The following is a 144179-nucleotide window of genomic DNA, read 5'->3' as shown; positions in this document are numbered from 1 at the left end:
CCTAACAGACCTTTCAGATTTTCTTGCTTGTACCTTTTAGGTTACTTGTATGTGCCTCCTTTGGATTCCTGGAGAGTATTCATAAGGACTTCTTATGTGCATTTGACTGCCTTTGGAAGTGGGTGAAAACCTTAGCCTTGTTTTTGTCAGTTTTCCACATGAACAAAAACATTAATTCTCTTTGAAGAAATTTACTATTTATTGTTTTCTCATAGTAGAATGAATGGAGGTGAGAAGGGCGAAGAGAGCATGTCAATCATAGAAATGTTTGGTTCGTCTCCTGTTGTTCTGATATCCATCTCTGAGACAGCCACTGCCTCCTCCCTTGCTGTTATCAAATGCTATAATGCTTGGACCATTCTGTCTGACAAACACAACGAAAAATAGAGTCAAGGATTAGTTCTGCTGTTTGGTTTCTTGCTAGCAGATTGATAACAATTCTGTGGTTCTGCCTTTTGTAGAAACTATTTATTATCTTTAATACCGTTGTCTTAAGGCCAGCACTGTTCTTGTTTCTATACCAGATCCTATTAAGTCTCATATTAAATTAGACTTCTTAAAATAATAATGTGAAATTTTACATGGAGTAGCATTAGCTGAATGTAGTGATTTTCATTTGTTGTTCATTTTGATATCACGAGAGAATTACAGTGTTTTTGGTCTGAACTTTTCTGGCTTACAGACGTCAGATATATAAAAGATCATGTTTCTTAGGATAGTCCTAAATGTTGTAACAATGGCAAAAATACTTCCACGTAATCTGAAAATAGTACATTTTTTATTAGTTTTTGTTTTGATTTGTTTGTTTTCTTGTTGGGCTTTTCTTTCTTTCTTTCTTTCTTTCTTTCTTTCTTTCTTTCTTTCTTTCTTTCTTTCTTTCTTTCTTTCTTTCTTTCTCTTATATTGCATGCTCTTTTTTTCTAGGACTGTTAAATCATTATTGTATTTTTCTGGTAGCTTGTAAATGGAGAAGGCCTTTATCATGGGGGAGAGGACAACTCTATTAGTGATGAAAAATTTAGAATGATTGCCTATAAAACTGTGTTATGGTTTCTTTCATTTTACTCAGATATTTTAAAAGAAACTATAATTTTTGCCTTACATGAAGAAAAACCTCATTGCAAATATTTAATTTTAAATCAGTCGTGGAAGCTTGAATGCCAGCTCAATGACTATGCAAATTTCCTAGAGTCAGAAGTTGCAAGCTCTAATTACTGTCCTTTGTGTTTACAACTGACTTCAGAATTGTTCAATTCATTGTGTTGCTTTCGCAAAAAATTCCCATTAGCAAAGAGACTACAAAAAGACTTGTCACTCAAAATGGCTTGGGGCATTTTGTCTTGATTAAGATGAGGAGTGAAGAAAGCTGACCTAGCAATGAATCTCTTACAACTTTTGTTTTTAAGGGTTCTGGCAGTCCTGCGCAGATTAAGTCCTGTTGTAATATAAGAACCTGATTCTATAAGATTTTAAATATCTTAATTCACGTTGATTTCTACAGAGTTCTAATTCTACAATAAATTCCCCTAAAGAGGAGGTGACCCATCAAATTGCTGTCCTGCTCATTCTTTGTTCAGTCTCACAGAATGCACATTGTGTTCTGTTGGCTTTGTCTGACTAAATATATTGCATCTTTTTCTCCGTATTTTACAGTGTCAGATTTTCATAACCGAAGGGTGTTCAGAGTATTGATCATTCTCCACATGATAAATAAGCTGCTAATCTGTGAAAAAGTAACAATACATATTATTTATTTCTTCCTAAAAAAAAAAAAAAAAAAAAAAAAAAAAAAAGAGCAAACAAACCAACACAAATGTGCATTCATCAAAATTATGAATGGTTGTTAAAAGATGATACATGATACATGACAACTTTAAAACTCTTTTTTTGGGTCCTGACTTATTCACTGAAAACACTGCAAACAACATTGATGATACCTTGGAGGAAACAATTCTGCTAAATGGAAAAATCTTTTTTATCAAATATCTGTATTAGTCATTCTTAATGACTACTTGCATTACAGTAAATTTGAAAAATACTTTATATAGCTACTGACTTGGAAGTAAGAGGGATATGATAAAAAATACAAAAGTAGAAAAACATTCACTCCTTCCCTCCTCCCAAAATATGTATATATGTATATGCATATATACAAAATGTTTTTAAAGGACTTCTTTTCCTCCAGTTCCTTATTTGAAGGCTTTATTGTAGATTCTAATCACGTTTTGAAGCTTTTCATCTACAAATATATTATATAGAAATTTATTTTGGGTTTAAATAAAACTCTTGCAAACTCTTTTTTTTTTTCCATTGAGATGAGTTTTTAGATAGAACACAAATATTTTGAGTATGGTTTTCAGATTTGTTGGTACTGTAGTCAGGTTCAAATGTGGCCCTAAGCTTCTGTCAAGTATGCAGCAAATATACAGCGTACTGGAAATCAAAGAAGAGTTTCTCAATGCTCTTTGGTACTGGAGAAGTGTTTTCTACAAGTAATAGCAACATTGTTTCAAAAGCCACTTGTGGCCCTGCAGAGGTGTTTCCTTCTTAGTTTCTGTTTTCTCTCCTCGCTTCAGACATGCAATAAATCTAAGGAAGCAACACACATCTTTTTTGCTTGTAATTTAGCAGACAGTATAAGAATTTAGACCCCCAAAAGAAGTATGGTTGTGTGAGACAGAAAAGAAGACAGAATAAGAAATTGTGTTGTGATGTTCAAAGTCAGCATCTTATGATAGTAAGATACCACTTTATTCTCTCTCTCTCTCTCTCTCTCTCTCTCTCTCTCTCTCTCTTTTTAATAATTAACTTGAGCACATTTCAAATGCCCTGAAACTTCTGTATGAGTTAACTTTTTGACTCTGTGCCAAACAATTGCCTTTTAACTCTAACATTATCAGTTTCCTAGTTAAAGATGATCATAAACAGAAATATCACCATCTGTGGCAATGTCATTTATGATGAAGATATTGTCAGAAGAGAAGTGGAAAAATGCACTCCAGTAGTATGGGGGCTAAATCATGTACTGGGGAGGAAGGAAGAAGTTCTGCTATATTCAAAGTTTTAATTTCTGTTTGCCAATTCCCTAATGTATTTTGGGACTTATCAAAAGTCCCAAATCAAAAGTTTTCTCTTTTTCACTCTTTGTTTCTTCCTCCTTTCTTCCCAATAAAAAAACAAAACAAACAAACAAACAAACAAACAAACAAACAAACAAGTGAATACTGAATGTATGTGTTTGGTGTGTAGGGATGTTTTTGGTTTTGTTTGTGTGTGTGGTTTTCTCCTTTGTGTTGCAAGGAGGAAAATGGGATTTCTGGTTGCAGATTATTCTTGAGAATGAATTTTTTGTTTTCAAGTTATTTGTGTTTCTTTGTCTTATAGAGCTTATAGGAATAAGCTATAGTAAAATATTTTTCATTTGACACAGAGATTGGGACATTTATATTAGTTTATTTTAAGGTTCCATTCTCCCATATCATTCAGGCATGCATGCATCCATATATATATATATAATTATTATTATTTTTTTTTAAATGTGGTTTGTGCATGAGTGACTCGCTCTGAGTTAGCAGTAAATGCCTTATATAATTTGTGGTCAGGTTTCCTGGTACTCTGTACATCTGCAGTCTCCTCTGAACTTGCTACTGGGGTTGAGCTGCCCATGGTTCTCAGTGATTACAGCATCTCAGCATGCAACACATCTGTTATTCTTATTTCTGTGCACTGGATTCACATTCAAACCTTGCATAAAGAGCTGAAGGATGACAGTTCATCGTCAGGGAGCAAGTGCAGAAGTATTCAGTTCAAAGGATGCTGTTAAACACAACTGTTTTCTTTTCAGTCTTATTAAAGCTGCTCTCTTTTTACTCCAGTTCAAGCTATGTCATATGAAGGATTAGCAGCTGTGTGGTATTGATTTGAAGTGTAATAATGTGCTTGAAGATTCACTTCTAAAGCTAAGATGAAAGCTGAATATTTTTCCCAGTGTCAGTAGTGGTAGTTATTTCATTGTCCATACGCTAAAGGTGAAAGGTTCATTTCTTTTTGTTGTTATTGCTGTTATTTTTCTTTTTTCTTTCAAATCTCTATCAAAACTTTTATGTCAACTATGCATACTCATGGTCCTTTCTCCTTTCACATGAGAAATACTGTTTAGTTTCTGCATTGCATGTGAGCATATTCTGTGACATATCTTGGGAGAACAACTAGTCTATGAAAAATAAAGATGAAATGCTGCATAATATTTACAGTAAAGTCATTAAGTGTAGATGAATTTGAGAGTGTTTTCTGTTTACATTGTGAAAAATTGCTTAGAAAGGTCATTGCAAAGTAGCATATGTTTCTCCCTGCTCTTCTCTGCCCTTATTCTGTTTCAAGTACTACCATCCCAGAAAGAGTGGCTAATTATATTTTAGTTGGCTGTTTTCAAAAATGAATTAAGCGAGTGTTTGCTTATAAAGTGATGTACCTGTATTGTTGGGATGGAAAGTTCCACTGTGCTCCCAAAACACAACTACAGCTATCAGTATTGCTCTTGTATGAAGATTGAAATCCCACTTGCTCTTGCAGCAAATGAAGTTGGGAGCATTACAGTAAGAATTTCAGATTTCTTCTGTTTGATAATGATCACTTGAATGTGTCAGAAAAGTTAGAAAGTGTACACTGGAAGTCTAGCTAGTTGACAGGTAACATAATGTGCTTTAAAGTGCAGCACATGTTTAGGGTGTTCTCTCTGTGTATTGATTCACATAGGTCTTACTCTTATGTTTCTGAGAATAGATAGCGCAGGGCTTAATATAAACTTTGACCTTGTCTTTCATGCAGTAGGCTTTCAACTCAGATTTTGAGATTAACAGTTCTAAGTAGTTAACAGTTTCTAAGTAGTTGGCTCTTCTGCAAATTCATCTGTCTATAAGAGAGAATGGTGATGTTTTATTTTAAACAATTGATTATATTGAGTTTCATTATGATCATGTTCCAATACTGCTGTATTTTGATAACAACAAATTAAATGCTTTGAAATTCATATTCCATGAGAAATTTTTCAGCAGCAGTGTTTAACTGTAATTAAATAAAAGTAAAAAAAAAAAAAAAAAAAAAAAAAAAAAAATCACTTTAATCCTAGTCTTTCCTAGAGATGAAAATTCATTTTTCTTAGAGCAGCTCAGATAAGCAGTGGCATTAGTGCCATTTGTGACAGGTAACATTCAACATTCCTGATTGAAGAACGTTGTCATTTTGTACTTTGAAGGAGATCTGTGCTGAATTTTGTTAGTGTAACCCCTTATTTCAAAAAGGAATTCTAATTCTCAATCCTCTCACTATTTGGTCCCAGTAAGATAATTTTTCTGCTTCATTAATGTAACTGATACAGGCAACTCTCTTTTTCCAGAGGAAGATCTATCTGGGGACTGAGACAGGGAGAGTCTAATTGGCCCTGATATTATTGGAAGACCAGTTGAGGAATCTGACAGCAAAGGTAGAACAGACCCCTTGCTTTGGAAGGAAGTACTGTGTTGGAATGAGGCCACATCTTCCTGGCTTGGAAGAGTCTATATCTCTGTTCTGCTTCATTGATCCCTTTTCTCACATTTTTGTTCTAACTGATTTCTTGATGCAAATTGTCTTTTTTTCTTCTTTTCCTTTCCCTTTTCCTTTTCTGTTCTCTCTTCCTTTCCCTTTTCTGTTCTTTCTCCTCTTGGTCAACTTGTAACATAGCGCAGAACAGAATTTGATTGAAATGTTTGGCTCCTTTCCATTCTGTGAAACAGCCTTATGTAGATTAAAATCATGCTGTCTCAGTTTCCCAATCTGTCAACTGGAGATGAGATTTACTGGAAGAAACTTCATAAAATCATTATAATGATATAACAATTAGAAGATGAACATTCAACATTATAGGCACATGATAGAAGGTTTAGGAAGAGAAAGGGCAAGTTGTAAAGTTAATTACCACATAGCCTTAAGTACTCCCTATCTCTCACAGAGTGATTTGGCTTATATTCCATTACCTTCTCACAGATTTTGTTCATTTTTTTTTTTTCTTACATTTATAGCTACCCTTAAAAAGCCCGTGTCCAAATTTCTGTATGACATAATGGACCTAATTATAAACTCGTAAGCATTTTACTTGTTTATTCTTTGCATATGCCAGTGTTATTATTCATGTACATTTTACTTTAGATGAGGAGCACTGTACAATGTGAAGTCCCGTGCATGTTGGTAATTTTTTGTTTTGTTCTCTAACAATGTTTAAGCTTGACTTCCTAAGGCACTAAGTGCAGTTTACCTGACAGTAACTTTTGAACTCTGAATTGTAAACAATTTTTTCATGTGATTAGAAGATAGACTTTCCCACTTTGTGAGGAAAAGGCAAGCAGATGCAGAAAGCAATATTATTTTTTGCAGTCAGCTGTTGGCAAATGCTCAGCATTCTTGGCAAGCTGAGAAACAACACTGTTCTTCCCACAAGACATGATATGTCTGTCTATGGCATGGCAGTGTTGTTCCTCACCCCTAGAGATAAAGAATTAAAGGTAAAGTGCTGGGAAATAAAAGTAAGGAAAAAGGAAAAAACTTCATCTGTTGAATGGCTTTATGGGTTTTTGTTTTTGTTTTTTTTATTGTCAAGTATTTCCACTCTCAACATCTTTCTTTGCTATAGATTCCAGAGAATTTCATTTGTTATTGATTCTAGAGACTTTCCTTCCTTTAGATCTTTATTTTTATATTATTTATTTCCAAAAGTCCTCTCTTCTCAACCCCAGTCTTTGCCAACTTTGCTTTATTAGAACTTTCACCCTCCCCCGGGGAATTTTGAATTCAAAGGTTTTGAACAAGTCTGAAATTTTCTAAACCAAGAACAGAGCCAGCTGAATCCTTATTAAAAAATTCTGCCAGGCTTGCAAAGTATTTTCATGGACTTAGAAAACAGATCACAAGAGTATTCAGAATGACTCTCAAAGTATGCAAATGTTGCTTTTAAGGACCAGACACATGAAAAAAATCATTTGTTTTGCCATAAGAGAGTATTTCTTGTGTTTCATTGTTTCATTGCTGGAATTCTTTTCATTTTCTCCCATTCTCCCACCGTAGGCTCAGAATTAATTTTCATTTTCTTTCTTCTATCTTTTTTATTCCTTTTCTTTACACAGAACTATTCTCTGCTCCCTTTTTATAAGCCACCTCTGCTGAGGCAGAGAGAGGTATAAACAGTTTCAAATATATTCAATTCTGATAGAAAAAGGCCACAAGGAAACATAGTCTGCTTATGGAAATGTCCCAGAGAAATTATAAAATTAAGTCACCAGAAAATCCTAATACATTAATAAACGTTTACTTAAATTAGTCACCCTTTTTTTCCATCACTAAATCTAAACGTTTACTTAAATTAGTCACCCTTTTTTTCCATCACTAAATCTAAACTGGGAGGAAAAAAAAAAAAAAAAAAAGTATTAATAATAAAGGAAATGGAGAAAATATAGAGTTCCAATATTCTAATATAAAGGAAGAAAAATCCTCTTATATCACTACTTTATTCTCTTTATTCTCCATAGATCATTGATGTGTATTGTACAGTCTTGCTTATGTAATTTCATAAGGTACACAAATCCTAATGTATGTGTGTGAGAGTCCTTCTTTGTTTTTTGGCTCAAAGCTTGCTTCCTGAGATATTTCTTGTGATAAGACTGACTTGTCTAGGAGATGAGTGATGCGTGTTGCCTTGTGGCAATCAACATCACTGTGTGGACAATTTTAGCTGTTTACCTTCGGAAGAGAGTGCTCAGGAATGTTTACTGGTGGAAGATCTGGCCTGTGACTAAATAACTCCATCTTGCTATGGGGAACTGGGGTATAATGCCATTGTATCTTGTGAAGGCAAGATACAAGTTGGCGCCTCCCTGCTCCCTCTTATCTGCTGGCAAGGAGTTTCTGCTGAGACTGCAAAGCCAGAAGCGGCCACTCCAAAGACAGCTGACTCAACCACTTTGGAACCATTGAAAAGGGGCCATCATTGCCATGGTCACTGTTGCCGTGGTCATCAACAGAACAACACTGCCAGATAACTCACCATTACTGAAGATCAAAGACTGAACTAAGAACCACGCTGGATCCATGGTGGTGACTATCTCCCTCTCGCTTCCTATAACGACTCCTTGCTTCTTTTTTCCTATCTTTTCTATCACCCTCCTTCCATTCCTCATTACCCTAATTCATAATGATGTCTGTCCTCCCCTTCCCCATCTCCCTAATTAAGATTTGTAATAAGCTGGTCGGACCAACATTTGAACTGTTGTTTCTTAATCTCACGCCGGGTATACAGATATTAAAAGAACCTCCTGTCCCTCCTATAAATTGGAGTGAGACAATATGGAGCAAGGTAATTCTTCCAGGGTTCAAAAAATTTACTTTTCCTTCAAGTAATTTATTATTATTATTGTTATTTGCTTTTATTAAAAAAGAAAAAAAAAAAAAGAAAAAAAGAAAGATATCTTTACAAATGTTATGGGCTGGTCAACATAATCCTAAGTATCAAAGGGAGAATTTACACAAAAAACAACAATGGCTGTAAATGGCTACTTTTTTTTTTTTTTTTTTTTAATTACTCCAACTAAAGTTATCTATCTCCCTCAGCACATGATCAACATAAACCAAAATGCTTATTAACAGTTGTTGCAATTAATGAACGTAATGGGCCAGTTAAGAAGTTGTACTGGCATTTGAATTAAGTCCTGAGGTTTTCTTAGGTCTCACTTATTTTAATGTAAGTCTCTAGAACTATTGAGAAGAAAACAGATACCCTGGAGAGTTTAGCAGCAAAAAACCAGCTCCTGTCTCTGTGTTTCTGTAGTGACAAATGCTAGTTGTCTTCTCAGCACAAAAGAGAAGAACTCATTTAATAGGCAGAGCTCATGCTTGCTATTCTGATGCTGCCAAACTTGATAAGGAAAAGGAAAATCCACTCTCTTTAACTTTCCTTACTGTTGGTGTTGGTATGACCTGTATGTAATGAAGTGATGGGTACATTATGAATCTCTGTGTACTTGTTTGGTCCATTATATTTTAAATCAGCATAAGTAACATGCTAACAGTGCTGGCAGAGTAGGGCAGCAGGACAAAGCAAAGGTGACTCTTCTGGTTTCTCAGTGCAAAGACTTTATTGCTGAGTAAACTGCACTCATGGGTGATCCCATGATATGCATGGGGTGAAGCTGCTGCTACATGGCCAGCAGGTGCCCTCTGATGAGCATGGAGAGAAGATGGGGTAAAGCCATATGCTCTCAAAGCAGCTGATCAGAAATTTTTTGCAAACTCCCATCATATTTGTGTCATAACTACTGACACAGTCTTCCAGACTACTTGTGGCTTTTGTTTAGGGTAGGTGAATTTAATAGAATCATAGAATGATTTGATGGGGGACCTTCAAGAACACACAGTTTCAATCCCCTTGCTATTGACAGGGTTGCTACCCATCGGATCAGGCTGCACAGGGCTTCATCCTACCTGGCCTTGAATGCCTTCGGGAATGGGGCATCCACAACCTCTCCTGGCAACCTTTTCCAGTGTCTCACCACCCTCTGAGAACAAAATTTCCTCTTCTAATCTAAATCTCTCCTCTTTTAGTTTAAAACCACTCCCTCCTGTCCTATCACTATCTGATTATGAAAAAGTCAGGCTCCCTTCTGATTGTAATCTCCCTTCAAGTACTGGAAGACCACAGTGTGGTCTCTCTGTAGATTTCTCTTTCCCAGGCTGAGCAACCCCAGGTCCCTCAGCCCTTCCTTATAAAAGAGTTGCTCTAGCTCTCTGGTCATCTTACTAATAAATTTAATAGCTAAAATGGCTGTTGTGTAGATCTCGTGTCACATGTTGTAAAATCGAATTTTAGCCTCTAGTTAATCTGGAGTTATTTTTAACATGTAGTGGAATATTAGGGAATATGATGACCTGTAGATTACTTAAAATGCAGTTTGGAGGCAGAATTCCATGATAATGGAGAAGCACTATGTCACCCCCGTCACTTCCTTTACCAATTATTCATGTTCACTGTTGAAGGCTTATGTTCCATTTACAAATATAAATGAATATCTTGTGCTGCTTTTTAATATTGAATTGCATTTATATATCATCAGAATTTCTTATTTGTTTAAAAATGTATGATGACTTTCTCCTTGAGTGTAAGTACTTCAGATTCTCTTCTAGCCTCTTTTCCTCTGTAGCATTTCAGTTTATTGCGTAGATAAGACACTGTTCAGGAACTTGTTATTTTCATGTTGAGTCTTTGCTTTCTGTATGTTTCTACTAAATTACTAAATGACACTAATAGAATATAGTGATAGAAGTAATTCTATATCCTATAATTCTATAGAATTATAGAAGTAAGAAATCAAACCTCCATACTCTTGTAAGAGCTAAGTATCTTCATTACAAAGTATTTTTTCTAACATTATAATTCGTTTTTAAATCTACTGTAGTAACATTCCCTTCTAACAAAATAATGAAATATAAAAGCATAGCACATGATTCCTGAAAGCTTCCACTGCTTCAGTTCATCTCAAATACACTATGAAAATATACTGAGATGCATTACATTTGGTTTGACTCTCTGATCTAAATCAAAATATAAGAATGATACTGAAGAACACAACATTACTGAAACAAAATTGCCTGTATTATGATCATCACAACTATTGCTTATGTCTCTACAGAGCAGAGGAGTAACATCATTATCCTGTTCCACGTGGCTTGTGAATTTTAGTCTGTGAACAATTGCTCATATCAAATGCATGACTGATATAGTTTTGAAGCATCATGACAAGTTTTTAATTAAGGAATCTGCAGGAATTTTGAAAAATACATAATTGCCAATTCCAATTCATTTGCCCCCTTTTTTTTTGGTTGTTGATGTTCTACCTTGCATATCACAGCAAAAAAAACACCATCCTTTTTTTTTTTTTTTTTTTTTTTTTTTTTTTTTTTTACCTTTTAAGATGGTTCTTTTTTGTGGGACATGAATCCCTGTGAATATATGAATATATAGTTCTGTGTAACTAAAAGCACTTAGATAAATAGTTCCAACTGAAAAAGGTAGATAAACTAAGTGCAGGGCTATCACAATTACAATTATTCTTCATAGCATTTTCTCTAAGCTTTTAGCACTTCTGGGAATTTTCTCAACTCCAGCGGCTTGTTAACACCTTAAAAATGATTTATTTTTTTTTTTTTTGGGGGGGGGCGGGGGGGGAAGGGAGGGAGGGAGGTAGAGGGGGTTGGTATTTTGTTCTTTTCTTTTGTTTGTTTCTTCGCTTTTGAGAGGAAAAAAAGGTCCTGTAGAACCATGTAACTGCTGTCATAAAAATAGAAACTACACACCCATTTCTTGATTATTCCTAAAATCAGAGTGGCAATCCGTAGCAGAAGCATAGCTCCTAGCAAGAAATATTCAAGGTGTTCCTTACTAACTGAATTTGTATGATTGCTCATGCAGGGAGCCATGAAATTCCAGGAAGGTAGCACAAAGAAAAAGGGCACTCAGCATGGTTTTTACAGCTTTCTTGAAGATAGACACAAGAGGATGGGCTGTGTGAATATTAAATTTTAAAAGTGCTTTATACTTTAGGAAGCCTTTAAAACTATAAAAAATTTAAAAGGGTTTATAAAAACTATATATATGCAGTCTTCAAAAGAGCTTGAAATATGTTTGGAAAGATCAAAGAAGAATATCTTACATTATCATATGATGGGGGAAGGAGAAGGGAGGGAGGAGAGAGAATAAGTGTGTGGTGTTTGGTGTTACAGGTGAGGAACTGAAGTGAGGATAAAGGTATGCTTTTCACAGTCTTAGCTGACACACACTATTTGCCATCTTCACTTTTTTATCCATCTGAGTCCTACTTAGAAAACCGTAGAAGGAGGTGAGGTGCGAAATATCTGAATAACCCATGATATTCTGTGGAAAAGAAATGTGCCAGTTTTAGTGCTTGAATGACTCTAATTATCATATTGTGGGCGAGAGTGCTGAAAGCTTAACATTTCAGTGAAGTATGGTGGGATTATACAATGCAAGATGTTGATATGTACCTATAATTTGCATGTGATGTAGTGCGACATTAAGAGCAAATCAGAATATCCTTTGCCTTTAAGCTAATACCATACATGAAATTTAGTCCTGTTCTAAAGTTCCCTTTATAAATCTTTCATCCAGCATGTTGCAAGAGGCTTGAAAAGTGGCACCTAACAGTTCAAAGAGTTCCTTTGGTTTTACTACGGCAAGCAAGCTTCCAAATCTGAGATTGCAATGCATGCACAAGCACACCCTTAAGAGGTGTTGTTGTGCTGTCAGGTTAAATTTTGTTTGCAATTTAAATTTACAAAGCTTTTTCTAAAAAAATATACATGTAATGATATATAGTATTATTTAAGATATTATCATCATATATGATAATGTAAATATATGTATACAAATGCATATACATAATTTTATATTTACAGATATATCATTGATGTGAAAGAAAGCAATGACCTTACAATTTTTCTGAAATTCTTGTGTTTTCAACTGAAACATTATATTGTCTTTTCAGTGCTGGAAAAACAAACCGATAAAAAACCAACCCAGTAGTCAAAATAAAAAAATCCTCACTGATTGACTAAGCAAATAGATGCAACTAACTGTCCCCAGAAGTTACAGGCAGTTTCTCACTGTAAGCTATTTCTGTGTACTGTTTCACTTCTGTTCTGCAATTTTGGTGTTTTCATGGTTTTTCCATAACCAGAGGTGGTTTGTTCTCAGATAGTCAAAAGGAGACTTAAGTTTATCTTCTGCAGAGACAAATTCAGTTCTTAACCCCCAAAAATTTGTTCTACATAAAACGAAATTGGTGTCATTTGATACTTTCTCTTCTGCTGAATTCATTGTCATGCTAAAGCACACTATAATTCTTTCTTCTTTAACACTTCCCATCTTGCCAAAATAGATGTTCACATACTTGCATACAGCATTTTGATCAGACCATTATCAATGATTCTGTGATTAAAAAGCAACAGTACTATTTCAGCTGTTCCAGCCAACCACACAGGACATTGGTGGGGTGCCTCTTCTCCCTCTGCTTTTTACAGATGCACTTGCCTAGTGTCTGTGTCATGGTTTTATTACTTTTGGTTATTGGTATTCCACATCATAACATCATGTAGTGCACTGGGAGTTAAAGTGTTAATACTCCAGTTCTGGGTGCCTGTCCCAGAAGAGAAGAAGAACTACATTCCCCAGAAGACTGCTCGCTGTGTTGTTATCATTTCTACTCAGGGGGATCAGATATAAGGCCTTGGTAGGTCATCTGACCTGCTCTTCTTTGTCAGGCTCTCCTCCTTGCTGCTCAACCAGACTGTGCATTGCACCTCAGTGTTATGGTGCGGCCTCTCCACCTTTCGGACACACTCTTTCATTATATTTGATTTATTAGCAATATAATCACAATATAATTCTAATTATAGTGTGAGCTAAAGGATTGTTTGCATAGTGTTTTCTTAATCAACATGAAATTGAAACTAAACACATAAGACACAGAAACCAGTTGTTTTCACTGTCTCGGTTTGCAATACATTTATGTAAAAATAGAATTATATTAAAGAATCATATTTTGAGGTTTTGATATTACCACAGCAGGCAAATGAGTAATTATGCTTATCAAAGGTTTTCAGGACCTTACATACATAACTGCTTTATCCTGTGATGTCCATGAGGCTTTCTATGATCTGCTGAACTCTCCTAAAGGGGTACATTATGTTATGATGTTAAGACAATTTATTTGTATGTAGTTCTACTCCTTTTCTTTATTTTCAACCTTATCTTACATCAAATTCATCATATTTGCCATGGTAGTTCCCAACATATTTTACAAATGATTTAGTAGTTATTGAATATTTTGAGTTTGTTTAAACTCACAATAATCCTATTAAGTAGGGAATATATGTACATGTATGTAGAGGTCTACATTTCTATATGTGCTTCGAAAAAAAAAGTTGATTTCACCAAAAAAAAAAAAAAAAAAAAAAAAAGTATGTTTTCTGTAAACAGATGAGCAAAACAAAGAAAGGGAAACATTATACACCCTGTCATGGTGTGGCTTCATCTGCTCAGCTTGACCACTATTAGTTACAAAGCTTGCAAGCTAGTTGTGCTCCCTTGAGTTTGGGTTTGAGCAAGTGCTCTTCCTTGCTGAATGTCCTAATTACCAGCAGAGACTCCTTCCAGACCCAGCTTTACCATTTGTCTGCTTACTGCATCCATGTAGGATTCTGGCCTACATATTCATTCAGTTAGCTCACCTTGCAAAGTCGAAGATCAGTGCTAAAACAAAAGCTATTGTAATGTTTCTAATTCTGAAAGCAATGTTGGCTTCACCAGATCAGAATGGTTAGTTGCCATAGCAACAACATCTTGGCGGTTGGGGAGAATTAAACATCATTACAATCATTTTTGGAAAAGTATTGAATAGCTAGCTGCTCAGAGCTTTTCCTCTCAGCATATGGCAAATTGAAAGGTTCGTAACATTGTTGCATAAAGAAGACAACCTGAATGCTTTTTTTTCTTCCCCTTCTCCCTCCAGGGGACAGCAGATTAGCAGCTTCCCTCCCCTCCCCCCCCACCCAGTGTGAACTAGGGTAACAAACTCCTGTTCAGTGAAAGGTAGTCTAGTGGATAGGAAGGATAAGGAGACTTTGGCTTCAATTCATGAAACATTTATCAAGCCAAATTTCTGTAAGTAGCATCCTTTATCTGCATATGGAGAGTGCAAGATAATGGAGAATGTTTGAAATCTATTCGCACAATAAATTGATGACAATTTGCAGAATTATACAATGCCAGCTAGGGTTAATATCATACCAATGGATGCTAATGGGTTATATATATATATAATCTCAGAAAACTTGTAAGGGGAAGTTTTGCCATCACAAATCTTTTTCTTTGCTTTTAAAGAAAGCATAAACAAATCCCAGATATCCATTATGTAAAGTGTATTATACTGAAGAAAAAAAAAAAAACAAAAACAAACAAAAAAAAAACAAACAATAAAATATTGTGAAGCTTGTAGTTCTACAGTCCTTCTTGTAATTAAGGCAGGAATTAGGGTAAATCCAACATCTTTATTCATACAAAATTTTCATTTGTGTGCTAATTTTTCCTTGCCAACAAGCATGCTAAGAAACCTCATGTATTTCTTTGATGTATGTATGTATGTCTTGCCATAAAAAATGCAAGAAAAACACTGTACTTTTGCAGACAGAATCCTGTGATTATAATTTCAAATATTCAAATTTAAAATTCTATTTTAATTACACAGTTTGACTGTTGGTCTCCACTTGTGTTTGCACACTTCAGTCCTCTTGACTCTGTATCCACCACTGAATATGGAAAAGGAATTAATATATATATATTGAAAAAATAAAAAATTTCGTGCCTTATCTGGAATTGCCATCCAATACTAGATTTTTTTCATTATTTTTCCTCAACATTTCTAAAAGAAAATAATCAGTTAGGGCCCACAGTTCGTGTCTACTCATGGGGAAAAAAAGTTGAAAAGCAATATCATGTGATTCGAATAATGATAATCTTTACTTAATAGCCTCTACAAAGAATAAGGAACTTTTTAACAGCTGGATTAGCTGTTCTTCTTCCCAGGTATTCAAAACCTCTGTATTAGACTTTGAGTAAGACTGTATCTGGTGAATGACTGAGACACATTCCAGTTAAATGTCATGGCTTTTAGGGATCTGATATTTTGGTTACTATCCTAGATCTTGACTGAGACATTGTCAACTTCTTTATTTTTCTTTGAGTATGTTCTATTTTCTGTTTGGAACACTTTTCCAGAGGTAGAAAAGAAAAATCCATGTTTCTTGAAAAATGGATTTTAAGCATCCTGATGAATGAATGTTAAATGCCATGTTGCTTATTACCTCTGTGCCCCAGATCTGTGCATGCAGAGAACTTGGTGTGTCTATACCCATTAGCCATGCAGTGTCCAATCAAAGGTTCTGACAGTCTTAGAATGGAGACCTTGCACAGCTCCATACCTGTTAAAATTCTCTTTTAGGGAATTGATCAGAATTCCCACTTCTGCCCTAAAAGACAGCTAATAGTGCTTTATATATATATACATATACACCATATATATATATATATATACATATACACCATATATATATATATATATATGTATATGCATATATATATTTATTTATATTTATATTTATATTTATATTTATATTTATATTTATATTTATATTTATATTTATATTTATATTTAAGGTAATGGAGAATTTTCCCAGGCTGCAAGTTCAGTTGAGATCTCTGCTTCTGATAGTTGCCAGTAATGAACCAAATTTGCATCTTCCTGCTCTAACCACAAGAATCTAGCCAGTGTGGGAAGGGGAGGTGAAAAAGAGATGGAGAGCATAGGTTGAATGAAAATGATGTAAGCTGAAAGTCAGTAAGCATTAAATAATAAGAAGAATAATGATAAGAATAAGAATAAGAATAAGAATAAGAATAAGAATAAGAATAAGAATAAGAATAAGAACATAAGCAAAAACAGGCAAAGAAACAAGCAAAAAAAACCACCCTAATTTTGCTGAGATGGAAAGAGAGCTCCAAAGTGAATATAATTCTGTAAGCTATTTTTTTAGAGCATCTGTTTGAAACAAAGGAATTACCGATTCATTTCTGTGCTCTCAAAACTATTTTTTTTTTCTTTTTTACCCCAAATCTTGTTTCAGATAATTAATGAAAAATAGGAAAGGGATTTTGTGATCATAGACTTTAACACCTTTGTAATCTGAAATCCTTCTAAAATAGGTGGTAATGCTTAATATCTAAATTATTTTTCTTTTTAAGGATCATGACTTTGTACCCTTAAATGGATAAAACAATATCTAGTAACTACCTTCACAGAAATGTCATGCTGTAATGCATCCTTTTTCCTGTATACTCCACTGCTTACGCAAAGCTTTTTGGCAAGATCATTTCTCCACCTGAAGTAGACTGCAATTAGTATGCTATAGATAGAAAAGTGTGTAATATGTACAATATATCTTTTGTCTAATGTACCCTACAGGATTGGTCCCTACTCTGGAAGAATTCTTGAATAAAAGTGTCTGATGGATGTGTCAGCTCTCTCTCATACAATTACTAGAGCTATAGAAAGAAAATTGATAACTCTATGCTCAGTGCTTTATCTGCAAAGCCTACAGTAAATAATTTATGTGACAAAAATTAAGTAATGACAGTAGAGCAAAATGTAAAGTAACTCTTCTTTTATGACTAGAGCCATGCTGTGCATGGAATGGGGAACTAGGGAAGGTCTTCTGGGGAAGGAGTAAGTAAACAGCAATTAAAGACTGTATTATAATACATATACATTAGGGGATAAAAAAAGAGTTTTGCAGGCATACTTATTTTGAACAACTCCTAGCTCTCTGGGAGCCTGACTTTCTTCCAGACTAATTAACAATTGTTGTAATCTGCTGACTTTCCAGTGTGATTTGTATTTCTGGTGTATATCAAGGGTATAAATAAAGAAAATCTTGTACCTATTTCTGTTAATATTACAATTTTACAAGTTTTAAGCAAAGGGAAATAAAATACCAACTACTTGTGCTTTTGTGTTTCCTGTGATACCACCATAAAATAAATGTAATAGTGCAGTGGGATGCAACCTACAAAAAACTGAGTCCAACTGCCTGACCACTTCAGACTTCATCAAAAGTTACAGCATATTACCAAGGGCAGTGTCTGAATGCCTCTTGAACACTGACAGGCATGGTTCATTGACCACCTCTCTAGGAAACTTGTTCTCGTATTTGACCACTTTAAATAAGGTTTTTTTCCTAATGTCCAGCCTAACCTTCCCTGATGTGCTTTTGTGCAGTTCCCATTCTACTATTAGTGATAGGAGCAGAACCTTGTAGGTTCCTCTTCTTCCCTTCCTCAGAGAGCTGCAGGAGGACAACGAGGTCACCTCTCAACCTTCTTCAGACTGGATAACCCCAAGACCTCAGCCAAAGGACAAACCATCAGCCTAATACCAGATTTGCTGCCTTCCTCCTTAACATCCTTTTTATATCAAGAAGCTTGGATCTGCCCAAGACTTGAACTGGGCTCTTGATGTCTCTCTCCTTCTTATAGCACACTGTGGTAGTAAGTTAGTGTCTTGACTTAGGTTATGATAAAGTATCTGGAAATCATGTTGTGAACCATGGAGTGGACAGGCATGTGGGTAGAAGGTTCTGTGGACCCTTTGAATCAGGCATACATTGGTTGCGATTACAGGTTGGATGTGGTTAATGACTCTTATGCCCCTACCAGTGAACTGTTCTCTTTTATTCATCAACAGATGGAAATTGAAATGCAAATTTGGGGAAAAAATACATGATATAATTGATAAACAAACCAAAGCTTGATAAGTGCTCAGTGAAGCTAGGTATTGCAAAGCATTTGATTAATTATATGATTATATGAGGTTTTGAGAGTTACTTATATATATTATCTTTGAGTTAAAAAAATTACATACAAAGTTGAAGCTTCCACACTAGTAGTCAATATTAAGAGCACAGAATACTTAAACTGTACAAAAACTGAGTTTGGAAAAAGGATGTATAGAAGGAAATGAAATTCAACTTTGAAAATCTTCACAAGTATAGAGCTTCTTTAGATACTCGTTTTCTTTTTCTATTCCTAAGTTTACTATATCTGGTAAATAGGGAAAATATTTTAATTCCTTAGATAAAATGTACCAGGGGGGGCTCAAATAACACAGAAATTGTTAAATAAATAAATAAAAAAAAAATCCCTCCATCCAAATAAAAGATCCAAACATTAAGACAGATGGAATGAATCAGAATGAATAAACTGTATGTGATGATACAAAAAGCAAAATTCATAAAAATACTGAAAAGATTATTGATTGTATGCTGATATTTTTTATGAAACAAAATTGCAGATATTACTGCCTGCATAGTATGTATTGGTTTACAGATTTCTTTGTTACTGTATGTTACAGAATAACATATATATTATAGAATAATCTGAAATAGTTTTATTTTTCACATAACAGATTTACTTTCATTTTATTAAAGTAATGGTGGAATAAAATGCTTCCAATTAAATGGTAGATGCAAGTAAAGGTTTTTTGTTGATTTTTTTTATTTGTTTGTTTTGTTTGTTTGTTTGTTTGTTTTCCATTTTCAGAGTGCAGTGTATAAAGTTGTTACAGATGCTTGTAAATACATCTTGTTTCAGAACAGCTTCAGTATTATTTTAGAATGTCTTCTGATAAAAGCCAAAGAAATATCTGTGTTTTCTAGTTTTATAGTATATATGTAATGGAAAAGAGAACTCAGCTCTCAAAAACATATTGATGACTGCTTTTTAACAAAATAATTAATTTGGTTAAATGTCAGCACAAATTTCTGTCAGATTAATGGTTTTAAACAAAGTCTGAGAGAATTTAATGTTCACAGGGGCAATCAAAACAATGTATTGATCATGACTAAGTTGCTTTCCAGGTAATGATAAGTTTCTAAAAATCTTCAGATTTAACACTGTTTGAAATCTGAACCTTTTGTCTGTTCAATTTATTGGTAAAATGTATCTTTTTCATAAATATTAAAATTCTATCAAAAGTATGTGGAAAATTTTTTTCTTCTATTATTAAAGCAGAGCAGTTTAATTCATGTAGAACACCTACAAATAAGATATAAATTTAATATCTTCATCAAATTTCACAGCTGTCTGCAATACTGATCATAGTTTAATAAAAAGTATCAGTAAAAAAACTGCCACTTAGCAGAGTTCACCAGAAACTTAGATCATGTTTAGCAGTGTATATTTATGTTAGCCCTTTTTAATGTGTTACTTAACAGAGGAAGCAACAAGAATGCAAGTCTTTTATCCATGGTTTCAGAAATGTAGTAGATTTTCTTTCATCTTTTTACTGTTCTTTTTCTTCTTCTAGCCAATAATATTAATGATAATGAAACAAAGCTTTGTACTGTGATTGATCTCAGCAAATACAAACTGTGCCTTTCAACTGCATAAAGTAATTTAAGTTTTCAGAGTATCTGAGAATATTCCCACAATGCTTTACCAATAATCCCATGTTACTTATGCTACTTCCTTAGTGAGTGCAAAAAAGAACTTACTTGATCATGAAACTGAAAGTATTTTTGACATATCAATTTTAAGTTTTCCTACCTTTTATAAAGTAAATATTAAACTGTACATGAAAATTGTGCAACTTCACTAATTATGTACTTATTTTGCTTTCTTTTTGTTCTGTGTTCTGCTTCAAAAATAGGTAATACTTATTTAATATATATGGCTTTTCTGACCTTTAGTTTTTGATACTGCCATGAAAAGACTACCTTCGGAGAGCAGTGTGGGATGTTTTACCAGAATCTCCCACAGGTATATCCTATGAACTACAAAATCTAGTTTACAAGTCTTTGAAAATGAAAAAGAAATGAAACATCTTGTCTTCCTGCAACTGATTTCTTCCCCTACCTTTCCTTCATAGATACTTCTTCCAAACATATAAGGAGCTTACATCTTTTTACTTCCCCACCTTGCTTCTCCTTCTTATCTCTTTTCCTCTTTCTTCCTATTTATTTATTTTTAGCTTAACAATGTCTTTGCTCCCCCACCGATACCTTTCCCAGAATGCATGCATTCTTGATTCTGGACAAGACAGAGGAGGTGAAGGAGAAAACAATGTAACATGGAAGTCAGATATCTTATCCTTGCTTCAAGGTGCTCTACCTGTCATCTTTGTGTGCTCTAGTGCCATGAATCTCTCTAATGCTAAGCTTTTTTTGTGTATGTATTTTGTTGTTTTGTTTTGTTTTGTTTTCCACAGGGGCGTGAAACCTATCATTGCTCATCACATCTCTTAGAAGTGTTTTCTTACCCTGTAGCAATTTACTTGTCCCAACTCAGTGTGGCTTCTGCTGTGGCTTCCAGAGAAACTGCTTTCCCTGAAGTAGTTAGTGTCCTCTTACACTCTGCTAATGAAAGGTCCTCAACCTTATTTTAGTACTTGACATTGTAGATAATCCCACTTCTGAACTATCTCCATAGCAATCCTAGTTATCACGCAGTTAGCTTTCTACAAATATAACTCTCAATTCCTGTCTTTCAAGTTTTGACTACTTCATGTTGATAAAGCTTCTACCTATAAAATAACTACGTTAGAATTGTGATTTTCCATTTTCGACATTTACGTGTACAGTCTCCCTGTTTCTTTGTCTACACTAAGTAGATTCCCAATATCATTTGAGTATAATACGTTGTAAATAGTTTCTGTTACATATTTTAAGGAGAGGAATAGCAAGGATTTAGCAAGGATTTAATTGATGGCATTTAAATTATTATTGAAGCATGACTTCACGAAGTTTGACAAAATAGTGAATCTACAGATAATAGTAAAGTAACTATAATAAGAGTGTTATTTAGGTTGTTTTGCTTTGTTTTTACAAGTTGAAAGTAAAATAATGCTTTTAGCATAACAAGCATGGTTGCAAACCAAAATGTGTTTTTTAATTAATTTATTTACTTTTTATCTAGATAAGCAGAATTGCTGCAAAAGTATATCATTATTGGTAGCATGCTCTTTAGATTAAGTATCTGGCAGTAACATTTATGATAGTTCTGAGTTAGTATTTTCAGTGTCTGAATGAAAAACTCTTGGCAGTGGTGCAAAATCACCAAGAAGGCTGGAGGAATTATTGCTGAACTGATAAAGACTAAAAAAAATTATTAGTGCATTCTTGCATCTTTGATCTTTTCCTGATGTACAGGGAGACACTGTCCTTTTCAGTAGAGAATAAAATTCAATTTACTATGATAGTAAAGCTAGTGTAAATCTATATTGAATAAATATTTGGAAGATTTTGTCCTCTGATGCATAAGCAGAAGAATGTTGCTCTTTTTTAGAGATGAGAACTGAATGACTTCACAGAAAAATAGAGCCTGGAGTCAGCCTTTACTTGAGAAATATAAACTTAGAACATTCTTTCTTCACCTCTTCTAACGTTACAGAAGAGATAACAAAGTATGCAGCACAATTAATTGTGGTTGAATTTTAATAAAATCTTAACTATAATTTAGAGAAGATTCAGAGCATGCCTATGTTTGACATATGTATATTTGCATTTCAATAACTGGTGACATTGCTTCTAAATTATTAGCTATTTTGTGAGCATAACTGATTAATTAGATGGAATTTTAATGACAAGGTTCAGCATATTTTAATACAGATAAATGAAATAGAAGGTATGATTAATAATGAAAATTTTGAAGTATAATCTCTCATTCAAAGCATGGACACACTTGATCTTTGAAATGAGAGAAAGAAAGATATTCATTTCAGATCTCTAAGCTGCCATAAACAAGCCATGTTTTGTGACATATCATTATTGAACTAAAGAAAAATCTTTTCAATGAAAGGTGCTGAAACGTGCAATTCAGATGAATGCAGGATAAACTGCAACATATTTTTACAAGCACTTCCTACAAAATAATTTATTATACATAGGATATTGCGAAAAGTTAAGTTCTCTGTATCTAAGCAGAGATATGAATATTTAGTTGTGATAACCTTGTCATAAAACTGTGCTGTCTGCATGACAGAAAGTTTGAATGTCTTGTACTCCATGAATATAGACAGTTTGAATATCATATTCATACCAAATTTCCGCAAATTACTAGCTTTAAAATCTTCTCTTGAACTGACCTGAGAATCCCAGGGCTAGGCAACAGGATTGAACTAACAATCTGAAAAATATAACCAAACCCTAAATTGACCAAGTATATTCTATTTGCCTATGTTGCATGGTGCTATCTAGTGGTTTCTTTGGCTTGTATCCTGGTGTTCACGCAAGCAGCTCCAGGCAGACAGAACAGCCTTACCACGTGCAACTACATCCTCCTCCATCAAGCTGGAGAGCTGGCAGCAGGAAAGATCTTGTCCTGCCAAGTGTCTCTGTGGAGCACAGCAGGCAAAGTAGCTTCTGCAGTGTGTTTTTGAGGTTGCCTTCTTATCTAAATGCTCTCTCAGATGTGAAGCAGTACTGGGGTACAATATCATGGATTCTAGTATGGAAGTCTGGTAGAAAAAGCGTGCTGAAAAACATTACATAAAATAATGGAGAAGGAAAGGAAAAGAGACAGGCTTGACTTGAGATCCATTTAAAACAGCAGCTCACTGAAATCGCATAAATGCATCAGTCCAGTTCAGAGCTGGAGTCTGAGCCCTCTTGTGTTTTTCCGTGTGGCAGTTTCTTTGATATACTTGAAAATGGAAAGTTTACAAGCATGTATTGCACAATTCAAGTCTTGTTTTTCTTTCAAGTTAACAGTATCTGTAGAAAGTGTACAGTTGTTCAGTGGTATCTTCTGTAAAATAACTGCTCTAGCATTTTCCTCTCAACCATCTAAATAATATTAAAAATCCTATACTGATAAGGCTTAAATTTAGAAATACATACTATTGTAAAAACTTTGCTGCTTTTTTGAACAGCTGTTTACCAAGACACGTTAACAAAGCTCAGTATTAAAAAAATTTTCATTAGCATCTTCCTTACGTATAAGGATTTTTTTTTTTTTAAAGAAGCACTTGATCAGGCTTTATTTATGTAATTTAGTTTAATTTTACATCCTATCATATTAATTTTGTTGAACTTCTCTGTAAGCAGAATAAAATTTGATTTATTGAACTAGTAAATTTATTAGCTGGAACTATAAATTACACAAAATGTTAACTGACTCCAAAGAAAAGTATTTTTTTTTTCTTGAAATATTCAGGTTTCCATGTAAGATAAGTCCAACTAATTGTGTGTGATATCTTCTTCAAAGCCTCTGGGGGCTGTATACTGCACTTTTTTTCCCCTAGCTTTCAAGGTTGAATAAACCATCCATAGTGAAGAACTATGAGCATGCTTTCAGATTCAGCTTTATGTTTTAGCAAACATAATGTGACTCAGGGCATTTAAAGAACCCTGACTCTCTTTCTCTGTGTACAGAACTTCACCTGTGTTGCATATTGTGAAAGATGGCAGCTCTGCCTACAGTGAAGGAGGTGAAACAGAAGCAACTGAAGACAGAACCCTATTGCCTGGTGACACTTTCCTACAGAAATCAATGAATTATTCATGTTTCCCTCTTTGTTGATGTTGTTCTTGTTCATTTGTTTTTTAATTATTTTTAAAATTCTTCTATATGTATCCCACTTAAGAATGGAAATATATAAAATAAATTTCAGAGACTTATTATTCAAAAACAAGAAAAAAAAAAAGGGCCATATGGGAATGCTAATATTTATATATGAACATAGCATACAAAACGTTCATATGCTACTGAGATTTAAAGTTACAAATCTGATAGATTGATGATTTGGTTTTCTTTTATTACATCCTGAGGAGCAGCACAAGAATGTGTGATGTTAACAACTGATACATTGGATGTAATGTTTGATAATTTTAAAATATATTCAAAATATTTAATATTTTTCTTCTAATTTCTTCTGTATAATACTGAAATAAAGGCCAGTGGAGAACTTTTTTTTTTTTTTTTTTTTTAATATATTCCTCAGAAATGCAGAACATATAAATGACACATACTGGGTTGACTCAAGAATTTTTCTGTATTAGCATAAACATTTCTTTTGAAAACAAACACCTAAATATCACAGCAGGATTGTGAATTTGGCATTACCATGCCCTGAAAGATTTACACTTATATAGTTGTGCTAGGAAATGAGACCCTTCTTCCAAAAAAATAGAACTTTGCCATATAAAGACAATTTTATTGGGGTATTTTGCAGCTATGCATAGGTTTGGTAGTGGAGAAACTCTGCAGGACTAGGTTCTGCATCTTAATACTGTGTCATAAAAAAAGGAATATATGTACAACTATTTAATATTGCAGATGTTCACATTGTAAAAGAGGAATATTGTTTTAGTAATTACCCCTTCATTGTCTTTCCATCCCTTATGCTTTAGCAGAATGCTTTTCTGCTATGTTAGTGTTTGTTCTTCCCTTAGTTAATTTAAATTGTATCAAGTAAACGAGCTTTCACATTTGTCCTGGGGAGATAATTCTCCTGTCTAACAGATATCAATGTTTGGATACTGAATTTTCTCTTAGTATCCCTATTTCAAATTTTAAATTGCAGACCTTCTCCTTTGAAGACAAACATGTTTTTTGCCATAGCTAGCATTTAGATCTTCTCAAATCTATATGGTATATCTCTACCATGGAAAACTTCTTGTTTTTAAGGGCATTTATTCATGTGTGCTTAGTTGCTTACTTTTTTGTTTGTTTGTTTAATTGGTTGTTGTTCTGTATTGTTTTCATTTTTCTTTTGTAAAATATCCTGTAGCTCAAAAACTGGCTGGTTACTTTTATACTCTAAGCAATATCACAACAAGATTTAACCTTCAAGTTTTCATAAACTGTTCTCCTTCTTTCTGTTTCCCTTTTCCCTCCAGAAGTTGTAATTGCAGAGCTGGCTGATGCATGAGCAGGAAAGAAACACAGCTTGACTTCCTGCTTCCATGCTGTTTTTGAGCACTACTACGAACTGAAAACAATATTTTTACCAAGAAACTGAGCAAATATGATCCTGATATCATTGACAGTTAATACATTTGAAATCCTCATTTCTGCTAGGCTATTCACTATGCTAGGACTTTATTGTCTGTTAGTGACCACAACGTGCATGTAAATTCATCTCTCAGAAACAGTACCTGAAAGTACATTGAGAATGCTAAATTAGACTGAAAAATAAATTCAAGCTTTGAAATTATGTATTTTTTGAATACAAGTGACATTTTAAATTAGAGTGTTTGTGGCTGAAAGAGGTTTGAAAGCCATCATTGCTGATACAGTGATTAAAAATAAACAGTAAAACTAAAAATCTACCAATGTAACATTTTCCAGCTCTCTGATTCTTTCCACTGCTGTAACTAACAGCATAATGCAGGCTCATAGACTTCTCTTTAACCAATTCTTGTTCTTGTTCGCTGACCACATATCTGTCTAGCCCCTTCTCAGTCTGTAATGTTCTGTCATTTAAAATAAGCTCCGAATTTTTTATTCTAATTTATACTCCAAAAAGTCCATTCTTATTTGTCTGTTTCAACATGTAACCTGTTTCATTTTATCATTCTGAATTCTGTTTATCTTTTTTCATGCTATTTTTTCCCCCAAATTCTAATCTGATCTATGGTTTATGTTAATCAGTGAAGAACCTGTGTGTAAACATTATCCTTTTGTCTCATTCTTTGTAGAATAGTCCATTCACTGTATAAAAGTAAAATAAATAAATAAATAAATCGATTTTCTATTAATGTTTCATTATTAAGCAATTAGTTTCCACAGGGATGTTTTCTAGCCTCTAATGAGCATACGTAGCTTTTCAGGAAATTGTAATATTACATTAATCTTTTACGAATGAAATGGTAGCCTTCTGAACTCCAGTAAGTTCTCAGTGCCATTTAACCTCCTTCTCTTTTTTTTTTTTTTCAAGTATTCATGAACAGATATTAAAAAAACTTCAAAAAATTAAGAAACTGTTCAACTCGATCTCATAGATTCTTTAGAAAATCAGTTTAGATCATAATTAAACAGAAGTTATTCAAGGTGCAAATGAAGTCAAAAGAGATTAAAAGCTGTGTGGAAAGTACATATTAATGGCTATTACGTGATGGTCCAGAACAGGACAGAATGGGTATTGAACTTTCCCAACATGAAAATCAACCTTAATGAGCTGAACTATTGAAGAAATTATTCTATGTCATGAGGAAGAGGAAAAAAAGTCAGTTTTCTTAGTCTGCTGTAATAGTAGAGAAAAAGAATGGCAAAAACATTTATTTCTTAAAGTTAGTAAGAGATGACAGTGTTGTTCACAACTGTTGATATGCAGAGTTTTTTAGTATGTAATGATATAAATGATATAAACAATAAATATTCCTTATCAAAGGAACTTTGTACAGATTTGGCGTAATACCATCCACCTTCAGTATATGTTGTAAGGATGGGTATGATGCTATGGAACAGATGGCTAAATATTCTGTCCAAGACCCAAATAATTTGCTCTGGAGAGACTGAGAATAAAATCTGAAGCAGCTAAGTATAATGTGATAATCACTTTACCATGCTCCTCTCAAAGCTGTCATTTCCACATGTGTATTCACCCATATCTGCAGTGTCCTCATTGTCTGAGTTGTTTAGAACAATATCATTACTAAATAGAACTGTAGGATCCATAAAATCATTTAATCATAATTCCATGATGGTACAGCAACCTGAGATTTTTGCATACAATAGTACTCCACATCTGATCTTTGCTGAAAAGGAAGTCTTGGATCAATACAACACTAACTGTGTAAAAATGTAACTGACTTTGGAGGAATGAAGGTTATATACATTCAGGGTTGCACCATCTTTGCGGGGACCTTTTTCATCTTTTTCTTCCCTTGCCTCCAGTATTTCCATCTTTGGCAAGGTAGTCACAACACGACAGGCTGCTTTCACAACATGGCAGACTTCATGAATGATGTGCAGTATGCTTTAAAGAACTGCATATTTTTCAAGATCCTCAGGATAAACTGATATTTAATTACATAGGAAAATATATTCTGAGTATGTATTTATTACACACATAAAGCATCTACTACTCATTTTTGTTTCAAACTAGTTCAAAATTCTATTCTTCTTTTCCTCCTTTGGGTATGCTGATGATTCTACTTTACAAAACTCAAGCAGTACCTTGCCCCATTGGCTGAAAAGTGGTATTGGAAGATTATTCTTTCATAAAGTGATTTATGTATATATATGTAAAAGATAAATTGAAAAGGGAAAAGTTCTAAATGGTGGGTAGTCCTAAATGTAAATATAAGGAATGCCATCATGTATACATTGTGAATGTTGCCTTAACAAAATACTCAGCATTTGAAATTTGTGAGAATTCTTCTGTTAATGAAGAATTTAAAAACCAATCTTGCATTTGGACCTAAAAATTTTATACTACACACTGGAGACTTTTTTCTCAATCCTGACAAAGGGAAACAGAAGTCCTAGTCCATGTCCATTTGTTTGTTTGTTTGTTTGTTTTTTAACTTGAGTTAGCATTGTTTGATAAAAGTTATCACCTTTCTTTTCAAATTTTTCCTCTATTACAAGTATGGAAGTTTTTTTTTTTTTGTAGGGAAATGTCTATTTGCTAGGTAGAAACATATATCCTTTATGTTTTTGTTTTACTACTTTATGAAACACAATGTAGAATCAAAGTTATTTGAATATTATTTTAAAATTTATTCAAATAATCTTTCTGAATATTATAAATAGAATTCTGCTGCATTTCTATCTGAAACTTCAAAATTTATTTAAACTGCTTTTTTTCCCGGCTTATGAATTACATGCAATTATCTAGTTTGAAACACTGAAAGAGATTATATCATTTGACGAGTAAACTTTGTCAGATTACAAAAAGATTACTTGTTTCTACATCTGTTAGTATTAACAATGTAAATGTATTTTTCTTTCTTCCCCTCCCCCCCCCCCCCCCCACCCCCCCCCCAAAGGAATTTTCATAAAATCAAGATAAAGGCCACAAGTACAAGATTTTTGTTTCCTCTAACAAATTATAATGTGTGATTTGTCATGGTACTTTGCAACTATTTTGGTGATGTGAAGAATAGTAGCAAATCAATGACCTGCAGTGGGTGAAATTTGGCCCATACTGGTAGTGCTGCACAAAAATTGGCTGTAAAACAGTACAGGGCTGGCCATGTATCAGTGACAATAAATATCCTGGCATCGTCAGACAGGATGGCTGAAGGCTCTTAGCCATGGCACAGCTGAAATCATACTGCCATTACTTTGTAAAAGATCTAGCTTCTCCCTTGGTCAGTAAGTTGCAGATGGCAGCATATGTGTTAGCAGGTGGGGAAGATGTTTCCTCCCTTTGGCTCTCAGTCCACATCCCTTAGATGGTGCCATGCTGCCTGGTGTTCATTCTGTATCCTAATTTGAGCATTAGCTGAAACAGAGCCCTTCGCTTCCACAAGGGATGTGGTTGTAGAGCCTCTTCATGCCTTGTTTTCACTCTGCATCACTGCTGAGTGCTGGTCAAGCTTGTTCCTAAAAATTTGTCATTAAATTACAAATCTGACACTGCTGTGGGAAAAGCAATTTTTATCAGCAATCAAAAGATAATGTCTCATCAAGAAATCAAATGGAAAAGCATGGAAGGAATCCTTTGTAATAAAAAATAATTAACTCTAAAGAAGTGCAGGCCAGCTGGTGTTCAGTACTACAACCTGGTATTCTTCCCCTATCTGCCCCTTCTGTCCCACTGTCATCTGTTTTAGATTAAAGATTAACTTGTGGGTTAAAGCTGCTTCTTTGCCAAATCTGACCAGGTCACTGCAGTTTTTAGAGAACAGCCTATTCTGCATTTCTTCCTCCCTTCCTCCCTTCCTCCCTTCCTCCCTTCCTCCCTCCCTTCCTTTCCTTTTTTCAAGAAGCAAGCCCTTGAAAGCACATCACTTTCTCTTGCAGCCATCTGAGATCTTCCTCAAAAACTCAAAAAAAAGAGCAACCTTATCTTGGGAAGGATATTTGACTTATTGGGTCAAATGGATGGCCACCTTCATTTAAGATGTCTTAAGACTGTATGGCTGTAAAAACTTTTTTAAGAGCAATATTTCTCAGCAGTTTAAGCAGTGAGGATACAAAAATTATAGCCTCCTGAATAGTAATCTGTCCTTCTTGAGGTAGTGTGGCATGTGAAGAGCTTGCTTCTGCTTCCACTACTGTCCTGCTGGGTGTCCTCAGGGAAACTGTTGCACAAATAAGTGCTTTTCTTACCTGTAAAATGGTGATAATGATACTGACCTTCTTTATAAAAAGGTTTAAAAACTAGGGATGAAAAGCTTTATGTAAGAAGTATTACTATCGTTGCTCCTAGCAACAAGCAGTCTGCTTCCTGACAGCCACAAGAGCAGTTCTCAAGTGCCAAAAATCCCAACCCTAATTTCCTTCTCCCCATTTCTACTTGTGAAACTTCAGCTTTCACCTCTTCTTCCAGTAGTAAGTGCCAGGTATGTACTTATGTGGTGCAGTATCTGAGATTGGAGTGTGGTGTCCTGCTGCTTTGAGGAGAGGAAGGCTCCAAGGCTCCTGATCTATAGTTTGAAAATAAGATATTTTTTTGGATCCTGTGCTGCTCCAAAGATATTCTTTCACTATACTAATAGATAATGAAACTGCTTCTAATGTGGTCTAAATGCCTGCCAGTAATTTGAAAGGTAAATTGAAGGACAAAACTATAAGTAGTGAGCAGTGTTATTATTATTTTACTCAAAAAAAAAAAAAAAAAAAAAAAAATCTGTTTGTGCAGGATTAGTTTGTACAGCTTGTCATTCCCCTGTGAAAAGTGATGGGAGAAAATCTTGGCATGCTCACTCTAAAAGCAAATGCTTTTTGAAATTATGTAGTTCATTCCAAGCTTGATGAAGGTATATTAATATGTGTTATGACAGAAACTGTGTCAAATTCCATGGTAAAATGAACAAAATCGGGAATGTGCTCATACTTCAAGTCATGGAATTGCTATGAAAATGTATTTCTTGCTGAAACAGTGCACATGAGCAAGAGGGAAAAAAAAACACTGAAGTTGTGACAAGACTATCACGTCTTGAGCTTTTACTGGTGATCAGAAATTTGTTAAAAAGTATTCTAATTAATTTTGCTACAGCGGGTAAAGGTATTGCAAAGTTTGCTTTGCTTCGGATGGGAATGATAGGGGGAAGGGAATAAAGACAGAAAAGTGAATATTTCTGAATCTCTTCTATTACAGAGTGCCCTGTGACAGCCAGTGGGTTGATTCCACATTTCCTTCCCCTGCAGAAATAACAGCAACATGATTTTTTCAGAAGGCAAGAGCAATGGTATTCACAGCCCACTTTTCTGCGTTTTTATTTATTTGAGATCTTAACAAAGATTCAAAATCCCAAATTTAAAATAAATCTTTCAGTAGAGTTCAGACCAAATCCCTTCTAGTTTGAATTAAGATTCATGAACTTAAATTCATGAACTGAAGAGTAAAATATACCCTCTACTGTTAGATCAGATTATTTTATGTATTTTGGTGTGAAAACAGTTGAATTTGTCATGTATTCTGACATGATTTTAATCTCTTCAATGAGTATCACTGAGTGAAAGTGACATTTATAATGTCTATTGGTTAACTGTACAGATAATTAGTTTATGTATAGATATGTACATATATATATATACACACACTAACACGCACACATACACACACCTGTGTCAATCTGAAAGTAATGCATCCTCTTTATTTCCATGGAAACTACAAAGATAGAAAGAGTACAATAACACAATTTGTTAGAATAAACGCTCATCAACAGAACATTATTTTTCACCATAGTCACCACCAGTAGCAATTTGACCAGCGATGGGGAAGAGCTTTTATGTCACACTTGTAAAAATCTGCATGGCCATCCAGACATGTCTTGTGTTTCATGTACCTTCTGCTGAAACACTCACCACCTCACTGTTTTCATATCCAATGTTTGTTCTCCATAGATGTTCAACAGGCGTCAATGAATGTCAATGGATACCATCTTTTCCTCATGGAGGAGTTCAGTGACACACTTTTGCTTTGCACGCACTCTCATGTCAGATGCCATTCTGTCAGACTGCCCCTCTGTTGCACATCAACAAAACGTTACAGAATACTCGTGGGACAGGCCAACATCTACTGCCATACCATCAACATCTACCTCAGATGTCATGGGCCAGCATAATAAAAGAGGATATTAAAATATTAGACATCATGTTCTGAGCAGGCCTTGTATGTACACAGGCACGTGCACACAAAGAAACACCCATGTTATATTTCCTGAAAACAGCTTCTACAATGCATTTCTTCCCCATACATCTCTTCCAGTGGGAGAGGCAAAAATGCTTCCCATTCCACTGTATTATTTTTTTTAATCTTTCTTTTTGGAACTCAAATTCATAAATAAATTATATTCTAAAGCATTAAGAATGTAATAATTCTCCAGTATGCAATGACCCAGTGACTCATCTTTTCTGTCTTTCTACTTAGCACAACTGAAGTGTAAATGTGAGTTTAAAATACAAGTTTCAGTGTGAAATAGACCATTAACTGTTGAAGTGTCTTCATTAGAAAAGAGCATCTTTATATCTTTCATTACCAATGCATAAGAAAAATACTGAAGGAGGGTTCTATGTATGTTCTCTATTTGTCATGGTTCTATTCTGAAAACAGCTATATCATGGCAACATAAAAATTTTAGGCATGTTTACATCTGGTGGGAGTATAATTTGGTTGTTTAACCCAATTTAAAAGGAGAAACTGTGTCAATATTTTGCTGAAAGTTATAACCTTCCATGGAAAATAATCTCCAGAAGTTATTTTTTTTACTGATGAAACAGCTTATTAAGTAGTTTATCAATTTATAAAATTAAAATAAAAGTACAAAGAAAATATATATGCATTACAAAACTAGACCTTCATCATACTTTTTTTTTTTTTTTTTTTTTTTTTTAACTTCACCTCATCTCCTTCCATCTGCTTTCATTCCTTTTCCTGAGTGGCAGAAAAATTGATCCTTGCTTACATTATCATCATAAAAATGATATTTCTCCTCCTTCTTGATAGTCTTCTAAAGTCTCTCCACCTTTAACTTCTTGGTGACACATGTATGAGATTTGAGGAAACACCAAGGATCTGTAGCCTCACTAGATATGGTAGGTTTCATATATGATAAAGGTGGCGAACTGACCAGAACTCCTGTCTCTCACTTCCTTTGCAAATGCAGAATTTTCTGTAGAAATATTGCAAGAAGGAGTTCATACTTTTTGTCCCTCTCTTCTGTTCCTGCTACCTAGTCAATATTGTATATCCCAAAGAATCAGTCAGAAATTCTGCCAAGGTTGGGACACGTATTATATGCCTATTCAGAAGATCAATCTTCTTTGGACCTTTTGTCCATTGCACCTATCAGTGTATCACCTTAGAATGCCAAAAGAAGCCAATAGTTTCACAGGTACCAACTAGAACAATTCAAAGAAAAAAAAAAAATCTATGCTTGTCAGCATCTTCTACCATGTTAAGGGCTGTGATAGCCATGAACTCCTCCATGGAAGTACACTGGGAAACAGTCTGGCTTATGACACCAGAAGATGTTCTTTGCATTGCATATGTATGTCATTTTAGTTCTACTGTATTACATATAATCAAAAAGGCAAGAAACAATCTCAGTAGATGGAAACAGTTAATAATATAGAGCAAAATGCAAATATTACAGTAATTTCTACTGTGAACTCAAATGTTTATTTGATAACATAATGAGTATTTACTGTGTTGCTTTATATAAAAGAGTAAGAGAAAGAATAAAAAAGGACATATATAATTAAAAAAAAAATCTTTTGCAGCCCATTTGAATGCATAAACACACATAGCTACAATTAAGCATATCGAGTAGTATACTGACCAATTATTCTCAGTCATTTTAAGAATGCTTGACATTTTTAGTAATTTCAAGATATGTCTTGTTTTGCTACATCAGCTTTGTGAAGTTCTGTGAGCTGTAGATCTATGTAGGTCATCCTCTCAACATATAATACTTTAAGTAGTACAGGACTCTTGTGTTCACTACTAAAGTAACAGGAAAGCATGGGAAAGTACAGTCTCACTCCCATGCTGAAAACAAACTCTAAAACTCCCCCTTTTTGCTTTAGTGACAATGACTCATGGAATCAGAAATCTAAGACTGGGAGAAGGAGAGGCTTGTGCCTTTTTTTTTTCTTTTATGATTTCCTGGAGTTTGTGCTCTTCCCAAAGTACTGCAGAGGTGACATGATATACTGACATCAAGTACATGCCTGCATCAGAGACTTTCGTGAGGAGACTTTTGCAATGCTTCTTCCTCTCCCTTCTTTTGGGCAGGGAAGGGGGGGGGAGACGAATAGTAACAACATACAAATTAGATAATTTCTATATGGAAAATATAACTTAAATTAAATGCATACATGTAATGAAGATTAATGCCCTGCACTCCGTTTCCTTCACTCTGCTTTCACTGGTAGCCTCTCTCAAATCACACTGACAACGTTTGATGCACTCTATTCCAGCTCTTAGAATCTAAAAGCTTTATTCAACTCCACTGACATTTACCTTGTCCGTATGTGGCCTTGCCTGAGGAAAGACATATTCTCGTTTTCATCTCTCCTAACACTACATCATTGTCTAATATTCAGATTTCTGATGACAACTTACAAAATTGCTAAAAGCTTGTCTCTTAGTCCAGTATATCGTGTTTGTCACTGACGTTTGTGTTAACAACTTCTTTGTGTCAAGGAAGTTTTTCCTACAGTCCTGGTATGGTTTGGTTTGGTTTGAATATTTTCTCCCAGCAGTTCCTCTGCTTACTGACAACACTGTTTAGAACATGCATTCTGAAAATCTGGTTTTCACCTCCAAAAGTCACAAAAAAGAAATATGCATTCTTATACCACCAAGCTTTAAGTAGATGTCTTGCTACTACAGCATCTGCAGGCTATTTTGACTTTTTGTCACTATTTTTTTTTTATTATTATTATTCAATATATTGTTGCAAACTTGGCATGCAGCTCAAAGTGAGCTGTTTAGGTGCTAGCCTGCAGCTCCCTGGCCCCTTGACCTCCCTCTGAGAACAAAGTTCAGAGATGTATTATTGGAACTAGCAGGGGAAAGTGTTACAGGGATAAACTGAATAACAGTAAAAAGATATTTTTTGAGAAACATAGTCGAAAGAAAATATTAGGCAGGACTGTGTTCCTATGCCTGTCTGAAGTGACCTTGTGTGTAAGCTCTCTACTAGCTCTTTAGTAAGAGAAGAGTGCCTCTGTAGAGCACGTTATATCATCTTTTGTATATGAGAGGTAAAATTAGTTAATGTGGACTCAATAAAGTATATACAAACAGAAACATTGAAATGTTTTTAGATCCACTGTCTTAGTTTTCAGTTAATTTTAAGTGGGATCCTTTCTTTTATCAAAATTTGAGCATCTGGGAAATGGTAAATATCCTTTTAAATACAGAAGGTACTTGTTTCTGAAAAAATACAACTATTTTTCATTATTAAAAATTATGATAATGAACAAGAATTATATTCTTAAAATGTTTTGGGGGGCTTTCTGTCAGAATTAATTTGAAGGTGCCTTTTTTTTTTTTTTTTGAATAAATAAATCAAATAAATAATTAAATAAAAAATCTAATTTAAGAAACAAAACCCCTCTGGGAGTAGGGAAGAGTCCACATTAACACAGAATTTTCCAAGCCTTAGCTCCAGTTCATTTTCCACAGGAATATACACCAGTCAGTTTTTTTTCTGAAAAATAAATAAATAAATAAATAAATAAAATCTAAAAATACCTAATTTATATAAATCTAGATTATGAAATATAATAATCTAGAGAAAACGTTAAAAACATGTTATTTTGGACAAACAGATGCACTTAGTTTTCACTAAAAATTGTAGTAATATATATGGTACGCATCCTGTATTGTTAATTTCTTTGTTTTTTTTAATGCTTCAATTTTCAAACAAAAACTTTTTAACTCTCAGTCAGATCACAGCTGATTCAGGTAAATTCCTCCTATCCTGTGTTGGAAAGAAAAATGTGCATTGCATGAAAGGTGAGGCAATCATATTAGAAATGTAAATGTCAACTAGATAATAGTTGTTAACACTTTAAAATACATGCAAATGTAGATAGTTCTTTGAAAGAAGAGTACACTAAAATATTTAATAAAATATTCAACATGAACAAAGTTGAATGTTGTTTCTACTGCATGTCTTGCTTTAATTTAGAAAGGCACTATTAGTAAAAGAAGTCTAATTGTCTTAAAACCACAAAATAATATTAGAATACAGTCTAATTCCCCTTTCTTATGTCTACCAAAATAAATCTTCAAGGTTCCTAAATCCCCAGGCATGTATCTATTAAATCCAGTCTCTTGTTACCTGGTCACAAACGAAGGTAAGTGTGGGTATAGAGGAGTTTCACACACACACACACACACCAAAAAAAAAAAAAAAAAAAAAAAAAAAAAAGTAATCTTATGCCATATAGTAATACACATTGCAAGGCAGATGGCATTTATTTATAATTAAAATTTCAAAATCATTTATCTTTTTTCTATGCTACATTCCCAGTACAAAGTACTCTCCATATTGTTCTTGCACAGCACATTTCAACTACTGATTCATTATAAGAAGATGCATCTGAAAATTAAGTGTTGCACGATACGCATTTTTATATTGTTCAGAAAGACTGAACAGGTTTTTTTGATTAACAAATTATGTGCATAAGTAGTGTTTTTATAAATACTAATTTATTTAATAAAAATACAAAAATATAAATATACATATATAAAAATATCATGATGAATCAGGACACAGACATTCTTTAACTCAATAAATATGGCAGTAATATTAATATAATTTAAATATACTTTAGATACTATCTTACAGTGTGGGTTCACAATGTCCCAGCTAATAGGAAAGGTAAAGCAAAGTAATTAAAACAAAAAAATTCCACCTCATTATTAAAGGCACAAAAAGCCTTTTGTTGTGTTTTCATTGTAAACGAAAACCTTTTTTTTCAGAAATTTCTAGGCAGAAAAGGTGAATTATAGATTTTTTTATCTAAATCATTCATAACAATTTACGTTGACTTAAGCAAACCCTTACTAAGACAGCAACTAATTTTAGTAAAAAAAAAAAAAAACAACAAAAAACAAAAACAAAAACAAAAAAAACAAGTAAGAGAGGGTAGGCCACTTTATCTAGGAACATAGACATGAATTCCACTAACACAGATTACTTCCTCAGTCTCTATCACTTTCCTCTCCACCATACATATCTGCTAATTTTTTAAACCGAGGTCCCCAGTCACTGAGGTAATCGTAGTCTTGGTTGCCATCTGTGGCGAGTGATTCCAGGCTGCTGAGTGAATTTGCTATGGAATCATTTCCTTCATAAGCATACGTTGCTAGTGAATCATAAGGAGGGGCAGCTGGGTCTGAATCGTTTTCCTTTAGCCTTCGATGAATAAAATCTTGAACATCAATGTTTTCCCAAAGCGGTGCAGTCCGTCTTATCTGAAATATAGTTTCTGGTAAGACATCTCTTCTCATCTTACTTTCCTCCCTTGCTTCTGGATTTCTCAATGTGCCAATGTCAAAAGCCTGGGTGTCTTCTTCTCCACCCCCTTCATCATTGTATGTCACAATGTTGTCTCGAACATCATCCTTTGAGATGATCAAGGGTTCTTTCTTCCTCTGTCTCTTGAGGGCTGCAAACAAGACAACTAACACTGAAAAGAAAAAAAAGACAAAGGAAGAAATGTAGAGTTAGAAATGAAATATATGAGAAAATATTTTCATTACCTGTTGTTCTCAAAATGTCAAAGGATTTTTAGTAGGGAGATAGGTTCAAAAGCTGAAGTTGAGATTAATAAGTAAAAATATTAGCACTTGTGCAACAGCCAAATATATATGTTCTTTTAAACCTATGGGAGCAATGGTTAAAATATTATGTATTCCATGTAGATATACAAGTTACTATTAAGCTGAAGTTTAAAACTGGAGAATGTCTTAAAATAGATCAACTCAAAAGCATTTGACTTCAGCTTTACTTTTGTGAAGTACTGCCTTCCTGGCAGTCACTAAGGGTAATTTTATCAAAAGTATTTGAGTCTCCTAAACAAAAACAATTGTCTCTTTTGAAAGCTAGTGATTTAGGTATTCCTAAGTGCATGATTCACTACTGAAAGCAGGATCTGCAAGTTCTCCTAAAAATAAGAACCTGAGAATCTTCAACTATCAATATTATTGACAAAACTGTGTGGTTTTTTTTTTGTTTGTTTGTTTTTTGTTTTGTTTTTTTTTGCTTCGTTGACTGAAGGAATTGAAAGCTGATCTCTGTTTCTATTTCATCTAAAGCATGATTCTGGTAGTTTAAGAAATACTAGTTGAAGTCTTCATAAGAGAGGTAAGAATTGGCACTAAGCTGAGCCTCTACAGAGGTAGATGAGAAACTAAAGTCAAGCTTTGTAAATACATTCTGCTGGTTAAATGCTATTGATTTCAGTAGGAATTCAATACTTAAATGCATTTAAAAATCTGACCCTTGCTCCAGTATCTGAAGTACATAGGAATAGGCCAAAAAAATCATCTGTCAGTGAGGTATAACAGCAGATGCCAAGCCACACTTAAAGGCATTAGAGCAGTGTATTAAGCCTTTGGAGCAAAGTTTTTTTTCTGTAAATGACTTGAGTGATGGTGAATAAGAAGAATGGACATACTGAGGGCAGAGGGGGGAACAAAGATCCTCTGCATGTCATAGTACAGTGCTGCAAAGGTAAAGGCTGTTCTGTTTGTGATTTTGTGAGTGTACAGGAAGAATCTTTTTCAAGTTTTTTTCTAGTACTAGACAAGGAGTAGTCTATTCATAAATTCAGTAACTTCATATAAAAGAGGGCAGCTGTGAGGGCAGAATGCTAAAAAATTATTATGAAAAAGTGTATCACAGCTGGGTACTTAAATCTTCTCCTATGATAGGCACAGTCATGACACTACTGTCTGAACACACTTCTTGGTGAACATATTTAAATAAAGTTACAAGAACTACATCAGCTGTAAGCTAAGAATTTTGTTTAGCTGCATTCCAGCCTTATTCTACATCAGCTTCAGCTAGGTCTGTAGTGTTAAGTAAAACAGGGTCTCTGACCCTGGATTCACAAGATTCAATCTGGTCACGCTTCTTTTGCAGGTCCCTGAGGCTGTTCTGTCTCATGTGGTGTTGCTGTGATCTAATGAGCAATGATGATCTTGATTTTTATTTTTAGTTCAGTGTTCCTGTACTAACACACTGCAGCCCACCAGAGCGGTGTATTCAGTGAGAGAGTATGTGTTTTGTGGTATATATTTCATGCTCTGTGTTATCACATGAGAGAGGGCTTTGAAGGTACAGAGCCCATAGACATGGTTTTAAGAACTGTGCAAGCTGGAGAGCCAGATCTGACAGAGCTCGAATCGAGATTACTTGCTGGGAGGTGTGCCCTGCAAGTTCTGCTGCTCAGGCTGCGCTTGGACAATGTCCTGAGGAAGTAAATTTGGATCAGACTGAAATCAGGAAAGCAGTGATGCTCAAACCTGAACATTAGGAATAACTGGCTTATCAGAACTCAAGCACTCTCCCTTCCCAGATACAGTTCCCAAATATATAGTTCTATGTCCTAACAGCCTCTGTGGTCATCCGAACATTTACTGGAGGAAGCCCAAATCCACTTGATATTGCTAGCAATCCAAATACTGACAAAATTATATAACTTTACACCTGTTAACTTCTCACCCCTCCCCCCCCCCCCTTGGTAATATGCGTTGGTTGAGATGGGTGGGAAGCAGATGAGATCTAACATAGAGATTGACTGGAAAGTAGAGACAATGGACCTCTTAAGGAGGCATTTTTTTGGCCAGCAAAACTAACAAGTTACAATTTCTGTGCTCTTAAAGACATGTTATGAGCTACCATTTATCCTAATTCCTTCAGATATTCCCTATTTTTTCAAATGCTGCTGCTGTCCAGCTACCCATCTAACTTCTGTGCTCAAACTTTATTTAATGAGATGTACTCACTATCATTTGCAAGCAATTGAACATTTCTCTTTTGAGCTTTTGAGCTAAATATTTCCTGATTATAAAAATTACAAATCATTCATGATTAAATAGCTGGTATAATTGATATTTTTCTAATCATGGAGAAGCATATCACTCATCTTCAGGAAGACAACTTTCAGAGTCCTGGATTCAAATGACAATCTGTTTATAATGTAAAATATTGCTCTGATGTGCATAGTATCTGAAACTGAGCCTAGATTTTTAAATTTCTTTTCCCCAAATAACACCAATAGTCTCATTGTTTCATTTTTATTCATTCTTACAAATTATAATGAAGAATAACAGCACACATTTGCTCCTTTTCCCCTCCCACCTCCTCTTCCATTTTAGAAAAGATTCCTTACAAATGAATAAAAGATTGCATTAGATATGAAATACTGCTCTGCAGTGTCATATGAATAAGGAGTTGAAGAATATCAGGGGTCTAGAAGCAACCAGTCCTTCTGTTGTCAATCATATGTCACCCCACAGGTACATACCCAGCAGGATGATGATGCAGAGGAGAATGGCAATCAGTGCCCCTGTGCTGAGGCCAGCAGGAAGGAGGAGGGCCTCTGTGTTGCAGGACTGCATGTTCCCTCGGCTGTCACAGGCACAGACTTGGATGGTAAGGGTGCCAGTGCTGCTCTGAACTGGGTAGTCATTGTCAAATATTATGATTGGAAGGTGATAGGTACTTGTCTTACTTCGGCTGTATCCATTTCTTCTAGTTATAATTCCTGCTGTGTTGTCTAGAATGGAAAAGCAGAATAAATATTTGTTACAGGATGAATACAGGATGTTATTGGGGCGGGGGTGATGGGGAAGCTGGTGCTGATTAGCAGTTACCTTTGTTGTCTATAATGGAGAAGTTTGGATGAACAGCAAATTCTGGCACCAACTCAAAGAAAAATTTGTGTCCTCGAGGAGGTTCATCTTTGTCAACTGCACTCACAGTCTGTATCAGCTATAAAGAAAACAGTATTTCATGCTTTTTTCTTTCTTAAGAGTTTGTGTTTGTTTTAAATAAACTCTCTGCTTCTCATGTCCAGTGAAAATCTGATGAATCTCTGTAAGTAGGCACAAACTGATGTCCTAAGCCAAATGTTTCCCACATAAGCACAAGAGAGGTTCCAATAAACAAATTGTTGCTTTGTTGTTTAAACATATAACAGAGAATGAAAAAAGGACAAGTCTTCACTGTGAGACTGCCATCTGCTTTGATTTGTACTCAGTATCTTGCAGTGGTACAGAAACAATTGCCCTTCTAAATAAGACATAAACCTCCTGTGGCCTCATATAGCAATGACACAGAGCAGTGCGTAAACCAATTGTTAAGTGGGTCTAATTCCCAGTCCACCTCATCTGCGCCTGGTGATAAATTGTAGTACTGCACTGGCAGGACGCTCAGCTCTCCTGAGGTAATAGGGGGAGATACTTTACTCTTTCCTAAATTGAAATCTCTGGCTGTGAAGCTTTACAGCTGTAAACAAGGGCACTCAAGCCTTCTGGGGGCAGTGGAAACAGCCCAAGCACAGCATCAGAGCAGAAAAGATTGAAAAAGAAGGGCCTCAACAGTGATTCCATGTTGCACAGGTTTTCCTGTTGCATAAAAATAAGTGCAATTATTTGAACCTGATTATATATAGACACGTGCACACTAGCAATTTGTCTTTTTTTTTTTCTTTTCTTTTTTTTTTTTTTTCCCTCTCTATCTAGCTGCTACTGGAGGCTAAGGAATACAGCTGCAGAACTACAGAAGTAGAAGCTACCTGAGAACATCCATGAGCTATGACTTGCAGCAGTTAGTATTGTGTGTGAGCTGTGTGAGCAGTAGTAATGCAACAAGCCGTTCAAGTGATTGCTATGCCCCTTGCACTTTTCAGTAGTGGATACCGTGCTGGAGAATGGCCCATACTCCACCTTGGATTTCAAGGGTGTGTTTGAGTTTAGAAGATGTTGTCTGAAGATGACAAAGCTTGTTGGTGTGAGAATGAGAGTAAGCTTCTTCCGAGGATGCTACAACTCAGTATAGCTGCTTTCCTGTAGCACCTAAACTTAGAGGCAGAAGGAGCTCAGCAGTCTGACTTGTTTCTTTTAAAGCTGTGAGGGAGCCAATGCCTGATTTGAGGTTTTCAAGAGTTTCCAGTGCATAGGGTGTCCTGAAATTCTGCAGACATCAAAGCCATTTGTTATCAAAGGCTTACTTCATGCCTTGTTTTTCTGATATTTCCAGGAAGAGTACAGCATGAGCCCTTCAAGAAATACAGTAATTGACAAGTAACACTGATATGATTTTTAAGCTTTGTGGCAATAAAGTAAGGAGCAGCTTTTTTTCTTGCAGGCTGCTACAAACATCACCTTGATTGAGAGTTGAGCGTAATGAAATTTGGGTGAGTATTAGCATTTCTCAGGATGAAACTCTACTGGATGAACACAATTACAGGGCTGTAATATTCAGAAACCAGAAACAATGAGTACTCTACACAATGAGTATTCACTTATTTTTCTGATAAACCTTGGGATACTTTAATTACACGTAATAATATTCAACTGTTATATAACAAAAAAACAAAACAAACAATAACAGCAAAAACAATAGAGAAGGTCTGAGTTTGGCTAATTCACTTTCTAGGATCTCCTAAAATAATTAGAAGAGATTTTTTATAATTACTATTTTATTTCTATGTTGCTGGTATCCTGTCATCAGAAATGGACTTGAAAGGAAATGTGCAAATATCAGCACTGTACAAGAGGAAAACAGTAGGCTGAAGGTAGGATTATGCAGTTTATTTAAGCATGATTAAAATAATGACTACATACTAAGGCCTCTTCACTTCTAGAGCATTTGATGATCATTGCACCTCACTTTAGGTGTTTTAGTTAGTTTGTTTGTTTTTTAATCAATTTCTCAAGATTAAACAAACTTCTGTTTATGACATAGTATCCTGCCTGTGTCTCTGATTGTGTCACTGTTTCCAGCGTACAGTCTGTTCCTCTTCTTCCTGTCACTATATGCTTCTGAGAGCGGCCACAGAGAGAGTAAGATGAAGACACTGCTTTGCTTTAAGTGAAAGTGGAGTATTATTATAACAAAACACACTTTTGACAGATGTAGAATATGAAAATGAAAATATTTTTTCCCTCAAATTTTTATAAGTTTGAAAACACACACATAAAAGTGCTAGAGATGAGTGAGAATTAAAATATGTGGTAATATTTGTGCAATTACTTGATAAAAAACTCAAGGATAAAAAAAAAATCCTGATATAATAGCTACCAGAAATTACTGTTGAGTATCTTGGAGGTTTTGAGATGTAATCAGTGGGATGTTTATAGGATCTGGATTTCATTCCCTTCATGTGCAAATGACATGGAGGAGGACAATTATGCCAGGCATAGAGAAACCTAATTACATTGAAAACTTATTGTTGAGGATAAAGCTGAAGGAGAAAACAATAACAACAACAACAGCAGAAAAAATCTTTTCATCTGCTCGAACTATTGGCTGCATAAATCGAGAACCAGCTGTTTTTCCATCAGGAAAGATTTGAGAATAGAACAATGAAAAAGAATGAATGCAGGTGATTTTTTTCAAATAAAGAAGGTGAAAGGAAATTAGAAATGTAATCTCATTAAGGTTTTTTTGTTTGTTTGTTTGTTTGCAATACAACTGTAAATAAAATAGATGGATGTTAGTGAAAATCACTGCAGAAATGAAAAATATGAGCCTATTTTTGTTGTGCATTAAATCAGTTATTTAAAAAAAGAAATAGTACTGATTTGTTTATATTTTGCAATTTTATGATGAAAATATATTCTTCTTCCATTTTAGGGCAATTATTGACATTGAGTTATGACTACTTTTCTCCAAGACCTCATAGAAAGATCTTCAACATTGTAAGATTTATGAGGGAAGCCTTACTTCAGGAAATTCCCTTTTACTCAAATGAGTCAAGCTTATCAGGGTTAGAGGAGAAAAGAAGCATTCTTTTCTTCCATTGTTTCCAGGAGAATGGGCCTAATTTGGAAATACAGCATTATTGCCACTATTTTAACGTCAGTGTTGTGTGCACTTCTCTGCACTTAAAGAAAAGAACATTTTTGTATTTCCTTTGAGCGAATACAGATACAAACTTCGACACTAATAAATAATTTCTCTTTTATATGTGGGACAAAATGGTTCTACTAACTCGACAAGGTAAGATGAGTTGTGAATGATGAAATATTCTTACTGGGAGAATATATTGGAGAATTCTTTTCACAGTGAGACCAGAGAATCTTTCTAAAATATTTGGGCCCATTTCCCACTGGAATCTATTTTTTAAATATGACAAGGGTTTGGTTAGAATAGCCAACACCTCAGGTTCCTTTCCTCTTCACAGTCATCCAGCCACTCAGCCCCAAGCCTATAGTATTGCATGGGGCTATTGTAGCCAAAGTGCAGGACCCAGCATTTGGTCTTGTTGAACCTCATACTGTTCACCTCAGCTCAGCGATCCACTTTATCTAGATCCCTCTGAAGGTGTCCCTACCCTTAGGCAGATCAACGCTATCTCCCAACTTGATGCCATCTGCAAACATACTGAGGGCACACTCAATCCCCTCATCTAGGTTATCAATAAAAATATTGAACAAGATGGACCCCAGTACCGACCTCTGGGGGACACCAGTTGTAATAGATTGCCAGCTGGATTTAACTCCATTAACTACTACCCGTTGGGCACGGCCTTCTAGCCAGTTTCTTACCCAAAGAAGGGTATACCTGCCCAGGCCACCGGTAGCCAGTTTCCCCAGCAGAATAATGTGAGAGACTGCATCGAAGACTTTGCTGAAATCTAGGTAGACTACATCAACAGCCTTTTGCCTTTCCCTCATCTACCATTCTGGTCACACAGTCATAGAAGGAGATGAGGTTGGTCAAGTATGACCTGCTTTTCATGAACCCATGCTGGCTGGGCCTGATCCTCTAGACACCACACACATGCCATGTGATCTCACCCAAGATGATTTGCTCCATTACTTTCCCCAGTACCGAGGTCAGGTTGACAGGCATGTAGTTCCCCAGATCCTCCTTATGGCCCTTCTTGTAGATGGGAGTCACATCGGCAAGCCTCCAATCCTTTGGAACCTCTCCAGATAACCAGGAGCACTGGTAGATGGCGGAGAGTGGAGCAATCACCTCCCCCACCTCCTTCAGCACCCTAGGGTGGAGCCCGTCCATTCCAATGGACTTGTGACAGTCCAGATGGAGGAGGAGCTCTCTAAGTGTCTCCATCTAAATCACTGGGGATGTATTCTGCGTAGCATCCCAGGCTTCCAGATCAGGGCATAAAGTGCCCTGAGGATAACTGATCTGCCTATTAAAGGCAGATGTAAAGAAGGTGTTGAGGACCTCAGCCTTCTCCTTATCCTCAGGGGTACGTTCCCCTCTGCATCAAGTAAAGGATGGAACTTCTCCTTGCTTCTCCTCCTATCATTGATATATTTGTAAAAGGATTTGTTATTCTCTTTTACTGCAGTGGGCAATCTGAGTTCAGGTTGGACTTTTGCCTTCCTAACTTCCTTCCTGCATACCTTAGCAACTTCCTTGCAATCTCCTCAGGTAGCCTGCCTCTTCTTCCAGAGGACATAGACTCTCTTTTTCTTTCAGAGTCTCAACAGTAGTTCCCAGCTCGTCCACACCAGTCTTCTTCCCCTATGGCTCGCCTTACGGCATTCAGGAACAGTCTATTTTTGTGCCTCTAAGATTTCCATCTTGAGGAGGATCCAGGCTTCCTGGGCCCCTTTACCCTTAAGGAGCGCCTCCCAAGGGACCCCTGCAACAAGCATTCTGAACAGTCAAAGTCCTCCCTCTTGAAGTTCAAGATAGTAATTTTGATAGTCACCCTTCTGACACCTCCAAGAATAGAGAATTCCACAGTTTCATGGTTGCTCTGCCCAAGACAGTCCCCAGCCTTCACATCTCCCACCAGTCCTTCTCTGTTAGTGAAGATCAGGTCTAGCAGGGCACCACCCCTGGTAGGCTCTCGTACCAGCTTCATAAGGAAGCTATCTTCCACACACTCTAGAAATCTCTTGGACTGCTTCCTCTGCGCTGTATTGTATTTCCAACATATATCAGGGAAGTTGAAGTCTTCCATGAGAACAAGTGTTGGTGATTGCACAACTTCCACAAGCTGCTCATAGAATGCTATGTCCTTCTCTTCATCCTGATTAGGCAGTCCCCCACCAAGATGTCACACCTACAGGCCTTCCCTCTGATCTTTATCCATACACATTCAATTTTGTCATTCCCAATCTCAAGCTCTTCAACATCAAAACACTCTTTAATATAAAGGGCCACACCACCACCCTTCTTTCCTCGTCTATCCCTTCTGAAGAGCTTGTAGCCATCCATCACAGCACTCCAGTCATGGGAGTGGTCCCACCATGTTTCAGTAACAGCAACAAGGTCACAGCCTGCTACAAAATCGCTTCCAGTTCCTCCTGCTTGTTTTCCATGCTGCGTGCATTGATGTAGATGCACTTCAGCTGAGTCATCAGACTCATTCCCAACTCAAGCGTTTTTCCCTTAGTCTCGTCTCTGGTGAGCCCTGTTCTGTCCCCTTCCCTCATCGTAGCTAGTTTAAAGCCCTGCTATCTCCTGTATTAGGATTTATTTCCCCCTTTGAGATAGGTGGGTTCCATGCACGGACAACAAGCCAGGGGCTGAGTAAACTGCAACATGATCAAAGAACCCAAAGTTTCTGCCTCGACACCAGCCTCTGAGCCAATTATTCTTTACTTGTGCTTCCCAAGCCCACCTTATGTCCTTCACTGCCCCTGAAGGTATAGAACAAAAGATCACTTGCACTCCCGTACCTTGAACTAAATGCCTAACCCCCTGAAATCTCTTTTCATAGTTTGTAGGCTTCTCTGAGTAATATCATCACTGCCCACCTGAAGTATGAATAATGGAAAGGTATACCGCCAAAAGAATTATCAAATACCCCCAAAATAATTATTTCAAAATCAGTGAAATCCTAAGTAGATGCCTAGTTTGTCAATGTAGTGCTTGTGCAATCTTGTGTGTTCAGGTAATGTTCTAGCACGTGCATCACTACAGACGTGTTCAGACGTGTGAGTAAGATTGAATAGACTTTTGATCCTAGTGCATTATGTCTTCAGAAATATTCTAAAAAACCCACCACTTAATGAAGTTTCATGTTTGCTAAAGCAAAACAATTTTTACTCCTTGGCTCAGGGCCAACCATATGCTGACAGTTTTAAAGAAGGGCTGAATTCTTTACAGAAGTTGGAAAGATTTTAATTAAACTCCTATTCTTATTTTAAAAGTAAGACAAATAGGGAATTTGGATCTCTCACAAAATCAATAGGTTTCTACTTGGAGAAGAGAGGGACAACATACAACTAGTTGTGACTGATAATTAGCAACAACCACATTAAAAATGTGTTATCTGTCTTCTCCATCTTATAAAGGAAGGAGTATATGGACAGTAATGAAATGAAAAATCTGCCAGCTTTCCAAGAGAGAAAACAAATTCTTTCCCTGTTCTGATGCTTGAGAGCCCCTGAATGGCAGAAAAGAATATAGCATCAATGCAAAAAAGCAACCCAGGTAGTTTTCTTAAATATTATTGGTAGATGTTGAAATTAACTGAATTGTTGTCACTAACTTGCTCAGTTTATTCAACCTCCTTTTCAAGTAAATCTTCCTTGTTTCCATGGAGAGGATTCATCCTCTAATCCAGCTACAAAGACACAATTAATTCCTGTGACAAGGGCATGAGAGAACTTGTACCAGAGCCTTCCCTACAGCAGCCCCTGGGGCTCCAGCACACCATCAGAGGATTAGAAATTTTTAAATTCTGCAAGGGGAAGACTGCATCATACTCCTCTATAGCTTGTGCATTAGGCAGTGGGACTTGCAAGATGACAGATCTATTCCAGCCATATGAATGCTATTGTTTATGCATCTCTAATGACAATATTTCTTCCTAATCATACCACTGTTATCTGGAGACAAAACAGTGGCAGAGGAGGAGGAGACACTCTGTAAGACAACAAACAGAGCCTCTATTATCTGCTGATGTAGAGAATGAGTAATGTCACTAGACAGTAGAGAACAATATTTGATCATTCTGACTGCTTCACTATGCAACTGAGATTTAGAGCGTATGGTGATTAATAGATGGGCACAATTAAAAAAAATAATAATCTCTTAGATATTAACTAAATATATTTATCTTCTCAGTCTCTCTCTTCTGTTATGGGCACCAGATGTCAAAGCACTGCTGTGATGTGTGAAGAAGCAATAATGATTCTAATAAGAAAATATTTTTAGGTGATATTTAAAATAAAGTGTAGTACTAATTGAATGCATATTCATTATACTTACTGGGGGCTGCTAAACACGAGCTATCTGGAATTTAGCATCTATAGCCTAAACATTCCAGTTTGCATCTCTATATTCACTGTTATTTTTAGGTCCCAAAGTAGAAGTATTCTCCTGTATTAAAGTTTATTTATTTTCTGAAACAGTTTCAAGTACAGGTAAACGTTCAGGTGTAAATTCAGATGCCTGAATGAGGACACTATTAAAAAATAGAAGGAAGGTCTAGGTCTCTCATTCTTCTGCATCTACATTTTATGCATACTCTCTTTCTAGAATTTGCAGATTTTTCCAATTAAGGAATATAATACCTGGAATTAAATTGATACAGTAGATGGATGGAAGATCTAAACAATAAAATACATAATTAACAGGCCTTCTCATTTTCTCATGGTTATTTTTAGAAAGGCACTAAATTCACCAGAAAAGTAAATGCAATTTTATATGTTATTGGGTAATTCATCAAGTACTCTAGACTATTTGGTGAAAGAAAACTGGCAAGAGTTTTGATTGGATTGAATTTGGTTCACATATATGACAAAACCAGAGTTTGCTAACTGATAATATTCCACATGATTAATTTCATTGAAATAGTAACTACTAAGCTCTAAAGATTTCTTTGTGTTATTTAATTAAAGTATATGACCTACTTTGCTATCAGCCATCATACTAAGATTTTAAGATTTCTTTGTCTTAATTTCATCTTGTGCAAAGAGATTTTGTTGCACAGACAGAATTTAGGTTATATGCCAGCCATTCAAATCAATGACTAGAATTATCTGAATGTATTCAATCTAGAAAAAAAAAAAAAAAAAAGAGAGATTGTAGATCAGATAACAAAAATATGAGGATATGAGGGTTCAATAATCAGAAGTTGAGAGAAAGGCTTTTCTCATTCTATAAGTTTTGAACTATACACTTATATGACAATTAATGTTGTCGGCTATGACAGTATGTTCTGATCATAAGCTTCAGTTGTTTTGAAAGATGTACCTTGTTCATTTTTCTGATATTTTAATTTCCTCCACTGTTTTAATTAAATTCACCACTGCCTTTGATATGCATATTTATCTATGTATATCATTGTATCAAAAACAAAATCATAGAATCATAGAATGGTTTGGGTTGGAAGGGACTTTTAAGATCAGCTATTTCCAACCTCTCTATTATAGGCAGGGACACCTCACGGTAGACCAGGTTGCTCAAAGCCCACTCAATTGTGCCTTGAATGCTTCCAGGGAGGGGGCAAATACAATGAACTTTCTTGAAAAAGAGTTAAAATTATGATCAAGTACCTCTCTGAAGCCAATCGATTTCACTCAGACTATCCTCTGTATTTAATAACCCATTTAACTAAGTTCCAGTAGGTGCAACATTAACAGGTTAGTAGACTGAATGCAGATTATTTCAATTTACACACCTTTTTCTCTCTCTTTTCTATTTTTGTCTTTTTCCATTATATATATATCCTTGTTTTCATCTCTTAAACCTGTTGTAAAACACCATTTGCTTTGCATCTGATAAACTGCATATTCTTGCCCTTTCTAGTGTTCTGTAAAACCCAACGTTCTAGGTCAATCCCAAGTACCATTTACACTATTTTCAGTGCATTCATCATGGTCTTAGTAAATATGAATAACTCTGGACAGAGAACAAAGTTAAAAATAATATATTTTCTGATGCATATCCATACTGCTCAGTCCTATAAAGTCTTTGAGTTTTTGTATGTAGTTAGTATGCTCAAAAGACAGAAAGAAAGATCTGCCCTAGACTCTCTACTGCAAGCAGAAAAAAACTCAAATTTCCTTTAGGGAAAATAATGATCTCAAGTCTTTTCTTCCTCTCAAAGATGAGAGAGGAATTAAGTCAGTATTCAAACGTGGACTTAAGCACACACTAGAGCGACAATTTCAGGGTATATAATCTGATGCTGTATCCAGTTATTTGGTATGAACTTGGTAAGTACTTTCAGAATTAAAAAATAGCAAAACGTTATCTTCCTTCACAAGATTTAAAACAGAAAAGCTGACAGATATTATCATAAATAGAAATTATTTCTAATTTTCTTTCATAAATTTTATCATCTTTTTAGATAATTGCAAAATTTATCAAATAATTTTAAAAGGGATGTACATGAGTTTTGCTCACATTCAGCTCAATTCAGAATTTAATAAAACTTGCAAAGAAAACAGTTACATTAGCTTTATTTATTCATGTACTTATGCATTTTTTATTTAAAATATTTTTTTTATTCTACATCTCCTTTACTGGAGCACAGTAAAACATTTTCCTGTGTTTATGTACTTGAAGGTGTGGCTATGTCAACTAAGGCTTTGAAAAACTTCCCAAAGGAAATGGAGTTATGAGAGAGTACAAAGATTTTTGTAGCATTATGCATAAGTAGATTCAAAAAATATTTTCTGATGTTAAGGATGGAAAAACACCCTAAATAAATATTTCTTTATATTATGTAATATTATATAAAAGTAAAATCCTCCATCTTTATCTCTTAAAATCTTTTTGTAAACAAGTGTAGCTACTGTAGTAGGCATGGAATAAAGAGGTTGGTGGTTTGATTTGCAGTTGTTGAACATAGACATTATGAATTCTCTATTATGATATTCCTTAATAGTTTCACTAAAATTCTAAAATAACATAAATATTCACTTACCTGTCCTGCTTTTGCATTTTCGCAGACAAATGTTTCATAGTATTTGGCAAATTCTGGTGCGTGATCGTTTATGTCTAAAATGCGGATGAAGACAGGTATCTGGCTACTTTGTTTAGGATTATCTGGAACAAGAACATAATTACAATGTAGTATGTACAATGCAAAGTTTTGTGCAACACAAAATTTGTGAAAATGCACTCATGCACTACATTTATTGAAAATGGAGGCAATATTTGGTCTTACAGTGAAGGAGTGCTGTATGTGGAAAAGGTAACAATCTTTCTAAAAATTAGAAAATTTCCCTCTGATGCCTGCTATTGGTTGGCTGACATACATTGCTTCTACAGTAAATGATTTTCAGGGAGTTCTCAGGAAACCAAGTTTTGTTCAGTCTGAGAATTCCAAATTATCTTTCCACAAATGGACAAAGATAATCCTTAAGTAGATGCACATATAAAGATACTCTGTGTATTGATAGTATTTGAGGAAGGGCAAGCCTACATCATAAATACTGTAGCATTCCAGTCTTTCTCAGATCCAATATGCTTCTTAGGCTGATTACTCCAACTTACTGATTTCAGTTGCTATGACAGTGATGTTGTGCCAGGGAGTCTCTTCCCGGTCAAGTGGCTTTGAGATGAATAAGGATCCATTTTCTGAATAGATGTTGAATATTCTATCCAGGTCAGTGTGTCGATCCACAGAATATCTGTTAAGATATGTTACAACTGAGCTTCATTTTTTCTTGATACAGTCTCCAGTTTAGTTTACAGCCACCTATAAACATTTTGTGAGTTTAACTGTAGTTAATCAAGAATGTTTTCTAAACAGGTAGTCCTAAGCTTTTCTGTAACTGCCACAGGAATGCAGTGTGTTACAAATACAGATAAATGTCTTTTTTAAGACTAAGTGCGTGGAATTAAGAGCAAATTAATTATGTGGACTGTTTATTAGATTGTTATTCAAAATTATGTTTGAACTTGCAAAGTGAATGATGAAGTACAACTAAAAATGAGTGTTCTTCTTAGATAATATTTTTGCAGTGTAATTCATGGAGAATTCAGCCATCAAAGGACATACATTTCAGATGTAGTTATCATTTTATAACTGCTTTCCATCACAAGTTCCCATAGATGTTTCTCTGTTGAATGTTTTTCAGTGTCTCCTATGAGCTTAATTACGTAACTGCATCACTGTTCTATTGCAGTCTCATCATGCTTTGCGTGAGATTTAACCAATATTTAAAGAATTTAACAATGTTTAATGACTTACTTTATTGTATTTTTTGTAATATCTGGATCTTGGGCTACAACCTGCCCAATAATGCTTCCTTCCTTGGCATCTTCATCTACTTCTATTAAATATGAGGATCTGCTGAACACTGGAGGTTCATCTATGTCTTCTACAGAAATTTTGACCAGAGCTGTGTCTTTGAATGGCCCCAGCTGAAGAAAACGAGGATCCAGATGAGTGTTCGTTGCTTCCACTCTTAAGGTGTACAATATCTTCTTTTCAAAATCCAGCTGCTAGGGAACAAATAATATTATTAAAGAAAATTGCGTCATTTTACAAGAAATGTGAGTCAGCTTTACAATGATGAATTGAATGTTTAAGCATTTTTCAGAGAAAAAAAAAATTCAAAATTGTAATGCATCTTGGGGAAGATAGCATTTTCTAAGAAAAAATGGGAATTATATAGGGCAGCAAGACAACTATGATCCCTTTACCTACTACTTGTTCAGTTTAGTAGAAGCCCCAGAGGATTTATCTGTATAAAAATAGAAAGAAAGAAATAGGCAAGATGTACTCCTTCCACAAGTAGGAGGTGCAAATGTCTTTATTTTTCTCGTCTTTATGGAACAAAAACACTTATCCCAACTCTTTAAGTCCTCTGCCCTATTTCCACTCTCCTGTCTCCTCCCATATTATCACCTACTCTTGCTTATTCTGCATCAGGAGCAACCCTGATACAACTTATTCCTACCCTCCAAATTCCACAGTGAAAAGGAAAAATGTGAGATCTGATTTCCTGCCTATCTGTATATTTGTATGTATACATATATATACATAGATATGTGCACACATGCACACACAAATGAACACACAGTTTCCATATAAGTATATTTGTATTACATATACATATAGCAATTTACTGTTACTGATCACTTAAGAACAGAACTAAAAACAGTGTTCATACTTCAACAGTCTGAACCATAAAAAGTACCAAACCTATCTGTCAGAGATGGCAATTTGAATTAAATTCCTATCAATCTCGCTGCTCTTAAGACCTCACTTGACATAATATCTAAGAACTTAAGTTTCACCAAGGCTGGACTTAAACCAAAACAGATTTAAGGTTCTGGGTGTACTGGATTTTCAAACAGATTACAGAGTAACAGGCTATAGATGTAAGATCATCAAACTGCAGGTGAGCCTCCAACCTTTGTGAGTACTACTGCACTATTCAGCTGACAAACCCCATGGCAAACTGAACCCCTCCAGGTTCACACAGCCCTAATTTGAAAGTACTGTGTGAGATTACATATATTGAGCAGACAGCTGCCACTGAAATATTGCTTTATGTGAAGTGACATGCCAGTAAATTTCCCTCGAGATTTGAAAATAACAGATATCTGCTGAAGAAAGAGAAGAACAAAACTAATAGAACAACTCCTTGGCAGCTTTGACCCCTTGTGAGATCTACCCTCCCTTACCCTGGAAAAATAACCACAACACCTGGAGAGCTAAGTACATATAAAAGAGAAGGAGAAAAAATAAACCTTTTTGACAGTTATAATCCCTTCCTGTGTATCCTTGTCAGTGACGATATCAAACACATCTGATCCATCCCCATTGGAAATACTATACTCAATCTCTGCATTTTCACCTAGATCAGGGTCATTGGCTTTAATTCTGCCAAGAGGAGTCCCAGGTGGTGCAGATTCAGGAGAGCTGAACTGGTAGGTGCCTGGAAGAGCAAAATCAACCTTTTTATTTTAAGAATCTTTATTCTTCTGAATAATAAACACCTTCAATTTCACCACAATTTTCTTAAAATTACACAAAAAAAACACCATTAGTCATTATATTAAACTTTTACTTATACAAAACAGGGCTTGGAGTTGATTGACAAACTGTCACAAAAATTTCAAATGATTCTTCAAAGCCATTTAGTATAGTGTTTTTAAAGTTTTTAATACTGGAACAGAGAAGCTCAATAATATGGCAGTGATTCTAATGCTGATTCATTAACTATTCTTCTTCCCCAGTTCTCCAGAAATGTTGCCAGATATATTTGTAAGTAGCAGATTTTGTTTTGTTTCCTTAAGGCAGAAGAGCTGTAGCAAAGCAGGAGACTAAGACAGAATAGGCTATATGTTTCCTCTTTTGATATTTTGAAACTTATACTAATTTCAGGTGTTCCATCTAAAACAATTCATTTATCCATTATTGGTAATACATAATAAAGAGTCACGGTAAAGAGAATTTGGATACATGTTCATGTTAATTGCTATAGTTAATTAAAATGCTGATACTTTTAGATTTTCTTTAATTTACTCTGCACATACATTTTGTTCTCTTTTGGTGGTTGGTGTCATTTAATGTTTTTATAATCAGGTTTTGCTAGAAAGAATTCTGATTACACAGACATTTTAATCTTTCCTATGTATATGAAATGTGAATCTGCATGTATTTTCTGACAACATTCACCATAAAAATCTTACTATTAAGACATGCTATAGCATAAAAAAAAATTAATCAGATGCTTTTCTTGACCAGTGAGAACTAGGTAATGAAGATTCTTCACCATTGGCAAGGCATAAGCATTTCTAAATCAATATTTTCTGTTATTTGCTAGAGAATATTTGACATATATACATATATATATATACACATAGCATTTTCCATGCAAATTTCCAGAATCTGAGTTTTTTTGAGCTATTTTCTAATGTAAATAAACATGAAATTACTGTGCAAAATAATGATACTGGAAAAAATAGCTTAAAATTCTTGATCTGACAAATTAATATTGGGCAAAATGCAAAAATATTGTTTGAAGGGTCTAAAAATTGTATTAACCTGAAGTACAGTACAGACAAGTATATTTCTTTTAACTAGCCTATTGGCTGTTTCCTGTATTTACACATGCTTTGCTTTCATTTAAGACCTTGCGGAGTCCTAATGTTTTATTTTATGCAAAAGGGCCATAGTAGACATCTGAGTGCTGAGGGAGTCTTTACCTTGAAATGTACAGAGGACAAAACATTGTCTCTGGAAATCCCTCATATTTATATAGATGTGTAACAACATGGAAACTAATGCTCCATGCTAAATCTTATTTATTGTTACAAAATTGCTATTTAAGTGAAAGCTCAGCAATAGACTCTTTGACTGCAATCCACACAGACTAGAATAAATGTTATTCCCTTAAAGAAAGCTGAAAATGTGAAGAAAGTTAAGACTCTTGGCAGCTAACCATAAGTTTGAAGGCTTACTCAAATTCAAGCAATTGTCAGGTGAGCTGAGAATACTGTAAGAACAGGTTTAATCATTCCACTTATGGCTTCTTCCAGAATAAATAACTCCTTTAATTGTTTTTGCACCTGAAAACATTCATTTTTGTGGTGCTGCCTAAGTGCTACATAATTTTGGGATGTGAGATGACTAGTTTGATTTAGAGTACTATTGAATTCAGGATATGTAAGATTTTCATTAGTGTGTCATATATATACATATATATATATAAATTCAGCATTTAAATTTGCCTATGTTTTTCAAGTGTGAAGGACACTGAACATTTCAGGAAATAGAACAAAACATAAAATGTTTCTTCCTATTGCAAACATCCAGTACTTCACAATGCTCTCTGCCAATTTTATTCTTTTATCTACTTTAATAAATCAGTCTTCAGTTTTTCAGCAACACCACATTAACTCCTGTTGTGTCTACTTGCTTTTGACCCTCTGCTTTGGGTCACATTTGTACTTATTCTTGCCTCACATAAAAGAAAATGCAAAATAATTGACTTTGGAAGGAGAAAACCTCCAGAATCATGTATTAATTTGAAGGTATGTTCTTATTTATCTTAGAATAAATTAAAATCTTCAGATGTTTCTATATATCTGGTTTCCCTAGAAATTTTGAAAATCACCCTGTTGAGTAGAAAGAAAATAGAAAGGAAAGGTCATCAAGAAAATGAAAGTTACTTCCCTGAAGACATCCCATAGCAATTCATGTATGGTCAATCTATGTTGTTCAGTGATATTCTATGTAGAAAGCTACATGGCATATTGTATGAAGCATCAAATTGTGTGAATTTCTTTACAGTTATGTACCAGAACCAAAGCTAATCATAATTACCAGAACTTCTGTGGACTTCTGGCTTCAGCTAATCTTTCGAGAGCATTGTTAAGGAATGAAGGCTGAGGAGACTGAGAAACTAACATCATTTTATGGTTCTGTTCATCCTTCATTTTATTGTTTTATATAATTTTGTTTAGTTTAATTTTATTTAATTTTATTCAGCAACAAAGCTTAGAATGGGCTGCACTGCACTCTAATTTAGGTTCAGGAATTCCTTTTTGCCAAAGTACTGTAGGCTGTATCATGCTATAAAAAAGTATTCTCTCCTAAAATCAAGCAGAAAAATTGTTTGAAAACTGTACTGATTGTGAATTCAAATTATCTTTCTTTATAAGACCCACAGTACGTTCTCTCCCCTCTTTTTTTTAAAACACAACCGAGTAGGAAGAATAGAAGTAAGCTTCAAGAATCCTTTCTCCCACTCTGAGTTTCCTAACATTTTAAAGAATCTTCTCTAGGCTGACACGCTTATACTGTTTTGAGTGTACTTATTGCCACAGCGCTGAAGTACCTTTCAAGTTACTGTAAGTATGGGAGAGAGTTCAGCCTTGTTTGTTCATTCTTTGGTGAATTTGTAAAGAGAGGCAGTCAGGTCTCTAATCAGTGCCAACAAGCAATTCAAATTTTACAACATGAACATTCTTCCAGCAGACACTGAACTGAGGCTGTAAATTTATTATATCTGTAGCCTGTCAAGCAGTTAGTAGACACTGATTGTAACAACAAGGAACTGGATTTAAACCAGTACCCTAGGATGAAAGGATCAGTAGTATTTCATGAAGCTTTCTATATTGTGCATTTTAATATTGTTTGTCAAATTTATTACAGAGATATTTTTGAAAACCTCAGTTGTGTGTCAAATACAGACTAGATTATACAAAGCAATCTTTATCAGGAATTAAGTACAGGTTACAAGTACCTGAAGCAAATGCTTAGACTTCCAGCAAAGCATATCTCATGACCAACTCTGCCTGTGCAAGGTGGTATATAAGAAAATTTGGTGAACTACTTGGCTAAACGTTAAGGGCATATAAACTCAATCCTATATTTTGTTATTAAATTTCAGAAAAGATTCTGAAAACCCTGCAGTTATCCAAGTCTGTTGTTACAGCTAACGTTCCCGTGACCAGAGTAAGAAGGTGAAGTAAGCTTATAGTTGCAGAAAGTATTTGGACATTAAAAAAAAAAAAAAAAAAAAAAAAAAAGATTCACTTTGCCTTTTTTGCAACAAAAAAACAGACACAACAGTGGGTCGGTAATTATATTAAAATAATAATAATAATAATAATAATAAAGGGAAAGAAAAAAGATCGTAGAACGTGACAGTGAAGCAACTGATTTAGAGAATTTCATTGGAAAGCAACAGAACTCTTAGTGCTCCGTACTCTGAGGAAATCGAGGTGGATTGTCATTGACATCAGTCAGTGTGATGTTAACCGTGGTGGTCCCTGATAGTCCTCCCATCTGGCCTCCCATGTCTTTGGCCTGGATGACCACTTGATACTGTTCCCTGTTTTCTCTGCTCATGTCCGGTAGAGCAGTTTTGATTATGCCTTAGAGAAAAGAGAAAAAAGAGAGACAGAGTAGAAGGCACACTTCAACCTCAGATTTTTCAAATGTATAGAAATAAAAGAAATATAACATATTATTCATTGTTTCTAATATTCTAAATTAGTATTTCTTTCAATGGCAAAATTATATTTGCTGAACTAATAAACTTTTTCCAGCCATCCACAACTATTATTTTAATGCAATATGAAATTGCCATCCCTGTAGAGGGTTTGATATTATAGCATAATGATGAACTCACGTCCTGGTTTCATTATATCAAACTTTTATAGATCCATAGATTTTAAAGACCAGTGGGGGTGATGATAGTCAACCAGGACTATAGCTAATGAAGAATTGGAAAAGACTATAAAGCTAATGCTGGAAAACATTTTTACATAGCACACAAAAAACTCAGGTGATAAAATAAAAATAAAAATCTCCTACCCTGAAGAAAGATCAAATAAATCCTCTTGAGATCCAGAGAGCAAAGAGTCTTTCCATTAAAGTAGATATGTGCATATTTTAGAATATAAGCAGAGTTGCTGGGTGGTGTTTTGTTTGTTTGTTTGTTTGTTTGCTTGTTTTGTTTTGTTTTGTTATTTAAAATATGGAGGTTTTGCAGGACTGAAGTGATGATTATTTTCTCTGGTGAAGTGGAAGAATTTAAGTACAGTTTATTTTTTCCCTTGGGGGATTCAAATACCTACCTTTTCTTTTTCAGAGGAAGGCACTCATTATCATTAAATGTATTTTGTTTGTTTGTTTTTTAAATCTACAGAGTTCTCCCTCCCAAAAAGATAGTGAAACAAGACAAAAAAAAAAACAAAAAAAAAAAAACAAAAAAAAAAAAAACAAAAAAAACAAATTCTCTAGTGTAGTAGTTATGGCATTTATATCTGATTCAGAGTTACTGGGTTCTGACTACCATATCTCAGCATGTTAATGAGTGTAACATTTAAAAGAAAAATGGATAAAAATAAAGGCAATCCCCAAATCAAAGATGAGCTCTCAGATATTCCCCAAACTTTCTACTTCTTCAACACCTTGGTTAATGAACTATCATTGTCCTTTTCCCTTGCTTCTGTGTGGTATATTTAAGAAGATGTGGAGAATAAGAAACAAACTTCATTCCACATTAAGAGTAATTCTCCCTTATTATCCTGTAGATATAATGGCCTTAGTGAATTGCAATAAGTAATTGTTTCAAAAGTAGATTAGCCATAATCTGAGTATGCCCATTAGACTAGGAACTTCATGGACTCTGGAAAAAATTTCACTTAAATTTTGGTAACTTATACCAGAATGAATTTGATAATATGCAGATACACGGCAGTGCAATGCATGCAAAGTTTTATGTGTGTTAATATGAACTGTTTCTTTTTTATTTCAGTTGTTTTTTGTTTGTTATTTTGATGTTTTATGGGGCCACAATTTTGTGGCCCATGGTAAAAGTACAGGGAAGAGTGAATGCCTTTGAAACCCAGTACTGTATTAGTATTCTTCTTGAAATTAAATAATAATAATAATAATAATAATAAAGATTGTTCTTTGTTAATAACCAAAGTTATTAACCAAAGTTCACATGAGTCTTTCTTCCTTGTGCTTGACCATTTCCTACATAACAGTGAAAAGGATTTCTCTTCATGCTTTAAGGCCCTAAGTAATGTACTAATGGTTCTTACTTCAATTCTGCTGGAGTCAGAGTATAGCTTCAAATAACTTTTTGTCATAAAATTGTAATTTAACAAGAATCTGTCACAAACTTTTACATATAGTTTATTTACCTCTGGAGATACATTTTTATCTCATGGTCTGAAATTTTCCATGTGTGCATATGCATATGTATATCTACATATGCACATATTTATATATATACATACACTTAAAGATGATCCAGATGAAATCCCAGAAACTGGTGTAAAATAAACTTTAAAAACATGAATTTTTGGGCCCCTTTCAATAATCTACACTCTAAACAATTGACCTTAGAGTTAACAATTGTCTTCCATAAGCCGTGTTCTTATCAAACAATGAAATTATTCTTCCAAAACAATGTTATTTTAACAGAAAATTATACTTTCATGGATTACAACTTGTAAAAAGATTATCTGCTTTATGTCAAGTTGTATCATGCAATATTCAAATAAAAGTGAAAAATATCTTCATCCCTGTATCTACTCTCTGTCATTTCAAAAACCAGAACCATGTGAGTTGCTAACCTGTTTCTGGATCCACTGAGAAATATGGCTGTCCCTGAAGAATACTGTACACCACTTTGGCACTATTTCCGTAGTTGGCATCATCAGCATCTGTGGCTGTCACTTGAATAACAGATGTACCTAAATGGGCACCAAACAAGGAATTAAAGAATTCTAAGAAGGCACACATTTCTTAGAAATCATATATAGTATTTTCAGTACTGGATTCAGTAAAAAGTCAACATCTGATAGATAAATCCAGTATTATCATCCTCAGGCAAAAAGTAAAATAAGTCATACCTTCCCTGTGACTAAAACTAAAATCAGTATCACTTAAACTCCATGATTCAAATAAACATAAGAAATTTACAGGGAATGGCACATGCCAAAAACATGAAAGCACTATTTTTTTTCTTGAAATGAAATAGTTTTTAAGGTAGTCTTTTGGTGTACACGGCCTCAGTAGAGACTGTACACTTAAAAACTAGGTATCTACTATGTGAAAAATACTATTATGACTTTCAAGTTTGGCTTAAAAAATACACTAACTTGATTTTCTGTTTAGAAGACAACCTCAAAATATCTGAAGTCAAACTTAAAAAAATATTCTGTCTCAATCTAATTTTTAAAATGATTTTGTAAAAATTAGTTACGTTTTGCAAAAACATATGATGATGCATTTTTTTCATCCTTATTAAAATTATCCAGCTATCTTGCAAATAATTTCTGTTAAACCATAACTACATTTTTTTAAATAAATATTTATTTTGAATGAAAATTTTTTCCTGAGGTCCTCTGATCATAATGAGAGCATAGGCTATTGAGATTTAAAAAACAAAAAACAAAAAAACAAAAACAAAAACAAAAAAACAAAAAAAACTGAGGCAATTCATTGTGTGTAATTCATGGTTTACAAGCAAATGAAAGCTTTTGTAAATCCCTATACAATAACAGTTAAAATATATTTTTAAATATTATATATATATAAAAAAATCTTCTTCTCAAGCTTTTATTTCTAAGCACTTTGAAAATTGCTTGAAAAATATCAGGATGTATTTTGCTAACCTAATCTGGAGCTGACAAATTTCTGCATAAACGCAGGCAGTCTAACAGCTAAAACTGTAAAGATCTTTAACTTCTTAACAAGGGCTGACTGAGAAAAAGCTCTTTACTGTACTTCTGGGTAAGTATTGTTGGTGTAGCTCACTTTTGTTATTAAAAAAAAAAAAAAAAAAAAAAAAAGCCAAGGGAGCTCAGTCCACTTAAGTGAAATCTCTTCCTATCCTTTTTTTTTTTTTTTTTTTTTTTTTTTAATTTACCCTTAGACACTTTAGATTGGAGTTCATTCCAATAACTTGTGGTCATGTAGCCTTCCTGAGCCATAAAACTGGAAGGTGTTCAGTCACATGAGATGTTGAAATGCATGATTTCTACTTTGGCCATACCAGATATATGAGGGACTAGGGTAAGCAGAAATATGAGAGCATGTTAAGTCCTGTTATGTGTATCTCTTTCCCCATAGTACATAACAAGAGTTTGCACATAATTTTACCTACATCAGAGTAACTGTCCTTTCTATTTCAGGTTATCTGAACTGCATAACTAGAGGATAGGAATACTTCTTTCCCTGCAACAAATCAGTAGAATAAGATTGTAAAAGGGCTTTGTCACAATGCATCAAACACTGAAGAAGCTTTTTGCAATTAATGATCTAGATTATTTTTGGATAGTTATACAGAGGTCGCCTGTGTGCCAAGGGGAACTATAAAAATAATCCTAAGACAGTGAATATTTTGGGACAATTTTATCACTAATACTGTTCAGCTGAACTGTTTATCTGGGTGTAAAATAAGAAGTATTCTTTGCAAAATTCCATAAGATCTATCTGCTTTAAAAAAAAAAAAAAAAAAGCGACAGATAAATTAAAGTTCATGCCTAGTCCCAGTCTTGGGACTGAGACAGAGTATGGTCATAAAAACTGAATGCACATTAACTTTTTTTTCCCCTACTTTCCTGTTCATCTGGAAAAAAAAAAAAACAAAAATAAAAATAAAAAATTAGAATGCTGAAGACTGTTATGGGATAATATTTTCTTTCACCAAAGGCATTCCACGGCCTTAGTAAGCTTTGGGGAGATTTCTGTCTTTCTCTCAGTGGACTGTATATTTTTGTTCGCTGAGTCTCAAATGCCATGAACGAAGGCTGCTAAGGAAAACACAGAAGCTATGACCCTATAGAAAATTTAGAGGTCACTACCAAACAAATCAAGCATATCTGATGTAGATATCATTACAGCTTACAAAATATTGATGTTTTCTTTGATTTATCTGAATTCATGAAGTGATTAAACAGTAGTGTTAAAACACCTACAGTTTGCCAGTAAGCTAACAGTACCACTAAGGGACATGAATAACAGAAACACGTCCTCAGAAAATTTAGTACCAGCAACAATTTGATTTCTTCTCTGCCAACACTATGCTGTGTTAAAAAAGAGAATATTCATGGACTGTAGGCAATGCTTGCATAGCTATTTTTCTGAGGAAGGAATTTTCTCTGTTTCTATGTTTAGAAATCCAAACAGAAAAGGCAATATACTGAAGTAACTCAGAGCTATCTACGAATAAATTGGCAATGTTGTAAAAATGGTTTGGATGTTTTGTTGACCTAAATCAGTTCAGACCTTTGCTCACCCTCACCCAAATGATACCCACAGAATGTGGATTTTCAATTTTTTTTTTTTTTTTTTTTTTTTAATGTCCAGATTAACTCACAAGAAGTCTTTTTCCTCACATTTTTCAGAGAATAAAATACAAACCAGGCTGCTATATTAGACATTTTTTAAGATGATTCTGCAGCTGCCAGCTTGAGCACAGTGAGGAAGAAACAGAACAGAGAATGAAGAAATTAATTTAATCCTAGAGGGTAGGGAGTATTTTAGCTTTTGGTTTTGTTTCTCATCATTCTACACCTTTTTAATTGGCAATAAATTAAATTACCCTTTCCTAAGTACAGGGTTTTTTTTGTCTGTGATGGCAATTGGTGATTATTTTATTTTGACTATTTTCCTTTCTTTCTTTTTTTCCTTTTTTTTTTTTTTTTCCTTTTTTTTCCATTTTTTTTTTTTCCCGTACCCTGCTGAGGAGTAGCGAGTAGTGAGTTGAGAGAGTAGTTGGGCTGGTGTCCAGCAGTTATCCAAGGTGAAACAGCAAAGATACTGGACAAAATGTGCAAATTGCTTCAGTAGTAATCTAAGAAATAATAACAATAATATGTGTTCATGTGTGTTCTTATATCTGTGTGCATGTAAGAATGTGGAGTCCAAAAAAGAAATCTGAATTAGAGAGAATCACTCCTTATCTAGGCCAGTGCCTGAACAGAGTTCCACAGATGGCCAAAACTCATGAAGAATGAGGTATAACTTTGAAAAAGCTGTTGAAGTGAGAATGCTTTTCTGAATTATCCTTGCTGTGTTTGGGGTCTATGTAGTCCTGGGTCCTTGAAAGATTTCCTGTTAAAGGTCTCATAACATGACACCAGAATGTTTTGCATGATGTGTGTACACATCCCACAAAGGATTGCTGTAGTCCAAGAGGTCTTCTATTAAATGAGATAGGTATAACTTTATTTTTATGTAAAATATTACTCTCCAATATGCCCTTGTTCCTGCTTGGCTCAGTTGACATGAATTAAAACAGCTTCTGACAATCAGAAGAATGTATCTGTGTCTATTTGAAAATGTTAATTAGTTGATAACTTCTTTGTGACCTTCATGTTGAACAATAATCTCTATCTTGGACAAAGCAAATGAGCACATTATATTCTTAACACAGTGCATTTCAAGACTCCTCTATCAATGCAGAATCCAAGTGACAGACAGGGCTTTAAATATCATTCAGAATAAGGAAATTTCATTTCCAAAAGGAATTCTGTAGCTTCAAAGTGCATTTTCACTTTCATTCTTTGATTTTTTAATTCTTGGCTTTTTTGATAGAAATATGATTTCAGATAAATTCCAATCTTTGATTACAAGGAAAAAATATATAGTGTTTGGTTTAGACTTTGATCTTCCAATATAAAGTTTGCAAAAAGTCATTTCACATGAAAAAACCAGAAAATGCTGAAAAAAAATATTTTTGACATTATCAGATGGTTCTGATTTTTACACAGAACTTTTTTTTTTTTTTTTTTTTTTTTTTTTTTTTTCCCCTAGCTATGTTCAAAAGAAAGCTCCACTCAAAGCAGAAAGACTGTTTCATTTTCAGAAATAGAAGGCCAGCTGGAGTAAGTGGAGAGGCAGGAAAGACTTTGTTTCCCTAAAGTAGAAGTTCTTGTGCATGCTTCCTGTTTTCAAGTACAATGACAGCCTGTTCTTCATCAAGTTTATTCATGGAGATAAGATTTTAGAGGAGGAGGACAACTTTCACAAACTGAAAAGATTTGGGAAAGGCCTGGAAAATCTCTGCAGTCAAAAGTAAGAATTTTGTTTCACTAAAATCTTACAGAAGATTAGTGGATAGATAGCTTGCTCAGACAGCATGAATCCAAGTACTGTTTTCACCTGGACATTCAATAGAAATCCTGCTACTGTAAGACATGAGTAAAATTTTTATTTTGAGTGAGCTACAGAAATACTGAAATATAGTAAACAACTTTCAGTTTTGAGAGCAGGTTATTCTATTTGAATAGATAGAATCTCTTTGTAGGCAATGTACTGAAAAAAAATTATGAACTACAAGCAGTCATATAGCAATGTCTAGGACTTAAAAAAATATGGATCCATAAAATTTATCACCAAGATCTCGTTAGATCATCAGTTGGAGTGGATCACATCAAATTCCTTTAGGAATAAACACAGCTGAGACCTAACCTTTATGTTTGGCTGGAAAACAAACACTACCTAGAAAGCTGAAGGAACAGGGAATTGCAAAGTGAACTTTGCTCTTTTCTACATGACCCCAGTTCAGGAGAGATTCTGCTAGACTTCTTTTTCTTTGATACAGAAAGGGCCAAAAGGTTAGTAGCATGAAAGATTTGTTAAAGCAAGAGGAACAAAAGAGTATAAGCAGAAAAAGAGGAAGTGTCAACAGGAAAAAATATAAAAGATCCAAAGTTAGAAGAGTAATAAATGAGCATAACTGAGAAAAACAAACAAAACTAACTAGAAGAAATAAGGAAACTGTGGAACTGTACCTAAAGGAACACAGCAACAATAACATTACATAGAAAATTAAGAAAGAACTTAAAATGTGGTTCAGTAATACATAATGAGCCAAAATATGTATTAAAAGCAAACCAACAAAAACAATAACAACAAAACCACACAAAGAAGATGCAGATTTCTTTTTACCCACATAATTATTTTTAATTAGGTAGTAGACTTGAGGTGAAATTTCATTACATTGAATATATGCTGTCCCATATTATCATGTAAATAATCTCACATAATGATTGATCCAGAAGTCAGCTGATGTGCTAACTCCAGTAGATGGGTACTCTACCTTTCATTTGACTGTCTACTGATCTCCCATGGACACACTAATCCGTGCTAGAGTCACTCAAAGTAATTTCTGAGAGATGCAGGAAAACCAAGCTATGATAAGAATAATAGCTTCCTTTCTCAGAAATATTTTCCTTTCACTCTCCTTCCATACCAGTAAGACAAATGAGCCTTACTACTGATTTCCAAAATATGAGTTACTATCCTTAGGCAGCTTTACTTTTGAAAGAATCCCTTGTATTATATAAACATAAGAGGAATATTGTCACCATTTCTTGTGTACGTTGTGTTTTGATGCTTTGGGGTTTTGTTCTGTGCTCCCTTTTCTACAATAAGATCACATTTTAGAGTGCATTATCAGAACTTGCATTAAAGTATGTGCTAAAGATTGCTTGACTGCACAGAAAATTGCAATGTTGCTAAACTACTCTGTCTAATCTTTTGAAATGCCGCATGGTCTACAAGCTTTTGACAGTGAACACAAAACATATACCATTGCAAAATAATGTCTGAAATTGAGCTGGAAAGAATAGGAAAGCTGAACAAAGCCTCTAGTCCTTGCCCTCCTGCTGTTCAATATTTTGATATAGTAACTTTAGTTTTTCTTTGCTAGTAATTGTGACTGCAAAGTGCATCAGCTGCTCTGCATGAGAATTTGAAAATCTTTATGGACAAAATAAGAAGTGGAAAATAGTAAAAAGAATGAGAAATATTTTGAAGTATTGGTGGGTGAACAAAATTGTGGATGTTTACTCTTTGAGGAAGCTATACTTTTTTTCCTCCCACCATAAAGAAAATAATTTCTGAAACAATATTGATGTCATCAAATGACAGTGATAAGAGTAGTTAGACTCTTTCAAGTGTTAATGTTGATTTCCTCTTACACTGCATTTCCTAAAATAATGAGATAAAGTGATCTGTCACCCATAATCAATGAACTGCTTCTTAGAACTCTTACATTTGTTCAGCATGCTTTATGTACGAGTTATGTATGAGTTAGCAGACATTCAGGTAGAGCAAGTATCTTTACTCCAAGAAACGAAAACAAAAAAACCTCACGCCAAACAAACAAACAAACAAACAAAAAACAAACAAACAAAAAAAAAACAATCAACCAACCAAACAAAAAAGAAATAAATAAATAAGCCCACAAATTCATTATTATCATTAAAATTTCTAATCAGAATGAAGATGAAGCTCATCGGCTGTGTGTTTCTGGGTTTGGCCATGTTATGCATGTTAAGTTTTCCAGTTCTAATTAATTTCTAATGAAACTAGTATGTGCAACAAGTAATACCATAATATGCCAGATAATTACCTTAATTATTTCTGTCTGTCTAGAATGCCTTTACAGAGTGCGTGAAAAGACGACTAACAAGTGCCATCCATGGCAAGTCAAACAGTTATTCCATCGCTTAAAAATTCCTTAAAGTTCTGTTTTTTTTTTAAAGGTGAGAGTTGTGAATCTTGCCCATTTTGCCTCACCTTAATTCCTGACTTACTCCAAAAGGAAGAAACAACTTTTTTCAGCTGTTCATATGAGAAATTTGTGAAGAGCTGTCTTGCCCTTGATCCTGGTAGTAGAAGTTGTAGTTCAAAAATGTTACAATACCTTACCTATTTATTAAAAATCCTGATAATGAGTAGCAGTTTCAATCATGTACTCAAGGCTATTTATATTCTCTAAACTATAAAATAATAAAATAATCATAAGGATAATATTTATTGTATTTGTTCTCTACTGTCAAGACCTTCTTCATGAAGCAGATTAAAGAATGCCCTTAATTTAATTATTCATGAAGAGCTTTCTGCTTTACTGTTTTTTTTTTCCCCCTACAAAGAAATTATCTGGGGACCTCCATTAAGTCTATAGTTTAAGTCTTCACTTAAAAGTCAAAAATCAGACCTAAAAGAAACAGGTTTCAAGATTTGTCACTTTTTAGGACTACACTTGAGCTCTGTGGAGAGGGACCTGGGTGTCCTGGTGGACGACAGGTTGGCCATGAGCCAGCAGTGTGCCCTTGTGGCCAAAAAGGCCAATGGCATTCTGGGGTGCATTAAAAGGAGCGTGGCCAGCAGGTCGAGGGAGGTGATCCTCCCCCTCTACTCTGCCCTGGTAAGGCCTCATCTGGAGTACTGTGTCCAGTTCTGGGCTCCCCAGTACAAAAAAGACAGGGATCTCTTGGAAAGAGTCCAGCGGAGAGCCACAAAGATGGTGAAGGGCCTGGAGCATCTCCCCTATGAGGAAAGGCTAAGTGAGCTGGGTCTGTTTAGCCTTGAGAAGACTGAGAGGGGACCTGATCCAGGTCTATAAATATCTAAGGTGTGGGGGGCAAAGTGGCAAGGCCAGACTCTTTTCAGCAGTGTGCGGAGACAGGACAAGGGGAAATGGCCAGAAGCTGGAGTATAGGAAGTTCCGCACCAATGTGCGCAAGAACTTCTTTACGGTGAGGGTGACGGAGCACTGGAACAGGCTGCCCAGGGAGGTTGTGGAGTCTCCTTCTCTGGAGATATTCAAGACCCGCCTGGACGCCTACCTGTGCGACCTGGTGTAGGGATCCTGCTTTGGCAGGGGGGTTGGACTCGATGATCTCTGGAGGTCCCTTCCAACCCCTACGATTCTGTGATTCTGTGATTCTGTGATTCTGTGACTTAGAGTTTCCTATGTATAAGCCTGTACATTTCTATATTTTACACTGTAGTATAGACATATGTGTAACTTTTCAGGAGGATTCTATTTAGCTTCCTGTACTTATCTTTCATTTGCCCTCTCATTTTAATTTTGGCTTTTGTATCTCTTTATTAGATTTTGCAGCTTCTTTACTGTAGATTTCTATTTAGAGGAAGAGAATCTCATGAGTATCTTCAAAATACTTCTGCAATGCAAATAGGTAAAAATCTTAACAGTTTCTAGCCTTTTCCAGCTCCACAGACAAATGTGATCAAAAACTGAGTGTTAATCTCTATTTTGACTATAAAGGTAGTGCTGATGGGCCTGCCTGTGGCAGGGGAGTTGGAGCTTCATGATCCTTGAGGTTCCTTCCAACGCAACCCATTCTGTGTTTCTATGATACTGTTTTTAGACAAAAGCAAAACAATTCTAGAACCTGCATGATTCTATGTTAGTGGCTATAGATGTAAGTACAATGTGTAGGTGTGTGTGTATGTGCAGATAAAAAGCCTCAAAATTAAAGTAAAATTTTAGGAGATCCTAAGTCACAAGAATTTAATGTTATTTTCAGGCATTTCATTTATTTTCAAAAGAGTTAAAATCTCTGCCAAATGATTCACATGCAGAAGTTTTCTTCTTTTTTTTTTTTAATGGTGTTAAGAGACAGGACAAGGAGTAATTGGGCACAAACTCGAACACAGGAAGCTCCATTTGAATGTGAGAAAAAAACTTATTTACTTTGCGGGTAACAGAGAACTAAAACAAGCTGCCCAAAGAGGTTGTGGAGTCTTACACATTTTGGAAATATTTAACAGTCCTTGAGAAGTTTCTTGGGAAAACAAAACAAAACAAACAAACAAACAAACAAACAAAAAAAACTATCTTTATGTTTTACTTTCAAAAGATAGTCATGTGTTAGGATTATTTCAAAAAACTAAGCCTGACATTTTACACTCAGCTGCATAGCATTAGCAACTAAAATGCATACTCAAGCATCCAGAAAGCTGTCTTTGCTTCTAAAAAGGATTGAAAGCTTCTGTGTTTATGAGATTAAACTGAGTGAACATCCCAAAGGCTTACCCTTATGCTTTAAAAGAATAAAAAATGAAATAATACTTCTAAATACAGTTTGTAAATTTGTTTAATGGTGCATATTGACAATTCTCAAGCTGATTTAACTATGACCTAGTCACCTCCAATTCATGACTTAGATCTCTGTGTCCAATTGAGAAATCTCATTCTCATAAATCATTTAAAGGAAGATATTTTGGGGGCACCTAGGATTACTTAATTAGCTTAACTGTATGGCGTGAAAAAAAGCAAGAAAACCTGTGGATTTTTGTGATGTAAATGGAGGTATTAATGCTATCACTTTTATTCAAAGAAACCTATGTTTAGACAACAGATTACCTCTCTATTCTTAATTTGCTTATTTTAATGTTTTCTGTGTTTTAGTTTCTATAAAGGTTCTTGCACACCTATGTTCTATTTAACGTGTTGCTTCTGATAGAGGCATAGGTGTTCCTAATCTTAGCCATTTAAATTCATGCTAGTTATGCCAGTCCTTTGCACAAGCAGTTCAATTGCTACAAGCTCCAATATGGTCATATAAATCAGGTCTCATTGCACTTATTACACTGCAGCCTGTCTTAAAAGAAGCAAAATTATCCGTACACGTAACAGCAGATAAATAACAAAATTTGGTGCCTGCAAACTGGCATCAAGTATAGGATTTGGTATTTTCCATAGCTCTGAAAACACGTGGCTGTGAATAGTAATTCATTTTTTTATTAAATGCTGTATAAAAGACATACATTTTTAAATATACTGGCTGAAGCAGCATGGCTGCTCCTTTGTGTTTTCAGAATGTCATTGAGATTTCTACATTTTACTTGTGGGGCCGTGATAGATGGAAGGACCTTGATTGAACACCCTATCTAAAGGAAAACATCACTAGATATGCAGGACATATCCTACTGTACTGTGCTGCAATGTGAGAAGAAGCACTGCTGTCAAGGATTCAGGCCCATTAGGCTTTTGTTCAGAGATTGGAGTGTTACGCTGAAAAACTACAGAAGTAAATGGAAGTAAAATGGACACATCAAACAATTTTGAGTGTGAGTATGATGCAAGTAATTTTAATACTAATTTCAATCTCTAGTCTTGAGCTTACTCTTTTTTTTTTTCTTCTTCTTTTTTTTTTAATGTACATAGACAATGGGAAATAATAAAATGGTTGCAATAAAGTAGCCAGGTGAATAGTATTGTACTGAATAATTTCAAAGAGAGATAAAAGGAAACTACATTTAGTTTAGAGCAGGACTGAAAATTCCCCTTGGCACAAAGGCTGTCACTCTGAGAAATGTTCATTGCTGCAGCAGCAGATGAACTTATGTAGTCTTCCTTTGACTGGTGGGAAATTGAAATATACAGAGATTAAAGTTTTCATTGCATCTTCTAAGTGTAGGCCAGACAATTTACAAAGCCTAGAGCCCTATGAAGTTCTTTAAAATTTGTCTATTCTACTAATTGCTGCATGAGAACTGCCCTCATCTTATGTCTTCCTATAAGAAATAACTTAGACCATGAAAGATGAGCAGATGGATGCATATAGGAGCTTAGGGGAGGTTAAAAAATTCACAGTGAGTTGGCAGCAGCTCAATTTTCACAGAAAAGATATATGAAAAGTATCTATGCTTCATTGTGTTTAAAGCAAGAGCCAGTTACCTTTCCTTTCTGACAGCAGTTCTACAAAAGCCCTATTTCTAGCACCAAGACAGTTATTTTTCGTAGGGAGTTAATAGATGGCTTTGGTTTTCCCCCTGCATTCCTTGCGAGGGAAGACGTGGTATCCCTGTTGTAGTATCACAAGGAATCACAATAAAATAAAATAATGTAACAAAAACATGTAAAGAAGATCTAAGGATTTGGTAGACAAAGAAAATGGAATAGATCAATAAATTTTTAGTTTATTTGTGAAGCAGCCTCTCCTGTTTTTCCTGCTTTATTTTTTACTTGCGCACTCCAGTCACTTCATGAGCACAGTTTCTGGCACAAATCTAACCTTATGTGAACTGATCTAGGGAACAAAAGTAGTGAAACTAGAAGTGAGGCTGAATTAATTGATTTTGTCTGATGATTAGCTCTTTAAGTTTTATTTTTTATTTTTTTAGTTTAGAGAGCAGATGAGGCATAAGTCAAGCAAATTAGGAGCAGAGATACAGTGAAAGAGTTGCTTCTGTTGCTTATGTCTTGAGACCTCCTTATCTGTAATGTGAAAATGTTTTGTACATCGTAAGCTTGAGAATGATTTAAATTCTTCAGAGGCACTGATTTGAATCTTATTAACACTGATTTTTGTCCCTCATTTTTCTGGATATGCAGTGCTTTTCAGTTCTTTCAAATGAAACAGGAATATATTCCACAAAAACTGTAAGGGAGCAATGATTTCTCTGATGATTTACAAGGAAATTTTCCAAAATTTATAGAAGGTTTTATTTCAATTTTCTCTCTACCTTCGTATACATACACATATATATCCCAACAGTTCTCATATACTGTCCTACCCTTGTAAGATTTATCTTCTTTATTACTTCTTGTACATATACTTATAAGGAAAAATATCCCTTTCAACAAAACAAAGAGGAAAATATGAAATTAATGTTTCTTAAAATAAATGATAAGTATGTAAATTAGGATAATATGTAAGCAAAAACATAGTATTGCAGGTTAGCAAAACAGTTTTAGTCAGACTACAGCAAAATCAAGACAGTCATCCATACATTTATTTATAAGCATCTGAAACCGGGAAAAAGATGCAGAGAGAAAATATAACTGTTTCCCGCTGAAAAATGGAAGAAAAAAATGCTTCCATTAAGACGTTTATACAGAGCTATAGATTAATGCTTACTGACATGAGCAAATTCTAAAATAGAAAATATGATGGTTACTGTATTTTGTTCAGTTTTTTTTTTTCTTGTTGTTGTTGATGGTTTTGTCTGTTTGTTTGTTATGCTGTTCTGTGCTTTTTTTTTTTTTTTTTCTTTTTTTTCTTTGATAAACTACAAGTTCCATTTGGTCTTGTAAGGTATTTCAATATGAAATAGCAAACTGTTTGTGAGAAATGCGGTTTTATGATTATATGACACTGAACAAGCAATGTAACTAAAATAAATATCAGAATGTAGTCCTATTAAAAATCAATTGGTAACTGTGATACTTAATATTATAAATAGATAATACAGAAAGGGTGAACAATGATACTGGAATTTCTAAAACAACCATTGTGTAATTGAAGTTGCAGTACACAGAGTACAGCAGTAAAAATGACAGTATGATCCTGTGAGTGTTCTTTCATTTTGATCTGTCTTTTTCTGTTTCTCTTTGCATTTTTATATTATGCAAGTATCTTTAATTTAGAATAGCTGTTAAATACAAGGCATGCATAAGCTTGCTGTAATCCTGTATGCTTGAGTCTAGAAGGGTCATATCTCTATTTCATGTATAATATCCCACTATCAAAATCACTATCCAGCATTTCAATAAATGTAATTTCATGAGAAAATGTTCGATTTTAAGTTTAACCATTTAAAATGTGGCCCTCCCCCCTCACAGATTATACAAATCTTATCACACAGAAATTCTGAATGGGGAAGTGTCTTTCTTCAGATCTATAAAATCCAGAAATTAGCAGTGGACTTAAGTATGGAGAAATGAATGCTAAACTAAATTAAGCATTATCCCTTCCCTTAATAGGATCAATTGAAACACAAAAATGTTTTGGAAAATACTAATGAGCCATAAGTTAAAGACTTTTAATCAGAAAAAAAATTGTAAGCCTTACACATTAATATTATCAGGGCAGGTACAGGAGAGCATAATAATAATGACCCAGGACTCAAAAGGGATTTTAATCCACAGAACATCACACTAATGTCTTACAACTTAAAATTAAGAACTTTTCATTTTCTGAGAAAAGTGGCTGTCATAGTGAAGTGTGGGGAGGTTGTTTTATTTATTTATTTTTAGTTGTTTCTTTTTTGTTGATATTCAGCATTTGTATAGGCAATTACATTTTATTTAGACAAATACTTAGATCAAATTTTGTACTGGTGTAGCATGTGTTTGGCCCTTTATGGACTGTTTTTGATGAAAGCCTCAAAGTTGAAATCAATATATTTCAATCATGTACTATACTTTTTTGTTTACATAAAGAGGGAATGAATACATAATTCTCCAGACACATAACAAGTATTTGTGTTCTTAGAAGTTTCCACCTATCTTATTTCTAAAACATAGCCAATTCAGAATAAATACATCATGCTCAAAATCTACCTGCTCCTCACTGTGACCAAGATTTCATCTTACTGTTTTGATATTATATTAATTTTAAATGTTGAACATCTTGTGTGAATATCCTGTTTTCCTATACTTTCTGTGTTTTTTTTTTTTTTTGATTAACCTTTATTGTTCTGTCTAGAGTATTTTTTCTCATTTTGAAATTATTTTTTATTAAATCAATTTACCTCATCTGACATAAATCTTAACAATCCGAAATTCTTTTACTATTCTATTTACAAACATATCTACAGCAGTTATTAATCAACAGTTCTTCAGTATAGTAGCGGACTTTTATAAGAAATTCCATGTTACTGAGTTTTAGAATCTCTTAAACTTTCTAATTTAATTTTTTAAGTTAATATCACTGTGAGCATTTAGCATGATCATTTCCATAAAAGCTATCTGAAATTAAACTGTAGTCAGCTCACTTCACTAGTTTTGATTGCTTCTAGAACTAAATTTGCTGCACAGCATTTTAGGTATACCATGATGCTGCTGGGGATATGACTGGATCAGATATAAGCATAGCCAAGTTAATTTAAATGCAGCTTGATGGCTGCAGTGCAGATACTGCAGCACAGGATCAGCATAAACTAATGCACAAATAAGCATTCATCCCTTCTGGACTTGGATAGGCTATGCCGAAAATCCATGTTACATTCTCACTCTTCTTACTATTAAGCAAGTCAAACATGAGTGAGTTTTACCTACTGGTACTGAAAATCACACATTCTGTCGGAGGTGTTGGCTTATTTTTTCCCTTGTGTGCTCTAGATCTAACTATTCCAAGAAACAGTCAGTAACACAGTGAGAAGTATGTAGTATGATATAGAATTTGAATAGCAGATACATGAGCATATGGAAAATAGTTAGTGGTGATTTCAGTTCAACTGCTCAATCACAATGACATTTTTCTGAACATTCAGAAATATCTGCAGTCATTGTGGTTAATTTTACAAAAAGACTATAGATTTAATATTTATATTTTAAAAATCTTTAGATGTAAGACACAAAATTGATAGAAAGAAGTCAACAGTAGTAAGAAACTGAAAACTCCACAAAAAATTTTTACCTCATCATTGTGAGTGCATTTGTGTCTTAAGATGTATAGTGTATTTCTGTAGTTCTTCCCAGTCAGAAAAACAGTCTGATTAAGCATGCAAGGATCTGTTTATACATAGTTATAAAAAATAACAGTCATCATCCTGAGTATTTATAGCGTGTAACACAGTTCTACGCTGAGTTTTTTATTCTGTATGTTCTCTGCTAGAAATTCTGGATTTTGTATTTCAATTCTTATTCTCTTCATTTGTTATAGAGGGTCTTAAGGAGGCACCTAATTCTTTCTTCAAAAGCATGGGTGTCCAACCTTTCGGCTAGCCTGGGGTGCACTGAGTGAAGAGGAATTTTCTTGGGCCGCATATAAAATATATAATATATTAAACCTATATAAATAACAACGCCTCCTTTATTTTTAAATATTTTTATTAAAACATAAAAAATGTAACAACAAAAACTTAAAGTTAGTGGGATTGTGTTTTTGTGAAACTAATGAATGCATTAAATTATTTTATGAAATAACACAGCCAACTTAAACAAGAAAGCTTGTGTGTCTGCTTAATAACAAAACCCACATGTCTTTAGAGGCACTCACATGTGTAAGTGGGTTGAAACTTAGTAATCATTGTTTTCTCACTCAGTGGCACAAGAGTCGTAACATGTAATATTTGTGAGTTTCAGTTCAACCGAGTGTGTGTGGAGGGTGCAAGAGGCAGAGTTAGCACTGCTCTGCTCCCAACCCTCTATAGCATACCACTGTTGCCTAATGAGCCCATATTCAAATTATGCTCAGTAGATTCATGAAAAATGAAAAATATTGCTAAAAGTCACATCATAATGTTAAAATTTGTGAGGCCACATTGCAAGCTGCCCAGGAAGACACAGGTTGGATAAATATGTTCTAAAGCCTTTAATCTTCTTGATTTTGCACTTCTTGCACTTTTGTTATTTCAGTCTTTTCTTTCTCCATTCCATTTTCACTGTTTTCTGATCTTCCTTTTCAGACATACTACTTTTCCTAACTACAGCAACCCTATCAAGCATTATTCACTCTATAATACCTCAGGGCTGGTTGCTCTTCTGTCACCATTTATTTTACATAACTCTATGACACTAAGATTCATTTTAAATTCTGCAGTTCCAGAACCTGTTTCCATACCAAATTTAGCTATTGGACACCTATCTCATTTACTAATAGCAGTGTGTGACAAAAACTCTCAAGAGATTAAGTGTTGAGGTGTAAGTAATTTGATTGCATTACTGACAATTGAAAATTCTGAAAATTTGGAAAATTGGAAAAGATTTTTCTGTTTGCATTCATCTTTAAAATAACTATTTTAAGACTCTTCACATTACACGTAGTACTGTAGGAATTCCATTGTCATTATTATAAAAGTGTCAGGTTACATTATCACAGAATCATTGAATCATAAATTTGGGTTGGAAGGGACCTCAAGGATCATCAAGTTCCAAACTTTTGCTGAAGGCAGGGCTGCCAACCTCTAGATCAAGTACTAGATCTGATTGCCCAGGGCCCTGGTCTTGAACAGGATGGGCATCCACAACCTCCCTGGGTGGCCTATTTCAGCACCTCACTACCCTCTCTCTGAAAAACTTCCCTGATATCTAATCCAAATCTCCCGTCCTTCAGTTTAAAACCATTCCCTTTGTCCTATCTCTATCTATATAAAAAGTTTATTTTTCTCCTTTTTATAATCTCCTTGTATGTACTGGAAAGTTCTTCGTAATGAGTTCTCCCCTCAGCCTTCCCTTCTCCTGACTGAACAAGCCCAGCTCCCTCAAACTCCAGAGTTGCTCCAGCCTTCTGATCATCCTTGTGCTCTTCCTCTAGATCCTCTCCAAAATCTCCACATATTTCTTTTGCTGGGGGCTAAGACTTGAACATACACTATTCTAGATGGGACCCCACAATGGCAGAGAATAGGAGGACAGTCACCTCCCTAGTCCTGCTGGCCACCCTTCTTTTGATGCAGCCCAGAATATCATTGGCTTTCCAAGCTGAAGTGGATACTGTTGGCTCATATTATGGTTTTCATCCACCAGGATCCCCAGGTCTTTTTCCACAGAGCTGCTTTCAATGAGTTCTCCCAGCTTGTACACATATCTGGGATTACCTTGACCCAAGTGCAAAATCTTGAACTTAGGTTTGCTGAACGTCATAATGTTCACAAGGACCCACCTTTCAAGTTTACCAAGGTCATTCTGGATAACATTCCTTCATTCTATTATATCATCTGCACTACCCATTATGGTGTCATCAGCGAACTTGCTGAGGATACACTCAACCCCATAATCTATATCACTGATAAAGGTGTTAAAGTGCATTGGTCCTAATAAGAATGGAATGCTGGGGGACACCACTCATTACTGCTGGCCTCCATCTGGACATACATCCACTGACCACAACCCTTTGACTATGTCCTTCCAACCAATTTCTTATTCACCGAAAACTCCACACTTCAAATTCACGTGTCTCCAATTTAGAGGTAGGGATGTGATACAGGATCATGTCAAAAAACCTTGCACAAGACCAGGTAGATGACATCAGTTGCCTTTCCTTTGTCCACTCATGCCATCCATCACAGAAGGCCAATTGCACTCGGTGATAATAATTAACTTCAGGAAATTATTTTTGCAAAGGCCCATATTGGTCACAAATATTCATAGGTGCTTTTTTTTTTTTTTTTTTTTTTTCTGTCAGAGAAATGACATAATCCAGGGCTGATTTTGCAAACCATTACACTAATTCATGATAAGTAAATAACTCTTGAGATATACCTTGTTCCCCATTGTCCCATGTATTTTACACTTACTCATCAGAGAGATTGTCTCTACTGTAAACAATTCAAATACATAGATGATCATTATTAACTCTAATGAATATGTGATTGTGAATACTATCTGTGATGCTATTATTTCTACAAAGCTCAAAGATTTATTATACTTTGAGGCTATATTTCTCACCCAACTTCTAATGGAATTCCACATCTTTCAATGCAGTTGTGAATTACTTTAATCTAGTTTTTTTGTTGTTTTTGTTTTTTAATATATTCATTTAACTAACTATTTATTTGGGAAAGATGTTCATATGTTTAGTATCCTAAAAAAAATAATAATAAAATAATAATAATAATATTAATGTTGATAACAAAGAAATAAAAGCAACAATCCAAAACCAAATCCTTCAGTACTTTAGCAAGATATTTTGCATCATTTTGGTACACAAATTGATTTGAATACTTACTTCCTAAGAGTGGCTCATGTCTAAAGCTACAAAAAGGTTTGGTAGATTACACATTATAAATATAATGAAAATGCATTTTATAGAAATGACATTCACAGCTGTGACAAAACTGATAAGACAATTATATATCTTACATTCCTTGCAGGTCCAGTGGGCTTAAAAGAGCAAAAGAGTAGCTTATAATGTGGAAAAAGGATTTAAATGTGGATGAAGATTAAACAAATAAATAAAAACATGAATCAATCATTTCTGTTACCCTACTGACAACAGAATTTTTTCCTTGGATGTTTACAGGAACTAAGTATCTCAGATAAGAAATTATTTGCAAGTTCCAAATCAGCCCAAAAATGTTTGGATTCTACATAAGGATAATTTTTTACCTACCAACTCCAGACATCTCCGGGATACTGGCCGTGTACAGATCCTTGGTGAATTTTGGTTCATTGTCATTGATATCGTGGATTTTAATGATAAATTCAGACTCTGGCTCCACTTGTCTTCCAGACTTTCTGTCTATAGCCTTGGCACGTAGCACATACAGGGACTTTTCTTCTCTGTCCAATTTCTTTGCAGCATGAATATCTCCTGTATTTTCATCTATAATGAACAGACTGCCAGCCCCATCTCCTGTTAATATGTATTTTAAATTTCCATCTCCTTTATCTTGGTCAGTGTGTAGCTTCAGGGAGGTAGAAAAGAAGAATTCTATAAATATATGTATTGTTATTACAGACCAAATCATTCAGCATATATGAATAAGTCTGTACAATCTTGACTGTAATTGGGGTCAGCAGTGGTTATCTTCTGTTTCACTGTTGAAAAAATTACAAATTTGAGACTCAGTCATACACACACAAAAAAATATTTCTAAACAAATCTGTAAAGACATGAGGGAATATAGAAGATGATGTAGTAATGTTCAAAATTAAACCTTAAAAGATAACAGTTCTTTCAATAGTCTATCAAGAAAGTGACAGTAGTCTCCTTATTGAAGACTTTAAAGATGAAAGGGAGTGTAAAATCCTCAAGTTTCTATTTGGAGAATAAATCTTATTTTCCCATTTGTTGACTGTTGATGATGCACTCTTGCATTAGTATCTTGTAACAAGGAATAGATTTTAAGGATTACAGCTTTTGAACTTCCCCAAATCACCTATAAGTGTTTTGGTTTAAGCAACTTATGTTTCTAACATACTTTTTCTGAAAGATCTTGCCTCAGTTAATTACTAACTTCCTTCTAGTCCTCTCCATATGGGTGAAATAATTCTCAGGAACACTAGGAGGTAAATTTTCAAAGCATCGAGTGGAATTTTACAGGTTTTTTCTTACTCCACTTCTCCATAAGAGTTCAAAACAGTATACTTGTGAGCTTAGAGTTACTGATTACTTACTGTACAATATCATTGTGAAAAAGCACTTCAAAACAACAGCCAAAGCAAGTCCTTGAGGCTTTCTCAGATTTTAGAAATTCTGATACAATGCTCTTTTCTTGAATTCTACTCCTATAATTGCATTTACAGGGACATACTCATGCTTTTTAAGATTATCTGCAGTACATTTTCCTCAGATATATGTTTACAGCCCCTTTTGACCACAGCTCAGTAGCCTGAATGTTTTTCAAATATGGATAGAAAGAATCCAGCTTTTTTTTTTTTCTTTTCTCTGAATAGAATATAGTATGTCACCCACCTGAAAATATATTATTCAGTATCAGTAAAGGTTTTACTCTAGATTGTCAGTAAAGCCAGAAAAGTTTTTTTTTTTTTTTTTTTTTTTTTTGCCATTTTTTTTCTCATTTCTCTATATCAGTCTATGTTTATCTCTGTGTTTCATAGCTGAACCACTGCATCTTTCCAATACTTCACCTGTATAAAGGGTGATCGTGGAGGATTTTGTTAAAATTCCTTCACTTTGATTTTTTTCCCACTGTTTTTACACTGTAACATAACACTATTAACGCATGTGAGCTGATTATTCTCTTGTTCTTTTAGAGGAAAGACTGGATGATATGACTATCTATCTGAGCAATTTTGATACCTACTGTATTCAGTCTACTTCTGTAATAAATCTCTATGAACATTCTTAAGGATTAAATACAACATGTTTGAAGAATGTAATACAACATGCATATAGCACTCAAAAAAAAATCCCCAGTGGCAATTTGCCAGCTCTAAGGAGAATACAGAAAAATTAAATTTAAAGACTGCATCTTAGAACAGAATGTGGAGTATTATGTAATTAACAAACAGAGGTCATTAAAAGCATTTGATTATGAAACCTGACCTTGTTTCCAGGGCAAAGGAAAAAAAAAAAAAAAAATCAAAGTAGATTTATGTGTATATCAAGTGCAAAATACAGTGTATTACTTTTGGTCAGATGATTTTGTCTTGCGTCATGCAGCACAATTTCTGTGCACTAGGAAACACTACACATTTATTTGTGAGATGTTCCTCACTTGTGGCATGTAACTTTCATTTATTTTCTTGAGGTAGAACCTTTTCAAAATATGCCAACAAGAGCTGATGCTGTGGACTCAAAGAGCGATCCTATGGAGAAGTAGAAGGAAAATTATCCCGTGTTAGTGTCAGATGGAGAAGACAACATGAGGGCTGGAGATAGTGTTGTTGAGGTTGTGGCCTCAGACAAGCTTACATCCTTTTCCTTTCTTAATGTTACTTAAACTTATATATATGTTCAAATGTGGTTACTGATATAAATTTCTATGACTTGTTATACAAATTAAACTAAATTCTGGCCTACAGGTAATATCTCCATAGCAGTCTGCCTTGAAAACTGCATGTGAAGGGACTTATTATCAGGAGTCTTGGTCTTGAAGTCTCAAGAATATGGTTTGTCCAGAGACACTGGAAGTTTCCCACTTTTCAAAATAAGCAACAATTTCTGGAACAAAATATTTCACAATTCTGAACAAGGAAATGAAAAGGGGAAAAAAAAAAAAAAAAGATAATGCTGTGGATTAACCTTGCAATCAGCTAACCACCACACAACCTTTCACTCTTCTAAATAGAATGAGGGAGAGAATTGGAAACAATATAGAACTCATGGGTTGAGATAAAAACTATTTATTAAGACAGGTAATAATGTAGTTCAGATCTGAATAACTGTTAAATGTTTCTTGCAGGCATCTCTGCAACCTAAAGAATCTTCAGAGAACATAAAAATGACCTTAAAAACAGCGCTTTTCATAATAAGAATCCAAATGCAGCTATTCGAACAAACTCTTTCTAGATCTAGAGATCTGTTCATCTACTCAGACTGATCCCTTGTATCAAAAGAAGATACATGTAGATAGGTAGCAAAAATCCAGACTGTGAATGTAAATAGTGTTAGCTTGCCAAACTCATTTTGATTGTTCATTTGAACAATTCTTTTGGTAATCCAGAATCAACAACCTTTTGCAGTGGGGCAATGATGAGCAAGTAGTAGTAACAATTTCTAATTCCCTTGAATGTTTTATTTTAACTTAGCATTTGATGAATTTTGATTAGGCTGTGATATAAATTTGTGGCATTAGAGTTTGTGAAAAAAATAGGTTTATTTCCATATTATTATTATTATTAATAATAATAATAGTGAAAATCAAAACATCTGATATGCATCTGATATGAACAAGATACTAGTTGTGTAGAACTTAACAATCACACAATTCTCTCACTATAATAAATTTATATAACTACCAAATATTATTTTCAATTTACAAAACAGAGAAACTCCACATAATATTGCATATATTTATGTGAAATAAATATAAGGTGAGATACAGTTATAAGAATGTGATGCAATTTAGTTTTGACTGGTATATATAGATGATGGATATGGATATGGATATGGATATGGATATGGATATGGATATGGATATGGATATGGATATGGATATGGATAGTAACTTCATGACAATCTTCTGTGATTTTCAAGAATATTTTGCATTCGTAATATAAAATAAAAATAAGTTTTTGTCTTATAAAATTTCAATTACCCTAAGGAAAGACAACAGAAAATCACACAGAGAAAAACACAAGCAAATATAAATGTTTTTATGTTTACAAAATATCATGCCCTTTATTCACTAAAAACAAACAAACAAACAAGAACAGGTTAGTTTTCTACATCCTATTAAATGATATAGCATATTGCCTTATATGAAAAATACTTTTTTGTTTTTATTTGTTATTAGTTTATTAAACTCTTTATATGTGTGTTCAAACAGTGTGCATACATTTAATTTGAAGTAATTTTTGAGTGCTATTTTTCCTATGCATATTCCAGAGTAAGCAAGTCTAGAAAAGTCCATCAATTCCTGCTCAGATACTTTGTTTTATTTTACAAGATTTTTTTTTCTCTAGTTGGAATGAGATAAGTTAGTATATAAAATCTCTTTGTAAGAGGAAAATGAATTTGTCAAATTTGTTGTTTCTGATACTGTAAACTATTCATTTTACCATCTCTGCAAGGAGCTAGCAGACCGGAGGAGAACCATGAAATAAAGAAGAAAAACAATAAAATCCAACATATTACCCTGTGTATAGCGAGCACACTGGTAACAAATACTATGTCCATTCCATTCTATATCCAACATGGAGTCATCTGAAGTATTCTGAAATGAATTTAACATTGAAGATGTTCTGCTGTGTATCTTAATTATCTTAATTTCTTATCATTCTTTCACACAAACGTTTATTTTGCTGTAGTCTCCTGTGTTGCTGCTTAAATACACTGTCAACACAAATTCTCCTGAGGATCATCAGAGACAAAAACATTGGTAATGGTTATGGCAGTGACAATTAGCTTTCCCTGTAACAACGTATGTCTTAGGAATATGAGCATATTTTTAAATGCTCTCTCAATCTTCTTTCTTTATTTGCATATGAAAAATATGCATCTCAAATTACCCTTTCTATCCAGTTCTGCAAAACTGATTTTTTGTTTGATGTGATAATCAAGATCATGATATTTTCCAAATAAATCTTGACATAAATATACATGGGTTCATGTTACTGTAATTTTCAGTAAGTAAATGAGTAGAAAGACAACAGATGATCTCAGAGATCTGTAGCATAATTTTATTTGCCCTAAATTAATACCTTGCACCTTTGATGTCCTCATGTACTACTCAATATTTATCAACAAAATGTAGTTATAACACATAACTTCTTGCTTTCAGGATTATTACAGTCCATAACTCCTCAAAAATAACTATCACCACACATAGCAGAAAAGACACTTACGTTGAAAGGAAAAGGAATTTCATAAATAGTCAAGTTTAGGAATTGTTATGGAAAGAAATAAAAGTAGCAGAGGAAAAAAAAAATGCCTTAGAAGAAGCCAAAATTTAAAAGTTCTTGACTGTTGCTTAACATGTCAATTTTAGTTTACAAAGTCTTATGTAAACTGTATGGCAGAAAGTAACAGTACCAGAAAGTAATTTGTTTCAAGTTAGGCAGACATATAATAGATGGAAAAGAGAAGAATAAACATTTAACTGATTATTTAGTAATATGAATACACTTTCCCCATTTAGAAAAAAGGAAATCCTCAGACTTTGTTTAAATTTCATTCTGATTATAATTTATTTCTGTACAACTATTGTTGTAGAGGAAAGAGGAAAAAAAGAGCAACTTATTACTAGTGAGATGGACAAAGAGAGTGCAAATATTTGTTTATCAAAATTTAGAAAGGTGGTATGTTCTCTCCTGTGGAGAGGAATGAGAAGAAATGAAGGACAAAGATGCCTCAAGAAGAGGATAGATCCATGTTTACACTGTGGTTTACACTTTTGATGGTTTACAGTATGCCTCTGTATCATGGTATTGAAAAAGGGCTATTATTGCAGATTTCTTATCTCCACTGTCTTCAAGCAGGCATTAGGACTGCTTGCTGTTTTGCTCTCGTCTATCTGCTACAGGCACAACAATGAAAATGTGAAGTGTAAATGCTGCTGGTTAGTTTGTTTGGAGGCTATCACGAGTCAGCAGAGGAAATTTGGAAGCCATAACAGAACTTTTTTTTTTTCCCCCCCATGAAACTGAAAGATGATACAAGAGTTATGTATTGATATTATATATACATATATTTTTTTTTTTTTATCAAATACATTTCTGTTTAAGGATTTGTTGAACCATATGCAACTGTCCAAACATTTTTCTGTTCATTTTTTATTTCATGTGCAATTTATGCCTCAGATGGAAACAATTTTTTCCCTCCAAAGCGCTGTATTCTCAGCCTCTTAGTTTCCAATAAAGTTATTCCCACATGCCAATCACAACTTTGTCTTTCCTAGAGAGTCTTTTCCTTGAGTTTAGCTTTCAATTATGGCTTAAGGCAAAATTCTTAAGTCACGTATAACTTTAGGCTGAAAAACTTTTCCATAATATTTACGTAATGCAGCATTATATTAATAGTTTGACAATTAGGAAATAGCAAGTTTTGACTGTAACATATCCAGACTGATTCTGTAAAATATATAGGGAAACCTCAGTGGTCTGCACATAGCATACTTGTTCAAGTGGCAAAGTGTTCTAAGTGGTCAGATTTAAGGATGATTCTTTCAAATATTCTTACACCTTCTGAAATGTGAAGCATAAGTGATGGGAAGCACAAAGAATTTTTTCAGGTGTGTCCAAAGTGTGAAGCAATGCAGTAATCCTTTTTTTAACAAGAGGCAGAAAAGAATGTTTCTAAGGCTCCTCAGATATCCAGTAGCCAAAATTTCTGGGCTGAGGGAAGAGGAAAATCCAGTATACATTCACAAAATCTTGTGCCTATTTGCATCAGATTTTTATTTAGGTATATTACTAGAAGTCAAAAGAGTCATTCATATTCAGGTGAGAAAGAAGAGAGTAGTTGAGGAGGTGGATGGATGAGTACTGAAAATAACATTAAGGAAATTCACATAAAAGATGCAAGAAGTGAACTTGAAATAAGAGTTTGTAGCACTCCATTCAATCCCAAAATCTCACATAAAATATGCTGAGTGCTAGTGACAAGTAGGATATTAACTAGTACCCTCATTACGTGATTTCAGATTTACAGCAGCTGGGATACAGAGGCAACAGGAGCTCCTTCATTAACATTTCAACTAATTAAAAACTCTAATGACATCTTAATAACTGCAGCAGTTCTTTCGTGTAAATTGCAGTAGCAGCATCTGCAATGCCTTAATTTTCTATTCATGTATGTTTAATCAAAAGTTTTATGTATGTTCTAAATGGCAACGTATTTACCTGACATGAATCTATGACATCAGCACAAACTTCTTAATTAAACAACCTGACTTTGTGTGTGATGGTAACCTAAGTGACTGTATATTAAACAAGGCAAATGACATTTACTTTTCTTATCTTCTATTTTCCAGCATCTGGTTCTTGTGTTCAGTTCTCTATTGTTACAAAATCTCTAGAGAATGATACAGTGAAAAACACCACTGACAACAGCTGCAGGTGCTGATTTTGGCTTAATGGTTAGAGGTAAATCTAGTTTTCAGTTAGGAAGTGATAAGAAGAATTCTTAGCAGTATTTTTGGTGCTGCTGATACAAAAACAATTAGGGAAAATTCATTTCATTCATACAGCTGCTTTCTCAAGTGTCTCCTTCCCCTGCATACCTTCTATATGTCTTGTGCCCTACATGGTAGTTTGTAGTCAAATCTGGAAAAGTGGTTGCATTCTTACTTTTGTACAAAGAATTGGATTTCAGAGCATACAGAATTTGCTTGTCCATTCTACTTTCTTGATTATCCAAATGAACTGCTGAGATGCAGGTTTTGAGCCTGATTAAAAAAATCAAACTTTTGTTAAAGTTTGCCAAAGACCATATTTTTTCTGTTCCAGAACATGATATATAGGTTACTGTAAATGACTGTAGTCATCAGTTATGTCCACAGATCAGAAATTATCACATCACAACTCAACATCAAACAGTATCATTTTAATCAATACCTGAAGCAGTTGGTAAATCTATCATTATTTTAAAGACTTCACAACAAGACAGTACATACATTTTTCATAGATATTTTTTCTATCCAGAAACTTCTGGATTAAATCTTTCAGCATGTGTGATATCTTGCAGTCTGAGAGGCTCAAAATTCCAAAAGATGAGCATAGAGATAGGCCAAAATAAAATCTCTGTCCCTTCAAAAAGTATTAATTTTTGATATGGATAAATTTGGAGGAATATGGGGAAGAGGGATGTGAGCACGCAACTAAGAGGTGCCTTTTTCGTTATCATTTTGTTCTATGAATCTAACGTCCTTGAACTTGTCTAGTTACCCTTTGTCCTAGTTGCACAAGAATTGCACTGATTAATTCTGCTCTTTCCAGATGTGGATCATCCACAATGATCTGAAGAAAGTGTCAATAGCAGGAATTTCTTTAATAAATTTAATCACAAATGTGTACATGAGTGTCTGTATGGGGGCTAAGGGGGAAGGGGGAGTTTGTGTATCATAGAGCATTATGCAAGAGAAATAGAATAAGACACTGAGATGTGAGTCTGTGTGATCAAAGACTCTTTTTTGGTTTAAAATCTGTAAACAGCCTTCCATATTTGCAGTACCAAAAAAACAGAACTAGTCTGTAGGTCAACTAATTCAAAGGAAGCAAACCCAAGAATGTGCATTTTTCCTAAGCTGATCAAATATCTATTGTTTCCAAAAATATTCAAAATATTTGAAGCTATTTACTGTCATTAAAAAATATTTATTCTTATGTGAATGCACATCAGACCTGAAAGAGTGATGATTTTGAGTTCCGTACATATTGATCCTCAATCAGTTATCTAAGAAAAAGTTTCAAACCACAGTTAATATATATATATATTCCCCCTCCCCCCTCATCCCCCCAGAATTTATGATCTGCATTTGACAAGCTAAATATTTTGTGGTTAGGATACTGAATGCATCTCTCAAGAAGTTCAAGCCACAATACTCATTCCAGAATATGACTGTTCAATTGTGACTCTTTCAAATTCTTAAATTTGAATCTAAATTTAGATTTTAAAATGAACAGTTGTGGAAGGTAGGTAAGATCCTTTCTTGATTTTAATCATCCTTTGTTAATGTTTATTTCTTAGCAAAATAACTAAACAACACGAAAAGGGGATAAATTAGTTTAAGATATTATACTGTTTATTCTACAAGTTGCATTGGAATTGTGAACTTTCACACTCATCAATGGGCACTCAGTAAAAGAACACTGTAGAGGTATCATCCATCTTTTGTGCTCTTCAGTCTGAGTGCAGTTCCCCATGCCCACCAATGCTTCAAGACACAGTGTCTTGGTAAAATCTGAGGTTCAGATTCTCAAAGGAGGATATATCAGTATAAGGTCTGAAATCAAGAAGGGCATAATAAGCACCAATTCTTGAATATATTGTGATAATGTAGCTTCTTACCTGAAGCTATTGCTAAAGGAAGAGTATGTTGGGAAAGAAAAAGATTTATTTCCAGGTAGTTTGGAAATAAATATTTATAAAAAGATAAAAAAAAAAAAAAAAAAAAAAAAAAAGAGGTTTTTCGCTATTCCTTTTTTTGTCACCGATCTAATATTTACTGAAATTAGCATTTTGTACTTCTACAGTTCATTTAAATTTCATTTCAGATTATTGTCTTTGGAAGGTCACCACTGTAGCAATGGCAAAGTCAGGGTTGGTGGCAGGAACATTTACCAAAATATCTTCATTATTTTCCTGGCACAAGAAAATCTGATAAGTGCAATACCATTTCATAAGAGCCTGAGACAGGCTTTCTGGTTCAACCTAACCCACAGGCTGAATTTACCTGTTTGATTAAGCTGACTGTTGCTTTGTGGAGAGCAAGGTAAAGCTGCCTGGGGCTTCTAATGAAAACTGCACAAAAGACGAACAGTGCACAGAGAAGCCAAAGCATAAGGCTGAAACCAAGCATGAAGCCCTGCAGATCAACAGTGCCACTTCAGCAAGGGTATGTTTAATTTAATTGCTGAATCTGCAATCTGTAACAGACGAAATTAGATGAATATGGAAACAGTAGATAATGCAAGACTTATATAAGAGTGAGGTCTAATGATTTTTTTGTTGTTCATCGTGTGGGTGGGTTTTTTTGGTTTCTTTTTTTACTCTTTACAGTATCAGAGCTAATATTAATGAAAAAGAAATCCATCAAAACCCATCAGGATGTGCAAAAAAGATGAGTTAATATTAATTTAACAGCATGAGTAGTCAAAGTGCTTGCGCCTGCTTAAAGCACAGAAAAAAACTGAAACTATTGGAGTGAATTTTGTGTTAATTTTAAGGGAAAAGAAGAAGAAAAAAAATTGGGGGGTGGGAGGGGAAGAGAGTCTTCAGTGCTAACTGTAAATATCACATCCTTTGTTGAATTACATTTTTGTCTTACTACTTACTCAGTACTTTGGAGAAGTACCTAGAACATCAAGTAAATTTGATGTTCTTGTTAATCATACTATGACTTTATCTGAAATAAAATATTGACAATTATCATGTTGAGCATTTGGAGACAGATTTTAAGATAGAACTTCACAATCTGCTAATATTCAGAATGAAGGATTAAAAATGCTCCTTTTTCAAATATTTTTCAACTTTGACATGTGCTATCATTTCTGCCTTGATTTTCTCTTCAAACAAATGAGCCATGTGAATGTGTTAATTACTTTTTTTTTTTTTTTTTTTTGTCCTTGCAATGGTTATTCAATTCTCTAACTGTTGTCATTTGCTTCTGTAACTTCGGATAACTGTATTCTGATATTCTCTACTTATCTTCAAATTGACTGTACATAGACCTTATCCAACAGACAAGGTTTTTCACAATACTACTGTCTGACACAGTCAAATTGGCCTTGTGAAGTAGTCACATATTGATTTGCTCTGATGGGGTTTTCTCTCTTTTTATTACTAAACTGGCAGATATCAGTAAATCGCAACATAGTCAAAACAATTCCCCTTTTCAGAATTGCTCCTGTAAAGTAATCCATGGAATATGGAATACATATGCAGAATCATGAAAAGTATCTTGATAAAATCATTTTCTTCACCCTCCCATGTTTTCTGCAGAGTAAATGATTGCCTCATAACAAGTCATGATAGGTCTGCAGATTACTGCTAGTCTAAATTTCTCTTCTCACCAGAAGTCTGGGAAATGCCAGCCTGTGAAGCTGTAATAAGAAGCTAGGTCTGTCGTAGCAGGTCCCTGAGCCAGCTGGAGCTCTGAGGCATACCTTCATAGGTCTTTTAACACAAGGAGCTTGTAAAGACCAAGAGGCTTTTAAGCTCAGAAAATCTATTTTTTATTAAAATGAAAATGTTATTTCATAGGGCAACTGAAAGTTACTACCAGAGACAGGAGGTAATTCCATCCTACATATCTACATGGCTTTACAGTCTCCTTACTGTTTTTTTCTTTTTCTTCCAACTTTCGTTTTTGTTAGCTTATCACTCTCAATCCAAACAAAAGCTTGTTATAAAATGTTCTTTAAATCTCTGTTTTAAATGATAACTTTGACTTTGAGTTTTTTAATTATCTGTGTTGAAAAGAAAGTCACTTTATGCCCACACAAAGGTGACCAGGCCATAGAGTGTCATTTGTGTTAAGTAAACAGCTATCAACAACTGAATGGATCAGCCAGTGTTACAAATGTTTCTCCTTGACGTCGTTAAAAGAGTGTGAATGTTTCTCTGAGAGAGCAAGACCCACATGAAGGTATGAGTACGTAGCAGAGGCCGACCTAAAGTATAGAAACTAAACAAATTAAACAACTATCAAAAGAGTTTTTTAAGTGAACAAGCTTGACTGGACTTCAGCTCAGATATTCCTTTAGAGAGACAGAAGACGCCTAGCATCATAATGATGATAAAAAAAATTCATTTTGATATTCAATGTTGCACTCGGTGCATAGAATATCTAAAAGAGTGTGGCCAGAGTATGGGACTCTTACTGTTTTGTAGCACATGCTGGATGCAGCATTCTAAGAATGTTCACACTGAATTCTTTCCTCATATGAATTATGCTTCTGAATGGTTGGTTATAAGTCAGTAACATGATTTTTTTCTTCAAAACATATCATACTGTTTAATTAAAGGATGGTAAAGTAACATGCTGTTTTTAACAGCATTTAGGTGCTGGACTGAATGCAACAACTTTTGTAAAGAGAATGTTAGGATGCATCTATAATGAACTAGAGAACATGTTTGGAAGACTTACAGTGTTTCTGTATGTTTTCTCGTGTAAGAATAGGTGATTTATCAAACTGATTCTGTTGAAGGAAAATAACAAATGCTTTGAATAAATCTTTATGGATTAATTGCATATGCTGATTAAAGGCACAAATAAAAATACAAATTTTTATAGTCTAAAGGCAACATCAAGAGAAAATTCAATATATATAGATAAAAAATATTTATGCAATAAATCAAGAGCCAGCTCAATGGGTCACCTCTTCTGATTACAAGCTCTTTTTTTCCAAACTTCCCAGGGCAGAAGCTAAGGATGGCCAAGACTGTCACAACATTGTTGAGAAGACATGAACAGCAGTGGATGAACTGAGATAGTAATGATGGAGTAAGGACTACATTCATTCAATTTTCTTTCTCTTCAATTACATTACATAAGGAAAAGAAGCAGAAATATATATATATGTATATAATGAGGTAAATGAATGACATTGAATTTTTAAGTCTGATGAATGTGATAGTGTAGCAAGGCGTCCTGTATTGTTATATGAAGTTCTTTTGATTTTCTCTCTCTTTTCCTGTAACTCAGACTACAATTGTAGGAAGCCCACTTGTAAGCATCTGAATACTTGTAAAGTGCAGACTGCAATTAATAAATGATTGCATTCAAATAGATATTGCAACCACCTCACCAAAAGAAACATCCTCTGTATAATTTTCTTTATAATTTTTGAATAAGATTTGTAGGAAAATGTCATAAATCAAACTCATTTGTTAACTGGTAGAATAGAGATTTTTCATCAGTTGGCATCCACTTTACGTGGCTCTTATGACATGTAGAGCTCAGTTTGTTTATTTTTATGAAAGTTATTAAATGGGAGTTTACTCATGGAGTAGTTAATTTTGAGCAATGTTAGTTCTTTTTTTATTTGTATTTCCCCCTTTAATAAGAAAATAAAAGTTCCGTTTCTTACAGTGGCGTAAAAAATGTTGTTATTGTTCCCTTTCTTTTAATTTTTGGGATAGATATACATTTTAAATGTTTGGTATTGTATAGTTTAACGTTGCTCTCGCATAAATTGCATGAAACTTCACAGATTATCTATCCTTCAACTACCTTTGATTAGCTAACTGCCTGTTCTATGCAGAAAAAGACTAGCTTTCATATAAAAACATAATTGAGCAGTTTAATAAAAGGAAAAAAAAAATATCTCTCTTGAAATCTTTTACATATATTTTCGCAAACCATAAAGAATTGTGTTTTCCAAAATTGTTGATTTTGATAAGGTCTGTTTCTTCCCACCTAGGGATATTTCATAATGACAACAGTTAAAGATGTGGGATATCTGACATTTTGCACATCTGAAGCACTTTTACTGAGTATCAGTTAAGTTATTTAGAAATAGGGGCTAATAAATTCAGTATTAGCTTTGGAAAGTAAATCTAAGTACCCCTGAAGGGCTATCTGTTTTGAGACTCCAGTGCATTTTATTTTTCTTTAATTAATGGACATGATCCCATCAACACTTTAATATTCTTAAATTGCATGTCCATTTCCTTAAGTTTTTTCCTTGATATATTTGTTTAGGCAGTGATAGTGATAAATTTTGATAGACTTTTCTCTCATAGAAAGTTAGTGTTTTAGATTCCATTTCTTAGGTCCTTTCTGGGGCTTCAGATGTTTTTTTGTTTGTTTGTTTGTTTTTTACCTCATTAAATATAGTAGCAGCTGAAAAATTGAATCCATGATCTTTTCCAATGTGAAACCAAAGAATACCACATTACAGTTTCTTTTTTTTTTTCCTCAACCACTTTAAATTTCATAAAATATTGACAAATTTCCTTTTTTGTTTAAAAATAAAAACCCCTCAAACATTAAACTTTGAGTATTATATTGTATCCTTTTTTTTTTTTCTTTTTTTTTTTTTCCCCTGAATTCTTTATAGGTAGAATGAGTTGTACCATTCCCCTCACTGTATCCCGTGAAAACTTCTCATATCTGACCAAATATTCCAGTCACAAATTCTCCAGAGCAAAATTTATCTTCCTCTGTGTTCTTTGTACATGTAGTAACCACTGTTTTCTCTAAGATGCTTCCTTAAATTAATTTAAAATGAAGATGAATTAAAAGATGTTATAAACAGTTCTTACATTGTTTCAGGTATTAATAACAGAATGTATGAAATTTCAAGTCTTCCTAATCTCTTATCTTTTACATAGAGAAACATTCAACAATTTGATACAGATGGATCGTTTGAAGAAGGAAAAGGGAAGAAAAATACATGACAGATATATGGTAGGTTCTTCTTACTCCTCTTTCTATAATATTCACAGGGTAATTAGTTTACATGTATGCTGGTGCCTCAAGACGGTCAATGATTCACCTCTGTCCTTTGAGTCCTCTCCTTACTAAAATTATTCCAGACATCAAGTCTTTTGACACCTGTTGAATCTTTTGCTTACAAAGCATATTTTCTACTTCTGCTAAATGCATTGGACACACTTACTGGTGTCTGTTTAATGTCACCTATCACCATTACCACTGCTTCTGTCCAAAAGCTATCTAGCAGTAACTGGGAAAAAAACTTTCCTCTAGCTGCTCAGAGTCAATTAAAACCATGCTACCTGCTTTAGCAGTCTCTGAGCTATCCTCCAGCTTTGCAAGGAGCTGGTTTATCATCTACCTTCTTAGTAGACCTGACCTCATTTGGAGTTATTTCTTGTCACAGGATGAAGCCTGTCTCCAAGCACCACTCAGATAAATGAGACCATGATTATATCTGTCAGCTTTAACTGCTTAGACTACTCTTGTACGTGCAAGAAAGTAACAACAAACAAACAAACAAACAAGAACAGGGATGATGGAGCTGTTAACTTTCCATTCTTGGAAGACATTTGGGAAGGAGACTAGAGGGTACAGTAACCCTGGTAACAATTAATATTCAATCGTAGATATGGGGAAAGATTGTTCTGAGCCTACTTGCTTGTGTGACCTTTGGCTGCAGACAATCTAATTTTAAAAGGCAGTAAGTAGTTAAGATGTTAGCACATCAGGCATGCAGGAAGGGCTACCTCTCACCCTCTAGGGTTCTCTGACATGTCAGGGCTGAGTCCAAGGTGGAAGTATCCACATAGAGGCCAGACTGTTGGTAGGATTTGGATAGCCAAGTGGTTGGAGGGAGTGTTCTGTTCCCTGTGCCTCTGGTACTGGTCTAAGCTGGAGGACTGACTGATGGGATGGAGAGGTGTCTGGGTGTCACAGAATAACTCTCCATCTCCTCTCCATGGATTGATGATGTTTAGTAAATTGTATAATAATATGCCTTACTGGGAAATGTGTTATTTTGCCCCACTGCTGATAACCGAATACACAACAAAATGAAGCGTCAGCAAAATAACCTCACTCACAAAACACAAGCAGTAACATAATGAAGTAAAATTATTTTAAAATCAAAATGTGAAGGGAAAACTAATTTATTACTACTATACCTATAATCCCTTAGATGTTTATTTTCTGATAATTTTTCTTAATTCATTTTATTTTATTTCTAGTACAGCATTTATTATTCTGCCCTTGTAATCTCTCTGTGTGTATTCATATTAAAGAGGGACTGGATAATTCTTACTACCAGATAGTACCTACAAGTGGGAACAGAAGTGCTTTCTCTTCACACTTTTTTTTTTTTTTTTTCCTAATTGCCATCACTTTGAGCAGAAGAATACTAAACCTGAGATTTAAGTCTTTTTTGGAGATAATCTTTAAAAATTGCTTTTTATAAAAAACAAATTTCTTAGTTGCTAATTCTAGTAGCTCTCTTTAGGAGTTCCTGTGTATGCCACATGTAGTGGGGAAAATCTGATCTAACTCAAATATAATGGCTGTGTTTTTATGCTACTGAGGACAGTCACAACCATTTTCTCCAACTGTACTAAAGTTAATACGACTATATGGATTACACCACTCCAATCCAACGCCCATTGCTTTGGAACACAGGATAGTGTGTGTGGTGATTTCTGTTAGAAAATCACTACTGGTGCTGCTCCGTCAGGGCCTCTGTACAAGATTTTGTGGTGAAATGTAAAAAATCTCAGCACACTCCCTGAGTTGTAATAAATATATCATCTTAGGTACTTATACCGCTGCATGGGCATCTGCTTTCTTTCTTGAACTCAGCTTTGTTAATAAGGTCCAATGGATTTAATTAGTTTGGAATGATTGCAGAGTAAATTAACACCTGATACAATATACCATGTAGACTTACGCTGAGTAATTTTCTTTGTGTGAAACAAAGATATTGATAGCAGGTATGCTTAATTTATTTGAGATTTAGAATGCATAGATGGTCTGAAGTCCATTCATCTATAGTATTGTGTCTGGAACAATAAACTCTTATATTTGCTACTTACTTGTCCTCTATATGAACTTTCTGTCCTAACAAAATATATTTCTTTGAGTTGAGGTAGAGCTTCTATGGAGATCTGTGCACTTTATTATATGTTTTCTTTGTAAGCTTATTCCGTAATGTACTTCCTATCAATATTTTATTTTAGAAATTACACAGTTAGTTTATCCTTCATTGAAGATCATTTCAATAAAGGTTGACTTATACCACAGCTACCTATTTTTTGCACTGATAAATAAATCTAGCAATAAAATTATTTGGAATTATCTTATTTCTACTTACTGCAACAGAATCATGTGAGTATGGTCTTAGTATAAATGGGTCAGAATCAAGTTCATAGTTATAATTATAGTTGGTTTCTCTGACATTTTTCTCATAATAAAGCTTGCTTTCCAGATGATCATACTTCACATGATTAGAGGTGTTAACAAATGTTCAAAAACAATTTGCAGTCTTTTAATTAAAAATATCTCAATCCACATGGCAGTTAGGCACCAGAAAATGACTGCTACAGGACAACCCTTGCTAGTGAGAGCACTGTGAATGAATGACACAAGTTGGAATTAACAATTATTACTGTTTTAAGATAAACATTTCTTTAGTTTGTGAGTCATTCTGGGTGGTTGCCCTAAATTAATATCAAGATTTTACAATTACATCAGAAGACAAGGCAGATCTGTAGATAGTGGACAGCACAAAGGACTGGAAATATGGAAACCCTTGAGCTGTGTGATATCAGGAAAGACAGAGCTTTGGAGAGCTGGAATTCAGAAGTTCTGAATTCTTTCAAACCATTAAGTAAAGATCTCAGTTTATCACATAGATGATGAAAAACGTTGGTTTTTTTTTTTTTTTTTTTTTTTTTCTTCTCTTACACCTTTTCTGTGCTTAGAATTGTGCAGAGGAAGCAATTTTATTATTGATAGATAAGATTTTACGTTTCACTTGAAGAAGCATACATCCTGGTAAACTGGCGAATGCCACAATGTAGATGAATGAAAGCACAGCTTTTCTATGTCCTTATCTAATATTTATGTTTAACAGTTGAAAGCTGGAAATGATTAAGTGATAAAACTTGCATAGGCATATGTAATAAGAAACTGTACCATGCTAGTCTGAACAGTTTCCTTTTTATTTACTAAACTACTCAATTTCCCAAAAAACTTGGAGAAATCAAGCAAGACTCAAGTGTTCCATCACAGGTGTTTTCTTTGACTTATATGAGAAACTGGAAATGCTGCCTCATAAAAAGCAAAAAAAACGGAGGGGAAATTCCAGGGTTGTCAGATGCATCACCTGTAAAGAATACCTTAAATGCAGGACTTACCTTACCCACGTATTGAGTATCTGGACCTGTGTACTCTTCCAGCAAGAAAAATTGATTCCACATCCATCCACGCTTGGTACGATGCAGTGTTTTTCCATCATTCTCTGACAGTCTGGTTATCCTTTCACTGTGTGAGTACTTGTTAGTTCTTCTTTGTGACGGCATCATATGAATACCATGAAACACAGAGCTCCAAAGCAAAACTGTCAAGAAGGAATAAGCCCTCATCATTTACAGAGATGCTATTATACTCCACTTCTGTAATAATTCACCAGACAAAATTTTCAAATGTTATATTCCTCTTGGAAGTAGGACCTAGGAAATGGAGAAAAGTATTTGAGTACGTCGCAGTTTACCAATAGCCTAGAGATCAAGACAACGACCCATGCAAATTACATAAAACTGTATGAATAAAAAACAGTTGTGTATTTGAACCTTTTCTTGAGACAATTACATACAGGAATTAGAGTTTAAATTTAAGTCCTTTGATGCTACATTCATCCTCTTCCATTATACCTTCTCACACTAAAAATAGACAGCAATTTAAGACATTACTTGAGTAAAATGCCTTTTGATCAGAAAAGATTAGCTAACATTTTCCTCTTCAAACAATAAAAAAAGTCATGTAGTAAGAAAACTTGTAGTCTAATCTCTTCCATCTCAGTCCGATGAATCTTCTCTTATTATCTGCAAGTCTGAATATTCTCTTATTTCATAAACAAGAAGACTCCCTATTGTCAAATGTCCATAGAATACATTGTGGTTTCTGCACAAAAGAGCTCATGATAGAAAATGAAATTTAAAGTACTATTGATGACTTTAACAGGTTTCTTTGCAAGAGCTAGTTGGGAAAGTTGCTTATTTATTTATTTATTTATTTATTTATTTTTAATTGGAATTGTGCTGAGATTTACAAAATTCTACTTTTGGGTCAGAATTATGCATGTGCTGCGTATTTATTTTTTCCATCTGAAACAAATGGGAAATTTCATTACATAGAATATTGTTATTATTGATTCTTACAAAAAAACTCCTGTAGAATTTTGTAAATACAGCTTAACCAAAATCTTTTTTTCTTATTGTTTTGTTTTTTGTCTTGTTTGAAATGGAATAGTCTTGATTTGGCAGCACAAGTGAGATTCCAAATGTCTCAGTCGCTTTTATAACCTGGGTTACCAGTAAAACCTGGTTAGTTTTTGGATATCCTTATCTGAGCTGTGATGTTTATTACAGAAAACCTAGTTAAGCAGTTCAGCACCTAAAATATCAGGAATCTAGTTCATGGACAGTGATAGTGACAAGAAAGCATGACTCCCAAAAATTTTAGAATATACTGAAATTGTAAAATTTGCCAAAAATGTATATACCCATCTTACTTTCTCTCAAAACTCTACTTTAACAGAAGCTACCTTTACTTTTTTAAAATTATTTTATTTGGGGGATGGAAATGTCTTTTTCAATGGGAATTTATGGAAATAGGATTTTTTAAAATGAAAATTATTGATTAGTTGAGAGCCAAAGTTATTTAAGAAAAAACATTCCATGAATAATATTCTAAATGCTTTAATGATTTCATAGATAAAGTTGTGACCTTGTGTGGAGTTCTCCTTAAAATTGCAATATTCTTTGTGGTCTCAGGATCTTAACTGCCAGTTTGAAAGAAAGATCAAAGTCTTAGCATTTTAGTAACTTCAAACAGTTTTATCTGAGCAAGAAGTGAGAGCTTAGAATATTTATCACTCTCTAATATGTTCAAAATCAAACAACAAAAAAATCAATTTAATAGGTGTCAAATTTATGCAGAAGATAATGGATATAATACAGGAAAACTTTTATTTTATTTTGCTTTATTTTAATTGAAGAATCAGAGCACAAAGTAAATTCCATTTACATAAAATCCTGCACATGCATCCTGTACATACATCTTGGCACTCATTAGTGGATGTGTTTTCTTTGAATTCTGTAGGTACGCTCAAAATCTTATTTTCTATCTCTTAATGCCCAATATGTTCCTGTGGAGTGTGCAAGGACAAAAGGCAGCTCTCTTGTGGCTAATTTAATGTCAGTGATTTTTGACATTGTTAAATAGTTCATGTTAAATACATTATGTGATTGCCTTGTTCCATGCTTATTCCATAAAGATCAAAACAGATTGATAAAATAAACCAACAAATAAGAAAAAAAAAAAAACAAAAACAAAAAACAAAAAAACAAAAAAACAGGACAATATTAAGTTCAATCTTTTATCCTGATTTTAAATGTCTAAATTTAATTATTCCTATTCCCTGTATAACATAGACAGAAGTAATTTTTATTACTGAATATAACTGTCTATCAGTGTAGCACATAAAACATGGTTATCTGGACCACCAAATACACCACCATTCAGGGCCTATTCAGACTCTGCAGATTTATGCTCGAGGTATGGTAGAATAGCAGTAAAGAGCAACAGCAGGTACTTTTGAAAATACTCTATATAAAGGGCAGATCTCCTACTTTGTAAAATGACTCTCAAGGTTCTTGTCTTAACCTTGGAAACATTGCTTGATTTAGATTGGTTTATTGTTATTTATTTATTTATTTATTTATTTATTTTGAAACAGTACTGGGGGAAAAATTGTGAATATCAATATATGAGGGCTGCTCTGAAAGTAATGCCTTCTTTTTTATTACATCAGGCCACAACATCAGAAATGGATATTGGTGGTATGGCAGTAGAGGTTGAACCTCCCCATGTTTCCATTACATTTTATTGCTTTGTCACAGATGGCAGTAGAGGGGCATTTGACCTGGAAGTGCATATGAAGCAAAGATGTTACATAGAGCTCCTCCATGTGGAAAAAAATGGCACCCACTGTCATTCATCAACATTTGCTAAATATTTATGTTTGTGGATGTGAGTGAACACAGTGATGTGGTATATGCCGCGTTTCAGCAGTGATGGCAGAGACAGTGGCTCACCTCCTCTAGTGCAGATTTTTACAGTTCTGGATCTGTTTAAGAGCTGTTTGGATGTGTTGCTCGGAGATATGATTTAGCAGAGTGTTGTTAGAGTTAGGGTACTATGGTTACGCTGTGGTTGGACTTGATGATCCTTGAGGTCCCTTCCAACCTGAGTAATTTTATGATTCTATGATTCTATGTAGACCCTTGCTCATCACTTGTGAATATGGCAGTGACTATGTTGAAAAATAAAGCATTTAGTGACTGAGAATTTTCACTATGAAATACTCCTATTATACTCTTTGTATCTTTTGTACTTTTCATGGAAATAAATAAGAGGCACTACTTTCAGAGTAGCCTGTATTTTCAGGGAGTCATATGGAGATGTGTGATTGTATGTTCAATTTTGTGATAATATCAAATGGGAGTAACATAGAAAAACTCAATTGTTTAATTTTTGCTATTTCAAAAGGAAATGTTTAATTTTCTCAAATTCTCCTTATTCCTTTCTGTCCAAAATCAGTGTGCTATACTCATCCAAATGCATTAGATGTATATAATACTCTTTTCATTGTACTCAAAGAAATCCTTCAAAGTGGCCGTTGGTTTATGCATCATGTCTTACAGTCAGCTCTTCAGGTGAGTCGGGAGGTATACTTGGAAGGTTCAGTAGGTATATTGTTATGCTGAAACAGAAGTTTTCTGGTGTGGTCTGGAAAAGTAAGAGTAGATGCCCAAGGGGGCACAATTTGCAGTGCATAGGTGGTCTAGATACACTATACAGAATTATTTCTTTCAAATACCAGCCTTTTAACAAGGGAATTCTCCTCGGAGTAATATCGGTTCTCGCATTTAGTGAGGTTTTCTGTGTAGTGCTGCCCTCTACTGATTTCCTCGTTAGTTAACAGAGGGACTTAAACCTTGCATCAAGAATGATGGAAGCCTGATTTTGAAATGACTAACAAATACATAAATAAATAAAGCCTGTTATTTCCCATAGTAGGATGTTCTAGCTGTAAAGAGAGATTTATTAGTCTAGATGATTCTGGATCTGCTAAACATTACAGCAATTAGATTTCTTCTAAGAGGAGAAAAGGCGTTTTGTCTGAAACCAGAGAGCAGAATTTTAATGATTTTTGCTCTCAGTAACTGGTTTAAATTATATTCACAATCTTTACTGCTTCACTTCTGCTTCCACTGTTTGCACAATACTACAGTCAATTTATTATTCTTGTTAAATAGTGAAAAATATTTTATTTTATTTTATTTTATTTTAATTTTGTAGGTACATTGGAAACTTTCTTAAGATGAGCTATTCCCATACTAAACATTTTAATGCCTTAGATTGTGGAGAATTTTAATCTTTCCCCACTCAGCAAATCAGAGCATCTGAGTGGATTTGAATTTTACATTTTGAGGGATCCATGGTGGCTACCTGGAATCATTACAGTGTCTCCTTGCAGGAAGGACTCTGATACCAGAACCCTGCAAGAGTTTCAGATAAATGAATTATGTCTATCTAAAAGACATGATTCTCCTGAGCACATTAGCAACTGGAAAAAAAACAACAAAAAAAAGTATCTTCTTAAAGTCCTTTTGAAAGTAAAATATTCTATTTAGATTCTTCAGGTGTAGTGTGCAATAAGCCCTGCTGGGATCAATAGCAAGGATTTGTTAGCAATGATGCCAATTTAAATGTTTCTATAGCAATAGCCATGACAATGCTTTTAATTAGTACAGCGCAGTCACTCACAAACACGACATGAAGAAAGGCTAACCTTCAGCAACTTGATAATGTATCCCACATCAGTGTGTTTCAATTGTTAATAGTGAAGTAAAAAAATTGTTTTTAAAGACATGGGCTGCAGTGCTCATTTACATCTAAAAATAGCAGAGTAAACTGCAGCAGCAGCACTTCATATTGCTCTCACCAGGTTTTAAATAGAAGGGAGGCTACTGTCTTCACAATGTTCCATACAGTCTGTAAAACTAAGATATGTATTTAAACAATATATAACAAATGTAAATCTTCTGTAGCCTGTATGTGTTGTAGTAGTTTCATTGACTTTGGCTATGTTTCTTCTACAAACAAAATATCTGAACATACATAGGTCGCTCTGAAAGTAATGCCTCCTATTTATTTCCATGGAAACTACAGCAGATACAAAGAGTATAATAGTACTCTTTGATAAAGCAAATTCTCAGCTACAAAACGCTATTTTTCAACATAGTCACCACCATTATTTATACATTTTTGCCACTGGTGAATAAGAACTTGCATGCCATACTTTTATAAATCTGCATGGCTGTGAGGAACATCTCACTGTCATTGCTACTGAAATGCACACACCACCTACTATGCTCATATCCACTGTTTGTCATCCATAAATGTTCAGCAAAAATCAGTGAATGTCAGTGGGTGCTATTTTTTCAGTGTAGAGGAATTCAGTGACACACCTTTGCTTTATAAACATTGCTATGTCAGACACCATTCTGTCAGGCTGCCCCTCTACTACTAATCTGCCACAGAACAATAAAATGTAATGGAATACTGGCAGGAAGATTCAACCTCTACTGCCATAACACCAGCATCTGCCTCTGATGCCATGGATTGATATAATAAAGGAGAAGGTATTACTTTCAGAATAGCCCTTGCAGCTTTAATCTATGGAGTCTGAATACCAAGAGCAGTGAAACTGTACTAACATAGGCTACACTATAAACTTCATATGGTCACCGATAATATCAAGACCTAGAGGGCTAGATCTGTGCCACTTTTGTTTCAGTCATATTTATTTCCTGACTAACTAAAGACAGATGAGGTATGTATGTACATGCCTCCTTCCAAGTACAGCTGTCAATGTTTTCTGAGTCCTGTTATCCTATATAAATGAATAAACTCTGGATGCATCAGTGATAGCTGATTTTAAAAAACATATTCCTAATTTTTCTCTTCCTCATAAGTAAAGATAGGGTTGGGCGCAAGACTGGAGAGATGAAAAGAAAATGATCATTGTGCATCTTCACTATAACCACCTGTTGCTTAATCTGGAAGGATGAAGAAAGGTATTTTCATTTATTTCTAGGAGAATTGAAATATCTTATGAGGGATCTTAAACACAAAGGGGACAGATCCTAGAGTGATGAACACTCATTTTTTGAACACTTAGATCTCACTCAGAAATGATAGCAAAAGTATAAAACAAAACCAAAAAACTTTTCTCCCATTGCAAACCTGTTGGAGCAGAATTTCAGCATAGCTTTCCAGCTGAAAATTTTACCAGAAAACTACTGAAGATAGTTTTTAATGCCTGGGACACTACAGAGATTTTCCTTAGATATGTAATTAGGAAGTCACATGAACATAAAGTTTTAGAGAATATCAACTGGTAAAAATTTTTATTGGAATAACTGAATTAATGCCTGTTGATAAATTAATCTATGGTTTATCCATGCAACCCAAGAAGCATTTATCTTCCCGTTCCCAGCTTCTTGGGAACATACCTTGGAGATTTTGAACCAAATTCAACCAGGGCTTGAGACAACCTCTGTATCACACAGTGAGAAATGCTAGTCCCACGAGTGGGTGGACCTGGCAGGAGAATGTGTTGATTAGTGTTTGCTCAATCCCCACTGGCAAAGTCTCATGCAGAGGCAGCTGTGTGTTAAGCAGCTCTCTCTGGGCAGTGAAACACCATCTGCCCTTCTCTTCTGGGATGGAAATGAAACACTGGCCTCTTTCTCCCCACTCACACTCCTGTCAGTTAGTGAATGAAACTTGCTGCACTTCTCACCCATCCTGTATACTTTAGGAGTATACTATAGGCCACCTGATCAAGGGGAGACTGTTGACGAGGCTTTCTTGCTTCAGATGCGGGAGGCTTCGTGCTCACGGGCTCTTGTCCTGATGGGGGACTTCAACCATCCGGATATCTCCTGGATAGATCACACGGCGAGTTGCAAGAGGTCCAGGAGGCTCTTGGAATGTGTTGATGATAACTTTCTGGTCCAGGTGTTGGACAGACCGACCAGAGGTGAAGCGCTGCTGGACCTGCTGCTCACCAATGTGGAGGAAATAATTAATGGTGTTAAGGTCGGAGGCAGCCTGGGTTGCAGTGACCACGCTCTGATCGAGTTTGTGATCTCGAGAACTGTGGGCCTGGTGAAGAGTGGCATCAGGACCCTGAACTTTGGGAGAGCAAACTTTAAGCTGTTCAATGGACTGTTGGCCGAGATCCCCTGGGATGCTCTCTTTAAAAACAAAAATGCTGAAGAGAGCTGGTTACTCTTCAAGGATGCCTTCCTAAGAGCGCAAGAACTCTCTGTCCCACTGAACAAGAAAGCGGGCAGAGGAGGGAGGATGCCAGCGTGGCTCAGTAAGGACCTGCTGAGAGAGCTGAGGGCAAAGAGAGGTGTGTACAAACTCTGGAAACAAGGGCGTGCCACCTGGGAAGAATACAGGGATGTTGTCCGGACTTGCAGATGTGGGATCAGGAAAGCCAAGGCGCAGGTGGAACTGAACTTGGCGAGGGACGTGAAAAACAACAGGAAGACTTTCTATAGGTACATTAGCCAGAAGAGACAGGCCAAAGCGAGTGTACCTCCTTTGGTAAACGTAAAAGGAGAACTGGTTTCAACGGACGAAGAGAAGGCCGAGGTACTGAATGAGTTCTTTGCCTCGGTCTTCACTGGCAGCCAGGACTCCAGTACTCCTTCCGTCCCTGAGCCCTGCATCCCTACACCTCTGGGTGGGGACTGGGGTGGTAAATCCCCCCCTGCTGTGAGGACAGAGCAGGTCCGAGACCGCCTCATGAGACTGAATGTGTACAAGTCTATGGGGCCGGATGGCGTGCATCCCAGGGTTCTGAAGGAGCTGGCTGAGGTGGTTGCCGAGCCGCTCTCCATCATATTTGAGAAGTCGTGGCTGTCTGGTGTGGTCCCGGATGACTGGAGGAAGGGTCACGTCACTCCCATTTACAAGAAAGGGAGCAAGGAGGACCCTGGGAACTACAGGCCGGTGAGTCTCACCTCTGTGCCTGGGAAGATCATGGAACAGATCATCCTGGATGACATGCTTGATCACATGAGGAAAGGGCGTGTGATCCATGACAGCCAGCACGGCTTCACCAGAGGAAGGTCATGCTTGACCAATCTGGTGGCCTTTTATGATGGAGTGACGGCATCGGTGGACAAGGGAAAGGCGACCGATGTCATTTACCTGGACTTGAGCAAGGCCTTTGACATGGTCCCCCACCACATCCTTATCTCCAAACTGGAGGGATGTGGATTTGATGGGTGGACCACTCGATGGATAAGAAACTGGTTGAAAGGCCGCAGACAGAGGGTGATCATCAATGGCTCTATGTCCAGGTGGAGGCTGGTAACGAGCGGCGTCCCCCAGGGGTCTGTCTTGGGACCGGTGCTCTTTAACATCTTTATCAATGACATTGATGACGGAATTGAGTGCACCCTCAGCAAGTTTGCTGACGACACCAAGCTGAGTGGTGTGGTTGACACAGTTGAAGGACGGGATGCCATTCAGAGGGACCTCGAGAGGCTAGAAAGGTGGGCCCGGGTGAACCTGATGAGGTTCAACACTGCAAAGTGCAGAGTTTTGCACTTGGGCCGGAGGAATCCCAGGCATCCCTACAGACTGGAAGGAGAGGTCCTTGAGAGCAGCCCTGTGGAGAAGGACCTGGGGGTCTTGGTAGACGAAAAACTTAACATGAGCCAGCAGTGTGCCCTTGCAGCTCGTAAGGCAAATGGGATCCTGGGCTCCATCAGAAGAGGGGTGGCCAGCAGGGACAGAGAGGTGATTGTTCCCCTCTACTCTGCTCTTGTGAGGCCCCATCTGGAATACTGCGTCCAGGTCTGGAGCCCCCAGTACAAGAAAGACAGGGAGCTGTTGGAGAGGGTCCAGAGGAGGGCCACAAAGATGATCAGGGGACTGGAGCACCTCCCCTATGAGGACAGGCTGAGGGAGCTGGGCTTGTTCAGCCTGGAGAAAAGAAGGCTGCGGGGTGACCTCATTGCAGCCTTTCAGTACATAAAGGGAGCCTACAAAGAGGAGGGGAATCAACTCTTTGAAAGGGTGAGTGACAGCAGGACAAGGGGAAATGGTTTTAAGCTGAGGGAAGGGAGATTTAGGTTGGATGTCAGGGGGAAATTCTTTACGGAGAGAGTGGTGAGGTACTGGAACAGGCTGCCCAGGGAGGTTGTGGATGCCCCGTCCCTGGAGGTGTTCAAAGCCAGATTGGATGGGGCCCTGGGCAGTCTGGTCTAGCATTAGGTGGAATGGTGGTGGCCCTGCATGTGGCAGGGGGGTTGGAGATTCATGATCCTTGAGGTCCCTTCCAACCCTGGCAATTCTGTGATTCTGTGATTCTGTGATTCTGTATAAGGGCCTCTTACTTATAAGCAATGGTATTCAATCAGGCTGAAAAGAGACTTTAAAAACCCCTACTCCTAAGGAAGCAGCTCATTGGGATTTCAAAAGCAAAATATGAGTTTTCACATTAAAAAAAAATAGAAGACCCTTTTTCTCCTATAATGATCCTTTATATAGGATCTGCTTTTCATCAACATGAGGGAACCTAAGAAATATAAGTCCTGCAACCCTTTACACAAGGCCTTTTGAAGATCTTCCTTTGATTTTTAGTATCGATTTTTCTCCACAGGGTACACATTTTCCTCTAATCATATAATGAAACTGCATTATATGTTTTTATATCACACCTTATTTACAAATACAACACATTCATGGTTTTTAAAGGTTTGCCTTCAGAGACAGGAGAATAAATATACACTGTCATCAAAGCAAAACTCTTCTTTTTTTCTTCCCCTTTGGAATTGCCTATTTATATGACATGACAAGTCCTTTCATTCATAAACCAGTTGTCTGCACTTTAATATTGATACCCTGCACCATTTAAGGTTTTTTTTTTTTTTTTTTCTTCCCAGAAGCAGCTTAACTTTCTGTCTGCCTGTCATAAAATAAAGAAGTATCTGGAGATGCAAGCCCGTCTTTTCTAAACACACTGATTCAAATCAGACTTCCTACATTAAGCAGATGAGATTCGCCTATGGTAGCACTGTTAATGATGGGACACACCAGTAACTGGGACTACGTGCTTTTGTCAAATGCCTCTTTCTTGCAGCTTGTTATGCAGCTCTCTACTTCAGTCACACAGCTAAGTCCTAATGAAGCATTCTGAGATTCTATGTCAAATGCCTCCTACCACTTCTTATCTCCTCAGCATAGCATGTAGCAGGATAAGAACTTGCTACATTTTCCAAGTCTGCAGCTTATATAATAGCTCAGGAGGCTGTAATAAGCCAGAATTTCTTGGAATACAGACATTTTCAAGATAGTACCTCAAGTAATTTTTTAAAATACTAATCTTTTTTTAGTTCATGTATATTTGAGTCATTAGAAATCATTCATATAGGGAAGGATAGTGAAAACCAGATGCAGTTATTTCCTGCATCATATATATATTCACTTACGTGAACTGGAAAAAAAAAAAAAAAAAAAAGTTGCTGACCAATAAAAGGTAGTTAGCAGATTTGGAGTGGTAATTGCAGCCTGTTGTTGTGTCTTCCTTCCTGAACAAATGAAGCAGCTGCTGAATGCAGTCATTTATCAGAGCTCAGCCCCCTTTGTACCCTTCTGCTGTCTCCAAGGGGAATGCAAAATCAAGAAGTCTCATCGTCTGATCTGAGAAAATCACAGGACTTTGTGCACAGAAATAATGCATAGATTTAACACCACTTTTGCCATTTATTATTTCAATGTGAAAGGAGCCTGACACAGTTGAGATTTGAGACTGGATTTTCATAATAATTAGTCTGCAGTATCTACAAGTGTCATTTCTACCACTTAAACAAGTAAGAGTGATCTCAGAAATGTTAAGTATTATGACTTCTCTATGTCTCACTTTCCCCTATATTCCCAAAAAGAAACAGAAGCACTTTTCCCTCACATCTCTTTTGACATAATTTATGAAAGAAAAATACAAAACACGAGTAAATTCTTAGCAGGTGTAATAATGTATTGCTTATTCTCTTAGCATCCTGAAAGTCTAAGATCTTTTCAAGAAGTATGATAAGCATCTGTGATAGTATAAAAGCATGGATAAATATATATGGATTTTTTCTCCATTTTCCTAGTCTCCAGATATTAGGTATTTAGTAATTCCAATAGATAGACTTTATCACAACTCTCTGCACCCCTGCTTTGAACACACGTAAGCTCCTAGGAGCCACAGTATTGTGCAGCAAGGAGAATAGCAGTTCAACAACCTACTGCGAGATGAACCAACTCCTTTTTGGTTGATTTTGAACAAGGTATATGATGGCTTCATTATACAACTAGACCTATCATTGTAAGCCATGATGAATAGTCATTTGTTCTTCACTGTCTTTGCCACTGACAAATTTATCAACATGTATCAAATTCTCGCTCAGCTGTCTCTTTTCCAAGATGAAAAATTCTGGGACTGCTGGTTTAATCATTCCTTGTTTGGAAGCCATGCCATACTTCTGATTGCACCTTTACCCTTCTCTGAATATCTTTGTATTTTATGTTAAGTCGTTTGAGATGAGAGAGTTTCATTTATTGCAATATTCAACATGGAGGAGCCATGTAAAGTGTAAAATCTGGGGGTTAGTATAGTGTGGCTTTATGTAACTTCATAATTTTATCATAAATTCATCATCCGTTATTTTGATGACCACTGTCTGTATTGCGCAGGCTACAATTTTACTAAAAATCTACTATAGTTATTAACCTGTTTTAAGGTAAATACCAGATGATGTTGCAAAGCTGGAATGTTAACTTTGTCCATGTCATCTGTGAGAAATCAGTCTTGGTTCTCAAAGAGAGCTATGAGTTTTCTCAGGGACTGTCTGTTGTTACAGCCTAAGTTGTTTTAGGGAGAGACTGTGATAACAATGAAATGGCATGGACAATTGCATTACAAAAGTTGATTTTCTTGTCATGTGAAATATATTAGCATAGTCACAGCTATAAAAATATTTTGTGAGCCTTTGTAAAGGCTCTTTAGCTTTATTAGACTGAATGTTACTTGCAAAATTTTTCACCTTCATATTTGAAACTGTTTTCAGTTTATTTTCATGTTCAGTAATGCTGGCTCCAGTACAGATCCCCAAGAAACAACACAGCAGACCTTATTTCAGAGTGAAAACCAATTATTTACTTCTTCCTGCTGCTTCTTGTCATTTAATCAATTACTGATATATGCAAGGGCCTTCACTTCCAGCTCATGGATTCTTAAGTGCCTTTGGTGAGTGACTGTCAAAAGCCTACTAGGAGCAGAATGGGAATATATCAAAGAGGTCAGTTATCCATACACTTGATAACACTTTCAGAGAATTGCAATAGCTCTGAGAATCCAGACTACACTTTCCACTGACTTTTCAGCACTACATGATCACCAATTTTATTCTTTATAACAGTTGCTGTTAATTTCTCCATTAGACTTTGACATTATTGTCCTTGATAGAACTTAAACTGCTTTTTAAAAGTAGGCATTATATTCGACGTATGGAAACCTTCAAGAGTCAAGGAAGATGTGCTACAGGACTGTAGGGAATAACGATTAGTCAGCGGTTAGTCACAAGTAAGAAACTACTGATAAAGTTTTTCCACAAAATTCCCAAGTATATTTCAGTTTTTAATTGTATAATTTTTTAAAAGTATTTTCTAATAAAATTTTAAGAATGGCATTCTGCAGATATTTGGCACTGGATGTTGGGTACCTTTTTTTTTTATTGTAGTGGAGTCCCTTCTTGATATTTGTTTTGTAAAAGTTTGTGCATTTTCCAAAGAAATAGTAGCCTAAATGTCCTCAACTAAATTTCTTACTGTGCTTGATTCTTACAGACAGGACCAAACAGCCCATAAAGAACTCTTATCAGCACTCACAGTTTGGCTTCCATTTTCACTTTAATATGTAAATTTAGATTACTTCAAGTTTTAAAGTCCTCTGAGGAAAAAAAAAAAAAAGATCTCTAAAATTAATCTATTGATCTCCTCCACTTCTTTCCCTTTCACTTCCCTTCCTTAGAATTTTTTTTTTTTTTCCCCAGAATTTCAAGATTCTCTGTAGTATTTCCTGAATTTGATCATTTGTGCAAATTTATACCACAGTTTATATGTGATTTACTGTTGCTATAATGATAGTCAACTCTAGAAGTTACATGCCAATCTGGAAATGGGTCTAAAATGGGGGAAAATGTCATCTGCACATATATTTAATCACTTAATTGTGTTCTGATCAGACATCAGTTGTTATTGCAAATACCAACTGTTTTATTATTTAGTTCCTTTGTTTCTGGAAGTCAGAGACAGAAATAGCTAGTTTACATCAGCTAGCTTTCGAATGATGTGATATGTTTCGTTTGGTAAATTTTGAACTATACTTGAGAGTTAAACACTCTGTATCCTATTGTGAATTTCCAGAAATTGCAGATTTTCATGTGATTTATTTGGATTAATTCAAAACACACACAGTACTTTTCAGATAATATTGTAGAATTGCTACCCACCTCTTCCTGCCTTTTTCATTGAAACTTGGTACAATATAAAAGATGAAATATTGAATATGTTTCCAGTTTCTAAGAGGGAAAAAAAAAGAAAAAAAAAAAAGTTGAAGTATGTCTGAAAAGAGCTGAAATAGCAAAGCATATGAAAATGTAGAATTATGTCATCCATTCTAGTACAGATGGTTTGCCACAGATGTCAGGGTATCATCAATCATTAAAATTTATTGATCTCAGAAACTTAGAATATCTACATCTTTCTACATTCTTTGTCATGTTTCTAAAAGACCCACAGGATCATCCAGTCCAACCATTCACCCATCAGCAATGGTTCTTGCTAAACCATGTCCCTCAACATAACATCCAAATGTTCCTTGAACACCTGCAGGAACTCCTTGAACACCTGCAGGTGACTCCACCACCTCCCTGGGCAGCTCATTCCAGCGTGCGACCACCCTTTCAGAGATGTAGTATTTCCTAACGTCCAGCCTGAATCTTCCCTGGCACAGCTGGAAGCCATTTCCTCTAGTCCTATCACTAGTCACACAAGAGAAGAGGCTGACCCCCAGCTCACTACAACCTCCCATCAGGTAGTTATAGAGAGCAATAAGGTCTCCCCTGAGCCTCCTCTTCTCCAAAATGAACAATCCCAGCTCCTTCAGCCACTCCTCATAAGACCTGTGCTCCAGACCCCTCACCAGCTTAGTTGCCCTTCTCTGAACACGCTCCGGGGCCTCGATGTCTTTCTTACAGTGAGGGGCCCAAAACTGGACACAGTACTCGAGATGCGGACTCACCAGTGCTGAGTACAGGGGGACAATTATTTCCCTGTTCCTGCTGGTCACACTATTTCTGATACAAGCCAGGATGCCATTGGCCTTCTTGGCCACCTGGGTACGCTGTTGGCTCATGTTCAGTCTAGCATCAATCAACACCCCCAAGACCATTTCCTTTACACAGTCTTCCAGCCACTCTGCCCCAAGCCTATAGTGTTGCCTGGGGTTATTGTGGCCAAAGTGCAGGACCCGGCATTTGGTCTTGTTGAATCTCATTCCATTGGCTTCAGCTCAGCTATCCAGCCTATCTGTAGGGCCTTGCTACCCTCAGGCAGATTGACACTTCCAGCCAGCTTGGTGTCATCTGCAAACTTACTGAGTGTGTACTCAATGCCTTCATCCAGGTCATCAATAACGATATTAAACAGGACAGGCCCCAGCACCGACCCCTGGGGAAAAGAATATCAGGGAGAATATCTGGGAGTATGAGCAAATTTATATCAGTGTACTATACTGTTTATGACAACACTAGCTTCATGGAAAAATTTAGCACAAACTTATATTAGGAAAAAAGTGCAGAGGTGACTTTCAGGGATGTGTATATTGGGTCAGTTTTCTTTCTTTATGAGTAGATACAATGCAAACAAAGTTACGTTGCCTACAAATGAATTTTGTCCCATTCTTTTTACCTTTGTGACTTTGAAAACATCACAGAGGCAAATTTGATGCCACTTTATAGTAGGACTGTTAACGCAAGCAGCAGCTAATGAAGTATTGTCATTGCTATTCCCAATAAAGTTAAATTACTCTTTTGTTGTTGTTTTTCATTGACAGTAATGTACCTTCATCTAAATCTGTATTATGATGTTGATTTTTTAATAAAGAGTAACTGCTACTAATATATAAAATGAATAATAATGATCCTGTAGAGTGAAAAACAACTGTCCTATTGGTTATACAGTTCTTTGTGAAAATTAATTTTGGGTACTGTGAAGGTAAATATGCTGCAATGGTATAACTAGGATGGTCATCATAATGTAAAAAAAAATGAAAATACTTCATATATATCCAATTGCTTAGTTGTGTAGCCCAATATCCTAATGAATGATGAGAAATTCCTATTTTGAGTACAAGGAAGAGCCAAAAAAAAATCCTGAAGAATAATTCATTTATACAAACCTGCTTAAATATTTTTATTTTATATAGGGATAATAAAGCAATAGGAAGGAATATGAGTGAAATAAAGTCTGCCTTGCTGACACAGCAGAAGTCACTGAATAGTGCTACTGAATTTTTCATGAAGACTTTTTGCCAAAAGTTCTATTTCTAGTTGACTCAGCATGGTATACATGGAGACATGAAGAATTAGTTGTACAATATGGAATTATACCCACATATTAATGTAGAATAATAGTACCAGAACTTGGAAAAGTAAAATTCAAATTTGTAATGAAATAGAAGTATGCCCATAAAGCCAATATTGCTAGATTGCTACTCTTATGTTAGGAAAAAGTTTTTAATCATGAACATTTAGGCTCCATCAGGATTTGTTGTTCTACACTAGTACATTTTAACACTTTTTCTTTCCATCTTAACAAATCACTTCTTATTTTGCAAGAATTACTCTTTTTTTTTTTTTTTTTTTTTTTTTTTTTTTTTTTAACTTTCTAAATACCTGTATGTGCTTTAGTTCTTCAAGGATATGTACCAAAATTTCCTGTAATCAATGCATATAATTCACTGGACTTTCAACTAAAAAACAGTCATGTGGAAAATTTTTAAAAAGCAAACCAATAATAGTTTTATTTTTCACTGTCAGTTCCTAATGAAGTAGAAATAATGTAGTAATGAAATCTAATTCTTTCTGGTCTCTTATCTGGAGAGTAAACTAGCTGAAGTGTTTTCCTAGATATCTTTTGTTTATAGTTCTCCTTCATTTTGTATTAATAGCAAAACTGAAATAAGGATCAGTCTGTGAAAGAATTTTGTACTTCAGATTTATACATACTTGGTGGACTAAAGCTTAACATCTTTCTAAAATATCTTAGTTACAGCCCTAACTGGGAAACGAGTGTCTATTTTTAGAATGTACAGATTCTGTATCTATAATATAATTGCATTTCACAAGAAATGTATAATATCTGGATGTATTCGTTAAATTCATTGCTGTTAAGTAGGGAGGAAAAGTGAAAGACTTGTGCTTTCTTTTTTTTTTTTTTTTTTTTTCCTTTTTTTAATATTAGGAAATTGTGAGTGTTCTTAGTACTGAATAGTAGATATGTGCTATCCAAAAGAGGGAGCCATCGTATTATACTACATCTTTTTACTTTATGAGGTGATGAAACTGATTAGCTTCTTTTCCTCCTTTTCCCTGGACTTGAAGATGCTGCTAGCTCTGAGGTTTTTGTTGTTCTTTTTATGTGAAAAAGCAATATAGGTCAGGACTAAATCATGCATCCTAATAATATTATTTGAGCTGACAAAAACAGTTGTAATACAGTCATATATGCTTAAACAACATAAAAGTATACTGTCATAGAGTCATGTCTCTTGTTCTTGGTTTCACCAGATGCTTACATACCAATTTTGATGAAGGAGCTTAATTTCTCTGAATTCATTTACTATCTTATAAAATGGAAAAAAAAAAAAAAATCTAAAATTATCAAAGAATAGACTATGATGTAAGTCTTTCTGGCAAATAAAAAAGTGAAAAGCACTCACCTAGGAGGAGAGGACAGAGGACAGAGGAGAGGATACAAACATTTGAGAATAAAAAGCTGCAGGAAAGCAGTATGAATGTTCTTCAGAGGAGAATTGTTTAAAGTTAGGTGAACATATCATTCATAGCTCATATTTTGTAGATAAAGTTTGGTTGCCCTCTAGAATCTGTTTTTTTGTTATTCAGCTCAAGAATCATAGATCCAATACTTTTTCAGAGCTGATAAGTATCAGCAAGTTCAGAAATTAAATAAATAAATAAATAAATAAATAAAATTGCAAATGGTCAGATGCTCCAAAAATTGTTTATTTTTCCCAGGGTCAATTTTTTTCATGTATTTTGAGGTCCACATATCTTTTTTGTCCTTTGATGTTTAATGTCCAGGGATCTATATAATTGTAGTACTTTATATGTTTTGAAAGTCCCTACTACTTTCTTTAGAACTTCAGATAACAAGTTTGCGAATAAGTATTATTCCCCAAAATTTGAATTTACCACAGCGGTGTCTGAAGTGCCTAATAGTATCTGTTGGAGTACGTTATGTTGATAAATTTTAGGAAAACTCCTACAAAGTACAGAAGGACTCCAATTATTTATTTATTTATTTATTTTGAGAAAGGCAATATCTAAATCCAGCACAAATAGAATAAACATTCCAACTTTTTCCTTTTATTACTTAAAACAGTCCAGTGCACAAAGCATATAGGCAGATACTTCCTCCCTATGAAATTTTCTGGAGAGTTTTGCATATTCCCTTTACAGCATAAGATAAATTTGTGTTATAACATGCATTGTTAGAACAGCTTTTGATTTGCCCATCCAAAAATTTGCTCTAAAAATAAATAAATAAATAAATAAATAAATAAATAAATAAATAAATAAATGAATAAATAGAATTGAACTCTAAAGTAGAAAAAAAGTATAGAATTGTTTGTTAATGTTTATGTCTATGAAATTATTATTTGCAGTCTTTCACATTTCATGATAAAATCTTATTACAAGTGTTTTTCTGAAGTCCTTGTAAAAGAGAAATTCTTTAGTTGATATGTTTTTAAATTTATTCTCTTCAGGTTTAGTATCAGTATTTCATGAGCATCAGTTATATTGGTTCACAAAACATAAACACTTTCCACTTCATTATTATTGTGACATGTTATGCTCTATTAGTTAATAGGAAACAACTAAAAACACTTTGATTTAATTACTGAAAGCTTTGTTATATAATCCAAAATATAACACTCTGCCTTAATTTCCAAATTGAACTCTTCTCCCAGTTTTGTTATAATGAAATTTTGTAATTTTTCACAGAACTTTTGTTAATCAAATAAAGTTTTAATCCGCTGCCATTAAGTAATCTCAAAAGAAAAGATAAACTAGAGTTTAAACCTGTTCCTTGACTTTTAGCTTTCCCTTCTAGTCTTGCTGAATATATATAATAAAATACACCTACTAACACTAGCTTGTGATTTTTGAAATTCAAACAGATAATGCATTGAAAATATATGTGAAATTTATTTGAATGTGAGCCTTTTTATTGTAATTATAAGTTATATATACACAAATTCTTATTTCAGTCTTATTTTTATTTTCTGTTTTCCCTGCTGGCATTTCAAAATGTGCTAATTTATTTTTTTTCATTTGTATTCTCTGAAGGTATTTCATGTGCCATCAGGCTTACTTTGAATATTCTATTTCTAAACCAAAAACATTTGTAATACTTTGAATCTATTTTTATTTTAATCATGCTAGTCCTCTGCTATACAGGCTATGTGACAAATTACAATTTGTACTTAACTACAGTTTGTTTTAATCTGCGCCTATAGTAAAATAAAAAGTGTTCTTAAAAAAAAGTTACTTCGTAGCTGGAATTCTGAATTTCTAATGATTTCACTACGACACATACTTCTATTGTTTTCTTTTTCCATCTGGAATCCACAAAATTCTAGATTTTTCAATGTGTTTATTTCAGTGAGTATTTGAAGGTTAAGTGTAACAATGGACTCTTTATTTCCATTCTTCCTTCCATCATTTACACTGAATATTATTTCAGTAAATGATTAATTTATGTGGAGGTGATTTTCCTTTCTCCTTCTTGAATGTACTATATTTGCCACACAGGTGTATGTAGCATTATTTCTATTTTTCCTACTTTTAACTCTTCTAGTCTTTGCAAGAAATTTTTAAACTTAATTCCAAATCAGTAAAAAGTTTCTGCTAAATTCTGTGTCATTTCTGTTCTTTTCCAGCATTATGTCTGCCATTAGCCAAAGTCTCTGTACTTCAATTAAATATTCATTAATAATATACACATATTAATGTTTTCTAAAGCAGATGCTTCTTAAACAGATGTGTACATTTGTGTTTTATTCTGTTTAAATGGAATATTTTTAGCTCTGTGTATAATTTTAAAATCTGCATTGTGTATTTATTTATTGTCCTATCTTTTGGTACGCATTTACAACTATTTATGTTATCTAATAAAATCACCAATTAATTTACGAGCAATACTTTCAAAATCTGGTATTTGTCCCATTTAAAGCTATGCTGAAATTATATTTGAATCTGATTTTGAAGGCTGAACATTTCCCTTTCTCTCCCTGTGCAGAAAGAAGTACTTTCAAACTATCTAGATTTTCTGATAAATTTACACTTCGGTGTATAAAAAATCAGTACTTGGTGGCATTTTTCAGTACTTTTGTCTGACATCTATCTTTCAAGGAGTATGGAATTATTCTATTCATTTGTTTAGTTCCACTCATTAAAAAAATATATATTTTTATGTAGGCAGGTTGCTCCAACAATTATGCTTTTTGTTTCTTTCCACAGAAACTGCAAGAGATACAAAGAACACTGATAGAGCAAATTCTCAGCTACAAAAGGCTATTTTTCAAAATAGTCACTGCTATTCACCATGCATTTTTGCTGATGATGAACAAGAGCCTTTGTGTCACTCATAAAAATTTCACAAGTAGTGGTGACTGAATGTTTCACAACTCCTATGATCATGACATTATTGCTAGGAAAATGTTGTCCATGAAGTCCATCTTTTATTGGCCCAACAGATGGAAGTCATAAGGTGCTAAATCCAGATGTGGAGTGGGTGTGATAGGACCAAAGTGAAGCCAAAATTGGCAATGCTCTCCAAGGTCTTTGAACTGACATAAGTCCCAGCACTATCTGGTTGCAAAAGAAGGATTGTCTTCTCCTGTGGCCTGACTCTGAAATGTAGTGATCAGAACTGGAGGTTTCTCTGGGTTCCAGTAAAACCAGATAGATCATCATCTTTCTACCCGGCCCTCCCCCCCCCAAAAAAAAAGACAGTGAGTATCATTGTATCATTTGAGCCTCTGAGGGCTGTGTCTTGAATTTTTTCTTCAATAAAGAATTCTCATGTCACCATTCCACAGGCTGTTGTTTTGACTCTAGCTCATAGTGGTGACACCATACTTCATCACTGATAATGATTCAATCCAGGAAACTGTCACCTTTAGTCTAATACTGGTTCAAAAGATCTGAGAAACTTGCATATAGTGTTCCTCTTTTCCTCTGTGAGCACTTAAGAGACCCACCTTCCACAAACTTTGTGATATTCCAATACTGCCACCATCATTTCCAATGTATTGAAGCTGACAACCAGCTCTGCACGCAGTTCCCTGGTCATAATTCACTGATTTACACGGATGAACTGATCAAGATGCTCTTTGTTTTGTGTTGTGATAGCTATGCATGGCCATCCAGAATGTAGTTTGTCTCTTACACTGCTGTCACCACTGCTGAAATCTGCTATCCACCGCCTCACTGCGTTTGCATTCATTGTTTGGTCTCCATAAATGTTCAGCAAGCATTGATGAATGTCAGTGAGTGCAATTTTTTCTGCATGGAGGAATTCAGTGATACACCTTTGCTTCATACATACTTTCATGTCAGATGTCATTTTGTCATACTGTGACATACTGTCCTTCTGATGTCATCTGTCGCTCAGCAACAAATGTAAGAGAAAGGAAGGTTCAGACTCTACTGCCATATCACCAACATCTTCCTCTGACGCTGAGGGCGAACATAGTAAAAGAGGAGGCATTATTTTTAGAGCAGACCTCAGATCGCATGTACTCTTCCATAGATTCTGTATTTCTGTATGCGTATCTATCCATATACACATTATACACATTAACATGGATTCAGTGCACAAAGAGCAGAGAAAGAATATGAAAAGGCTGGAAAGAAAAATGTGTTATCACTTAACAATATTTCTGATTACAGAGCAGCTGACCATTTCCCCCATATCTCAGTTGCTATCGCACAGGCTGAAGTTCTTCAGATGTGGATCAAGCACTTCAGGCTTTCCTATACCTGCTGGTGATCAGCCATGTGGAAAATTTTGCCTCTCCTTTTCCTCTACACTTGTCAAATCCTCTTTTCTACTCATTGATGATCATTACTCTATATCTTCCATTTATAAAGACTGAGTTTAAATGTTACTGATGTCTTTGAGAATAGTCATACTGTGCTCTAGACTGTGCTAATCTTTCCATCAGATCTTACCTATGGCTTATACACAGCTGTTTTCAGCGAATGCTTTGAAATGCTTTGCTATAATTTCTGATTGGAAGTTTTGGAGGGGAATCACATGAATCCCAATTTACTTGATCCCTAATATGACATTGACCTTTCAGTTTAGTCCTAGTAAGATGGAACCGTGTCATTATGAAGATATTACATACAGTGCTGAAAAATTACTTATCTATTCATTGCTTTTTCTCGGTTCTTAGTATCTCTTCAAGATTTAATTTCAATATTTGATTCTGTGCCCAGTGAGAAAATCTGTTTGAGTTAGAAGGGTGATACTTTCTAATGAGCAGTAAGCTAAGACTTTAATATTTTCCTGTTGTACCTGTAATTTAAGAGATCTTCAAATTCAATAATAAAATTGTTTATGCATATCTTAGCTGAAATTAGATATAAAATTTGAACTATTCTGAAATCAAATGTAAAATGTGAACTTTAACTTGATATATAGAATTGTATTTATAGCAGTTTCTGAACATCTTTACATTAACATTAGAATGTTTAAAAGTTCGCATTTCAAATAATGTGCTGTTCCTGCCATCCTATCTATTTTCTTGTCCTTCAGATTTTCAGATTTTTTTATTCTTTTTATTTAATAATATAAAAATCACAATCTTGAATGAATTCTCCATTCTCAAGTCCTTTCACAACCATTTGTTTGCCTTTCATGTTTCACACGTTTACCAAGGCTATGTGTTGTTTTTTTTTTTGTTGTTGTTGTTGTTTCTTAATAAACCTTATATCTGTTAAAAATGCAGTAGGTAAATTTTACAGACATGACAGACATAAACATTTTCTATCAAAAAAGTGGGATTCCGTAAGACAGATTTGAACTTGCTTGCAATAGGCTTTTTTTCATTTGTTTGTCTGTTTTGTTTACATTCTTTTTTACGGGTTTCTGCAGAAAAATCTGTAGACTCAGGAGGTAAAATCCACCCACATTATATTTCCAATCAGCTGTTTAGTGTTGTGCTATTCTCTGAGAACTGAGTTCTCTTTCTTTAATTTGCAGATTGACCTTCCCTTAAAGAATAGGCAGTATTTTCCACATTAGAAGGATGTAGAAATATTAATAAAATTTATATTAATTAATTATATAATTAATTCTGCTAGGAAGTCATTATTGATGGACATAAATGTGATTGAAAAATATATTACAGTGCAGGTGGGCTGGACAATGGCTGCCCTAGTAGAATGACAAGCTATGGGATGAGTAGTAAACTTATGCTGGATTGTACCTTAGGCTTTCATCTCTTTCCTAATCTTTCTCAGAGATCTCTTTAAGATGGAGCACAAACATTAGTGGTTGTTAAGACATGAATCTTTGATCACTTAAATATCCATAAAGTATTAAGATAAAAATGATGGTGGCATCAGTTATTTTGGACAAGTACTTAGTATGATTTGGAATGCAAGAAAGGATCTTTCTCTACACTTGCTAAATCAATTCGGTCTCCAGAGCAGTGGGAACAGAGGTTTTTACTGTCACATCACTCCATGGCATAGGATGTCACCCTTTTTCCTCACTTTCCTCAGAATGGCTCACCATTCAGAACCCTCTGCACTCTCCATTGTCCACTGATTTCTTCAAACCTACCATAAATATCAATAGTCAAATTACAGCAACACACAAGAAAGGCAAGTGCTAGTGAAGGCAGCAAAGCCAGGCCCTCTACCTTGCAAACTCTGAGGAAAGATAAATATTGGAAATATTATGGCACTGCCATAATTCTGACAGATAACGTTTATTTGTAATGAACATCAGACAGATTAAGACTGCTGGGCACCTGGGCTACTTCTGTTCACTAGTAGATGAAATCATAATGTATCTAACTCTTACTATTAAATCAACTTTCATTTATAAATTACATGTTTATCTTCACTGATGCAGATTTTTATGAGTGAGACATGCAGACTGTATTTCATTGTTGATGAAAATGTATAGCTAATGTTGGTGACTATATTGAAAAATAGCTTTTTGTAGCTGAGAATTTGCTCTATTAAATAGTTTTGTTGTGCTCTTTCTTGTTGTCGCAGCTTCCATGGAAATAAATATGACACATTATTTTCAAAGCGACCTATGCATATATATACATATACATAGTAAATTATATATATATTCTTGCATTTAAATAATGAATATTTTTACACTATGTTTGAATTTCTTTCAAGGGGAATTTCATAAAAATGCAGAAAATAAACCAAATGAACACTGAAAACTACTCCTTATTAAATTCTAACTGATATAAATGGCAAATTTTAACCTCTGTTCCTAGCATTAATGAATATGATCGGTAAAGTATTAAGACTGATTAATTATCAGACACAGTAGTTAACATATTATCTGAAAAAATTCCATTTATCTTAGAAAAGATCCAAAGATTAACACCACTGTATGTATAGAGAAAGTAACTCTTCTTCATTTCTTGACTGGGCTATGTACTGGTTTGTTACCATATCTGAGGAATAAATTCTTGTAAATAAACGTTGTAATTACACACAGTGACAAACTTTTCTGTCTAAAGTTTAACATCTACAGTTTTCTAATTTATCATTAGGATAATAACTGTTAGATTCAATTTCACTTAGTATACCTCAGAAATTACCATGATAGGCTAAAAGGAATAGTGAGAAAGCATGCTTATATTTTCCTTGTTTCCTTCAGACAACAAATAGTGGTGTGGAAAATTCTATTTAAAAGAATCATCACTTGATTTGTCAATTAGCAGGAACAAATTCAGGAATAAATAATTGAACAAGAAAGAAGAAGTCAACTTTATGTTTGCATTGTAGAGGGACTTTTAAAAAAGATAGTAGAGATAATTTTTTCCTATCTTGCATCTGATCATTTAGACAATTAGGCAGTAAGGCTGAAGCTGTTATGAAAAATGCATTGTAGCAATAACATCCCTGGTTTCCTAAATGACTACCCCTTGAGTTAACAAAGAGTGAGACAAGCTGAAAATCTCATCTTGAACTAGTTGTTTAAACTTTCTGTAGGTAGGAATTTCATAATATGTGTCACAGATAGAAACTGTAAGGGTGTTAGAGTAAAAACAGATGCTTCACTGAATGTCATCAATAATGCTATGCTGTTATATTTATGTGATTTAGACTTCAATTCTCTTTCCACAGAATTCTGGCCTCAATATGGATTAATTGACTGAAACAGAAATTCTTTATTCTTTCAAGATTTTCCTTCTGCATTGATAGTGTAGGCAGAGCAGCAGTTTCACTGTGATTTCCTCTGATATTTACCAGTCTGGTGTGTTTGATATCAAAGGATGTGTTGTCAAAGGACACAAATTTGAAACTGCCTGCAAATCTCTTACCAACCCATTGAATATAAGCTTCTTACCTCACCTAATATTGGCTAAAATATAAACCACCTTGCAAGGCAAGTATATGCATGGGTTTCCTAACACTGATGCTGTCTGTACAGTCTAAATCTATATAATATATTCAGTGTCCACATATACTATGTCCCTATCTATATACCTATGTCGAGATGGTTACTTTTATCATGGTAGGTATAGACAGATATATACATAGTTATATAGATATACAGAAATGTAGAGACATATACATGCATATTTCTATTGATATCAATAGATACATAATTACATAGATATGTGAGTATATGTATGCATATGTGTATGTGTTGTCACAAGCAGAAAACATCCATTATTTATTTTTTTATTGTCTACTAAATTCACAGACTGACTAGCATGAAATTTAATGTGTACTAATCAACCTGAGGTAAAGGAAGCTGAAAATTAATTTGACTCATTTATTTTCTATTCTAGAGCAATGTCCTCCCTACTTATGTTCCTTAAAAGCATGTATTTGCAGATTTCAGCTCTCTTTCTGTACAAATTAATTATTTTGATGCTACAGGCACAGAAATCACATAGAAAACTACAACAACCAACAATAGTTAATTTTAATCCCGCCTGTGGTAATTCATATTCAGTAATTCATATTAAAAAAAAAAAAAAAAAAAAAAAGAAAGAATTAACCCTAAACATAATGCCAGTTTACACAAATCTTTTTACTGCTCCACATTCATAAATTCACTGATGGAACTTTGGAAAGGAAGCATTCCTTCCATCTTTCTCCAGAGAATGAATGACACCACACTTTAGGGTGCAGTCGACGAAACAGAGGAATAGAATGCCATCCAGAGGAACCTAGATAGGCATGAGCAGTGGGCCCAGGTGAACCTCATGAGTTTCAACCAATCCAAGTACAAGGTCTTGCACCTGGGTCAAGTACATTACCAGTACTAGCTGGGGGATGAAAGGATTGAGTGCAGCCCTGCTGAAAATGATCTGGGTGTACTGGTGGATGTGAAGCTAAACATGAGCCAGCAATGTCCCCTCACAACCCAGAAAGTCAACTGTATCCTGGGCTCCATCAAAAGAATTGTGGTCAGCAGGTCGAGGGAGGTGATCCTGCTCCTCTACTCTATGTAGGTTAGGCCTCATCTGAAGTACTGTGTTTTAGAGCTGCAGTGCATCCAGAGGAGGGCCATAAAAATGATCCAAGGGATGCAATACCTCTCCTATGAGGACAGGCAAAGAGAACTGGAGCTCTTCAGCCTGGAGAAGAGAAGGCTGCAAGGTGATCTGACAGTAGCCTTTCAGTATAAAAGGGGACCTACTGGAAAAAAGGGGACAGACGCTTTAGCAGAGCCTGTTGTGATAGAACAAGGGGTAATGGTTTCAAGCTCAAAAAGGGTAGATTTAGGTTAGATATAAGGAAGAAGTCTTTTACAGTGAGAGTGGTGAGGCACTGGAACAGGTTACTCAGAGACGTGGTGGATGCTCCATCCTTGGATGCACAAATTGGAAATAGTCATTTGCTGATATGATTTGCTGATTATCCATGAACTGCAGATAACTGCAAGGAAGGACAAGTCTACATGGATTTTAAAATATATTTCCATTATTCAACAAGTCTGAATTCTCATTAGAGATGAAATTTCCTTTCACATTTGGAAAGTTAATGTAAGGATTACTGCACATCTTACAGGAAATGAGAAAATATTTTCTATAATACAGCATTCTTACTTTTACTTTGAGAAAAATATATTTTTAATCAGATAAAATCATTATAAAAACACAGATTCAGCACTCATTTTCACTCTGAGTAAGGGAAATGCACAAAAGTAATTTAATGACTTCAGTGGGACTAGTTTTAATACAAAATGTTACTCATTCTGTAAGGAATCCAGAACTTGGCACAAGCACAAGCAGTTCTTAAAAATAGTTTAAGAAACTAAAAACATTCTTTTTGAAATGCCTATATTTGTCTGATATTTTTTCTGTTCCTACAAAGGCAGAATTATTTCTGTCTGTTCCCGTTCCTTAAAATCAGAAGAGAAAAAAAAGAACATTTATTTAACAGTTTCCCTCTTGGTATCTCAATACATTATTATAAAGGATTGTGATAAAGAATAACGTAAGTCACATGAAAGTATTCTAATAAAAAATAATGCACACAAGCAACAAAATTAAGCCAGAAATTTTCACCCAAAACTTAAGCAAATTCACTTTAATCTACTCTCATAATTTTCCTGAATTATGTTCAGGATTATAATGTATATACATACACGTGTACACATATGTAGGAATTCTGTTCATGAACTGGAGTTACTCTGATTTTTTAAATTCATTTACAAGCAGTTTACTGATGAAATCTTGTATAATCTATAACTTTTGGATATTAACATGTAAATTTTATTTTATAATGTGCCTACGTTTTCTTTCAAAACAGAACTTGTGGGATTAATGTCCCCCTTGTCAGCTCACACTGTTTTTGCTTTACCTCCTTCGTATCTCCTCAGGAGCAAATACTGAAAGTTAGAGAATATAAAGATCAACTATTTTCGTAAGATCTAAAGATGAGAATGGAATATCATCCCACATTTTAAATTTCCTTAATTGAACTATCTTGTATAACTTCATATTTTATTGAACTCTTTTTTAAGAGGTTCCAAAAATAAATGTCAAACTCTTCATTCCTGATTATCAATCTAATTGATCATTATTTTCAGAAATTAACAGATAAATATAATAATGTTTGTATATATTGCTAGATGTATTGCTTGCACGCTTTATTAATTGCTTTCAATTGAATGATTAAAGAACAAGCAAATTGACACCACCTCCTTATGAGAAATGTTGTGTAGTTTGTTTCATACTGATGAAAAGGCCTGCTGTTTCCATCCCCAAATAGAAAAGCATTATCTACAATTTTCTCTGTTTCACTGAATCTTTTGTTAGGTATCATTTATAAAGAGCATGTTTTGATTTTGGACAAGCAATTTAGGATATCTTTCTCAACGTATTATATGCAGTGGAAAATGCTTTCAGCGTTTCTTGAAAAAATGGAATCTCTGAGTGATGATATGCATGGCCCAGTGCTCTAATATTTTCTCAGGCAGAATTTCCATGAAGCTGGAGGTTATTTCCCTTGACTAGGATTTGTGAGGTCAAAGAAACCTGAGTAATATTTAATGCCTAGAAATTTGTGCTTACGCAAACATCCCTGATATTTGCATTTTCATATCAGAAGATTTTAATATCAGATTTACATTTATGTGAGACAGGAAAAACAATCTAATTTGAAGCCGTTTTTATGTTGTTACTACTCTTACTACTAGAAAGTGTGAAATTTAAATATAAATACTTTCATTTAACTGGCAAAGACATATACTGGCCATCACTTTAGACACTCCATTTTGCAATTGCAGAAATATTTTGTGAAATAAATATTAGAAACTGTGGTATTTTTTTGAGGTACTCAAGGCGTATTTATTTTCATGTACATGGTTACAGTCACATGGAGAAGTTTGAGGACTGGGAAAGCAAAGGCACACCCACAACGCTGCTGAGAGCTCGTCACTTGAACACTGTGCAGTAGTGTCTGTGGGATGAAGACAATCTCATCAGCCTCCATTTCTGAGGTTGTGGAATTAAGGTTAAAAATAATACACTTGGCTTTCTATCTTCACTTTTTTACAAGCTACAGTATATGCACGGCATTGTTCTGTTTTCACTAAAGTTACTAACAAGATTTTCCTTCAAGTAAATCACATCCAGTTTTGCTAGAATTTTCTGCTGTAAACACATACTGAAATCTGATCAGGAGTGGTCCCTCCTGTTAAGTCATGCCAGGCAGGTAGGCCTCAGTGCCACTGGAGGTTTTAACATGATCAGTCACTGGATGTCAGAACAGCAACTTGTCTTTTGCCACTCAGAGATTTAATATTTGTTTGAGAGACAAAAGGAGAAAGTTATTAAAATGACGCTTGACTGCTTTTATGAGAATTCTTTTTGTTCATAGCTGAAAGTCATTTCCTCTTGCATTATTTTTCTTTCCCTCCCACTCCCTTTTAGCAAAATTTAGGATCTATTTCCACAAATGACTTTTCATAAACTCTCACACGCAGAATGCAGTTAGCTTTCACTCAGACATCCCTATTCATGTTCAAATATTTGTGCTTCTGTGGATAACATTTGCATGTAACACCTGCTGCAAGCCTTAGAAATTCAGAAGGCTTTCTGAAATGAGTGGGAGATGCATTTTTGTCTATGCTTTTGCTTCAGTTGCCTTCTGCAGTTAAATAGCCTTGACTGAATGAAAGAAACCTATGAAATAATATATCTGATATGGTCTGATATATCCAGGTCTGTGTAACCCAGTTTTACCATAAGAACAAGACTTGTGCAGGAACTGGGAGGTTGTTTTTTAAGTGTTCAGTGATGAGTTTTTATTTACAAGAAGGTCTTTTTGCATCTCCACAAGATTTTCCAGAAATTAAAGGGGCTGGGAGAGAGGGAGTAGAAACGGAGAACAGTGCTATATTTCTGTTTATCCCTAAAAAATAGGTAAAAAATTGTTTGTGCATGCATGATTTACTGTACGCTACACCAAAACTCTTAAGTAGTATTTGTTCCTTTGTGTGTCTTGTTATCATCAAGATTTGGTCAGCATCAGGAGACATCCATCTAACTATCTCCTGAACAAACTCATCCTCAAAGGAAATTGTGAGTCCTGTTACTTTTGACCTCTACCTCTCAGGCTTCTGTCAGTAGCTTCCCTGCAAGCCATCTTGTTGGGCTACAGAAATAATTTCTGTACACCAGGGCAAAAGCAAATGTCAGAATTAAATTGTGTAGTTTTTTCCATAACACTGTCAATAATAACATTTAAACTAGTGGATTTTGATTGGCAGGTATAGGGAATTAAATCATTCCCATAGGCTGATATAATGATTGGAGTGCATCCCTGCCAACCTAACACAAACTACACTGAGTGCAGCATCCCAGTGGAGAAGAAGCCAGGCAAGGGGAGAGTGCACATCCTCCCAAATGAGCTTCTGTCTGGAGAAGAGGACATTTCTTGAATGGTCACTTCTTCAAACTAGTGTGAAAATTGAGTGCTTCAGTTAAAAGCCTGAAGCACTCAGACCGTGGATCTGTACAAGGCATACGGCAGCGCTATTTCACAATGCCTTTCTCTCCAAATTGCATTTTCAAACTGCTTTCTGAATTTTGGTGATATTCATGTAACACAATTTTTTTTTCTGAAATAATGACTGTAATGTAGCTTATGGAAATGAAATACACTACTTTTCTCACACAAATAATTAACATGTTTATTAAAACAATCTTGATGAGGGATTGAGTGCACCCTCAGTAAGTTTGCAGATGACACCAACTTGGGAGGGAATGCTGATGTGCCAGATGCAAGAAAGGCACTATAGAGAGACCTGGATAGACTGGATCAACGGGCCAAGGTTGATTGTATGAGTTTCAATAGGGACAAGTGTCATGTCCTGCATTTTTGTCACAACAATCCCGGGCAACTCTATAGTCTTGGAGAGGAGTGGCTGGAAATCTTCTTGATGGAAAGGAACCTTGGTGTACTGACAGACAGTTGGCTGAATATGAGTCAGCAGTGTGCCTAGGTGGCGAAGAAGGCGGATGGCATCCTGGCTTGTATAAGGAATGGTGTGGTGAACAGGACTAGGGAAGTCATCCTACCCCTGTACTTGGCACTCATGAGGCCGCACCTTGAGTACTGTGTTCAGTTTTGAGCACCTCAATACAGAAAGGATATTGAGGTGCTGGAGCAGGTCCAAAGAAGGGCAACAAGGCTTGAGAAGGGCTTGGAGAATATGCCCTATGAGGAGTGACTTAAGGAAATGGGGCTGTTTAGTCTGTGGAAAAGGAGGCTGAGGGGAGAGAACTTGTTGCTCTCTTCCAAAATCTGAAAGGTGCCTACAGCAAGAGCGGGGCTGGTCTCTTCTCACTGGTGACAGGTGACAGGATGAGGGAAAATGGCATTAAGTTGCACCAGGGTAAGTTTAGGTTGGATATCAGGAAAATCTTCTTTACAGAAAGTGTTGTTAAGCACTGGAATAGGCTCCTCAGAGAGGTGGATGAGTCACCATCCCTGAATGTGTTTAGAAAAGGTTTGGATGTGGTGCTCAGGGACATGATTTTGGGGGGGAGGGGGGGTTTAGAGTTAGGGTAGTATGGTTAGGTTGTGGTTGAATTTGACGATCTTTATGGTCTTTTCCAACCTATGATAATTCTATGATTCTAAGCAAACAAAAATTTTACTATTGAAATCTCCCCATTGGAACTAAAAAGACTTGACAACTATTTTAGGTACAACTTTAGTATATCACAATATATATTTCACAACATATATATTTCATGATTTTAAAACAAGCTTGTTTATCTAACATTAATATAAATATGTATTTCCACAAGCATTTGATTAGATAATGTGATCGTGTAAAAGTTTTACATCATTGCTAACAGAAAATGTCATTAGCTGTCAACATATTTAATCTTTAATTCATATTATTACATAGCGAGGGACAAATGACAGGACGATGCACTTTATCTGCAAAATTCACATATAGTTAGCAATATGCCTATAAAACTAACATAATCATATGGAATTCACAGTAATCATAGAAAAAAAATGTAATGAGACACCTAAATATTTAATTAGTCCATTCTCACTTTTTGGAAGAAAATTTTAGCTGTGCAAAATGACTTGGAACCAGTGATCTTTGTAGAGCTATGATTAGCAAGTCTTATCACATATTATTTATTAAAAAAGGCATTTGATCCCATTAGCAAAACTGTTACAAGTATTACATTTGCCTTTTTATCCATATTTTCTCTTATCATAAGAAACTAGTTTACTACTCAACAATGGAGCATGAGCTTGCTGTGATTTAAGTGAAATATTAGGTTTGTCACTGACTTAATCAGAGTGAGACTGATACATTGATTATAAATCTTACTCCTGCATATGGAAAGTATCCTAACCAAACTATCATTTTACTGTTCTCACCTGCTACTTAAACCTGTCTGTGAGATGGCGAGTGGGTACAACTGTACGCATGTTACCATAAATTGCAGGGGGATATGGAGTTCTTTATGATTCTTATGCATCATTCTTTCTTTGAAGCTCATCTGTCAGTGAAATGGAATGGATGTGACTGTCTCTTGCTTGTGGAAAGTAAAAGTAAAATGCCATTCACTGGGTAGTTGCTCTCTGCTGATTGCTTCAAAATCAAGTGGTCAGTTTGGCCTTTTATGTTTTCTGCCTTGTTTTTTCTCTTCTCTCTGTTTATAAACATGGAACTGGTATTGTTGATAGTGCTTTCGGAAAACAGCCTTACACTTTAAGCCTGTTGACTTTGACTTACTGCTCTGAACATTCAGAGGAACATCTGCCTCAGATCTCAGTCATTCTGAACCCTGAGCTTTTAGTTCACCCATCATGTAAAGAAAAATAATTTCATTACTGCAACTAAAGAAAAATGAAGCATCATTACTTCATTCCTATTGGTTCTAAAATTCTTTTTATTTTTCATTCTTCTTAACCGAGTTTGTTATAATTGGATATTTCCAGTAAAAACAAAGATGACAGACAGTAAAGGGTTATACTTTCTATCCAGGCAGGTGAAAGAGTATTCTGCACAAAAGTTATATTACATTGTTCCTGTTATACTGCTGTAAAAATCTGAATGAGAGTAATACTGTTTAACAGTACCACCAGATAGCGTATACATTGCTAGATTTCTCATACACACAGGGAATTGTTGTATATACAACAGCAGAAGTTTAGATTTCAGCAATTATTTTAATTTCTCACTCAAAAGTGCTCTTCTGACTCTTCCCCCACCCCCTCCCTAAAAGAGATCTGCAAAGAATCTTTAACATTTTAGCCATTTTGAAGAAAGCGTCTGCTTTTTTGTGCTATAGACATTTCTGTGCTACAGAAAGTTAATCTACTCACCGTGTCCGGCAGCTTGAGCCCGGCTCTGCCCATCCAGTGCTGCTTCTCTACTTGCTTCCTCCCTTCTGCCTAGCACGGTATCTCCAGCTCTGTGTGTGCTTACATCTAAGATAGCCTCTCTCTCAGTATCGCTTTTAACTCAGGCAGGCAGGGAGATGAAGGCAAAGAGACTCTCTATCTGATTGGTTTCCATTCAGTGGTCCTGATTAATAAGAAACGTCCCTCACTGAGAGAGATGTTGCTGCCGATAGAGCCGCAGTGCTCAGATGAGGAGGTTTGGGGCTGGGGAGACGCCGTCTTTGCCATCTATACAGCGATTTGCAAGTGAATGCAGTGGGAGGGTTCAGAGAGGAGGGCTTTGTTAAGGACACTCTTTTTAACTGAGACTTAAATACAGAGACTCATGCTACCAGCTCAGTTTGATCTGTTTTCAGTTTTAATGATAAGGGGAAAAGTATGCCCATAACCTTTGAATTATGTGGAGAAAAGATTTACCCTAATTATCTACACTGGCAGTTCAGTACCATTTGTGTGCACATATTGATTAAAGAAAGTAAAATTACCCAGTATCATTATGGTGAAAAATTATTTTAAGTTGAAGAAGGGACAGTGTAGGAGATTTCCCCATGTACTAAATGGGTTTACAGCAGCAGTAACGTGTACAGACATTGATAACGATGGACTTGTCATTGTATCTGAAGGAGAACATAATGTAAAGTTGCAAAGGGTATTTCAGGAGTTATGGTTAATAATGTTCAGGTCATTCACAAAAACACATGGTTTTGCAAGCAACACAAATGAAATTTTCTGCTTCCTGATACATTTTTTTGGGTAGGAGTAACCACTGCTTCCCACTATGCTACCAGTGTGCAGTATTGCAGAATATCATCATTAGTTTGAAACAGCATCTTCGATCAAAGAATAAGACATTACTTATCAAAATAATAATAATAAAAAACCTGAAGTGCTTTAAGTCCTGTGCATTTTTTTGTGGGCTTCTGATTGTTAATAACTATTTCAGCCACTGACATAACTTAAGTATTTGCAACAAGATTGCTAGGAACAGTGACAACAGTGACTTTGCGGTCACTTTCTATACCAACAAATTTTGGGAATAACCTTCTCTAGATGCCTGTTATAGGCATAAATAAGAATAACATAAAATGCTGTGAAGTGTAATGTAATGTAATTAATTCAGTGCCAATATTTCCTTCTTAAAAAGATGGATCATGATGCCAGTTTCTAATTAGGAAATATCATTAGGTAAATAACTAGTGGAAGGAGGGATTTTTTTTACTTTCATGGAGAAACCTTACTGTAGCAAAAGATGTGTTTACTTAAAATAACCAATTGAGAAACCTAAGTAAATTATTCTCTTTTCTTTATGCCCTTAGTATTGTTTAGTACTACTACTGATGAGCTCAGCAGGCCCATATTCACAGTATGCTGTTTCTAATGAGAACTATGCCATCATTATTTTCCATTTGAAATGATTAAGGGATTGATATAATTCATACAGACATCAATCTGAGTCTTTCCATTGATTTCAGTAGCACTTAAATCAGTCCCTAAGTGAACTTAGTCTTCTCTGGGAATGCTGCACATCCATTATGACTATATTTGCATATATGTAACTGAATGTAGAATTTAGCCTAATACTTTGAAAATCAGAACTCAGAATCCAAACCCCAAACAGGATCAATTACTGTATCTCAACTAAAAAAAAACAAAAACAAAAACAAACAAACAAACAAAAAACTTGTATAAAGTAGTTTAAATTAGCATGTGCATTTCACAGTCTATTTTAGCAGATCTATGGATAAAAATGCTTACTATAATTTTTGTTTGTAAGTACATGGGAAAGCAAAAAGGAAAACTGCAGACAGACAACTGTATATCTCTGATGCTTTGTGATTCCAATGAAGCCTTTAATTTTGGGTATTCCCAAAAATATGTATTTTTTCTTAATAGGAAGATGGTTGAATGATTAAAAAAATGCAAATAATGTCTCTAGGTTTTTTCACTTCATTAGTGCTTTTTCACTATTTTGGCTACTCTATGGATACATTGTTTCTATTCTAATCAATATTTGGAGATCATCAAGGTACAGAGAAATCCTACAAACTGGAGAGATATGCAAGGCATCTTTGCACAACTCTTCCTTGAGCTTTAGTAGGTACTATTCCCTGGCAGCTGGAGGTCTGTTTTCTGCTTTGAAGGTAAGCACATACACCAGTGCAGTACTAGGCAGTGTGCACTCATAAATGGGAAAGGTTCTGTTCATGTGTCATCTAGAATTTTGTAGTAAAACAGGCAATGTTATTTATATTAGACAGTATAATGGCTGCTTTCTCCGATATACTTTTCATGACGTCGTAAATTCAGCACAGAGACTACTACAGGGGAAAAAGCCAAAAGAAAAAAAAAAAAAATCATGCTATGCATTCACAAACAAAACATACTTCTAATACAAACAGTATTACATGATTAGGGTAAAAGGTTTTGCAATATAACCTGTAAATTAAATATACATTAAAAGTAGGACAAAAATGAGAAAGTGTAGGTGTGACAGCAACCAGAGAGGGAAGGGCCTAAATCTGAGGCCATGCTCTAACTCACAGAAAGCTACTCCATATAAGGAAGAAAAAGAAAATGCTCCTTCTGAAAATGAGTGGGAAGAAGGTAAGACACGGAAAAGCAGAAAGTGCACGAAAAGGTTAAGGCAATATTGTTTTTATTGCAAGACAGGCTGTACTTCAGTTTTATGTTTTATGAAGTCTTTCTGGAATCAAGTCACTTCTTTTCTGACCCCTCTTCATCTTCCTTTTTTTTTTTTTTTCCTTTCTAAAGGTTTTTCTGCTGGCATCCATTGGAGGCAGTGATTACACACCTAATCTTTGTTGAAATTCTGAACATTTCCTTATTTCACAAGCGGCTAAGATCACGCAGCAATGCACAGAGTGGGCTTATTGGCATGATAAATCATTCTGAGTTCAATCACTGCTTCCCATCATTTTTTTTCTTTCCCTGACAGTTTTACACTTAATTTGTTTAGGTAAAACTAAATGCAAATAGAACAGAAGACAGAAGGAATCATCTGTATCTACTCCACTGTAAAATAGGTTTCACCACCTACAATCCAGTCAAGGAATGATGTCTTCCAATATTCTGGTGAGACTTTGAATTCTTGAATAGTCTTTTTGCATGCTTCCAATAAACTGAGGCAGGATTATATTCTCACAAATCTGTGTTCCTGCCAACGTCCTATGGTTTGTAAGGAAAAAATGGCTTGGGATTTTGATAGTAAAATCACTTCAGTCTGCCAATTATATGACTTCTTTCTATTACACAAAAAGTAAAAGAGATTTTAAATCATTCTCAAATAAGAAACCCTATGCAATGGCAAAAAGAACAGAGCTGAACAGATTGAAAGAGAAAAGAAGCACACAAATAAGGGAAGTTCCTCCACAAGAACAATGCCAGTGGTTGTGCAGCTTGACATCTGTTTATGTTCACTTGAACATTTAAGATTCTGAAGCATAAGGAAGATTAAGCAAATAAATACCTAGAGCTGAAAAACTAGTCCAAAATGCAACTGTATTTTCACCTATTCTGTGACTTCAAAAAACACTATTAGCTTTTTCTCCAGTTTTTCTCCAGACTTTCTTTTTCTGTGAAAGTCTTTAATTGTTAAAGAATATGATGTATCTGACTTTGAAAGAATGACAGAACATTACTAAATCAGACCTGACAAGCGATAGATTTGGCTAGCCCCCTTTGAAATCTTCTGTTCTTTTCTACCCTTTGAGCCCCTTCCTTTGAAAAAATTATGCAAGAAGCAGTCACTCTTTCTTTTCTGAGGGAGAATTGCAGTACTGTATCTGACTCCAGGTTGCCAAAAAAAGAAACGAGACAAGGAAAGATGTATGTGTAGGAGGGAAAAGAACATGTAACAAGGCCAAAACATGGTAAGAACAATTAAACGTTGTTAAACTTTGAGCTGTGTTAAAACAAGACAAAACTAAAATGTATTTACAAGGCAACACCATGCCCCATAGACCGTTGGATTAAGCTAATTTGTCCCCAAACTTAATGGTGTGTATGTTTTGAGAAAGATAACAGTAGAAGCTTTAGTTAAAAATATATTCACAGTCAATTCTATAGCTTAAATTGTATATTCTGTTCAAAGTGTTTTAAAATCAGTTACGTTCTTAAATTATTTTTTCCAATCCTAGTGATTTTTCCAAACCTAGTGAAGCTTGCTTTTAGGAAGATGGTACAAAATGATTGGAGTTATTTGCTCACATACATATGTAAATTTACCTAAACATACACGGTATTATGAGAAATGTTTTTAGTAGAGTAAAGATTATTTAATCGACAAAATCACCTGATTTGATGTTACTTTTTATAAATAATAATAATAAAAAGATCTCTTACAGCTTTGTTTTTGTGAATTTGTTTTTATTTATTTATTTTTTTTTTCATGTCAGACACAAATCAATGGAATTGATCGATTTTATCTTGCTTTCTTTACAGTCTGCAGATGCAATAATTTGAAATTTTAAACAAGATAAATCTGGGTTAGATCTTGCTAAGAGATAACTGAAAATTTAAAACATCAGAACAGATTTAGTAGCAGCAAGGTCTTTATGTTTTCTCAGCATTTCATCAGTTCAAAGCTGGTAAAAAAAAAATTAACAAATTCAAATATGTGAAATTAAGATGTTCTAAATTTTCAAACAATTTAATAAAAATAATGTAGGAATATGCATTATTGCATACACATAGAGTTAAGTGCACTGTATTTAATAGAAACAACAAATATTAAATAGAATTTATTAACGCATCAATAGAAAATTGTGATAAAGTTTTGTAAAAACATAGTGTGAGTTCTAGTCTGAAATGCAAGTCATAACACTTTTATATACTGATGCACTAAACACTTTAGTTCTCAGTTGTATATAAATAATTGTATACATGTGTAATTAGAGCTTGTCAAGATCTTTAAGAAAGAGTTTTGCTTGGGTATACTGGCTTACTGAAACTATTGACCGATACTCAATTCTTCCTGTTGATCTCCTGTATCAAATCCTTTGGGGAGAAAACTGTGAGCCCTTGATTCCTGCCTGAAATGAAACTTTTCAAAATGATTTAAATACAGTGTTATGCTTGACCTTATTCAGTTTGTTTTGGATGAAGCTTTTGTTTTTAGTTTAGTTGGGTTGGTTGACTTTGTTTTTTTCTTTTTGTATTTCAGTGCAAAACATTTTGAAATTCATTTATTCAGGTACAAGATATCTTTGTGGGTTTTTTTCCCCACAATCTTAATCACGGAGAATGAGAAATTTCAGGAAGGATATAAACAAAGCATTTAACTCTTTTTAGAAACTGTGTCACTTTCATGCTTTCATGTTACAGAAATATTACTTTAGTGGCCTTTACCTTAGATCAGGCACAATGACCTGAAATTGCTCTCACTTACACTTGTACACACACACTCAGACACTAAGTAAGTAAGTAAATGAGTAACTAAGTAAATAAATAAATAAATAAATAGATAATGTTTTTTTGGGAAAGAAGGGGTAGCCCTCAGTCTTGTAAGAGATGCAAGTGCTGTGAAGTGTGAATGAAACTCACTACAGATAGAATGAACTCTAAGCAAGGAAGATGTAACGCTGGTCTACTGTATTTGGAATCAATACTTACTTGCACAGATGTAACTCAAGTTACTAAGATTAATTTTCAAATCCTAATCACACAAAATCTGATGTCAAGAGAAATTTAAAAAAAAAAAAAAAAAAAGAATTTGAGTGGAATTTTATAATATCAATAAAATCTCTTTTCATTATTCATGCTCTGCAAATAAATGAATAGATAAATAAATAAATAAATAAAATACTGTGATATTTCTGAAGATTGCAGCTAGACAAAACAGTACTTGTGGAACTGTATATCTACATGAGATGTCTAACCTTAATTCCATAGCTAGTGTCCATATGATCACTCAAGTATTTATCATTATAAGCTGCTAAACATTCAGTTGCCATTTATGCATCAGCTTAATGCGTAAATTATTTTCTTACAGTATAGAACATATGACAGTTATGATGAGTTACTGAAAAAAATGTGGGAGGAATGTTGTTTTCCTCTAGCATAGAAGTAGAAGATGATTTAGAATAAATAGCAGAAGTAGCAGATTTTTTTTTTTTTAAGAAACAAGGCTCCCTCAGATGACCTTTTGCCCCTTGATGTAACAAAGATAAATTATTTTTTCATCCTTTCTACATTAAGATAAATATACACACATAAATATTTGTATTCCAGACATCATTGCTGTGTAGAATATTCTAGATCCTTCCCATGTTGTCCTTTGCTTATGTGTATAGCAAAATAATAAATAAATGTTTCAGTCTGTGGCACATGCCAAGGCTGTCCTCCATCAATTTGGCAAGCATCAATTCTATTTACATCAGGTAATTTAGATGAACTTCTTCATCTTCTGTGTGTTAATGCTCCCAGTCACTACAGTTCTTGGAGCGTCACCAAAATCCATAATTGTATTATAATTGAATATTGAGATGAAATTCACTTAACTTATTTTATTGGTCCAGAAGTTAGGCAGCCACTTTAAGCTATTTCACCTGCTATCATTGGAAGGAGAAAGATGTCTCCAGAGGAGAACTTATCCCATTTTAAGATAGCTGCCTAAGATATTGGAGAAAAATTGGAGTTGCTAAGCAACCCCATATGGATTTTTTTCTTTCTCTCAGATGACTATGGAGGGGATCTTGCTGAATTGCTCAGCTGTTTGCCTAACTTTCAAGTGCTGACAATAGGTGAGATTAATTCTTTCCTTAAGTTCCATGTCATGGAGATCTGAAAGGTCTATGATTCATGACAACAATTATTCAAGGTTCACCACTTTTGTGCCAGCTTGTTGTTAAATTATGTTTCCATGTAAAGGATATCTCCTGTCTGGGAGGAAAGAACAGAAATGAAAAAAAAAAAAAAAAAAACCTCTTTCTGTTGCCTTCTCCAATGGGACTGTACAGTTCCCCAATGTGAAGACAGTTTAAAGTATGTGAAGCAACCACTTGGCTTATGGAATTATAAATAAATAAATAAATAAATAAATAGTTATTCTGATGATTTTATATGTGTTTTAGTATGGTTTGGAGTATATTTAAGCCATTTAGTTTTTTAAAGTTATTATTATTATTTCTGCCTTTAGTTTTGTTTTGTAAATAAGCAGCACGCTAAAGTACTTAAAAATTCTGTTTCAGTCAACTGTAATGACATTGCTTTCTAACTGAGGAGAGGAAAAAAGTGAACTGTATGTTCTCACTTCTCTGTGCTTCTTATGAGAAATGCTATGCTCTGTTTTACAGGATCCACACAGCACTTGGTTCCCTAGCCTTTTTTTGCATAATGCTGTGGTTGATTTAAGGTGAATTTATTTTAACTAGAAAAATTATACTGATTTAAGTTGCAAGTTATACTTTTTTTCTTTTTTTCTTTTATCTTTTTTCTAAGAACATACATCTTTTGTTAAAGTTACTCTAAATATAGCAAGGGGGGCTATGTGCAATATCAGCCATTCTTTAAATAAATCAATAGTGATTGTGTCTAGATTATATTGAAATCCTGGATGTTAGCAGAAGGTTAATGGAAAAAACAGAACTGCAAGTGTGCACACAGAGATACATGAACTTATAGAGGTTTAGATAAAAATGCTATACTTAGTATTTATTTACTGTTTTTACATGATTTGAAATCAGTGAATATTTTCTGCAATTTTAAAGGTTCCATTAAGTTAGATATGGAGATAGGGAAATTTAGCAAGAGGAAGGGTTGCTTACAGTAAGGATAAAAATAAAGGAGACAGATGAGAGGAAAATGTATTAGAGAAATGAATCCAAATGTGAAGCCTGATCATCTGGTTATTTTGCTGTCTAGCACAGCATCCAAAAGTTATTCAGAATCAAAATTTATTCAAAATCCCAAAGACATTTGCATGTTTGTGGAAAACAATATACTGTGCTCCAAAAATGCATTATTCTATGAATTATAGCTCTAGCTTAAGAACATTTTCCTGGGGTGAATAGGTCTCCTCTTAGGATGAAGGCCAGATGGAATAACAGAATACTTTGTTTCTGAGTTTCTCTGAACAGCAAAATAATCACATTACTTCAGCAGATGGACAACACTGTGGTTTGGGTGTTGCCAGCTTTGTACAGGCACTCATGTTTGAACAAGTCTCCAACACTACATTATGACAGTTGGTCTTCATTGTCATCTATTTCTATTTCTGTAGTGAATAGAAAGCTTTTGTAGAGCTCATCACCACGCTATGTCAGGTGCTTTAAAAACATGCTGAACAATGCTACTTTTTTGTATTAGTGAATGTACAGTTTAAATGGCCATAGACCTCGTAATGTAAGCGGAAAGAATGCGACCGAACAGCACATACAGAAATATGCTGTTCCCTTTCAGTCACACTGCAGCGTGGGGAGGGGACGAAAGACTCCCTGTGTTCCCACGTGAGTGTCCACCTTAGACAACAATATTTATTTCAGACTACTGCACAGAAAATTGTTCAAAGCTTAATCATAGCCACGTTGCCTTGATTAGGAGGAATTGATATGCACCTTCTGCTCTCTTAGACATACTTCAACACTTCAGCGGCAACAGTTATTGCCATACATAGGTAGCTTCTGAATTTTACAGTCTTTCTGTTTTTGGTTGGTTGGTTGATTGTTTTGTGTTTGTTTGTTGGTATGTTTTTTTTCCCACCTGTAAAATCCAATGGAACAGCTGTACTTAGATGAGGTTGTCCTCAAAATTGTCATAGGTCATTGGACCACCACCTGTGGGAATATAGCATACCTTTTACAAGATATCTTCGGTATTGACAGTAGACATGCAGCATTTCTCAGATCTAGCCAATGCACTGAGTGACCAAATTACAACGATAGGCATTATCCAGGAATCTAAAGTAGTGATAACAAAACTCCATCAGCTTGCACATTTTGGAAAATTGAAATTCACAACAGCATACACAGGAATATATTCAAATCCTACCAGCTTCCCATTTCTTACCTTTCATAGCCCTTCTCTTTTAGATACAATTATTTACTATTGAATTACAAGAGTACTCCGAAGCACTCTCATGCCCCAAGATGAAAACTCATGAAGCCAGATACTGAAGTTCGAATAAACTATTTTCAAAGACATCAGTCTGGAAAGATGACCCAGGCAATCTGAGAGGTGTTATTTCTGAGCTTAGCTTTGTGCATATGACCCGTAAAATTCCTTTTGAGTAAGTAAAGAAGGAAGCTTTAAACTATTTCTGCACCAGCTGTAGAAGTGGGGCAAATAAAAACAGAAAAGTTCCTTTCTCAAAATCCTGGGATAAAGTATTAGAATAAGCAGTACAAACCCAAAGTGAAGTGTTGCAATAATGAAGCTGACAGAAAAATATTTTCCTCATTTTTTCATTTTTTTGGTGGAAAATGAATTTCATATCCTACAAGTAACAAGATATCATTTTCCAGTTATGCTTAGTTATTTCTGAGAGTTGAGTATATAATTTTGATTTTAGAAGTGAAACATTCTCAAGTCAGATATTAAGACTTTTCACTAAGGATTCCTATCGCTAAAGGGGATTTTTGTTATAAATCTTCAATGACAATGTTGTCCAGTTGCTACCAGGAAACTATCTTCATTATATGCAATAATTATTGTATTGCCTCAGGCATAGATTAGCCATTTGGTATAAGCTTTGTTAGTACAGTGCATTCACTTCTATTCTCTCAAGCCAAGTCAAGCAGCGAGCTGAGGCCACTGTGATAAAGAAACTTCTGGTTAAAGCCTTTGTACCCTATCAACTAGATAACAGTTGTCATTGCTACAATGGTGTCATTTTACTGTTTTAATTTAAGAGTTACTGACTTTTTGATTGCGAAATTAATTTTGTGAGTTCAGTCTATTATTCAGTTACTTAGAAAAGTTACTCTGAATGACACTTTTTTTCAGTGTAAGAATTCAGCATAATAAAAAAAATGCCTGTATTTCAATCTCAGTGCATCCAGTTTTAATTACGGGGTACAGTAAACAACTGTCTTGGTACAAAACATGCAGATTCAATCACTGATCTGCTCTTGCCATATCTGCCTGAAACATTTCCTGTCTTCAGCGGCTGACATGGCTCCAGCTAGTAAAACCAAAAACAAAGAGAAACCCTTTGGTTAGCTCTTTCAAACCAGAGTCCTGGCTCTCTCCTGCCTTCACACTCTTCTGTTTACTGCTCTTCTTTGTCCCTCTTTCATGTGAGAAGTAATGAAAGGTATCCATGTTCCTTGACTGTGTCTGAAACCTAAGCTTCACTTTGCTGCCCTTTATCTGTAAACTTGCAGCACAAAACAACAAACGATTGGAGGGCTGCTCTGAATTAAAAGATTTTCTTCTGTAGTATTACTCTGAAGAGCTTGCACAGTAAAATAAATTCTGTCCTACAGAACTAGTGCAGGCATGGGTCCTTCATGTCAGGGAAAATGCTCTGATCCGCTCACACTACTTGTCATAATCAATGCACTGATGGGGACCAGCTTACCAATGTCTGTTGGACTTCCTCAAGTGCAGGTTGCATTCTCTTAAGATTGCACTCTTGTTTTATTTCAAGTCTCCCTTCTATTTAATGGTTTCTAAATTGTTTGTCTTGCTGCCTTCTAGTTTATGTACTTTCTGTCAAGCCTCTTAAAAGATTAAAGTGAATTTGCTACTCTTTCAAGTGAGGGATATAGCGAGAGTGAGAAAAGAATTTGATGATATTGTACATGTCACTGATTAGCTTCAAACTACAGCTTTTCATTTTTTCCATGCACAGTGCCATTCATAACCCTAATGGCAAAAATCCATCTATGCACAACTTTTCCCAAGGATGAACACTGGTGTTTGTATTAAGGGCTAATATAAATCCCAGGGAAATGAGACCACTACTCAAATTCAGGCTGTGGTACTGTGATCCAAACTTAGATCTGCAGGAATAGTGCTAGGTGTGTCAGAAGAGGCAAGTGATCTGAGCATACTACTGTTCCAGACATTTTAAAGACCTCTGTGATAGATTAATTCAACCCAGACACTAAGGCAGCCTGGCTGTGATAATTTTGACACATTTCCCTTTACCCTAAAGGAGAGCTGTACTCATTTACTCAAATGCAATTTCTCCTCTGACTGACGGTTGTACCATTTAGAGATTAAAAATATCCCAAACCTACAGCACTTTAGTTGTTGACATCTTAGAACAAGCAGCAGGCAATCATAAAGCTTGAGATTAATAGGGCTTCAGGGCAAATTTGCTTTATTCAGACAGGCTCTGTTTCATTCTGGTGTGTTCCTCTGTCGCCATAAGATTTGCTTTCAATAATTAATTTTTAATAAACAATAAGGTTTTTAATGTACAAAATGTAAATAAAGACATGGAGTCTTCATGCAAAGAGCCATCAACCGATGTCCACTTAAATATATATGATCATGATTTTGTTTGTGTAAAATGCCCATAAGGAATTGTCTGTCTAGGGTTTATTGTTATAGTGATTAGTGCTTGCTACTCGTGTGTGGAATAGTTAGCAATGTTTCTCCATCTTTCTTAGAATTTACTTATTTTTTTTAAATTGCAAGCTCAAAGATTCAGGCATGAGTTGAGCTTAAAACAAGTGCAGACTCAAAGCACATTTTTAATTAGCAGAAAATAGTTCATTAATATTCTTTTTCACTCAGGTATCTGGGAATGTATTTATTATTCTGGGGGATCTGGAGTTCAAAGATCGCAGATGCAGGCTTCTTATCTCCTTGTTGAACAGAAATTAGTTTTCCATGGCTCTCCTCTGTGTGATTTGTAAGTGGAGCTGACTCTAATACTTATTGTTTCTCTTTTCTATAGGAAATGTTGTTAATTTTTTAAAAAATACAATTTAAAAGAAAATATCTGATATAAAAATAAGGTTTTTAAAGTAAGCATTGTTTGTATTTTTGCTGCCCATACAAGACATAGATGATGTGAAACTTAACTGGATGTAGAATGAAAAATTAATGTTGTTTTAGGGATTTTGACTCTTTTGCCTCTCTTTAGATGGGAAGGTTTTTGATGAATCAAAAATTCTCACAGGACAGGGAAATTGTTTCCTACCAGTTGTACTAATAAGGTAGCTTTACATACCTTCAGACTATAAGAAAAGATATTGTTCTAATGATTTGAAATGCATGACAGAACAACTTACAATTTTTAGAAAGTAAGATGAAAATATAGTAAGTAGATTCTAACTGAATGAATGTATTTTAAGCAAAATATATGTTTAAAATTGAACATAAACTTCATCTTGTGACATTATTAAGTATACCACATAAGGCGATATACTCGTAATAACAAATTTTCTGTACCACTGAAAGATTAGCTCATTCTTCTTTTTACACATAGTAATGTGTCATTATCATTGCTTTCCATCTAATTACTTGTTCGAGACACTAATGAAACTATGGGGAATATATTATGAATTATTGCCTTTTTACATACAAACCAGCCTTTTAACAATGCACAAGCTTGTAAGGATGAAACAACATAACTAAGTGAAAACAGACTGAGAACAGCTTTGTATGACATGTGAGCACTTCATATTTCAGATATCTCAGTGGGAAAATTCAGAGGCTTGGGAATGTGAAGGTGGGAGAGTTTGTTTTTCTGTGTTTTTGCAGTTTTAGTACTTCAGCAAATCAGGTGGCATGCTCTCAATCAGCATCTGATGAGTCCAAACATACCATGATCTGAACTGCGCTATATGATTTAGCTTTCAGGAGGTTCTTGATTGGAACACTCCTCAAGGATAACAACCTTCTGTTAAAAAAATAATAATAATAGTAAAAATAAAAATAAAAATAAATTGCAAACTGCAAATGCACAAAACTGAATGAACAGAGAGGTGCAAGAAGCACAGTTCCTTCACGCTGGATAATATAAGTAGTCCATGCACTTCAAGAATCATTCATTTATTTTTGAATTAGTGAAAACTTGTTATTCACTAAATTTGAGAGATTTTGACACACAATTCTTTCTTAACTACACAATGGTAAATGATTTATCATCTAAGGACATTTGCATATTTTTGCTTTTCATTCGATTGCAAGGTGAAACAAGAAGTTCATTTCCCAAAAGAAAAGGTTGGATTTTTCTCAAATTGTTTGATGTGTACTCTGACTGCAAAGTGCAGATCTGTTCCAGATTGCTGGAAATGCCAGATTTTCAGCCTGCTCCTTTCCATCACAACTCCTTGTTCTTACCAAGCACTGGAACAACTCATCTACATTACTCCTAATGTTAGGAATATACAGCCTGATAAGCCATGATGATAGCAGTTAAAATATCAGTGAGTGATATTGAATGTGAATGAACTGCATGGCAGGTGGGGCGGAACTGGTTAGTCTTTAGGGTCCATTCCAACCCAAGCCATTCTATGATGATATATGATATTTACTCTTAGTTTAAGGGTACTTTGGGACAGTTGCATACAGTCCAACTATGTATCAAGTTTTGTCTGTATTTTCCTTTAGCACATTTTGGAAGATGTAATCATTTGCCCATGATTTCTTGATGTCCTGAAACCAAATGGGACAAGTATGCTTGCTATTGCTTGGTTGAATGAATCAGTCTTTTCCTTAACAAATAGATCAGTAGTTAGAATGTGCATACTGGTTCCAAGACTCTCCAGATGTGATCTGCTGAAGTATGGTAAATTGCATGTGGAATGGATAGTGTGTCTCATGTGCATCATTTGCATTTCTTGTGCAAATTCTGGGTGTACAGTACAAGCATTAGCAGGATTTCCTAATCACAAAAAGAAATAAGGTCTTGATCACATGTAGGATAACTCATTTCCACAAAACTAAAAGGTAGATAAATAAGCCCTGTCTGAGCATCTTCTAATAATACCGTCAGAAACATGTCTGAAAATTGATTACTTTTTGATGGCAGATTTAAATTGAAAGTCAAATGGGAAGTTTTTTTTTTTATTATTTAAAATTTGAAAACAACATAATAAAATTGTCATTTTTCTTTCGCCTCTTTTTTTTCTTAAGTTTTTACTTTCTTTAAATTAATAATAAGATAAGAATTTAAAATGATTAAAAACTCAAGTGAAACTACTTCTGATTCCAAATAAAATCTTTTGTCATGCAAAACTGGAAGACAATTTCAGTTGTCCATCAAAAAGAAGACATTGCAGAAGCTAAATTAACATTGAATACTTTCACAGCTTTGACAATTTGAGCAATTTAACTTTGCAAAGTTCAAAAGTTCAAAAGTTTTTGTCAGGCTATAAACAATTCATTAGTTAAGACCTTCACAAAAGCATCTTGTTTATAGAGAAGTCAGCTGAAGAATGGAGAATTAGCCCCAACATATTATCAACAATGCCTTATGTGCTGATTTTGCCCTTCCTTTTGTTTTAATGTCCCTGGTGCAGCACACCCATGTGTCATTGTTTACTAGAGTCATTGACAGATGAATCAAGAGGTAGGGATATAAAGTTTTGTTGACAAGACAGCTCTGATTAAAGAAGTAATTTATGATATGAGAGGCATGTGCATTCTCATTTCACTCTAAAAACATTTTCTCTGCTCTATTCCTCTCACAGCATCCTGACGCTTTCTTCTTCAACCATTTCATTAGCCAAGTTACCGTATAGTTAATCTGGAAATCAACTGATATGCTCTATATGGAACTCTTTCACTATATAATTGGTCATAATTGCAATTACGTTGCTAAAATCGCAGAACTGAATGTCTCTGTAGAAGAGACCATCTTTGGCTAAACTATATGTAATAGTTTAGACACTAAGGAGTTCCTGGATACATATGTCTGCAAGATTGTTGGACCAGATCACCTCCAGATGTCCCTTCCAGCCTCATTCTTGCTATGATTCTGTCAGATGATTCTGTTTCCTGCAGTCATTGTGTGATTTTTGACACAAAATGTGAATTGAAAAAAATAAAGTTACTCTGAGACAGGGTTTGTGTGTCAGATACATGAATGTGATGCAATTTTACATAGCTTTTGCATTATACACTTTCCTCAGAGTTGCATGAGTTAACATGTTTCTTTGCCTTTCCTTCCTCATTCAAAGCTTAATGCTGTCTTTTGTGAGCATGGGATATCTATTTAAACTGTGTGTTTTGAATGAAATTCACAATATGTTTCTGCTGGACACTGGAACATTAGAAATGCAGCATTGAAAAGAGCATATCATATTATGCTTTAAAAAAGGAATTTTAAATGTCAGTATACTCAGTCAGGTGAAAGTAATATTATTCTAGGAAGTAATTAGGAGAGTTTACAGCTATTAGTTGTCTCAGGTCAAGATGATTAGAGGAAGAATCCTCTTTACTTAAATAAGTACAGGGCATTATTATTATCTGCACTGGCAGAGTTTAAGACTTTGCTGTCACTTGACAAAAGGTTTTCAAAAAGCTATTCTCTTATATTAAATTAG

At 34.9% G+C, this 144179-nt stretch overlaps 1 protein-coding gene across 1 annotated transcript; it reads right to left on the bottom strand.

The window, feature by feature from the left end:
- Positions 1–36939: 36939 nt before the first annotated feature.
- Positions 36940–128954, bottom strand: LOC116226556 (cadherin-9). The gene is made up of 12 exons (XM_031589456.2): positions 128638–128954; positions 95737–95939; positions 78214–78508; positions 60019–60138; positions 57634–57801; positions 53665–53852; positions 52157–52410; positions 51457–51593; positions 50885–51006; positions 40668–40785; positions 40319–40570; positions 36940–37474 (listed from the first exon to the last, which is right to left on the bottom strand). The coding sequence occupies exons 2-12, from the start codon at positions 95902–95904 to the stop codon at positions 36987–36989; spliced, it is 2310 nt and encodes a 769-aa protein (XP_031445316.2). The 5' UTR covers positions 95905–95939; positions 128638–128954; the 3' UTR covers positions 36940–36986.
- Positions 128955–144179: the final 15225 nt, after the last annotated feature.

Source organism: Phasianus colchicus, chromosome 3 (genome assembly GCF_987193195.1).
Source record: "Phasianus colchicus chromosome 3, bPhaCol1.hap1.1, whole genome shotgun sequence".
In the NCBI taxonomy this organism is placed as follows: Eukaryota; Metazoa; Chordata; class Aves; order Galliformes; family Phasianidae; genus Phasianus; species Phasianus colchicus.
The sequence above is the reverse complement of the archived record's forward strand: the minus strand, read 5'-3'. Positions and strand labels throughout refer to the sequence as shown.

Coding starts and splice junctions, on each gene's coding strand:
- LOC116226556 (XM_031589456.2), bottom strand. CDS start 95,904: ATGATGCCGTCACAAAGAAGAACTAACAAGTACTCACACAGTGAAAGG. Junction 57,802..60,018: donor CTCAGTGGATCCAGAAACAG/GTTAGCAACTCA, acceptor CTTTTCTCTAAG/GCATAATCAAAACTGCTCTA. Junction 37,475..40,318: donor CTGCATCATCATCCTGCTGG/GTATGTACCTGT, acceptor TTTTCTTTTCAG/TGTTAGTTGTCTTGTTTGCA.